General features: G+C 42.5%; 5 protein-coding genes across 5 annotated transcripts; 2 read left to right on the top strand and 3 right to left on the bottom strand.

The window, feature by feature from the left end:
* The first annotated feature begins 9,402 nt into the window (after positions 1–9,402).
* Positions 9,403–50,504, top strand: lrrc24 (leucine rich repeat containing 24). Its single transcript, XM_053884106.1, has 5 exons — positions 9,403–9,560; positions 42,196–42,371; positions 43,313–43,591; positions 45,352–45,520; positions 48,746–50,504. The coding sequence occupies exons 2-5, from the start codon at positions 42,216–42,218 to the stop codon at positions 49,972–49,974; spliced, it is 1,833 nt and encodes a 610-aa protein (XP_053740081.1). The 5' UTR covers positions 9,403–9,560; positions 42,196–42,215; the 3' UTR covers positions 49,975–50,504.
* A 19,106-nt stretch (positions 50,505–69,610) lies between these two features.
* pigr (polymeric immunoglobulin receptor) lies at positions 69,611–75,651 on the bottom strand. Its single transcript, XM_053884237.1, has 8 exons — positions 75,488–75,651; positions 74,626–74,970; positions 74,246–74,327; positions 72,748–72,968; positions 72,330–72,426; positions 70,091–70,179; positions 69,940–69,989; positions 69,611–69,857 (listed from the first exon to the last, which is right to left on the bottom strand). The coding sequence occupies exons 1-8, from the start codon at positions 75,537–75,539 to the stop codon at positions 69,774–69,776; spliced, it is 1,020 nt and encodes a 339-aa protein (XP_053740212.1). The 5' UTR covers positions 75,540–75,651; the 3' UTR covers positions 69,611–69,773.
* Positions 75,652–78,304: 2,653 nt separating this feature from the next.
* dad1 (defender against cell death 1) lies at positions 78,305–80,511 on the bottom strand. The gene is made up of 3 exons (XM_053883771.1): positions 80,225–80,511; positions 79,570–79,736; positions 78,305–78,471 (listed from the first exon to the last, which is right to left on the bottom strand). Exons 1-2 carry the CDS (start codon positions 80,433–80,435, stop codon positions 79,606–79,608), a joined length of 342 nt encoding a protein of 113 aa, XP_053739746.1. The 5' UTR covers positions 80,436–80,511; the 3' UTR covers positions 78,305–78,471; positions 79,570–79,605.
* Positions 80,512–80,972: 461 nt separating this feature from the next.
* On the top strand, positions 80,973–85,979 carry abhd4 (abhydrolase domain containing 4, N-acyl phospholipase B). Its single transcript, XM_053883276.1, has 8 exons — positions 80,973–81,125; positions 81,583–81,668; positions 82,035–82,139; positions 82,247–82,535; positions 82,646–82,827; positions 84,509–84,620; positions 84,694–84,880; positions 85,534–85,979. Exons 1-8 carry the CDS (start codon positions 81,076–81,078, stop codon positions 85,621–85,623), a joined length of 1,101 nt encoding a protein of 366 aa, XP_053739251.1. The 5' UTR covers positions 80,973–81,075; the 3' UTR covers positions 85,624–85,979.
* Positions 85,980–87,045: 1,066 nt separating this feature from the next.
* tgm1l1 (transglutaminase 1 like 1) lies at positions 87,046–106,201 on the bottom strand. Its single transcript, XM_053883275.1, has 14 exons — positions 106,058–106,201; positions 99,837–100,123; positions 99,585–99,776; positions 96,315–96,566; positions 93,455–93,573; positions 93,023–93,130; positions 92,773–92,950; positions 91,221–91,359; positions 89,932–90,124; positions 89,718–89,871; positions 89,191–89,475; positions 88,696–88,856; positions 88,421–88,557; positions 87,046–88,351 (listed from the first exon to the last, which is right to left on the bottom strand). The coding sequence occupies exons 2-14, from the start codon at positions 100,120–100,122 to the stop codon at positions 88,207–88,209; spliced, it is 2,349 nt and encodes a 782-aa protein (XP_053739250.1). The 5' UTR covers position 100,123; positions 106,058–106,201; the 3' UTR covers positions 87,046–88,206.
* Positions 106,202–109,752: the final 3,551 nt, after the last annotated feature.

The raw sequence follows: 109,752 nt of genomic DNA on the forward strand, positions 1-109,752 counted from the left end.
AAGGCAATTTATTTCATAGTATATTTTCAATAGTCCTTCAATGTATTTTGAGGAACAAGAAAAACACAAAAATGGCCAATAAAAAGAAGAAAAAAAAATAGTTTTAAAACAAGAATATGCCATAGTCACTGCTGAAGTGGTGGTGGCTAAAAGAGAGCAGAAAAAGGCAGAAAAATTATGACATATTAGTTGTAGTTTTTCTCTGACATCCAAAGGGCCACGGAAATACAGACATTGGGCTACATATGGCCCCCGGGCCACTCTTTCCCCAGGTTTGTCTTAGCATCATTGCTTCCTCTGGTGTTGTTGGTACTTTTATAATAACTGGGCTGTGACTTGACACTTAAGAATGAAAGATAACGGAAAACATTCTGTGACCTTACAGGAGGGAACTGTCGGAGAAGATCGTGAACACTGCCGCCTATGCTTTTTTTCACAAAGCATCTAGAAAAAGTTGAAATCCAATGATTCCTTTGTTACATTTAATTAGAATTTATATGTGTTTATTTATTTTTGTGAAGTTGCACTATTTAGATAATGTGTATTTGCAAGTGCGCTGGAAACCCAGGTAATTCAAACAGAGATTGTCTGTGCGATCATAGTTTTCAAACAGGCATCGCATCTGTCTGAAATTCCCAAAGTTTCTTATTATTTATTGATTTTCCCCCCCCATAAATAATCAATTATTTTGAGTTTAACCTCCAGTTCAATCCACCTGGACTCCAGCAGGTCAGTACAGAATACTGAAGAGCCATCCAGGTATTTGGAGAGTGTTGGCGTCTCACCAGCTCCAAAATGGCAACTCATAGCTGTAGCTGCATAAACAACGCGAGTCAGCATCCAGTCAAGGTCCAAAAGTGTTTGGAGCCCAAAAAACAAAACAAAAATCTCTGCAGTTGTATCTTTGAACTAGATACTCTTACTGAGCCAGATACACCAAGTTGGCTTCAATAACTCATGAGCACACATTTGTGTGCTGGTGTGTGTGTGTGTTTTTTTAAGCATACCTATCCTAGTGGGGTCCAATTTTGAAGAAAACACACCCCAGTGCGGCGATTTTGCCAGTCCCCACAAGGTTAAGCCTAAATTTGAGGATGAAGACTTCAAAACAACAAGGTCATGACATTGTCATGACAACTAGTTACGAGTCCTGGTTAAGTTAAGTCAGGCTGAGAGGCTGGACAAAGCCTTATGGCAATGAGCGGTCCTCACAAAGATGCTATGACAAACCACATGCATACCATAAGAAAGAGAATGTATTTCAGAAGCAAGGTACATTTATTGAAGCCAAACACAAGTGTACTCTTTGCTCATCAGTGAGGTCAGCAGTTCTTTACATGCGGCTCAGACCGGGGTTTCCTCCTGCAGGTCTGACACTGGTGACAGCTGGGACATCTCCAGCTCCTCCACAGGCGCTGGGAGCTGCCGTCTCCTCCTGCTCCTCCACACCATCACCACCATGATAGTAACAACACACAGCATCACAGCACTGAGCAGCACGGCCCTCAGCAGATGGTGATCAACCTCTGGCTCTCTGAACATCACCAGGGTCTCGGATCTGAACACGCAGTGAGGGCCTCTCGTAACCACACACCAGTACTGTCCACTGTCCAGCAGAGAAGTGTTTCTGATCACCAGGCTCCGGTTATAGAGCTGCCTGATGTTTGGTCGTTGATACCTAACATGAGAGACTCGTCCTCCACTTCTCTTGGACCTCATGAGCCAGCGGACATAACCAGTCCGACTCCAGTTTCCACAGTGGAGAGTGAGGTTCTCCCCGGAAGTGAAGAGCTCCACAGCAGGAGGCTCAGGCTCAGGGCACACGTACAGGTCATAATACTCCTCACCAGAAACACTGAGCTCACACCTGTATCGACCTGAGTGGTCCAACGTCAGTGATGGGAACATCAGCGAGGAGTTCAGACTCTCTCTATAAGTCCACAGTGAATCAAGCACCCCCCACTTGAGGGTTTGGTTTCTGCTGCCGTCAGCACAGTTCAGCTCCAGACTCTCTCCCACTGAGCGGAGGATAACCTCTGGTGGTACTTGAACATAGAAACGACTGTAAAGGTTACAGGTGAGCTGCTGCTTGTCCAGACAGTAGTAGGACATGGGAACATAAAGTCTGTGGGCTGTGATCAGAAGAGAAGGTTTGTCCTTCACCTGCTGGTGCTGGTGCTCTGGAGGTGAACCCTCATCGATTAACACTAATCCAGCTGTACTGGGTTTATCATAGGCCCACTGGAACCACTGCTTGGGTCGCACGCCATCACACGTCAGCTCCGCTGTCTCGCCAACATCCAGGTACAAACTCTGACCTTGCAAGTTCCGGTCGTCACAGACGAGGAGAGTTGTGTTCCTCATGAGCTTCACGTTGCCCTGGGTCCAGCACTGCACCTGGTAGTGGCCCGAGTGGGAAACGGTGAGGCGGGATAGCTGATAATAGGAGGCTGAAGAGCTCCAGAGGAGCTCCTTCCCCTCACTGGTCCAGCTGTAGACGGAGCAGAAGTCAGCGGTGGTGTCCAGGAAAAAGGTATGAGACCTTCCTGCACTCGTGATGACCTCAGCGTGGATGTTGGAGATGAGCTTCAGCAGAAGCAGCAGCAACAGCACCTCTGCAGCCATGTTGTCGTCTGTGAGTGACTCAGCCGCGAGTGCTGCTTCTTCATCTGAATCTCGACACCATCAGCAGCTCCAGGAAACTGAATGACGGATCAGCTGCATGCTACTTCCTGTTAGCTTTGTCAGATTTGAAGGGAGGAACCGAACATCGGCCACAGCAAGTTCTTCAACTTCTGAACAAGACGAGGCAAGGTCAGCAAGAACAAGGCTGTACGTGTGTGTTCTGAGGACCAACTAGTGAGGAAAAAGTTCAAAATAACTAGGCTTTAAGTTAGAGTCAGAGTCCTGGTTAAGGTTAGCCATTTGTTTTGGATGGTTCAGTTAAGGGTGAGAAGCTGGGGAAAGCAATACAGCAATGAGAGGTCCCCACAAGGATAGAGATGTGTGTGCGCGCCTGGCTGTACTGTGCAACTTAAGAAGGGAAACAAGGCTTAAAATTCCATCACCGTATTTAAGCATCACTGTTTGTCAAAAACGTCGTCAAAATGCATCAATAAAGGCTTGTCGTTGAAAAAAAGTCAAGACTCAAGAAAAGAAAACAAAGGCAATGCGATTCAACTTACTTCACAGATGACAGAACATTGCACAATCCCTGTCAGATACCCCCAGGCTGATATCTGGTAACCCCACACAGCTCTGTTAACTCCACGAGTGGTGGAATGGCTGCAGGGAAGAAGGTCAGCTGCACTACAAAACAATGTATCTGAGAGACGACAAGCAACAGTGGTGTGAATCTGATCTGAGAAAATCATATTTCAGTTGCAAATAAAGTTCTGTCCCTGCGGTCTGAACACACCTGAGCTTGACTATCAACTACCTCAAAACTCTGCAGCAGGAAACTTTTCAAGCTGCTTGGTCAGATCATAGAGGAAGTGTGCGTCCACAGATTTCAGATCAGCCCTCTCTGCGGCAGAGAAGCAAGAGCAGCACAAAAATCCTCTCATCGACTGTACCAAAATAACACGCAGAAATATTAGCATGCACTTCTGTGATATAGTGTTTAATTATCTTGTAATAACTATTGCATTTAATCTTAAGGCCACCATACATATTTCAATCTGTTTTGGCCAGATCACTTATCTAGGTGGGCCACGTTTGGCCCACTGTCCTTGAGTTTGACACATGTCAAACAGAGTTCTTGGACTGGCCGAGCCAGCTCAGCCCTGGTGAAACCAGCATATGCAAATTTGTTAGTTTATTAACACGTAATTTGAGCGTGAATGACAACACGGTTCCCTCACTACCGTCCAGCAGCACGACTCACCACATGGAAGGACGCGGCCGTCTCATCCGTCTGGCTAAATGAGCGACACGAGCTCAGATTTGGTGTCATCATTAAGATGCGGCTGAAATTTCAGCAGAGCTGGGGGCCACTTCTATCAGCAGGACGGTATAAATCTGCAGCCAAACTCTCTTCCATCGGCCTTTTGGAGGCAGGATTTAACCTTTTAGCCACATCCTTCCTGGCGGCCCACTCATCACGCCTTCTTTCTTGTTAGGTTCATGTCAGCTGCAATATGAAAGCAAGAGGGGGGGAGGAGGGCTGGTGCGCGAGGGCAGCGGGAACCAATTTGCAGTGCTGTGTACATGAGGTGCAGATGGGTCCTAAGAGAGTTGGGGCTCAGGTCGGACAGCAAGGAACTGGAAGTGAAGTTCCAGAAAATAAATAGGATCTCCCCTGGATAGATTGAAAGATGAACAACTGAATATGATAAAACTCCAGCTTCACCAGGCAAATGTCATCATCAGAGATACACTCATAACTCCATAGATTATTCCAGGGATCATCAGCTGGTCTGCAATCCAAGCCAGACCACCTCCAGTTGTATTCGAGTCCAGGTCTAAGACTTGTTGAAAGCAAGTCGAGACCAATGAGAGAGGGGAGACCTAGATATATATATATAGATATATATTTCTTTTGGCAAAAGAAACAGAGGTCATTTTTCAAAAATAAATGAGGAACTAAAATGCTATCTTTATACCAAGCAGTTTGTTGCGTATATAGTTCGGTCTCAACTTTGTCTCAGGCCCTCAATAGCTTGGTCTCTTTGTGCTCTAGTCACTCAGTCTCAGGTTAGGTGGTCTCAACTTCAACTTTACCATCCTGCCCGCCAGAATCTGATCTTCTGGTTGTTGCTGTACCAGAGTATAGTTGGCCTCTCCCAGTCCCCTTGCTGGTGTTTTACAGGTCTGGAAAGCATTGTTCTTCCGTCATTGCGAGTTTTTGCAGATAAACGTTGTGATCTTTTTCACGTAGCTTGACAAACAAACGTACTCCGCCAAATCCAATATATATATATATATATATATATTGTTGCACACATCTAAAAATTTTTAGCAGCTAGTGCCATCTGGTGGCCTCTGAAAATAAGGACACTGTTTCATGAAGCCTCATCAGCCCATCACTACTAAAAACCAAACTTGCTAAAAGGCCCTGTGTTGACCAGCTTTTGAAGTGTTGATGAGGTTTCACGAAACAGTTTTGAAGTGTTGAAACAGTGACTTGGTTTTCAGAGGCCACCAGATGCTGTTGTCTGCTGTAAAACGTGGTGGACTTGAACAACTAATTCAAAGAAACCTCACATCATTTCTAAACCAAGAGCACCATCTTGTGGCCTCTGAAAATCAGGACACTGTTTCATCAACCCCGCAATACTGTTTCATGATACAGTACCTATGGCTAAAATGGCCATGGCCAAGAAAAACCAATAGAAACCTTTAAAGATATTGTCAAATGGAAAATACGGAGCAGTGTTTCACTTAAAATCACCTTAAAAACACCAGCCACAAACACTGCAGTTCTCATTGCCTCCTGGTTTCCTCGCAGCAGATGATTGACAGCAGGAGCTGCGCAATTACGGAGGAGAGACAGTGACATCGAGAACACAAATCGAATGAGTGAGAATTAAAAGAGAGCCCCGAGCCTATTCATCTAGAAAGCGCGAGTCTCATTACCGCCTGCCTTCACTGGACGAACACAAGATTTCTGATTAGCACTGTAAATATTTTACTCTATTTTTAAATGGAGAAGTGTGCATGACTCAGTCGGCTGCAGGGAGAGGCAAAAAATATTCTTCTATTTAGAGTATAAATAGCCATGGTTTTTCATGATGAAACTACAGTTTGTTTGATTTCTAATGAAGCAAAGTCATATATAATGATAGCTGTAGCGGGCCGTGTATTTTACACATAGGCCTTCAGTCAAGTACATTCCCCATATATATATATATGTGTATATATATACATATATATATATTTACGTGGCCAGACGGCCACAGTTTCCCTGACAGCAGCACAAGAAACACGGTCAGAGTAGAATCACACTGCTGCGCCAGTGCGCCCCGTTTTTAAATGTTAAACGTGAACAAAATAAATATCTCATCCAATATCTCGGTGGCCGCCTGACTGGAAATGGCGAACTTTCTCCGGTTATATCGCCGGTGTAGAGTCCGGGAAAATGCAGGGTCGGAGAACAGTGCGATACACGCTGGAATGTCACCAAACATCTCTGGTTTCATGACTCTGAAGCTAGTTTGCCCATAAAAATCCGTATATGTTTAAGCCACAGGTTCTGAGAGCGAGAAAGGAGTAGCGGTTCGTTCGGTATGAGTATCCAATCACGGGACGCGTACAACTCACGTTCAACGTGAGGCCAGCTAGAAGACCTCGTTGTCCCCAACTCGTGATCTGATTGGCTATCGCAACTATCCATCAACTGTATGTGTCCGTTCACTCTCAGGGAACCTGCGCCTGCACTGTTGCTGCTGAAGGCCTTGGACATGACGGCACAAGCTAGCTGAATTCTGATTGGATGAAAACTCTAACATGGACAAACAACACTGGGATATACTGTAACATGAATACGATTATTATATATATTATATAAAAGATATTTTGGGAAAATACATTAAAAAAGACATTCACTTTTGTCGTAAATATGCGCATGATTTGTGATTATGTTGGGCCAGCAGAGAAGGCCTTGAATGATAGTTCATATAAACAGTGCCTTCATAACATTACTACGTTACTTTCTCTCTTGCTCTCTTGACAAACCTCAGCAAGTCAGTTCCATTCATGCCAAGGATTTGAGCGAAATCTTACAGCCAGGGAGCAGAAGAGAACAGGAAGCTGTGTGGGTATGTAATTCCTGGCAGGTAAAAAGAGGCTGTTTAAAAATCATTTCACCGAGCAGAACAGTCTGTCTCCGTGGGAGTAGCTGCTCGAGGAGGGAAGACGTCGCGCTCGCACCTAAAGTCTGACGTTGGCAGCGCTAATGGAACAGCGATTAGATCAAGAACACGTTCGACAGTTGGACAGTTAAGCGAGTGGGCACCAACAAGCGCGCTTCCAGGAGAGCCCAGGTTCTCACTGGCTCTCAGAGGCTGTGTTTGCAGGGCTCACACTCACCAAAAAAAACCAACTTATTTGCAAATGTTATGGAGCAATTAAGGCAACGAGGAAACCTAATTGGGACTTCATCCTCATACAAATAGATGGCGGGGCTGGAATGTAGCGTTTGTTGCTGGCAAAGCGGAGATGAACAGGCGAGAGGGAAAGTTGAGGGAGGGAGGCCTCTTCCTCTCTCCCTGAGCCGATGATAGTTATCTCGATGCGGGCAGAAATAGGCTGATGCTGGCCCTCAGGGGGACCAGGGGATCATTAACATCAGAGCTCCAGCAGATACACAGCAGCCGGCTCACTTCCGTGAAAACACAATTAGACACGCGTTCATGTACCTGCTGGAGCGTTCCGACATCACACGTTCGCACACGGGGCCTTAATCTAGGAGGGAAGGCAAATGTGGGTCAGCGAGTTAATCGAGTCCTGGTCAGTCGGAGCAGCTCAACGTAAACTAGACGGCGTTTTTAACTTTATTAATTCCACTCTCACTCGACATTATTTGACTTGTTCTCACAGCACGAGGGCACTGGACCCCCTGGACACGCCCTCTCGTCCATCACAAAGAAATGAGGGAAAGTCAATGATCTATCTATCTATCTATCTATCTATCTATCTATCTATCTATCCATCTATCTATCCATCTATCTATGTTGCAGACCCACTAGAGTCATCACATCGCAGCAGTCTAACACAGAGACAAAAGAGTCCAAACAATGACTGGCAGAGCTTGATGGGCCCAGAGGTGGCAGGCTTGCAGCTCATTCCCTTCCTCGTGTGCACTGGCACTACTTCACTGTCACCCTGGCAGAGAGAGTCCCTTCTCTGAGGGCCAGTCTGTGCATTTTGAGGGGCATCCAGAAAACTGTGTTCCTGACTAATATGGTAAACAACATAGTCATAGGATTTATTTGGATATAATAAAGCAGTTTTTATGGTGCTATTAAACTGAAATTTCAATAAACAATTGAAAGAAAGTATAATGTCTCGAACCCCCTTCAAAAAGTACCAGTTATTATCAGTGCTAATGTTTCAAGAAGGTGTAGGCATTTCTGTGTTGTCTTTACTTCCTAATCTTCTCAAACAGCTTTTCAATTTTTGCACTAGTTTTGAGACCCAGTAACCCACAAGGTAGGAGTGCTACCTCTGGTTCCCCTCAGTTCCCTCTGCTCCTGGTTTCAACGCTTTCCTGTGTCCCACCTCCACAAACTGATGTGGTTCTTATTCACCTGAGTGAGGTCTTAATGCCTGACATTAGTTAGTGCCAGCTTTTTGGCTTAGCTTGGTCCCCAGTGACCTTCTCCTGGCTCACTTTACCTTCCCCTGTTTACCAAGGCGCCTCCTTTCCATCTGTCTGTTTGACTGCGTTGACTTTGGTCCTTAGACCAATCAATTCCTCTTTCACATCTTGTCTCTGCTTTATTAAAATCAATAAACCAAAGCGGGAGAGCAGAGACTCTGCGACGCCCAATGTGTTCATGGGCATGTGAGAGACGCGCTCCAGTGACATACGCACCAAATGTTCCCGCCTCCATCCTACCCACTGTGAGACTGTACCTCTTAATGGAGGCACAACAGCAGTGGGTTGTGTCTCTTTTTGGGACCTCCATGTCGCCCTCCTCTCAAAGGGCCACAGTGGGTCCAGGTTTTTGGTCCAACCAATGGACACATTTTCACCAGTCAGCTGAGTGTCAGCCTGGTGCTTCTTTAGTTAGTTTACATCAACATAACAAACAAAATCACAAAGGCCCATGTTCGCTATAGTGATATTAACTGTAGTGTTTGTTGCAGAAATACTTCTAATATTTCAATATCCTTTGAATTATTTTGTAAATGATGCTATCGGTCAATATGATTTGCAGCCTGGAGGTCCGAACCATCAGGTCAACTTTCGATCCAAAGCTGCTTCTGTCCATAGTAGCTTTATTGAAACAGAATCATGTCATCTTAATATGAAGGCAGTTTTAATAGGAACCTACTGGTCCCCATCGTGTCTAGTAGTGCGATATGTGATGTGTGGTCTAGAGCCTGTTGCTCTAACACAAGGAAGTGCATGGAGACCAACATGATGGATGAAGGTTGGTCAGAAATTAAAGACGTGTCTGTGACATGTATGGTTGTTTGAACAATACGTACATAGAAAACGTTGTTAATTTTCATAAAATAAACAAACAAAAAAACAATATAATAACAGAAATAATAATAATAACAATGTATGATGGGTTCAGTATGATGGTAGTCATGTGTATCTGGACATCTTTAGTTCATCGTTGAAAAGCGGAGAGAGAATCAGAGATTAGAGCAGGAACAATGAAAAAGAGGGGGAGAGGCTGATCCTCGCCCCTGACGTGCACTCGCTCGCTCTCTCTCTCTCTCTCTCTCTCTCGGAGCGGCTACAGAGAGACAGAGACGCCAGACACCAGCTCCCTCTTCTCTCCCCTGGAATCTTACCTGCGCATCTCCGTCCCTCACTGGATGTCAGTCAAACTTGTCGCCTGTCAGCAGCCGCCTCTGAGCAAGTCAATGCGCGAAGACAAACGGTACGTGCCTGCTTTTTTTCCCCCCCCCGGGTGACCAACAGTGGGAATGGCACGCGGTTTTGTGGCGCGTGTGAGGATTTGGCTCAAATGCAATTACCGGAGCGCGCGCGGCGGTGGGTTGTTCGCTTGTCGGATGGCGTGTTTTCAAGATTACCGAGCAGCTTGTGTCTGGGAATAATAATCTGTAACTTTTCAGCCCATCGCTTTATGTCGTATTCTTGAAAAACATTTTTGAAACAAACGACTTATTCGAAGATGCGACTCCGCGCCAGTTGAACCCCATATTTTCTATTGTTCTTTGGGGACTGAGCTGAAATCCCTGTGTGATATTGTGATAACAGCCCTTTGGCTTGTGACCCAGCTTTCATGCTCGCATCAGAGGCTGAAGTGAAGTAAATGTGTGACGAATGGAGAGGTTTTTTCTTTTCAAAACAGCATGAACTGTGGTGTGAGACTGGCAAATCTTCCCGCCAGCTCATGAGAAGAAAAACATCTACAGGGGAAAGTGCATGGTAATGTGAACTATAAAGTGCCTAACATTGAAGCCGCCACAAACTTGCCCTAATTATTAGTGTTTTTTTAGGAATATAAATGTGTTTCAAAGACGTGACATGTTCAGGCAAACTATCAAATGTCGTCCTAATCTAGAACAGATGCCTTCTTGGCAGCATATGAGATGAAAAAAAACAAACATTAAATTCATTAAATATTATTACAAAGTAATGAAGGAAAGGTACGGAGCCCTGGAAGTGACAAGCATGTGTTTATTTTTTTGGATGTGACATGCAAGACTTTATTTTTTTTATTGTCTCGGGATCATTCTTATCTCCTGATAATGCGTATCTCGAGATGACAGTTATCCCAAGACAGTTTTATCTCAAGATACAATCGTAAATGTCAGCGCATGCAAAGCTGCCTCTCTGGCAAAGGATTTTGTATACGTCCTCCTGGAACCACAATGTCTCCCATGGCTTCGTAACTGTTCGTCAACATTGTCAGTCACTGTCTGCAAGTCTGTGTACTTTTAACACTTCTACTCAAAATAACACCATATGTGGCTAAGCTATACGTATTACGTGTCCCTGGAAGCAACATGTATGACTTTATTTTTTTTATTCAGAGATAAAAATGATCTCAAGATACAAATTATCTCGAGATAACTGTTATCTCAGGAGAAAAAAAATATCATGCCACATGTGGTATTATTTTGAGTAGAAGCCACTTGATCAGAGTGTTGAAAGCGCACAGACTTTGCCGTCGTAATATTCTGACTTGTAGACAGCGAATGGCAACGCCATGGGAGACATAGTGGTTACAGGAAGTAATCGTTTCTTGAGATAAAAATGATCTTGAGATAACAGTTATCTAAGGCTCAAAATACATGCATGTCCTTCCAGGGCTCCGTATCATTCACTGTCTGCAAGTCAGAATATTGCAGACAGCAAAGTCTCTGCGCTTTTAACACTCTGATCAAGTGGCTTCTCCTCAAAATAGTGCCACATGTGGCATGCATGACTTTATTTTTTTCTGCCAAGATAACTGTTATCTCGAGATCATTTTTATCTCAAGATAATTTTTATCTCGGGATAAAAAAATAAAGTCATGCATGTCCCTTCCAGGGACGTGTAATACGTATAGCCACATATGGTATTATTTTGAGTAGAAGGCACTTGATCTGAGTGTTAAAAGCGCACAGACTTGCAGACAGTGACTGACAACGCTGACCAACAGTTACAAGGCCATGGGAGACATAGTGGTTACAGTGGAGGTTGTATACAAAATGCTTTGCCAGAAAAGCATTTTGTATGCATGCGCTGACATTTATGATTGTATCTTGAGATAAAAATTATCTTGAGATAACTGTTATCTCGAGATACGCATTATCACGAGAATAAAATTATCTCAAGATAACTGTTATCTCGGGCAAAAAATAAATAAATAAATAAAGTCATGCATGCCACATCCAAAAAAAAAATAAAGACGTGCATATCATTTCCAGGGCTCCGTAGAAAGGACATTGTGTAGGTAGGAAATTTGCTTCGACCAGGTGTTTGATAGTGATAGACAAGTAAAAACAAAAGAAGCTGAGAATGAGGAGATTGCCAAACATATGGAGAACACATTTCCAATCTGACCATAGTGACTTCATGTATGCACGAAAAATTATCCGTCAACTCTCGCTCCTGCTCAAAGACAACAAGCCAAATATACAATCTGAATGTTCTGTATGAACATCTCAAATCAAGCAGAGCCATGTGTTGGCATAAGCTCATACGGAGACGGTTTAAAAATACTTCATCTGCAGCCGTGATTGTGTACAAGCAATTCTGAAAAGACCTCTGACAGTCTGGTACATTGGGTCTCCTTCCCAGAGTTCTAACATTCTGTCGTCAGTTATGCAGCCTATAGCACTGTGCGTGAGCTGGACCGTTGCACTCTCATTTGTGTGTCAACATGATAGTGATGTTAACAAGGAGTCAATACAGCTGGTGTCAACTCCACTTGTGTGGCTTCACAGTCGTGTCAGATGAGTGAGCGCTGACTCCGTGAATAACCCTATCTCTGTGTTTAGCAGTGTTAACCGATCTCCTGCCGCTGGCTTTTACGTGATGTTACTGCCGACTGGTGCGGATCAGAAATTGTTTTTGCTGAGCATGATGGACCCACAAATCGATTGAAGAACCGTCAGTCGTTTCTAATGCCTGCAGCGATAACAAATTTGATGATCAATCCACTGACCTTCCACTTGTTGACATTATATTGAGATCAAATTTGACCTGACTTTTAGTTGATAACATAATAATGCATTTTACATTTTTTGAATTCGGATTTTTTTTTTAAACCAACTACAACTACAGTGAAAATGGACTCCTTAATGCCTCATGAAACAGTGTCCCACTAGATGGCGCTCTATGGTCAAAGTCTTTGACAATGAAAAACCATTTAAATGACACCTTACTGTTTAATGGAACCACATCAGCCCATCTTTAGCTCTTAGTCTGCTTGCAAAACTCCTCTGGGGTCTGTTGAGTGTTGTGTGCTTGCTGACATCATATTTTTTGGTCCAATAATATTATTTTTTGTTTATTATTGTTTGATTATTTGGCTTTATAGATCATCGTGACCGGCTTAAGCCCATGTTCTTACGTCCACGTCTTGTGTGGATGTTGTGCAAGTGAGTTCAAGAATGGCAATATGCTCATTGTTTCAGTCATAATAGATAAAATGTCATTCAATGATAGATAAAATACATATCGGACAAAAACGTCGGGTAAAAAAAGAATCATAATGTGGTTGGACGGACGTCTGCGCCCTCTGCCTTTCTAAATATTGTTTTTTTTCCAATGCTACCTACCTGTCTTCAGCACTAAAATCTGGGACTTTCTTTGCTAGTGTGGACATTTAACCCTGCTTCCTCTTTATACCCACAATATACAGTGGTCAACTATCACTTGGAACTATTGATATTTTTAAGGACAAGCTGAACCTTTGTTATGCTCAAGTCAAACACGTTCCTCTCTTCGCTTTCAAGACAAGTCACTTTGGTTAATTGTTATTCTGCGCATCCACCCCCCCAGTGGTGGCAAACAAGGGGCCTCTTTACATAGAACCTTGTTTGTTAAACTAGGAAAGGTTGAGCCGTCTCCCATGTCAGATCTGCACGGACAAGTCAATTCCTCATGCCCGCGGAGATTTTCTGAATTTTTCATGTGCTCCTGTCTGGCAGACAACAATGTCTGAAGTCTCTGTGGGCTCTAATTGTGTCACATCCCCTCCCCCTCCCCCCCACACACACTAACCCCCCACTGTTGTCTGACTTAAACCAGGGAAGATCAACAGCAATAAGAAATGCATGAGAAAGTAATTACTTTTTGCAATTTCCTCAGATTCCTGTCGATAAAGCTGATAGCCACGATGTAGCCGACGTGGCAGAGAGCAATAAGACTTCTATCTGACATCCATCATGTGCTGTCACAGCTATGGCAACATCTTTTATTGGGATTCAGTGGCTCTGCAGAAAGCGGGCGACGTGCCACATCCAGTATTAATTGAAATGCAATAAAGTAGAACGATGAGCAATCGCTATCACGACTTCGCGTTTCAGGACTAACGTTTTTATTAGCGCAAGAAAACTCAGGCGGCGAGGAAGCCATCCAGCCGGAGAGTGCGGGACAATTGAATATCCAAGGAAACATTTATTACAAACCCTTGAAAAAACAAGGAAAAGAAATGATTCTACTTCTCAGTATAAGAAGGGGGGGGCGACTTCCAGGCATCTATCTTCCGACCTGTCGCATCCCATCCATCAATTACGGTGAGAAACAGCTGTACAGTGCGAGTCTTGAATGCAGACGCGCACTTGTTCAGCCCTGTGACAGAGAGGAATGGGCAAGCATCAGTGGCTTTAGATCAGATTGATGAACACGGAGCAGCGGGAGCAGGACGAAGCTAAACATTTTTCTGAAACAGCCCGATTCAATAAATCCTCTATTTGTCCCTCTTGTCAGATACAGTGAGGGGAAGTCATGCGATTGATCGTGTCAGTAGAGCCAGACGATTACGGACAGTTAATGATTATTGCTGATGGAAGCGATAAATCACACAGATCGGAACTTCAACATGACTGGCAGCTTTGCACTGAAAGCAAGATTAAAGGAGGGCTCTGCAACACACAAGTTATTGGGGGGCATTTTTGGATGGTAAATGTTTATTAAATGTTATTTGAATGTTAAACAGTGTCCCATTTCAATGAGGTTGTTAAAGATCTAGCAAGTGAGTGAGGGACAGGCGCCGCCCTTGACTGACTTGGAGAAGGTCCTCCTGCTCCTCCTTCGCAGTGAGAGAAACCAGTTATGGTGGCTTGGGCACCTTTTAAGGCGGCCTTCAGAGCACCTCCATTTTGAGAAGAGATCTATCTATCTGTCTAGCTGTCTGTCTGTCTGTCTGTCTGTCTGTTTGTCTGTCTGTCTATCCATCCATCCATCCATCCATCCATCCATCCATCCATTCTTCCATCCATCCATCTATCTGTCTATCTATCTATCTATCTATCTATCTATCTGTCTGTCTGTCTGTCTGTCTGTCTGTCTGTCTGTCTAGTTTTATACTGTGAAATATGAAAGAAATGTTTGCACTTTGTTAACTTCCTTCTGCTTCATTTGTGAAGTGAGTGTTTCATTGGGGATTCAATGTTTTTAACAACAAAGCTTGTGACAGGGCAGTAAACCAAAAGGTCCTCGCTCCATAAACTGTAGACTTTATTTGACTGTCTCTGGATAATACTGACTGGAAAAGCAAATAAAAGTTAAAATAAAATTGTAACAGCAACCAGTTTGCGACCATTGAAACAACAATGTTGATCTTTGATGATTTTAATTTCCTTTTAAAGTACCATTATGTGTTTCCCTGCCAAAGAGCGGAATGTGACGAATAAGGACATTAAAACAGAGATGGCAATAAAGGTCACTTGTAACCACTGAAGATGACAGTCTTGGGTTTTGAGCTAAGTTTAAGATTTTAATGTTCTTGCGGGCCACATAGAGTGATTTATCTGGTGGATTTGGCTCCCAATATGTCCCCTGTATCAGTGCTCCCTCACCATCAATCGAGTAGGCCTCCGCCTTTTGAGGTACGACCTTAAGGAGGACCATGAAGGATGAACAATGCACTCTGCCTTTGTGTTTCCCGTTGTCAAAATCTGCTTTCCCCGCCTGCCGATTGGAGACACCCCCTATGCTTGGAAAAAATGTGTGCTCATACACACACACACGCAGGTTTGTTCACAATCTTTGTTGGGACCGCTCATTGTCACCATGTGAGGTCCGGCAAAAGAGCCCCACAAACACCTTAGGGGCTCACAAGGAGGTGTTTTCAGCAAAACTGGAACTCACAAGGATAGATAAGCTTAAACACACACACACACACAAAAGAGTATGTCTTTCAAAAGTGTGTTCAAGAGTGTGTAAATGGTTACAGTACATTTACTGCAAAGAATATGTGATTTGGCTTCATTATGAGAAAATTATTTTTATGCCATGTGCAATCTTTGTGTGTGTTTTTGGTATCTTTCAATTACAGAGTGTGTATTTGCCTGCTATTGCACATTGAACTCAGCAGCACTGAAAAGACGTGTTCGCAGTGTTCCCTGTGTTGGACAAATTAATTTTCCGATTCAGATAAATACAATAATTAAAAAAGCCACATGGGCTCTTTAACTAATTGCATTTCAAGCAGCCACCAACCAGCAGAGTAATAAAACATGAATTTCATAGAAAGCATGGGGGAGAATTGAGAGAGAACCTTCCAGTGCTGACTCAGGGGGTTCAGGACCACGGACAGCTCCTACACACTCCTGACATTGAGACATTGTTTACAGGCTGCGGATTGTGACTCTACCGAGGACAACCTTTTACATATGTACACTTACTTAAGACACCAGTACTCTGGACGTGTCAGTCACATGAACCGTGCAAGGTCAAGTCACACTGGCGTCTGCTGAAATATCTTAACGGTGTATGCTACTAGCTCACTGAATGGTTGATAAGTACAGTGAAAACAGGCAATTCAAATGATTTATTTCATCTGTATTGAGCAGTAAATAATCTATATTTGATTTTACTTTTGCATATTTATCTCTTGTCTTCGCTTAGTATTTTTGTTTGTCTTGCACTGCCGCAGTATGTGCATTTCCTGCCACTGTGGGGAAAAAAAAGAGTATGTAATCTAATCTAATCCGCACATAGGACAGTGCAAATCGGATTATTACATGCTGGTTGGATGTATTTACGCATTGAAAGAGTAATAACATTCTCAGCTCCTCCTTTGTTTTAACAAGAATCAAACCATAAAAACGTGCTCTTGAAAGTTCAGAAAAAAACATGTACTATGTAATAACTGAATCTTAAACTAGACTCAGACAAGATCTTGATATGGTACACCTCAATATATGTAGCAATACTGTAAATTCAGCAATATATTGTAACAAAAATCATCATTTTGAAGGGGAAACTCAGTCATTGCAGAACAGTATTATTCTTATGACAACGTCCAGCTTCATGTTAGCTGATAGTTAGTTAACTATCGGTTAATATCAGTTCAATATCGCACACAGGAATGAATCAACAATAACGTAAAAATATCAATACAACATTGCGCAATTGAGTGTCAAGATAATATTAATATTTATAATAATATTTTCATACGCCTCAAATCATAGTGGATGATAGGAGCAGGACATAGCCTTAACATCTACTTGGTGAATGCATTTGTTTATTATCAGAATGAAAACAACTTACTGAATAAACAAATAAAATACACAAAAAACAAGGCTGCCGCCCACGTCAGTGCCTGATGTGGTCCGCCGGAAGTTCCGGGACTGGAACCGGATGTTCGTAACACGCATGCGCAAGTTCTAGGAATTGTGTTTACTGGTTATATCGCGTAAAGTTGTGAGTTTAAAAAAAAAAAATGTTAAAATAGTCTATACTTAGTAATAAAATCAGGAAATTATACGTTTTTATGTGCATGCGTAAGTATTCACCGTGTACACGCACATGTTTCTAGTGTAATGACGTCATCACGTTGTTACAATCTAGATTAAGAACATTGACATTTTTTTTTTATCCTGCAGTATTGAATCAATAAACATTTCAAGCTCCTCCAATACATTTGACCTGCGCAGTGTATTGCTTATTGCTTCCGACACATCATCATTATTGTATAGGAAACATATCTCCTTATTTGTTTCACGTAGATTTAACAGGTGCAGGAGTGAGCGCTTCTGCCCCTGTTTCTGCCCCTAAGTTTATGTGGTTTATGTGGTGCGGTGCTTGAGCTTGTTTATGTTGTTGGATTAAAAAAAAAAATTGAATATCAGATAAAAAACACACAATTTCTAAATCTATATCGGGCAGGCGGACCACATCAGGCAGTGCAGAGCAGCCCTCAGTCTGCCGCCCCCTTGACTAACACATTTTCAGTGGGAAAGCCTCTGTAAGATTCCGGAATAACAATGAAAATAAATGACTGGATTAAAGATGGCCGTCTGCGGCGTAGATGAAAGATGATTCTGTAGCGCAGCGTCCTTAATGAAGAGTAAGCTTAAGGATAATGAGCCGCAGTACCAGCCCGTGTCCAACCCTTATTGAACAGAACTAATGTCCAACAAAATTAAAGACATCTGCTCTGTGCCTCTGTGTCAGGTGACGTCGTGCCGCTGAGTCCTTTTTGAACTTGCCTGCTGCTGCTTACTGGGAATCGTCAGATAAGAACAGGGATCTTGTTTTTCTATGGTATAGATCTTTATATTGCCAGAAGGAAAACAGGACTGGGACATTAACATGTCTGTGTCACACCCCCGGGTTTAATATGTACAATATACAGCACGCAATTGTGCCTGGAAATGAATCGACTCAAGTAAGTGTGTGCTAATGAAGAGCCACATCATTATTTCCCTACCGAACAGACGTGTTGGCCCTGAAGCACATCTCCGATACATAATGGAAAATCCCAAGGTTCTTGATTCAATGCTCGCGCTTGCTCTTTGATTTCTCAGTTCCACTGAACATCTCTCCGCCTCAGTCATCTATCTTTTAATAATGTGTCTGTTTTTCCATGAGAAATGCGGCTGTTCTCACTCTGCAGAGAGAAACTCGCCACAGGTAGAAATAGGTCACAACAAAGTGTCAGTCAGCTGGGGCGGCAACATCAGACTAGGGCTCGACTGCAGGTCACGGGTCACCAATCTTACCTGAAGGACACCAGGACAAGCTGCCCCAGACACCTCAGAGATATTTGTTCCCGATTCTCTGTTGCATCATTGTTGCCATCTCGGCAAGTATTATTACTGCAGCACACTCTTCTGAAGTATTGCGTTTGCTGTTTTTATTAAAATGAAGTTAAGATGTAGGGGATGACTTTGCAAAATTACGTCCAACTTTAAGTGTTGCGGGCACAACATTGCACGGAGTGTTGGTTAGGAAAACATACAGTTCTTAACTGTGTGTGAATGCGCCAAACTTGCTTCTGCTTCCCCAGCATCTCCTTCGCATCTCCTTCAGGAAAGCAGGCTTGTCTCTGGGTGTGTGTCAACACGCTGCTGACATGTGTTAACAAAGCTGAGCTTTTCAGTTTCCATGTCTTCTGGCGCTGAATATGTCATCATGTTTTTCACTCCTGCCCAGGCTTGTGTGTGAATCTCCCATCAGTCTCAACTGTGGGCAATTGTTTTCACTCACATTACTGGTGTTTCGGGCTGTGAATGTCTTTCAGTGGTAGGAGCTTCGCTGAGATGATGCCCTGGATTTGATTCATTTCGGGATTTTCCCTTGATTTTTGCTGTCACTTTCATTTCCCCATTTCCCTCCGATTTCTTTGAACTTCCTGCCACATCCTTTCCTTCATCTCCATTCATTCCTTCCCTTAGTTCCTTCATATTTGATCTCATCGGTTGATTTTCCAAACTCTGTATTTTCCTCGCCATGTACTCAACAAACTAACTTCAGCACCGAAGTCAGAGATTTTTTGGGACCTTTTTTGACATAATTTCTTAAACCTGGGTTTTAAACTCTTCTGCTAAGATGTTCGTTTTATATATCAAGTGTCATTCAGAAGCTCTGGCTTCCAGTGAGCGTCTGGTTTGGTCCATTTACTACAAATTATTTTCCGACACACAAAAATTGTAGCTTATAGAAACAAAACATGAACAGACGTTTAAAATGATGGAGCATCTCCTACATGCTGCCTCTCGTAAAGGCTTCTTCGATGAAGCTATGGGACCAAACCAGTGTTGCCTACGCCTTAGTTAGGAAGCTTGCAAATAGTTGGTCAAGTGAGGCTGTGGCTGCTCTATGACACTCTGATACTTGCATGAGACCAGACCTAAGGCCAGTCGATTCAAATTTGCGCTCAACCAGCAGAGGTAGCAGTGTTCTGAATTTGACTTCTGGCAGCGAAGCCTGTTGTCGGAGGAGTGATGCCACCTGGTTACCAAGCTAACAGCTTGGTAACCAGGTGGCATGATGTCAGTTCCTCTGACTCGTTCTCCACTTGCTGAGTGGAGTGTTACTACGTCATTGTATTTATTTTATTTTATTTACTGTTTACAAATAGTGCACTGTTAAATTTATTACATTGCTCACGTGAATATTGTGTCCTTTATTGTCCTTTATTATGTTTTTTTTTGTCTGTTTAATCTCAAACTGTTTAAATAATTATAAATTATATAGTTTTTATTACAAGCGCTTCAAAAACTGACTCATGATATGTGGCCTTCACTGTCGGTCAAAATGACCATGTTGACCAAGCAAATGCTGAGCCAAAAAGGCATCTTCATCCCAACCCTCACCAATGGTCGTGGTGGACAGAACGAGATCTTGGATTTAAGTGGTTGAAATGACAGGTAGCAGGCGTCTCCCTTAGAAGTAGAGTGAGGAGTTCTGTCACTCGGGAGAGACTCGGAGTAGAGCTGCTTCTTCTCTGTGTTGAAAGGAGCCAGTTGAGGTGGTTCGGGTGTCTCATGAGGATGCCCCCCTTGGATGAGGTGTTTCAGGCACAGCCAGCTGGGAGGAGACCAAGGGGTCGACCCAGGACCAGGAGGAGAGATTATAGCTCTGCACCCATGCCTGGGCGCATCTCAGGATCCTCTAGTTGGAGCTGGTGGATGTTACTCCGGAGAAGTGCGCTTGACGCAACCTTAGATAGATAGATAGATAGATAGATGGCCAGATGGAAGGAAGCATGGATGGATAGATAGATGGACAGATGGATGGAAGCATGGATGGATGGATGGATGGATTGATGGATCGGTGGATGGATGGATGGATGGATGGATGGATGGATGGACGGATTGGTGGATGGATGGATGGATGGATTGGTGGATGGATGGATGAATGGATCGGTGGATGGATGGATGGATGGATGGATGGATGATGGGTGGATGGATCATGCAAATGAAACTGTGTCCACCAACAACTACGATTGTTCTTTTAAGAGACACACACACTTGCACACACGATCCAGAAACACAGTGATGGCAAAGCAGTGCCACAAATGACTCCCCCTTTTCTTATCCTCACAACACTTCTTTATTGATCGCAATGCAACACGTCTCAGTTAAATAAAAAAAAAACAAAAAAAACAGTGGGTGTAATTAGATGCATTGAGAAGAGTAAAGGGAAAGTAGCATTTTCATTGCTGACGGCAGACGAATAGGAAACAAAAAAAAAAAATATTTAGGCGTCATATGAAAAACCCTCATAAATGTCGAGATAAAATCAACACATTGTGGCTAAATATAACCCTGTTTCTCGCCAACAATAAATGGAACGTATGGCTCCATCTAATATTTATGGGAGTTATGAAATAATAATCAGCTCATTTTACAAATCTGTATGATCCCAAACGCATTTCTGCAATTTTCATATTGTGAAAAGACGTCGAGATAAGGAGAGGAGTGAAAGAGCTGATGTTTTCATGCTGTAATTAAATAGTCCGTGGGCTGTTAGTTTCCAATTGGAAAACTGCTGTTCACAATGATTTTTTTTTTTACCCCCCTCTCACTCTCCACCCGCCCACCACCTCCATGGTTATCTCTGTAAATGCCAGCGTGTTTCCCCCTTTATCGGCATCAGTCATCGTGGGAATGCTGATTTTTGTTATGTAAAACGTTTTCAACGTTCAGCCTGAATCCCTGCCACGCACACACAAAACTCAATTTTGAGGCCAGACGCTCAACGAATAACAAAAAGATAATGCTGGTTTAAATCCTCCTTTGAGCTGGGAGTTAAGATAATGTGTGATAATCATCAGCAGGAGCATGTTTTCCCTTTTGAGTGAAGCAGCGAATGAGAGAAAGAGTTGTCTCATCAGCTGCCCTGTAAATTTATTCCATTTCCTTCTGCCATTCTTACAAAACATGCAACGTTGTCTGATTCTTTTCGACCTTGCTGACATTTTCCAGCTTTTATTTATGCACTATTCATGTCCTTCCTCCCGCAACTCTGCTCTTGCTCTGTATGAGACGGAAGTATTGTGGGTTTAAGAATAGGCTGGTCATTTCAGAATAGCTGCAGCAGCAATGTTGAGGAAAGAAATGGAGATGGAACGATGAATCGCCCTTGAATTAAGTGACTGTTACTCATGCAGCACCTAAACATTGTTTTGTTGGACTTTTAATATGGACATAAATAACCCCCTCAGCCTCTTTTTGTTTTTTTGTTTTGAAATTGCTCTCACATTTTACCTACTATAGTAAAAACAACAAGCATTGGAAGAAGTGCCTGTGACTCACATCAATTGAGTCAATCCACCAGTGATGGGCAGATGAGGTATCATGAAACAGTATTGCAGGGTTGATGAAACAGTTTCTTTATTTTCAGAGGCCACTAGATGACGCTCTTGGTGTAAGAAATGATGTGAGGCTTCATTGAATTACTTGTTCAAGTCCAAACAGTTTACAGCAGACAGTGCCATCTGGTGGCCTCTGAATATCAGTGCACCGTGTCATGAAACCTCATCTGCCTTCAACACTGTATCATGAAGCCTCAGCTATCCATCACTCCAATCCACCAATACAGCTCTCTAAAACCATCCAGTTGTACTCAATCCTTTTGAATTTTGCTTTGCTTACTTATTTATTAAAATTAATTTTAAAAATATATGATGCATTTTATGACTCAAAAATTAAATTAAATCAAATTCCAGTTCAATCCCATAAGATACAGAGAAGACATGAGGATCTGGCACACTTTGCTAGTGGGGAGAAAACACAGTAGCCTGGAGGAAACAGGAGTTTGCCTTCAGCCACAGAGAAGCTGTGTGAAGCTCCATAAAGCAGAATGGAGACAGGACGTGGATATGTTGGTTGTCCACCAGGAGGCAATTCAGTTTCAGTGTCAATAGAGCTCCATGAACTTAGGTCCTTAATGGTAATAAGTACTTTACTACAACCATGGATCCCATTGGTTACTCTGCCTTTGTCTGGCATCTCCAACATGTTCCCTGTTTCACTGCTCCTCCACAGCTCTATCTACATTCTGAGTCCGTCTGCGTCACACTTTCTTCAGTGGTCGTTTCTGACAGTGGAAATACGTTTGTTGATTGAATAGTGCTGTCAAATAAGCGCCTGCTCCTTTGAGTGAGTGATTAGAAGTGAGTACTAGTTCACTCTTTCGATCTGCTGGTCTCTTTTCATGTGCCACTTGAAAACCTTGCCCTTCACTGGCCTTCTCATCAGTCTTGGACCGAACTGCCATTTTCATATTCTCACCCAATCAATGGTGGGCAACATGACCGACGTGTGATGGAAGGACTAACAAATCAATGTGGGTTCATTGACACAGTAGCGTTTAAAGCCGACACGTGGGATTCTGGACCTCTTTGTTTATTCTCCTGTCAGAAGACATTTAAAACTCTTGCTGTTGCATCGCTGTGCCACGGCTTCTGTTTGGTTTTGTGCAAGCCAGTCAGTCAAATTTGAAGACGTTTTCTCCTGGCACAACTTGGCACACAGAGAAGAACGATGTGGCATGAGAACAGGTGAGAAAGAAGTCAAGGAACGTGGTGGGGGAAATGATGGAGAGCAGAACAGAAGGTTGGTTTGTGTTTGAGACTGCTGCCGTGCAAATTTCAGAGTAATGTAGGTATAAGAGGAGCCAGTTCCAGGGAGGTGTGCTGGTGAAGCGGCCGGTGGGTGGACGTTATTTTGCAGGACCCAAACAGAATTTGCTTTTGCAAATCCAGCAACTTGGAGTCAAACTTTAGTGCAGGAATGGGCACATTTGTTTGCAGTGTGGCTGGTACGTGCACTTTGCTCATACAGTTTGGGGGGACTGGGGCTCAAGCCAGAAAAAAAAGGCACTCATCGGAATTGTAGTTGTTTTGTGGCTCAGTTTGTGATGTATTTATTTAATGTATTTTACCATAAGTTAGAAGGTGATGACTCAAACACTGTTTACTTACCCGATGCTACAAGACGGATGGGCGGCCGCTTGACTGCTGCTCCGCGTGGCACGGCACGGACTCGTGAGCTCGTAAATGTTGGTCTGGAAATTATTCTTACATATACTCAAAATTTGTTTGGGCATAACTGATGTGAGATTTTTTTTGGCAGGAATTTATGAATTAAGAAAAAAAGAAAAGGCTCCTTTGGGGGCCCTTTTCTTCAAAATAACACATTAAAACAAAAATATGAAAAGAAAGAGAATATACAGTAAAAATAAGGATCAATGTGGGCTTGTTAAAAGAAACATGAAAGAATATAATTCCATAGATTATTTCAATAGGATGTCTGAGAAGGAACAAAGACAAACTCACAATGGGATAGAAAACAAAAGGGAAATAGGGGAAATTAAGTTTGCAAGCAAAGAAGTCATTTTTAGAACTGAAGTGGTGAAATATAGAAGTAAAAAGCGCAACTAAAATCGAAAGAAAAATATGTCAGAATGTTTAGAACCGTTGAGGACTTGAGCCGTCTTGAGACACCTGTTAGTCAGAAGCCAGCTGAGTTCTTTGCAGCATGTGGATGAGAAAGTTCTGCAGGAGCCCAGCTCTATTTTGCTGACTCAGTACGCACTGTTTGGCTGCCAGCCGGCACAACCACTTTGGTTACGCAACTTTGCGAGAAGACAAAGACTTGCGTCTCCCAGTTGTGATTTATGATTGTTGCACAGTTCATTATTGACTTGGCCACAGGCCACATTAGAATTCCATAACTCAGCACCTTGCTTTTACTGTATCCTTGCTGGTTTAGTAAGACACACATTGTTTCTGCAAAGGAACAAAATCTATCCGCCAATTAATCTTCGATGACAGGGTTAATCCGTGACATGACACTGGCAACAATGGAGTTGGTTGGCAGCAAAGATTCTGTTCATAATCCGAGACAGAAAACCACAAGTTGTGCAAGCATGAGTTCAAAGTGTTAACTGGAGTTGTATCATGTTTTTTTCTCAATGTGTCTGAATTGGATTTTTAAATGTAGTTGTTTTTGTTTACCATGTCAAACTATACATTTGAGGATCAGTTCATCACTAATATTCATGAGTCATACATATCATATGTGAACAGAGTAACTTTGTGTCAAAATAGAATTTGAAGTCATCGTAAAATCCTTGTTATAATCATAAACAAAGTTATATGAAGTTAAAGTTTCCAAAATGGCTGCCTCACTCGCTCTATTGAGAAATAATACGTACCTCGGTGAAGGCGGTACCGTCAAATGGCTATGTTCTGTGCAAGTTTTTCAGTGACACTGGTTTGCTAGCTCTAAAGCAGGGGTAACCGGAAACTGCAATACCACAAGAAATTGAAGTTGAATCAAGAAGAAATGCAGTTCGGATGAGCGGCTTAAATATTTAAGGTTGTTGTGAATTGCGCTTCACGCCGGGATGTTTTCCTCAGCTGAACCTGCTCAGTTTTAGTCACGGAACAAGGTGGTAATATCATAAGGGATGAAAATCCGCCACAGAGCCATCAATGATTCATCAGCCCGGGTCCGGGGTGGATGGTGCGTCCTCATTCAGAGGAATCAATGTTCACATTCAAAAGAAAAACCATTCATTCAAATCAAACAAAGAGACCCTTGTGAACCTACTGCTGACTGAACAAGCCGAATGCGGACCGACCGAGATTTCCCACCGGGGCTGGTACCCTCACATATTGATGAAGTCTGAAATCACTAGATTAATGGCCCTCGACTTTCAACTCATATCCAACGCAGGCAAAAATAATAATAGCAGCAGGCAGCACATTTATCAGGGAATCATGTCCGTATTAATCCGTTTAATCCAAGAGTGGAGGTGCTGGGAAAGAGTCCATGAGCTGAGGGTCCTCTCAAGTGTCGGTACCTCAGGTGCATGCAGACACTTCGGCTCATTTCAGTGAGGCAACTGTGCACGAAGATACAGGACAATAAATAGGTCAGAGCTGCTCATGTAAGGCTGCCACACACTGGAGCGGCCCAGCAGGCTGGAGAGCACGGGGTCGTGGTGGTCACTCAGCCCATGGTGAGATCTTTTAAACAAGGCTGCATCTTTTAAGACCCCTGTTTGTCTGTGTGTGTCTGTGTGTGTGTGTGTTTCCCTGGTATTGATTCCTCCTGCAGCAGGACAAATAATGCATTTGGTTTGTTCAGTGAAGTTTTTAATACGTGCTTGTGGCCACCAGAAGGATCTAAAGCAGAGGATGGCTCAGCCTCTCAGGGAATCTCTCAGGCGCACCTGTGAATTAGAGAGGATCTGACACAATGGCTGGTGAATCCTCCCACGCTGAAATCAGGACGCGCTGTCTGCTGCCATGTCATGTGAAAGTCAACAAAATGCCAGCAAATTTGCCTTTGTTTTTACTGCATAAGTTGTTTATATAGATTGATGCCCTTTTTTGGCATTGTTGATGGCAATGGGCTTCATTGAGCAGCAGGGGGCAGCAGCATTAAACACGCATCAGAGACATCGCACAGCTGGACCCCGAGAAGTGCCAGAACGTTTTCCCTGCAAAAGAAAAGTGGCCTTTTTGGTGGAGACTTTTTTGACTTCTGTTTCAATGATTTGTTGCCTTTCACGGAACCAGGTTTTCCAGCTTTTTTTTTTTTTTTTTTTAGCCGCAGCTGGTGATGTGACCGGAAGTAGTAGAAATGAATGGGGATATGTTCTCAAACATGTTGAATTTCTCCATTGTGGCAAGGATAAAGGCTAATGATGCTAATGAAAATGTCATGATAATATTGATCATATTTTTTGCTATGCTATTGCTAGCCCATTTTCGGGCTTGAGCACCTGCCCCCGTAATGTCTCCACCCAAGCCTCCGCACAAACAAGAGTTGGTTGACCTCTCACTGCAGCTCAACACCGTAGAGACAAAACAACAGTCTTATTCATTCTTTTTTTTTCACTCATCTTGCAGACATACAGTGGTGGAAGAAAAAGGTTTTTGGACACCCCATGCATTCTACTGCGTGGACTGTTAAACTTTAATTTTCTCCACTTGTGAACACATTCTCTGTTATTTATTGACTCAGAAACCGACAATTCCAACTCTGGCAAAAAAAAAAGAATGAATAAATAATGTTAGAGATTGTGTCAAATTGGGTGGGTGCCTGAAAACACTGTGTAAATACTGAAAGTGAAATAAGAAGCCCATTTAGTATTTACCATGAGTTTTAGCAGCAGTTGATGAAACATGTTTGGCACTTTTTTCAATCATTTATTATGGAATTTTGTGTCTGCCTATGGAACACCATTGTAAATAGTAAGTCATGGTGTGAATTAGATATTTTGGTCAGTCTCCGACTATTGTTGCTGGTGATGGGCTGATGTCTTGAAAAGTAATATCAAGATGATGTTGTTGCAGGTGAATCATCTGCCGTGCGTGGACGTAAATATAACCTGAAAACTAGATTTTTTTATTGTTGTTGACAAGAAAATATGAATATAAACTGTGTATATTCTTCAAATCCTAATAACCACCAAGTAATGAAAAGCACTTCCGATCCCAAGTGTTTCAGTGGAGGACATCAGAAAGAGCCTTCAGTGGCGACGAGGAAATGCTAGCGAATCGTCTGAGTTACTATAACAACAGAGCGACTGGGATGAGTGCGCTCGGGGAGGTGAACTTTGCTTCCGCCTCCAGCATTCTGGCTGTCAGCTTCTCTTCACCTCTGTGAATCCAGGCAACAACACTTCTCAATGAGTAGTAAAAAACAAGCCAGTTAAATCATTTTGGAGGAAGCTGCTTTGCCTGCCACTGTCGCAGTACTGTAGCATCCGGATCTTATTAACAAGACCAGCAACAGTGATCCAGGCTGACCTCATTTTAAACTGTTCGCCAACGTCTCAGTCTTTAGAGAGAACACGCCGAGAGCTGCGACCAGCTTAGCTAACAAGCATCTGATGGTGCAGATTATGCTTGTACCCCGAGAGGATTACCAAGACTGGAATGAACAAATTGACCCCCTTCCACTGAAATCCCGCATCAGCATGACAAAGAATCGACGTGCAGCGAGCAGAGTGCGATAAACAGAAGCTCTTGAAGTTGGAGTCAGCGACATTATTTCAGGAAATGTTTTTTTTTTTTTCGTCACCGTGAGCTATCGCCATTCTCTCAAGAAGAAGACAGTGTCGCTCCCCGCGACAACCTTGGCATGGCAATAAGGTTATTAGTCATAATGGAGGTGAGGTGGATGAGGATGAGGACACCATCTTAACTTCCCCGACTCTTCGCATGTTAGATGTGCGGAGGATCGTAACTTAGACGGTTCGGTGACCTTTTCACGGGCTGCTTATAACTGTGAAATATGTCATGCCGTCTGACTGCCAAATGCTTCAGCTTAACACAGCACACTTTGGCAGGTTGTCAACTGCCGGTGCAATATTCCTGCAACAAACAGGGCACATCATGGAAGACAGACATGGATTTTCATCTGCTGGATTATGAGGAGATGCAGCACGGCAATGGACATGCTGTCAAAATGACGGATTAATGGGTCCCTCATGTGAATTTCTCTTCTGTTGTAATTAAAGAGTCACTGACGTCAAGTCAAACCAGGAGAAATATTGTTTTTATTCTGTCAGTACAAAAAGATTACAGAAAATGTTGTTTTCGCATTTAAAGGAAAATAACACTGTAATGCAGGCGCGTGCGATGCTCTGTCATCATAACTGGGTCGAACACCGGCGCCACCTTGTGACGTCACCAGAGGTACCGACTCTGTAAACAAGCCTGGCTGAGAGCGGAAGAGGTTATAAGCCTTACACGCCAAGATCTGAGTGAGGTCTCAGCAGTTTTTAAGAAGCAGAAGGGTGTGACACTGCAGAGTCAGTCGCCTCCATAACAGCGAATGGAGTGAATGGGCCCTATATACTCCCTTAGCAAGGGTCAACAGTACTTCGCCGGGCGAGTTTTGATTCAGGTGCTTCTTCTATACGTTACTGTTTGCCTACGTTTGAAAACCGTGGGTCGGTTTCACAACCATCTTGACTGCACAAGGTTCCTACACAGCAACAAAACGATCACTACAGAGTACAGATGAGTTCTCGTTCTCATAAGATACTTTGCTCATCTCTTATGATGCAACATATTTTGAAGAACGATTGCTGCATCCAGCTGCTACATAGCGTTTCAGCATCTCATCTCCCATACTGAAACTGAAGAGGTTGTTTACCTGCACTTAATGGATGCATTGATAGAACAGTGCAACACTACGCTGAACTCAGTTCAATGGATCCAACTTTGGAGATGATACATGATCATTTCATGGGGCATATTTATGCTTAGCTCCACCGCCCTGTTGGTGACTCTTGGCTCATGGTGTAGCTGTGCATCAAAACAATTTTTTGCACTTCTAATATTAAATCAAGTATAAAAAATGGATGGTTAACCACTTAAACTTTTTGATGTAGACAAAATCAAGTTCAGTTTTAATCATTCTGAATTGTCTGGTTTTGGTGGTCTGTTGTAATTGTAGTTTTACTCTGGTCTTTGCATCACGCCGCCATTTTAGTTTTTATCATTTCCTTCACATCTTATTTTTTATCTTTTGGATTTCTGTCTATTTAATGTTGTACCTACTGGTCCATAAGAAACATGAGGTAATGCAAAATACAGACTATTGATTTAAAATATATAAATAAACCAATAAAAACTATAGACTAGTCACCAGAATAAAAATCGGGGGAAAGGGAAACACCTGACAGAAAAATGTGCAGATTCAGAATCTGAGATCTGTTTAGAAACTAATAGTGGTAGTATTGGTTAATGTTTCATTTTTTGACTTATAAAACTATATATGGTTCAAGTATTTTGTCAAGGATGAATTAGACACATTTTCCGCAACGTTCTCATCAATTTCTATGTCATTGCTCTTTGTTTATGAAGATAAAAATGTGACTCATCGCTTGGTCACTACGGGTTGCAGACGGAAATATGCCCTAAGGCATGACAAATAAGTACCAAACTAAAGTGCAAGAAAACAAGAACTGATCTGAACAACGGCACACTTGTCGGATTAAAGCACCGTTTAAATGGAGCGTATTTCCCGCAGAGCTGTCTGCGCTCTGCTGTGGCCCGACGTAACATTGGCTGTAGTGTGTCAGAAGTTTTCTGAAGCTGAAGACAGCAGCACAAGCATGTCATCTAAATAACAGCTGAGCACAGCTGCCTGTGGCAGTCAGTGGCTTGATTTATTTACACGGACCTTCACCCATAGACACGAATGGCACGTGTGCACAAGCTACTGTCACGGATTTAAGTGTTATCCACATTACTTGAAGAAGGCTAGTAAAACACAGTGATGTTTGTAACAGACACTTCCTGCTCCATTTTGTTTAATTTTTACAGTTCTGAAAAATCACTGCTAGTTGTTAACCATTGTCAATTATGACAATTATGTCACTAATGCTTGTGTTACATAGCATACAATGCAGAGAGCATAATCCTTTTACCACTTTCAAATTACAGTGGTACCTCGGTTCTCGACCACAATCCGTTCCAGACGGCAGTTCGAGAAGCGATTTGTTTGAAATCTGAATTGATTTTTCCTATTACAATGAATGGAAAAAGAAATAATGCGTTTTGTAGGAGTGAATGTAGAGTGTCTGCTGCAGGTGCGCTGTTCCTCTATGTGTGTGGCCGCTGCATGTGGGAGGGGTTGCTGAGTGAGTGACGTCTCTCCAGAAGTGAAGAGGTGCCCGGTGCGTGTCCAGCTCTGAATGTGCGCTTCTGTGCAGTTTGGCTGTGACAAAGTCATAAACCAAGTCACGCTCTGTCCCAGACTCGCCTCATCCCTGTCTGAGCTAAAATTTAATAAATAAATAAATGGCCCCCTGAGCATACCAAAATATATTTGTGCAAAGTCAAAGAATAACTTTTTTTAAGAATGAAAATAAAATACGGGCTCCAGAAAAAGGGCACTTTACTCATGAAAGGAAAAGGGGCTGGTGCTCGAGCACCCCTATGGGTCTATCTGCCAAAATCCATATGGACGGAATACATAAAAAAAGACAGCTCCGGTCAAAAGGACATTTTTCTCAAGCTTGCAAAAATGGCTGGTGTTTCATCGCCACGAACTTACGATTATTCATAAACAACCGTGGAAAATCTGTTTGGCAACTTCTTCACTTAAGTTTAAATTGACACAAGCAACTTGAAATTCAAGTACAGTTTGAATGTGTTACTGTCACTAGTGACAATAATACTCGGGAAGCGCTGTAAAAGCTGCTCTTCTTCTTAAGATCGGCACAGTTTTCACAACTTGATACTCTTTTGTTCAGATGGCTACAAGGAGGAAAAAAAAATCCCTGCCTCTGTGAAGGAGTTAATTATAGGGACCTCCAATGACCGAATAATTTATGTGGGTCACGTAACAATCATCTAACATTGTAAATCTGTCAGGTCGAAGCATGAAATATGAATAATCCAGCTCTTGCAATGCTGCGCTGACAATGACCCCTTGGGCAGCAAAAATGATGATAAGAGCATTTTCAAGGCTCCTGCAGTGAATTATGGGATGGCAGGGCCACAAATCAGACCACCGTGTCGTTGTTTGGAAAGGAAACAGGTTTATTTATCAGACTTTGTTGTCGTCTTTTTTACTCTCTGAATAATAAGGTTCGAGTCAGAGTGGTTAACTGACGCCGTCGAGCCACACAGGTCACTTCTTCAAATGATGTTTAATGTTGGTCGCGATTTATCAGCCAGTCTTTGAAAACAACTCAGTCGCACATCAAATTCTGGCGTCTGTATTTATTATATTTATCGCCACATCGTTCCAGGCTGTTGTCGTGACAACAGCGAGGAAGAACGGTGATGCTGAGCAATTAACGCCCGGAGACTCGAACATATCTGGAGGAGGAAACAGAAAGAGCTGTTCGCATGAAGCACCGCGTCACTGCAGCTGAGTCCTCACTGTTGTTTGGTGAGTTGTTGCAGCAGTTTGTCGTGTCAAGGGTGCCAGGTGACGTTAACAGTAAAAAAAAAAAAATAAAATAAATTCCCGGTCCACCTTTAATGTTCCACTAAGCCTCCGAAATGTGACAAAAATGGAGCGACCAATTAGCCACTCATGAGTCCCTTAAGAGCCAGAGGCATCAGATGAAAAAAAACCAAAATTAAACGTGAAAAAAAGAAGAAAAACAGGAATTTTATTGGTGATAAAAACGTACCCTTGATAGGTGTCCGCCCCGAATGCTGCCATGGTGACACAGGTATCTTTACTAATGCTCTTTGATGACACACAGTTGCAGTCATTACAAAAGGCAAATGAAATCCTCTTTCAATGTGGTGGAGGACAAGCTTCCACATCAGGATCTCAGAAGAAGATCTGCGCCAATGTAAAGCAAAAACGCTCTGGTTGATAAAACTGCTTATTCATGACAGGAAACTTATCTAAGCAGAAATATCTTATCTGTATTTCAGCTACTAATCTCCCCGTCGTACACTTTCAAGCTTTGAAAATCTATTTCAGACACGATATTTACGTAGGGCACTATTAACACTAGGGAGGGGCGATAGGGACAAAAAAAGTTTTCGCGATAAATGTATGTGTTATTTCGGCGATAACAATTGACAGTATGAACGATCATCCTATTCCCTGTGTTGAACACTGCAGTGTCTCTTTTCTCTCTTGGAGTTTGTCTCCAACATCACTATTTGTTTATGTCTAAATATAATAGTTAACTAAGTGTAGAGATGAGAAATTCAATGTTTCACGCCTCTGGTAGAAGCTGGTTGTTTTATTTAGGGGTTAAATTGAGCCGTCTGTCTGCTGTATCTGAATGAATGATCATTTAGTCATATTCTATTCTCGAAATCATGATTCAAACTGTCAGTCTTTTTATCTTGTGTGATGAAAAACATTTTCACTTCATTTTTCTCTGTTCTAATATGGATGTTTTTCTTTACATTACTGAAGATTTCACGAATACTTTGAACGCTTTGGAATTTGTTGATGGTCCCTAACTGATGCCTGGTCGTAGCATTAGCGCTGCCTGTGAGAGTGTGTCCGCGATCAGTGAACCCTAATGGGGACGCGGAAGAGGACACCACTGTCAATACCGGAGCAGAGCTCCGTCCGATATCCAACTGTTTTCACCACGGTCTTTGGCCGAGGCGGCAAACCATTTAGTTATTGGAGGTCGAAGTTCAGGATACTGAAACCTGTGTGTAGATGAATTACACAATGAAACAGGGGTTTCTCCCAAAATATACAGTAGAATGTCTCCAAACTTTGTCATGTGATAGACATTACCTTCTTCTGTCAGGATATGATGGTGGTTTCAACAGAGGTTTGCAAACTATTTAGTATTTGGAGGTCAAAGTTCACAATACTGTTTAGATGAATTACACAATGAAACAAGGGTTTCTTCCAAAATGTACAGTAGAATGTTTCCAAACTTTGTCATGTGATAGACATTACCTTCTTCCGTCTGAGGTTTTAGCAATTGGAGGTCAAAGTTCAACATACTTCACTACTACTACTTGCGACTACTACCACTAAAATAAGTTATTCAGATTGATTACACAATAAAAAAAATAGAGGAATACATGGATTGTGTTTTCATCCGTAGAAAGAACCAAAAAGGCTTAATTCGATTGATTTATTTTGAGTTGCGGTCTTCCGGACATTTCTTCCACGCCAGCTAACTAATAATGCTCCGTCTAAACGCGCATTGATTTTTTTTGCTGCGGATGGCTTGACTGTCAAGTCGGACAGCTTGACTCCAGTAGCGCAGCGTGAGACCTGCATGTGTTGACGTGAACCAAGGCAGACGACCGCGTCAGAGACCCTGTAAGGACCGCTCCGTCCAATAAAATAAACACAGATCCAGAGACTCAGAGTCGACCCGTGTCATTATCAAAGGTTTCCTGTATTAAAAACAAGTTTAAAACTACGATCATGAACCGAAGTCCACCACACTCTCCACAACTGTCATGGTGTCGGCTGTCAAACGCCGCAGAGCTGGAGAACGGGATGCAGCGAGTGTGTCATGCAATTTTATTGTGAGATGCAGAATAGCCATTGTGGAGATTGTGCACTATATTGTGTACCATAAGTTATCACCCATCCCTACTATTAAGTCGTTTCATTTTTTTTAAAGCGTCTTTTTTAAGGCGGCAGGCTGTGGTGAATTAAATATTTGAGGAGTTTTCTAGATTGGGGTGTTGTCTGGTGTGGTCAGACAGAGAGCTGGAGGTGGTCCGGGCTGGAGCACGGAGGCGTCTGTCCCTGAAGTAAGAGAGTCAGGTGCTGTATCTGGAGAGCAGATCAGTGTTTGTTTATCTGAGACGCCAGCTCTGAGGCCCGAGAACTGTGTGGCAGGACCTTATTGGCCGATCAATGAGGGTCAGGGGCTGCGGGGCCAAACGCCCAGAGAGACACGCCGCGGTTATTATTGAATGAGTGTTTACAGAATAAAAGATAAGGTATCAATTTATTCACTCGCCTTTGCAAGCCGGGTCACAGCGAAGGGAGGCCGCTTCATTTTTTTTATTTTATGTTGAATGCAGTGGCGCTGACCTCAGCTTACTGGCATGAGTGGATGGTGAGCACTCGACTCCCATTTCTCACATTCCTCCTTGTTAATGGACTTCAAGTATTTTTCAATTTCAGACTCCAGAAATGACTGTACTGCCAGATCACCAATGCTTTCTCTCTCGGCCTCTCACCCCATGCCTAACCATCCAAAACAAATGGCTCGCCTTAACCAGGACTCTCAACCAAACTGAAACACCTGGTTATTTTGAAATTTTAACCCTCAAATTTAGTTTTAATCTTATGGCCGGCGTCTAATCGAATCTCAATGCCACAGTTCACTCACGATGAAACAAAATATCATCACATCCCTTCTAAATTCAACAACAGACAGATACTACAACAACACACCATAAGAGATACTTTCATGAATATTCTTCAGAATAACCTCAGAGGCATGTTAGTAACTTGCCTCAAATATCTGTAGCGTTAAATCTGACCACAGCAAACAGGTTTATTTTGACATTTATTTTGAATATATCATTCTTATATTTTTTATCTACTGTATTTTTGTATGCATTATAAATATAGCAAAAGATAAATCGGTAAAAAAGTATGAAAGTACAGAAAATAGATAGTCTATCTCTGAAAAAGTAACTGTTAAATGATGCCAAGCAGAAACACAACATTTCTTTGTGCCCACTTTGACTCTGAATTGAGGTTTGAATCAATACCGTGATGGAGCTGCACATGGCCCCTGGGCTGCGCTTTGACTTGGTCTGTTCTTGCAGGTAAAAAAAAAATAAATTTTTTGTCAATATCCCTAATCATTGTGGAGTCCACTTCAATAAAAACGTTGCCATTTATTTTTGTTTTCTCTCAAGGGACTATTTTTATTGAAAGGAACTTTCTCAACATGGAAAGAGCATTCACAAGTCATTGATCACAATCTGCCAGACTAATGTTGTCCAAGCTTTTGTCTGCCTCCACGGGAGGAGGTGCCGCACACAGTTTAGGAGGAATAAGAATGAGCAGCTCTGACATGCTAAATGTATCAATCTAGTTTCATCTTCCAAACAGTCCATCACCCCCGGAGGTGTTCCAGACCAGCTTGTGCCCAGTGGAATGTGAAGAAAATTGGTCTGAATCAAGTAGCTTCTGAGCTTTTTTACGATTGCCCTTCATTTCTAAAAGACCGTGAAATGACAAGACCAGGAAAGAACATGCATTTATGCGATGTTCACCATTTTGTTATAATTTATTTTCTCAGCGAGCCTGCGGGCATGAAAAAGATGAACGGATGAGCCTGAAGCTGCTCGTAAGAGATGTAGTCAAATCGTTTCAAGTTTTGTTCTGTTGGTTTATCACAGGCCTTTTACTTTATTTGAATATCTTGCATACACAGTTTTTTGTTCTCGGGGGCCACCTTTCCCAGAACAAATGGGTCCGGGGCCCATTCAAGTAATAGGACCATGTGTGATCAATAACCTTCTTTAATATACTTATATGTAAAAAAACAACAACAAAAAAAACCTTGTCAAATCACATGAAACTATGCGATCAACTCAAAGATATTTATTTGTCATCGAAAAGTCCAACCAGCCGCAGAACCAGGTGCAAGTCATATTCATCAAATCTACTAAAGAAAAAAAGAAACTTGGTGCAAACTGTTGACATACTTGTAAAAACTGAATGAAATTCGGAATCAAATAAATATAATCAAACCATGTCTAAATATGGTAAAGTAAAAATAATATATTTTATTTAAACTCCAAAAGAAAATATAAGTGAAGTGTAGATAAAAGAAAACTGCTTCAACAGGTGCTTTAATGAACAATTTTTACTGTTGGGGGCGCCATCACTTTCTTCATCATTTTTGGTTCATTTTCAAGAACTTCTCCATAGTTGGTAACTGTCACAGATTTGCAGCTGAGAAGTCAATTAATATATTAAAACTGAGCATCTCGCGGCCCCCACGACCCAGAGGTGTAAAAGAAAAAACTTCAAGTGGGCCTCTAGGGGGCGCTCGAGGGCCAACCATGGGCCCCTGGACCTACAGTTAAGAATCACTTTCACTATCTGTTTAACTCCAAACATTAAATCCAAACTGTGTTAAACTGAGTTTTTACACTGGCATTATGTAATAGAGAGCTTCATCACAAAATGTCCTTTACTCTGTAAATATTATGCCAAGGGTGACGAAGTTTTGACCGATAAAAAAGTAAATTACTTTCTCCAATTTGCCAAAGTCGTTGTTGTTGAACAAAGCTGAGGTTGGTACCAATTCAGTCAGTTGTTGGGTTTCTTTTGTAGTTTTGTTAAACAATTACTTACTGTAAATTAGGTGATGCATAAAAAAACGACATCTCAATTTAAGCAAATTTTTCGGAACACTGACCCCTGGAGGAGAGCAACAAAAAGAAAGTGTTTCCTCATTTGCTAGCGGATAATTGGACCAGAGTTGGAGAATGTTAGCGCAGAGGATCAGTTTGAGGGGAAGACCCCCCTGGCAGATCCTTTGATCACGCTTGAATTTATTGTAGCTCATAATAGCAGCTGGGTCTTTTCTTAAAGAATGTTCAGAGTCGTCTGAATTATTGATGGCTGTTAGAATATTTTAATCGCTGTAAAGAGTTAAGCCACCGGGAGGATTGTTAGGGGGCTGATTTATCGTTTGCGTGTACTAAAACAGGTGTTTTCTCAGGCTCAAAACAGAAGTTCTAAAGACACAATACTGGTTGTTTCTGTTAGAGCGGTGACCTCAATTGTGTGGCCCAGTTAATGCTTTCGCAATTCAGTGTGTTGGGGGAAGTGGAAACGTATCTAGAAATTGCACCTTTATTTTGCACCTGCAAGAACAAGCAAGGTGTATGAGCAAACCTCATTTGCCATGATCATGCAACTGTAAGACTTAAAATAAAGACGTCTTTAACACCAGTGAATGACTCGAAATCTGTGGACCAGCCCAACGTGCAAAAGCTAAATAGCACGAGCTAAGTGGGATTTGTTCTCTGTGATGACGGTGATGGGGGGTTTTGTCACTCTTTTAGTGACTGTTTTAACCACATATTTGCTGTACATCAACACATCTAGATGGACAGACAGATGCATGCATGGATGGATGGATGGATGATAGATAGATGGATGGATGATTGATAGATGGACAGATGGATGGAAGCATGGATGGATGGATGGATGGATGATAGATAGATGGATGGATGATTGATAGATGGACAGATGGATAGAAGCATGGATGGATGGATGGATGATAGATAGATGGATGGATGAATGGATGGATGAATGGATGGATGATAGATAGATGGACAGACAGATGGAAGCATGGATAGTACATGGATAGATGGATGGATCGATAGATGGCCAGACAGATGAAAGCATGTATGGATGGATGGATGGATGATAGATAGATGGAAGGATGAATGGATGGATGGATCGATAGATGGCCAGACAGATGGAAGCATGGATGGAAGCATGGCTGGATGGATGCATTGATAGATGGACAGACAGATGGAAGCATGGGTGGATGGATGGATAGATGGATAGACGAATGGAAGCATGGATGGGTGGATCGATAGATGGACAGATGGATGGATGGATGGATAGATAGATGGACAGAGATGGATGGATGGACAGATGGATAGAAGCATGGATGGATGGTTGGATGGATGATAGATGGACAGACGAATGGATGGATGATCGATAGATGGGCAGATGGATGGAAGCATGGATGGATGGATAGATAGATAGATGGACAGATGGATAGAAGCATGGATGGATGGTTGGATGGATGGATAGATGGACAGATGGATGGAAGCATGGATGAATGGATGGATGATAGATAGATGGATGGATGATTGATAGATGGACAGATGGATGGAAGCATGGATGGATGGATGGATGATAGATAGATGGATGGATGATAGATAGATGGACAGACAGATGGAAGCATGGATAATACATGGATAGATGGATGGATCGATAGATGGCCAGACAGATGAAAGCATGGATGGATGGATGGATGATAGATAGATGGAAGGATGAATGGATGGATGGATCGATAGATGGCCAGACAGATGAAAGCATGGATGGATGGATGGATGGATGATAGATAGATGGAAGGATGAATGGATGGATGCATTGATAGATGGACAGACAGATGGAAGCATGGATGGATGGATGGATAGATGGACAGATGGATGGATGGATGGATAGATGGATGGATGGAGGGTGAATCATTTAGTCAGGGAGGTTGTGAAGAGGTCCAAAGGACAGGTGGATTAAGCGAGATACCAAGAAAAGTGAGTCAGAGGAAGAGGCATAAATGTGTGTGAGAGTGAGGAAAAAACGGATGGGATGGATGGAGAATGTCTCTGTGAAAGGTGTGGAAGAATACGCAAGTAAAGCATCTGGGAAAAGAGATTCAAGGAGATAAGGAAGACATGGGTGGGAGGCAGGTGAGGAGGGGAAGGGAGGAAAAAGGAAGGGGGAGAAAAATGGGGAAAAGAAGCCAGACTCTAATAAGGGATTGATGCAGCAACAGCGATACGCCACAGAAGATCCAGTAGTGCGGCGTCGACCTGCCTCATGAAGGTTTCAGTGATCCATCATATATCGCCTCCTCAAAAGCAGCAACATTTTCCTGAAGTGTGAGTCTGCATGTTTGGGATCCAGTGTAGACTGAACATTTCCGAGTCTGACAGACTGAACGTGGTGTGGAGCCACAGCTGGGGAGTAGCTTTCATCAGCATGTGAGTGTGAAGACAAAATCAATGATGTCTCTGCTCCTGAGGTGAAGATAGCAGAGAAGTTGACCTTGGAGGAGTAACAGTGTTATCAGGGATAAAACTAGCTGAAGTGATACACCAGCTGGAAAGAAATGTCTGGCTAATGGCTTATTTAAATAGTTCCCTCATGCAAATAGCTGTTGTTTTCCCACATCTTAACTAGCACAACCCCCTTGTTAAATTTTCTGGAACACTCTCATTAAACAGTCTGATTTTTTATTAATTTTAGCTGAAAAAAAATGTGTGGAGAGTTGTTGACCTGAAAAAAAAAATATTTTCCTTCCTCTCCGTCAATGCAGGAGAAGGCGCCCAGCATCCTCTGTGTTCTCCTACTTTAAAGAAGGATGTGCTGTCATGAAGGGAAAGATAACTCAGCCACGCCTGTCATCTTCTGCACCTTTACTTGGGAAGTACCCCGAGCTAGTGTCCGTGATTCATGTGCAGCAAAGTCTGATATAATTCTGGATGACAAAAGAGGAAATTCATGCTATTTGTTTAAAGTTCCTTGTCAATACTCACAAATCATCACCCAGGAACACCAACCAAAATCTCCCCCAAATTCTTCTGCAATGAAAAAAATGCATATTTCTGACACTGGAGGAATATTTATTGGTTCTTGTTTAGGTGTTAGATATGACTGCAGTACGGTGGTCCTGAAAAAAAAGACACAACCACAGTTACAGAAAATACAAAAATGCAAATACAAGTAGCATGCGACAACATGCTCAACTTACGTCCAACCGTACTTACGACTACGACCAGCAGATGCTTTTTTTTTTAATTCAATGTCACCGCAGCACGTAGCAGCCTGGCATCGCGTACAACAGTTACGGCAGCACAGTATCCCAGCATCTCACTCTCACACAGCCATCCACCACTACAGTAGAACCTACAACCCTCGCGTCAGCTATTTTGAATGGCATTCGACTTACATCCAATCTGACTTACGACTGGTTGGTCGGAACCGATCCCGGTCATAAGTCAGATGTTACTTGTACAAAAATGACAGCTCTATTGTGAAAACCGAATCAAACAAAAGCTCAAACCACAAATACAAAAAAAGAATGACATAAAGAAACCTCCACTGTGACAAACCATCCTCACTCCCGTGGCATCATATATTGACATTGGGAAAGTAGACTTCTGTGTCCTATACAGAATGCTGACACATAAGATTTTCAATTGAAGCACGTTCCCGCCTTCTGTGGCATTATGATACTTAAAAAAAAAACAGAGGTTGGGGTTAGTAGTACTGATTTGTTAGGGAACTCCTTCATAGATGGATATTTCCCCCTGGCAAATGAATAAAAATGTATCTGGATGTGTATAAGTGCCTACTATGGATTGCGATTTTTTGCGCGATATCAAAGAAAAACAAAGCTCTGTACATGTCAGCCAATCACGACACGTTGTTCCGCAGACTGCATAGAAGAACGGACATAAACTTTGCGAACAATTCAATGACAAACATTGTATTTTGTGGAAATAAATGCTACACGTGTTAGAAAGCGCCTTGAAATCCTTTATTTCAATTTCCTCTGGCTCATTAAAATATTAAAAAAAGATATTGTATATGCCGGATGTGACGTCATCATCCCGCGGCAGGTAGGACACATTTGGTAAGCGGACACATTTGGTACCTACAACAGTAACGGTAGTCTTCTACATGCTACAATGCCCCAAGGGGCATGGAAATGTGCTTTGCTTTCTCATTGTCCCTTCAGGGCCACCGTAGGGAATGCTGTCAAAGGACGAGGACTAGATGCCCTGACTTTGACTAAGGTGTGATAGAGAGGTGATAACTGTTCATTCAATTTGCCGCGAATGTAGTTTGTGATGAGGAAACGCAGTTACCATTGTGGCCTAGCGACAGAAAAGAGGGGAATTTGACTTCATATTGTTCAGGTGCCTTTCGGATTTCAGAGATCAGTGGCAACAAAGTGAGTCGGGATGTGTAAGACAAAGACTGAGGCGGATACCGAGAGTGTTTGTGCGAGCACAAAACGAGATCGGACCTTGAGGCAACAGTCTCCTTTTATCACATCTTGAATTAATTGAATCTGGTAGAAAGAGGCTTTTCAAACAAGTCTGAAAAGACCCAGATGATTGGAAGCAGGAAGCATAGAGGTGAAAGCATTTTTTCTCTCGCGCTTTGTGTTGTGTTCTTCAAATACAGCATATCTAATGTGTTGAGTCGGAACAAGTGTCCCCGTGGTATCAGGGCTTTACAGATGAAGCCCAGTTTATTAACACCGACTCTCCAAACACTGAGATCCTTGTCTGGTTTAAACCTCTGCAGCGGCGATGCTCTCATTTCAATATGGAGGAATGTTTTTTAAGCATCAAGAGCAGGTTCCTCTTGCACGAGGGAACTGAAAAGAGGCCACTGGCTGTGGATGAATTGTGATTAAATACAACAAAGAAAGCATCAGAAATGTGCCAGGTTTTGTGTCATCAGAAGCGAAAGGGAACCAGCGTGTTTTTAAGGACAAGATTGTACTACATTGTTATGCAAGCTACATCAAATACTGCGTGCCAATTTACGATCTACTTCTGTGGCGTATGAAGCTACATTTGCTATGCAAAAATAATTACGCGAGGAAAACGCAACATACGCAGTTGAATTCAATCCATTTTTTTTAGATGTAACTGCTTGCTAGCGCCCTCCTGTGTGCACTATAATCTGACCCTTGTGACTTTTTATTTCTTTTTTTTTAACCACCCCGTATCAATTGTAGTTTCCGATCAGTCGCTTACAGATGTGTCTGAGTGGTTGAATGGTTTAGACTCCCCGTACTGTTACTTTACTCGACACTAGCCCCAATGTGCCAAAAAAAAAGCCAGCGTTCCAAGTATCTTCAGGTGGACTTTTGTGTCCAACGTTGAAGCTAGCAGAAGTCAGTGTTGCATGTTGACACATACTGTCCTGCAGGTCTTTCAATGGGGTCAAATGTTTCCGGGTTTTGAGGTTACTCAGAGGGTCACCTCACACATGTGTCTCATATGAAGTGCTATTCATACCACTCAAAACCTTTCATTTGGAAGGTCACATGGGAGGAAATCTTTTGACTCTGTTGCGTCTACATCACTCTGAGGCGCAAAAGTTCACTTCAAAATAATGGTTTTGAGTGACATTTGTCAGGGATCGCTTGTGCAGAACCCAGGGGCGCGTGGCTAAATCTTATTCTCGACTACGAAAATAAAATTTAATATATATATATATATATATATATATATATATATATATATATATATAGTTGTTTTTTTTCATTTCTGTGAATGAAATTCAAATGCAGTGGTGCAACCTGAACCTATTTTCACCAGATGCTGAAGTGCGTGTTTTCATGACTTGTTCTTTATCCATCCACAGCTCCACCCTCTAAACCCACCATGGTGTTGCCGTGGCTCTGTGTTGCTCTCCTCCTGGCGTCCAGGCCGCCACAGTCGCTGGCGTGTCCCGTGGGCTGCCGGTGTTACAGCCTCACCGTGGAGTGCGGCTCTCTGGGAATCAAAGAAATCCCACATGGCGTCCCTCCTGTCACTGAGGTCAGTCCTCTCCACCGAAAGTGAAAGTTGCTGCCTCGCTGGGCCCGCCGACTTCCGCTGTGATCCATTCTCATTACAATGAAATTATTGTGTCGAATCAATTCTCTGTGACCCCCTTTGATGTGAGCGGGAGGGGTGGAGGCAGGGGAGGGGCCACGCCACACGGCCCGGCAATTATTCATCCCCGCTCGGAAAAGAGCCTCTCACACGCCCCTCGATCGTTTGTTCAGAGGATGTTTAACATTACAGTGTCTCCTCTCACGAGTTCATGCCCCGGTGTAAGTGAGGCTTATGAATATTTATGTGACTCATGTCCCGCATAAATTGTTTCATTACCCCAATCAGCAGCCCTATCAAGTACATCACACTTCCATGTAGAGAAAACAGATTTCCACTTAAAGCAATGTCAAGCAAAGACTCAGATTCAGTTGTGATTCAGTGTTACACCAAAGCCTAAACTTGATGTATAGTCAATGCAAATATGTGTACAAAATGCTATTTTTTTCACTGTGTCCCTGTGTTGCTTATGTGGATGTGAACGGACAGTTTGGTCGGCAGGTGCTCAGTCATGGAAATAAGGAAGCCATGAGAAGTGGGGGGCCCTCGCTATGTGACGTTGTCCGACACCAAAATCCATTTGAGCGGAATTGATGAGGAAAAGAAAGCATTTTTGTTTTCTTAACTGGAAAAATGGCACTTTTTTTTTTAGAGCTTTAGCACGACTGGGGGCCAATCTGAGCGCGTGCTTGCCCAAAAAACAAAGTCCTGTCTTTGCCAGGCTCCAAGCAGCAGCTGTCGAGACTGTCACTTGGTGCAGCAACACTTTCCGCCCACAGAACCGAATTTTTTGGACCAAATCCAATTTATACGTCGCACCCGCTCCTTTGTGTTTCTAAAGAATGAGATTACTAAATGACTTTCCTGATTCTGTCCCCACAAAGACGATATTCCTCCAGGATAACGCCATTATCCAGATCCGCCTGCAGGACCTGACCTGGCAGACCAGCCTTCACTACCTGTACCTGCAGAACAACAGCATCTCCGCTCTGGAGCCAGGTGCATTCGCGAGCCAGGGCCAACTCCTGGAGCTGGCGCTCAACGGAAACCTCATTCACCTCGTCACCTCGGACACGTTTCAGGGTCTGGAGCACCTCCGGATCCTCTACCTGGCGGGGAACCAGATCACCAGAGTCCAGAACTACACCTTCAGGGGGTTGCAGGTGAGTGGGTTGCCGGCCAAATTCAGAGAGCAGCTTTGCTGAATAGGATGAAGAGAAAGTTTACGGAAAGTCAGATGCTAGTTTGCAGGTCATTTTGAAAGTCTTTCTTCGCTTTCAGTTTTCTAGCAAGTTGCTAGTGATGTCAGCAACCAACGTCTCAGTACTTTTCTCAGCTTAGTTCTCAGAAGCTTATTTCACCACATGCCCTATCTAGTCGGTCCTTGCGCACGAAAGCATGTGCCGCTGTCTTCACACTGGCGAAAACAGTCTCACTACCATTGCCATCTTATGGCGACGAGTTGCCGAGAGACTTTTGCTTCCGAGGGTGGCACCAAAGTCAGGCACGCGTGTTGCATGCTGGCGTATTGGAATTTCAACTGAAGCACATGCACCACCTTCCACAGCATATGCTAACACGTCACATAAAAGTGGGCTTGTTTCACTCTGGATAGTGAATTGCAGGGGTGGCCACCCAGTCACAGGCCACATTTCATGACTGTGTTGCTGCAAAGAGCCACATCCTACAATGTAGGTGTGGCAAACAAGGGTGTAAGGCTCACCCAACCTGCTAGTCACATGACTTTCCGCCAATATAGCGGTCAAAGGACATCCCCTTGTTTCACTAGGTTGCTGGTTCGAGTCTGGCACATCTCGCTTGTGCATTTATTTTTAAACTAAATGCATTTTTACCGTGATCCTTTTCAAAATATCAAGCTGCGTAGATAAACGTGTGTGCCGGAAAAGCTCTTACTTTTTTCGACTTATTTCCTGTGTGAACGATCATCACAACAGTAACTTGACCAAAACCACTGCCAGTTAAGAGCCTCATGAAACTGGGCAAAGAGAGTCGCATGCAGCCCTGGTTTATTCATATTAGTGGTGCATTGTTGGCGGCACTATGACTGAGGTGTGGACATATATGTATATATATGAAGAAATAAAAAACACCATACTTATGTGCACATCATAAAGGACCTTGGACGGAATATTTCGCACAACATGTCAAAATTCTCAATTTTGTGAACCCCAATCCTTTCCTTTTGAAGCATGCAGGAGGAAAAATATTTTACTGCATTGACCCAATGCATCAACAGTCAACATGGAAAGCTAACTTTGACATCAACACCGGATGCAAAAGTCCTCACAATCCGTCACAATTTGAGGCCTTGGGAGTGAAAATGTGTTGACCTGGTATACCCCAAGTCACATACTGGTGTATTGCAACTGTCACTTTTTTTCCACAAATTTTCACTGAGCAAAGATAGGGAAGGAGAGCTTTCACCCACGCGAGACTCCTCCGCCTCTCTGCTCTGACAGTCAAACGCAGCAGAGGCTCAGAAGGTAGTTTGGTACATCTCACCTCTGCCACTCGGAGGTGGTAATGGAGAGCAGGAAACTCTGCATGTGGACGGTGGAAAAGTTCATAACAGCTAGTAATGGCACTAGTAATGGAAACAGAAAAAAGGGAGTTGATAATACAAAATGTGTACAGTCCCATTTCACTGAGGTTGTCAGCCTGTCATCTTAGTCATCATTTTAAATGCATTTTCACCATGTATTTTAGCTTTATAAAACCGTCTTTGTTGCTCCAGTCGGGCTGATATTAAATACTGAGTCTAGCCTGATTCTCACCAGACAGTGTTGTCTGCACTTTGAGGGCTTGCCACCATTAAATATCTTGCCTCCCTGCTAAGTTAGAAGGTAAGTCTTCTTTATGTTTGACATTTTTATTTGGTGACATTTTGTGTTGATGTCTGCAGCGTCTGCAGGAACTCCACCTGCAGGATAACAGCATCGAGATGCTGGCGGAGCACGCGCTCGCCGGCTTGTCGTCGCTCGCGCTGCTGGATCTCAGCAGAAACCACCTCCGCACTCTGGGAGCACCCACGCTCAAACCACTGGTCAGCCTGCAGGTGCTCCGAGTCACAGGTACATATACGCTGCGTGATGAATATCCTGCACCTTTTTTTAGTAACTCTGAAGCCTCAAAATCCAGCTAAAACAGATCCAACTAAAGGCGTCTGCCTGGCTCCTTTCTTGGCTTTGTTGCTTCTCTATAGTAGCTTTTTATTTAAAACAAAAGTGGATTTGAATAAGTTGCACAGATGTCGTGTGCATAAAGCTGTAACTATGAGTGTGCTGGAAGAAACTACATAAAAAGATGAATTTATGCGAGCACTACACAGCGACTTGTCACCCAAGTCAAAGCACAGACATTCTCGCAAATCCATGCTGTGCATTTGTTAGCAAAATCAAGTCAGGACCTCTGCTCAGCAAGCAAGAACAAGTGGGTACTGACCTGAATGTAAACTGCGTATGCAGGTGTGTGATTGTGAAAGATTCCATTTACATTCTGTTCGGTGGATGCAGTTGTACTCGGATTCCTTGTGTACGTGCAAGACAGCTGGATTGAGTTCCCCGATTCATTACTTTAAACATTTCTGGTGTCTTTTTCTCCTGATTTTTACATGTCTTAGCGAAAGTCATATTGAAATATTAGTTTGGTTTAATGTCTTTGACTCTGGTTTTGGTCATGTAAGCAGCACCCTTGCTGTATTGTCGATCAATCGGAATTTCACCTTACTCACTTGCGTACTTGACTTGTGCTGCCTGTGCGATAGCTTTTTAAAAAAATGAATAGCCATCTGTGGCCATATTTACTTACATTTTTCAGAAATTTGATTCACAACTTTGCCATTTTTTTCCATTTTGCATCACAGGCTTATACATAAGAAAAAATGGAAAAATCTTGCAAAAGATGTAGCTGCCTTATACGTACCAACTATATATATATATATATATATATATATATAGACTGCCGAAACTAATTTATTGACAGTGTCTATAAGTAAGTTTTAAACATGGTCGTTGTCAAAGTCAACAAACACACCAGCTAATGTGTTCAAAAAATATAGTCGTCCTGTCATGAGCACACAGTGGAAATGATAGGGTGTCCAAAACTTGGGTTGGTGAGGTATCATGAAACAGTATGACAGGGTTGATGAAACAGTTATCAGAGGCCACTAGATGGCGCTCTTGGTTTAGAAATGATGCAAGGTTTCGTTGACTAAAACTCCAGACATTTTACAGCAGACAGTGCCATCTGGAGGCCTATGAAAATCAGGACACTGTTTCATGAAACCTCATCAACCCCTCAATACTGTGTCATGAATCCCCATCTACCCAACACTATTGAAAACTCTATATCCCCCACTGTAACTTCCATTGATCCATTTAGCTGGACCCTTATTTTGCTCAGGGTTCTTCCCAGATCTCAAGCAGCATAGGGGTGTTTTTGTCAACATGTAGCTAAGTTTGACTCGCAATGCCAACCACACTATCATTCACGCACAGCCACGCGCCCACCCCCAAAAAAATCCGAAAATAGTGGGAGGAACACTGAACACTTATCCATGTAACCTATACGAAATCCGTTACAAAGTTCCTCTGGCTCAAATAGCATCCGCTTAAAATGAGAAATCTTCAGTTTATGCCTCTGCTTCGTGACTTTATCAGCTTTCTAAACTCCTCCTCTGCTACATAATCCATAATGAAAGCCATAAACATTGTGTTTAGACAGCTCCTGCCAAGTTTGTTTCCTTGAGGCTGTGAGCTTTCAGTGAGACAATGACAGTTAAAGAAACCGCAATTAAATATGTGCGCCTGCTGAACCCCTCCTGACTTGGACTAAGGTCAGTTAGAGGACAGGCACTGTGTCATGAAGCCTGCAACATTATATTCACTTTCTGAATGATATCTTTGCCAACAGAACTTTTTTAAGATGGCTGAATTAGCTTGCACCCACAAGCAGTGATTTAGGTTGTCAGGCTGGAACAGGCAGAGAGGAAAATACGACTGGAAATGGCTTGCAGCCACCTCATACTTTTTGTGTATATGAAAAGTATTTTTCAGTCTCATCCAGATGTCCATCACGTCTGGCCAGCGGTTTACACTAAATGTCAGCAGATAAAATATCATATCCGGTGATAGCATGTAGTGTTCTGACATATCCAATATATAGTTGTTGATGAATAAAGCGGCAGGAGGAGGATGATATTTGCCGTCAGCTATCTTGAGACGATAGTCCTAACTGAATATAAATATGAAAATATTGTCCATTCAGCAATCTCGATGGGAGAGAGTATGAAGTTGTGATCATAGTCAAGTCAGCCTCCTCCACCTTAACCTGTCTTGCACATCTTCCCCAGTCTTCCTTCGCTGCATCCATGAGCCTCAGTGGTTGTTTCACGCTTGTGCTGTAGCTTGATACCTCTAAGATCATGCAACATGTACTGAGTGCTAAGTGTCCCAAGCAGTGCTGACCTCCCTAAGTTTGTCTCCAAACCTTTCCACATATACTTGAAGTCCTTATGAGCATCAACCCTGACAGTTGTCTGCACCCATTGCCTAAGCAATTCTGTTCTCCCCGACCAAATACTTGAATTCATCTGTTTTTCAACACCTCTACATCGATTTTATTTCGATGTTTCCCTGAAAATGGAAAATGCTAACCTTTGTATTAATTGGCAGCAACTGAAAAATGAATGTTATTCTCCCCCGCCCACAATGTCCTTTCTCCAACATCTTAAAGGGATAGAAGGATATTGCTCCATGTCGCGCGCATTGAAATCTCATCATGTTTTTAAAGGTCTTATCATGTGTAATCTTCTGAATGGTTGATTTCCAGCCAGTAAAAGTCCTCTATTTCTTGTCTTGGCACATCGTAGTCAATCCACAGAAAGATCACGTGGAACTTTGAGAACTTAAGCTGGTGAAGGAGTTAAATCAGTTGAATGGAGGAATAAAACCTTCATTCATTCGCATGTTTTTCTAGTGTCTGGTCATTCATGTCATGGATTTGAAGAGTCAGCCCCCATGCTGGACTATATAGACGTTGGGAACGTGGACGTCGAACCACTCTTCACTGAATCATATCTCCGTTTGAGGGGTATTAAATTGCAATTGACACATTGTGACATGTAGAATGAATGAAGCCCAACCCAACCTGCCTTTGCTTGGAACAATGCATCAGCACTCAACGCTGAACGCTGCCTTTGTCGACGCAAAAGTCCAGTATAGTACGGCATGGGAGTGAGGATGAGTTGGAAGCGATGAATAGTTGTTATTAAACCCAACGCATGTTCTCTCCTCCAGAAAACCCGTGGCGCTGCGATTGTGCTCTTGGCTGGCTGAGGACATGGATCACGGAGGATGGACAACGTTTGTTGAGCTCTGCTGAACAGCGTAGGCTCATGTGTTCCGAGCCGCCTCGTCTGTCTCACCTTAGCCTGGTGGAGGTGCCTCCCAACAGTTTGGTTTGCATTCCACCAGTGGTCCAACTGGAGCCCAGCCATCTGACGGTGCGTCTTGGCGAGAGCCTGCGAGTGTCTTGTCAGGCCTCAGGATACCCGCAGCCTCAGGTGACCTGGAGGAAGGCTTTTCATGGTAAACCACAGTTATCACGGGGCCTGGTGCAAGAGCTAGGTCCAAATGGTGAGCTCTTCAAACCCGGAGCTGGACGAGTGGTAACGTCTTTACCTGAGAGCATTGGGATCAAGTCGGCAGAAGGGGACGTGCATGGCCTTGTGCGTGGAGCTGAGGAGGGTGGGGAGCGGGACAGTTTTGACCCTGACATGGGCAGTGGCATGCTTTTCCTGAGCAATGTAACCGTGTCTCATGCTGGGCGATACGAATGTGAGGCCTGGAATCCTGGAGGTGTTGCTAAAGTGACCTTCCATCTGGCTGTTAACATGTCTTCTTCCTCATATTCCTCTCAGTTCTGGTCCCATTTAAATACCCACCCCTACGCGTCCTCTTCCTCCAACTCATTTTATCAGCCTGAGGTTCTCGACGTGAGCCAGGAGTTACTATACGAACAGGACAGTATGGACTTCAACGCCTTGGGCTTTGCCACGCAGACGGCCATAGCTGTAGGCATATCCCTGCTCGCTCTGACAGCTCTGCTTCTCCTGATTCTCATCTACACCTGTCACCAGCAGTACCGCAAAGACGACGACGAGTCCTTCTGCACCAGCAAGGAGGAGAGCATTATTTATGTCCATGACTACGCTGACGGGCCCACTACTTTTTCACAGTTGGAGGAGTACCGCGATGATCATGGTCACGAGATGTACGTTCTCAACAGAGCTGGGTCCGCTTTGGGTAGAGGGTCCGTGATGAGTGGGTTTGGCCAGCAGAGGGGCGTCAAGGAAGCCCTGTTAGAGCACGAGATGGTGCACACTCTGAGCAAATCTGCAGGAATTGGCTTCCATAGAAACCCTGCAGATGGTGGCGAGGGACCGCTAACAACAGATCCAGAGGAAGTTTTCCTGAACCAACGTCTGCTGTTTGGCTCTCAGCTTGCCTACGAGATCCACTGTTGAAGAAAACAAAAGGCTTAAAAAAACCTTCATAGACTCAATTGAAGCACCACAGTAATGTGTTTGACGTCAGGCGAAGCAGCCTTGTAATTATGGACAGATATTGTTGCCAGGGTAACCGTAAAAACAACAAAAGCACTACATAAAAATTGAATGAACAGAGGCGAAAAGGAAAACGTCTTTCTCTGAACTAACCCCTTTAAAGAGAATTCCACCAGACTAACATGACATCCGACTATTTTTTTCGTGCTTTGCGTATCGTCATGTACTGTGGTTCGTGTGAAACCTGTTTACTGGAGCTAATTTCCTTGTGACGTACAGTAGTTTTGTGGAACCTTTTGCATTCAATGTCCGTCACGATGCCGTGAAGCACTCAAGATGAGGGAGAAAAAAAAATGCATTAACATTTTTTTTTTCTTTTGGTTCCTGAAATATAGCAAAACAATGAAACAAACTTACTGTGATAAATCTTTGACATTTGTCTTGTGAAGCCCTCCCACTGTGAATAGTAGTTTCTACATAATAAAATGTATTTTAACAGACTGCCTCTGCTGTTTTGCCTTATTGCTTCTCAAGTGTGCTTCTTGGAGAATGAGGAATCTTTGAACCTTGCTCATTATATATATATATATATATATATATATATATATATTATATATCTATATCTATATATAGATAGATTTATGACGTAAAACACCCAATAAAAAGTCCACTGGGCATGTTCTCTAATGGAACATGAACAGATAACATGTTAATTGAATTTTAAATATTGCATAAGAAAAAAAGATTCACATAATTCCCTCAACATTTGTAAAAACATTACAAGCCCGAACAAACCATCCCACAAGGCTTCTTGCGATCTGGTCCATCCTCACCGTCCTTGGTGCCCCCCAATTCCCAGGACTGGACACTGGACTCTCTCCGTCTGTGAGCAACACAACCATTCTCTCCGCTTGTTTGAAAATGTCTATGGAAACCAGAAATTTACCACACATTCCCGAAGGTGCCTGTTCATTTAAAAGCCATTGTGGCGTTGAATTCCTTCATGGGAAAATAATGGTACACAGATCTTGATAATGAGTAGAAATTACCGTATCTATTCCACTGGTAATTACAGCAGTAACTGTTACCAGTCAGAATGTAATTGGCCGATCGCTCATCTATATTACTAATAGGAAATTCCTGCTAATATTACTTTATCATGTTGAGACCTTTGCATAATACATGAGCAAATTGGGCGTGAAAGGACCCAAACAAAGACACCTACTTAGTTTATCTTTTAATTAGAGATGGGATTCAGGTTGGGTTTTGGTGGCTCAGTGGTCGGTACTTCTGGAGGCAGTGATATTTTTCAGGTGCTGGTGAGGGCGATCTGGAAATACAAGGTCCAAAAAACAAGATATGACCATCATGGCTCACTAGCATATCAGCGAAGACAAATAGCAAGGAAGGGTTGGGCGCTTGTGGACTGCGGTTTAGGTATGATGGAACATGACTGGGTAGTAAGCAGATGGCTATCATAGTGGCGGATGGTTGCAACACAGTTCGGGGCTCTGTTGGATGGTGTATGTGAGGGAACATCTGAGCCCTGGGCATTCAACTAGATGCTGTGATAATGCAGCCTTCGTATGTACTGATGGATTTGACCCCTCACCTTCCCACACAGGTGATTTCTGTCTACATTCCAACATCTGCTGTCCCAACTGCGACCTGCACGGTGGCCACCCCAATGGAAAATTTCTGGCTCTGCCCCTGGCTAGACTACTATTCATCACGTCTGCACAGTGAAGAATTTTCTAGTGTCCACATCCACACGTCCACTGAATATGAGATGAAGGGCTATTGAATTACAGTGTAAAACCTTTCCAGTCTCCGCACTGGACCGTGGTAGAGTGTCACAGGGGAGGTGCTCGCTCTCCACACCTCCGAGGCTGAAGCGCTCACTCCAGGGTTTGATGTCCTGTTGTGGGCTGGGACAGGGATGAGGCGAGTCTGGGACAGAGCGTTACTTGGTTTATGACTTTGTCACAGCCAAACTGCACAGAAGCGCACATTCAGAGCTGGACACGCACCGGGCACCTCTTCACTTCTGGAGAGACGTCACTCACTCAGCAACCCCTCCCACATGCAGCGGCCACACACATAGAGGAACAGCGCACCTGCAGCAGACACTCTACATTCACTCCTACAAAAGACTATTTTAAGGCTTGGAACGCATTATTGCTTTTTCCATTCATTGTCATGGGAAAAATCGATTCAGATTTCCAACAAATCGCTTCTCGAACGGCCGTCTGGAACGGATTGTGGTCGAGAGCCGTGGTACCACTGTATTTTATTTTATTCATGACAGCCCTTTATTCCAAAGCACTTTCCTAGTTGGTGAGCTCTCCACTGACCATGGCAATAAAGTTGATTCTGATTCTGAATGATGTAACCAAAATGGTTTGTTGCGAACAAAATTACAAAATTAAATGAATACAGTCCGCTATATTGAAAGATTTCAAATTTGGCACTCACCATAAACTGCTCCAGTGCATGAGTCCTCGTCCATGTCTGTGGTGAATCCTTAACCTGATATCAGCCACTTTATAAATCGCCATGCCGCCAGTCCAATCCACCTTCACTCTTATTTACCCTTCATTTCATGAGTAGTTTTCATTATAGTAGAAAAACAATGTTCTATTGTTATATAAGCATTGACTCACATTATATATTGCTCACCCTATTTCATATGGTTTTAGCTGTAGCCATGCAACATTTTAGAAAGGCAAGTGTGCTATAGTGGGATGTGCAACAAACGTCACAACATGTCAGAGTGCGTGAGCGAGCGGGGCAGTTGTGTCGTGTTTACTGGAAAACATCCTGAGAAGCAATGTGAACAGAGAGGCTGTGGAATGCAGTATAGCAGTTGCCTGGCAGTATGACATGTGTTCTGCTGGAGAGGGTGCGAAAGCAGACTGCTGGAACGAAATAAGAAAAAAATGTTATTTGTCTCAGGACTGAGGTTCAGGCAGGTCAAGTCAGACTCGGGATTCTTGAGGCTGGAGAGGCAAATTACAACTGGGAGGCCGGCAGAACACAACAAGTACTGCGAGGTCGACTGGGTTCCTGAACAAAACGTGTGGCCAGATGAGGACCAGAAGGTCGGCCTTGGTCATGAGGAGTGCCGCTCATTACTGGCTGGTAGCAGGTGCTCCGATCGAGCAGATCCCATGGTCAGCTGATGCTGGATCTAATCCCTAGGAAGGTGAAGAAGTCGTGAATTGTGGGAAATCCACAACGTTATTCTCTGAAAGGAACACATGTTGATAAGGTAATCTGGATAAACACACCCATTCTGTAGTCTGTACAGATTTATTTATTTTTGAAACCCTATGCATTTCAAAAATACATTTTTGACCAGGTAAAAATATTTTTATTTCACCGTGCTTACACTCATAGACGGGAACAGACCACAGTGGATTCAATTTTCTGCAGAGAAAGCCACTTATTAATATGGATTTATTCTATATTTTCTGTTTATTTCAAATTATTAAATCATTAAATCACACACAACAGGGTGGAAGACATGAATGCTTGATGTTGAGTTGTATATTTTACTTTTTTATCTCTTCGCCACATACCATAGTCGAGGTATATTTTACTTTAATCATGTGTACTGGTAATTTACATTTATCCTGATTCACCAAAACCTGTGTGGGAGAAGGATCACCCAGCAACTCTCAGCTTGCTAGAATGAACCAGTTTCTGGTGGAATATTTCCAAGATGAATCTGAAACACAGAAACTCAGAAAGAGGTGAGTCGAATTTTTCAGGCCTTTTTGTGCAAGCACTTTCAGTTTTATTATTTTTTATTTTTGGTGAAACTGAAGGTAAAGAAAGAGAGATATAAAAACCAAAAGTCAATGAAATGTCAGCACACGATTGCTGTATACATGAAACCTGATCATTTTGCTGCTTTTCATGGTTTTTGTACTGCATATATAAAAGACATCCAACAGCAATAAGGAGAATAAGGAGTTTCACTCACTCACCGTAAGAGGAATAATGCATCACTGCACAGTAGATGAAACAGTCTTCTGTTTCAACGCCTGTTTAATTTCTCCTCCATGGTGTGTGTGGACAGCTTTATGCTGTACATAAACCCCCTGCTGCCCAAAACGACGACAAATAGATAAAAACAAATACTATATGTGCATAATATATGTAATGCAATATATATTTTTCATCCTTAGCAATGTGTTTAATGCTGTCATGGGTATTGAAACATCAATATATTAAGTCTTTTTTTTTTTTTACATATCACCTCCATTTATAATTCAGTGTCATTCCAACTTTCAACATGATCTCTGGTCCTTGCTTTGTTTTCCATCCACCTCTCTTGACCGTGGCAGGTGTGAGCTGCTGCAGCCAATCACCCTCATCACCAGCAGCTGTGTTTAAGTGGCTGCTATAGCTGGAGTCAACATGCTTCTTTGCAAAAGGCATAGCTCTTTTATGTCTCTCTGGAGTAACTATTTAAGTCATTTTTTACCTCCAAGTGTTTTGTCTGTTTTCCCAGTATGTGACAAAAAAGTTGTATGTGTAGGTACATGTAGCCATTAACACAGTCATGAACCGTGTTGTGTTCTCACGCTAGATCTTGAGAGTCAAACCTTGCGCTGGTGGGCTCACAGGAGCTGGGCTGTTTGATGCAGGATTCCTTTGAGAGATTTCTCCAGCTTGAGAGGAAGCAGGCTGGAAAAAGGCAATAAGTCTCTGTCCATTCCTGCCACTGTCTTTAACCAGTCAAGCTGGGGGTTGGTTTTATAGGGAGGCTGCTGTATCCCTACTGCCCCCGAGGGGTGATGGGACTGCTCAGAGAGCCGGTTGATAAGACAGAGGCATTAGCTGGCGGTGAGGATCTGGTTCAGCTTAAAAGTGGGTGGGAAATTTGCAAGCACATGGAAAAAGTTGACAGAGGAAGTATCTACCCAGCCATGGAAGAACTTGCCAATCGGATAAGGTTATTGCGACGTGTGAGGGGCCGGAATTTTTTGTCCATAATCCTCCACCGGGCGCCCAGCTTAAGATGGGGGACTGTATGTTGGTGGTTATAGAGCTGATCTGCACACTTGTGTGTGGAATTGGGGAGAGTTACGGTACAAGCAACAAACTTACGACCAGGATCGGTTCCGACCAACCAGTCGTGAGTCCAATTGGATGTAAGCCGAATGCCATTCAAAATAGCCGACGCGAGGATTATAGCTACTACAGTAGTGGTAGATGGCTGTGTGAGAGTGAGATGCCGTGCTGCCGTAACTGTCGTAAAAAAGTGAGCATCATTCGCAGCATTAAATTATCGTGAACCAATGCTACATCTAGACTTGTTAGATTGAGACGTTGGCGGAGATGAGTGTGGTGAACATGTCCCCTTCTAGGTACGTTATGTCCGTTTAGGAGGCAGACTGTACAGGAAATTTTACCCTGCGTCTCAGCACCCTCTGGCACCAAGAGTTAAAGCGTTTGTGTCTAGGGCAGTAGAACAAGTGTTTTAGACACTTACTGTGTGTTACTTATACAGCAAGGCCTCGTAAAAGTGTCTACTATGCAGATGTCACTTCTCAGTAGCCTTGTTTGAGAACACCATTTTCCTGTGTTGTTGTTGGACCTAGTGTGTGGTGTGCTTTTTTTGTGTGTGTGTACTGGAAATGTGTATGTTTTGGTTGATGTCAATATCGTAATAGTCTCTGGTTTTAAGCCATTCTATAGTATTTTGAAAAATTCCTTTGAGAACAGAAGCAAGGTTGCTTAAAAAAATTTTGCTCAATGTGGACGTCATACAAACAGAATTCACTGTGATACACTTAGTCATACTACTAGCATCAACAGTAAGTACCCGGTATTCAAAAAATATATGTGCGTCAGTGGTGACCATATCTCCGTATTTTCCGTGTTAGGCGGAAACATAACAAAAATTATCCGGGCAGCATTAGGAATGTATTAAGTCCACTACTTGTAAACCTCATTATAACCTTCATAATATTTTCATGAAGCTTTGTATCTTGTATAAATAATGCAAATAAAAACAAAATTTTAACCCTTGCTTGCCCATCTTCCTGTTTGATTCTACTGTCCTTAAACTCATTTCATCACATTTTCAGCTCATACCTCCGATGAAGGTACAATGGGTGCAGAATGGATTTGTACTCACAGAGAGAGATGCTGATAAATTTGAGTATGCATAACTATAAATATGAAGTCACAAAGAAAAGTACTTGAATTTTATTTCACATAGTTAAATATTTTTTCCCTGCAATTTAAATATTACCAGCTACAGGTCCTCACATATATAAATGTATAAGTGTACAAATCCACCTTTGCGAGTGCACAAATCTCAGTCTCTGCGCGCTCTCACTTTTGTTTCTCCTGGACTCAGATGTTGGGTGCAAAACTTGAGGACTCGCAGGTCTGTTAGGAAATGACAGCCACTCTCACCAAACAGAGTTCAACTCCTAGAATACTTTTCTTCATGATTCATCACTATCCACTTTTAAAACATGTTTTGTTATGCACTTTTACTCATTGGCTCTTATACAATGGCACGGCTGATCTTCAAGTGCTTTATAAATATGTTATGGCATGGTATACTCGACTTTATCGGCAGCGCCTGACGACAAATCCATGTTGCACCCTTTCTACCTTCACATGTCTCCTTCACTCTTAGAGCTCCACGTGAAACACCATCAAACTCCAACCCCATTCAGCAGGCTCGACGACAGCCCACCCCTCCATCCAAGCCTTGTCCTCTGAATCGTGAGGGCTTTGTTGTCGAGGTTCAAACGGTTGTAACCCACGTCTGGTTCTTTTACAATGAGTTCAGCAGAGTGGAACGACACTTTCCAGCATGGTTTTAGCTTGCTGTATTAAAGGTCACTCCACCCAGTCCTTTAGAAAAAGAATACAGTTTGACCTCCATCAACATGCTCTTCAGGTGTCTGGGTAGCCTTGAATTGTCACCGACTGACTGGTTGGCTGAGTCCATCTTTGCCAGCAGAAATGAACAGGACAATTCATGTCCATTTTTTCCACTCCACCGCTCCTCAGGTTCTGACAGGGTTAGACTGACCTGCTCAACAGAGGCCAGAGCAGTACATTCCTTCATCTCTTTAAAAATAATAATAGTGTCAAATCATACCATGTAATTGTATGATATGGAGAAAGTATAATAGATTTGACGGGGCCTTTCGACACACTACCATGTCACTAGCTAAGCTCAACTCAAACTGCAGTTAAACGCTGTGTTCCACAGTCTTACACCATCATCTTAGGGCTGCCAGTCACTGACAACAGAGGCAGCAGTTTTGCCTCTCTGACATTGAGAAGTCACCAAAAACGTCTGCCAGTGATCCAAGAGTGAAACATGTTCTAGTTTCTGTAGATAATGTTGCTATGCTGCTCGACATCTAACCGCCACTTGTCTGTTATTCTCGGAATCCTTTCCGTAGAAACATGGCATGACTTGCTTGAGAGCAGTTCAAGTGGGACTGAAAGTGAAGGGATTGTGGGATTCAGATGTTGCTGTTGCTCTCTTAATTGAGGAGCTCCGAGAGACAAAGAGTGTCTTGCCCTTTAGAGGACCTTGTTATTGATAGAAACACTCTCTTTTTAAATGTCACTATAAACCTGAAGTTTAGTTTTCCACCATTAACCTGTCTACACTCTCTTTTGTGAGCTTTTACTGGGGATACCTTCACACTTTATAGCGCGTTCAGGCTGTGGTAAATAATATATGGGAGTTATCAAATACATAACTTTATCATCTCACCTCTGCTTACACTTACACAACGACCGCCACCACAGCAGCACAGATCTATGCACGCTGTTGCTGTACCAGTCCTGTTTATGACCTGTGTTATGAGTTAGAGCTTGCAGCTGCTGAGTTAGTCCAAGGTTGCCCAAAATATTTAAAAGTTCACTTTGAACATGTACATAAATCGGCAAAAATAACACGGTCAAAATGAGTTCTTTCCTGCTCAAAGATGACATTACCATAAAGTGCTTTTTCAGAAAATTTTGAATGACAGTACCTCCGTTGGAATCAAAGGTACTTGATGTTGTAGGGGGATGTGTTTTCCACAAGTTTATGCTAGTGATTTTGTTGTTGATATCCCCGTCATCCATCACCCTGAAGCAAGCAGGTGATTCCATTGGTTTTATTTTGTTCTCCACAGGGAAAGTATGGGGACGTTAACAATAACCGATTTTAGATGAGTGAAAAATGTTCTTTAGTACAGCAGTTAAATATATTTTATTGTTACAATTCCTCGCTCCACCCGTGACTGTTACAACAGAGAGTTTTTCTGTACTATAGGGACATATATTTTCTGCTTTTGCTGATGGTTTTAGCCACAGATCTTGCCAAAGGACATTTGTCCCTTACTTGCTGCAGCTCTGCTGCCAAAGACTGTCACATTCAAATGCACAGAGTAAATAAAGCCGACATCTTCATCAATTAGACTCAGGTCTCAATGATGCAGAGTGTTGGCCTTCGTCCCTCACCTTCACAACGGACTCTGTTCTTCCATTGATACGCAGCTGGCGTGTGTCAGAGCGAAAAGCGTGGACATGCGTTGAGGACTGCAGACCTTGGCAGCAGCGCCTGTGATAACTGCTAAGTGGCGACCGTCAACAGTGAGGCGGCCCACCTCTGAAAACATCGCCGCCGCCGCTGACCGTCGGCCCGAGCATAAACCATATGTCAGGGTTTTACTGTGAAGCCAATTGCTTTTTCCTCGGTGGGAGATAAAACTCAAGCATACACTCGCAGGACGCAAAATAAACACGAATAACAATGTCAGTCAAAGATAAACACTTTTGACGGTCTGTACTGAATCTGAATGGGTTATTGTGCAGCGAGGCTGAGAAAAGCTTGCTCGGCAAAAGCAGTATAAATCTGTTCCAGAGGCCTGATGCGAAGAAGAGTAGTAATTTATATGCAGATGAATAGACGATGTCATGATGTCAACTCTACTTATACATAAGTGTGCAGTGAAAGGAAATATTTCATTGAGGAAGCTGCTTTGAAGCACTGACCATTTTGCACAGATGGAAAGTCGGATAGGGCACATGCCTCCGTACTCCATTTAATTGAGTGGCATTGCTTTAACCTCTCTAAAGCAAACATCATCTCGTGGCATATTGAAGATATTTGATATCAACTCTCGACTAGAGTCCAGCAAAAGCAACCAACATTCAGTTCAGTCTGATAAGCACTGGATTCTTGTATCATCCCGGATGCATCTCTGCCGGTCTGTGGCCCAGCCTCACCAAGACCACCAAGAAATTGGTCTGACCAATTTGACTCTGTCCAGTTTCACAGTATTCAGCAGGCACCTTGTCACGATGACAGATGAAGCTTCATAAAACAGCGTCCTCACTTTCAGAGCCCACTAGATGGCGGTCTAGGGTTAAAATTGATGTGAGCTTTCAGTTAAACAGTTGTCCAAATCCTGACATTTTAAAACAGAGACTGCCACCTAGTGGGCTCTAAAATTAGGACACTGTTTCATGAAGCCTCATCAGCCCATCAATAAAGATACCTGAGGTACCTCAATGACAACTTCACCCATTCGTCACTCATGAACAAGACCTCGGTATGCTGCCATCTTGGTCTGCCTTCCGCGTTGCTTGTTGGCATGTACAGTATCCGCGGAACCCAGTGCAGGAGAGGTTCAACAAGTTCAGGTTTATTCTAGAAACAGAATGGAAGAAGAAGAATGAAATATAAATAATAACAAAAACATTACAAACTCCTTCAAAATGTGCTTCACTTAGGAAGGATCATCCACTAGACAACTAAACTCATGACGTGGACTCGGGTTGACTCACAAGATCAAATCCAATGATTTTAGAGTGAGAGATCTAGTGGACTCTGACAATAGGCCAAGAGGAAGATGGTCAAGACAGACAAGGTGCACACAGGAAGATGAGACAAAACCTAAAATAAAAGGAAGTAGACAAGATCAAGACAACGGAAACAAAACTAACGCGTCTCGCTCTAACTTAACAAGACTAAACATGACTTGCAATAACAACCTGGTGGAGTCCAACACACACTGGAAATGATGCTGGCCACAAAACATTGGTTGGGCAAAACTCCCATGAACCCAGTGCTGGGCTGATGAGGCTTCATGAAACAGCGTCTTTAACTTCAGCGCCCACTAACTGGCACTCTTGGGTTAAATGATGATGTGTGGTTTCATTGAAGTGCTTGCTCAAATCCAATGATTCTAGAGCAGAGAGTGAGACTGATGCTTCGTGAAGCCTCATCGGCCCATCACTACATAAGCCTTCAAGGCTCATATGTTTCAACGCCTTACTAAAAACCACACAGCTCCTCTTGACTGTTCTTTTATTCCACTCTCACATTTTATTTAAATGTTCCCCAGAAAAATCTCTTGAGAATCATTGCCCATTACAGTTAGTTATTTCTGACTGGAATATTTACAGCCCAATTCCCACGGGACCCTAAACCAGCACACTCATCTTTATCACTGGTTATGTACTCTGAGCAGGTATTCAACTGTAACGGCTGTGAATGGGTATTGATTTGTTTTTGCGCGCTTGTGTTTTCTCCAATATCTCTCGAGCTGGCGTTTAGCTATTATATATAAGCACATCACATCACGCCGCTATAGGGGACGCTGGAGCAAGATCTATATTTCCAAGGGCTGAAAGATGGCAGCTCTACATTACAAGCAGGAGAAAGGTCGACGCTGGATCGCAGTAGCACATTGCGGTTATTGTTTTCTGATGATGGCACAAAGAAAACATCTCATAATGTATATGACTTTTCTACATTAACATGAAACCAAATTGGTCCTTTCCATCTGTTGGGTAAGTTAATAAAGTAATGTGTGAATCCTCCCACAGACACTGAAGAATTAGCTCTCATTCACTAAGCTTTAAAGAAACTTCCCACCCCAAGGTTAGTTCGGCATTCATTGTCATTGTAAACTCTGCTAAATCCCTGCTTTAGTCTAAAATCCAACACACCCCACATCCTCCGAGCGTCTCACCATTCACTTTCCAATTAAAAGCTATGTCTACATTATCTATGAGTTACATGAGGAGGACAAACTAACCGCTGAGGTTGCCTCAGTCTTCAAGTTTCATACGTGAGGTTCATCATTCCACCGTCTTGGTGGGTGTAGATGTGAGCACAGGAACTGAGCTCTGTCCTATGAAGCAGAAAAAGCTGAGAATGTTTTCATTTTCATGATTCTAATAATCGTAATTACAAAGGTATAAAGTGGAGACACTGATCTGATAATACATTTTCAAGAAAATAAATAAATTCAGCTGAATATGTCTGAAAAATAGTGAATTATAAACAAAGCGCATGTGTTATCGATGCAACAAAAATGAATAAATAAATGAGTAAAACACATTTTCATATTTGATACCAGGACGATCAAATTTAAAATGAATGTGAAATGAATCTTCCTTTTAAACCTAAATTTCCTGTATTATTTAGTCAACCTAATGGTGGCTGTTTTTGTTATGACATCACACGGTGTGCTGAAAAATATTCCCCACATTTAAGCAATTCATCTCTGTTATTGGTGTCGATTCATTCATTTCATGTCTGCCATTAATTCATCATGATTAATCTGCTAAAAGTCCCAGAAAAAAAAGGAAAATAGTAGAGATGCATAATTCAATACATTATTACGATGAATATTTTAGTGGAGGTATTTGTATCTGGGAAGAAAGCCCTAGTGGGGACCTAGTGATTTCTCTTCTATGATTGAAGATCCCATTTCTTCATGTCTAATAACTGTGCTGCTCTTCACCGACATGAAAAACTCCCTCTAACAGGCGGAAACCTTGAGAGACCTCTGGAATGCAGTGTATTGAAAGGCAAAGTTATTGGAGACCTGTGGCAGAGGGCAGAGAGTCCGGACTGGATGTGTAAACTCTGTGTCAAACGCAAGGCCCGGGGGCCTAATCTGGCCTGCCGACTCATGTTATGTGGCCTGCTTGAGCGCTACAGTAAATACATAAAGTTGTTCAAAATTAGCAGTCTTTTTATTCATTTGTTTAATGCTAGAAAATATTACAGTTCATTCAGAAGCTCTTGTGTTGTGAGGCAGAATGTAATATGGCTCCCTTCTGGAGCCTTGTTTTTCCCCATCTTCCCCAAGGACTCTATCATCAATTCTGCCCAAATGCAGTAACTTGTCTGACAGGGAATTTATTTGACTTCTTGTGGGAATCGTTCCACCTGACTTGGACCACAGCCCCTCCCACTCATTTTTCGGATTGTTCAGTATATTAATTGTTAGTTAAAATGCACAGTAAGTAACCTTGTTATTTGGTTATTTGGTCAGTGCTTTAACTTATCTGTAATCTGTAACCTTTTGTTCCTGTATTCCTGTAGCAAACTCCAATAGCTTGCTACCTGGTTAGTGTTGTGGACGGTGTTTCCTTTCTGACTCGTTCCACCTTGGTCCTGAGTGTTTGCTTTGTCGTTCTTTGCGATCAACAGCACAGCCGTACGAACATTTTCCCCGAGCTTCTCTCCGACAGGAATCAAAAAGGAAAAACCAAACTGAAGCTTGTGCCGTGGAACTTTTCTTTATTGAAAATCGCAAACTCTTATGGGCTCAGGAGCATCAAGAATTCCTCGATATGCCAACATACAATCACCAACGAAAGAACATTTGTCCGCTCCAAAAGACAATAATGGCCTTCAAATTATATACATTTATATATATTTATATAGCACTAAACCACAAACAAACCACTAACAGCGTAAACGATACCAAATGAAACGCAGCAACAAAACACTTTAGCTCTTACAGTTCCTCTGCGATGTGCCTCTTGGATTGTTTAACATCAATAAATTACACATTAAAGTAGAATAAAGTACAATTCGGTTGCATGTTGTGTTGAAGTCACATTTCGAGCCTGTCCTCGACTTTAGCAGAAATCATGGGACCGGACACATGAATAAATGGGGACATCTTCGGAAGGTTTGTAAATAAAAATGAACAAACTTATCAACAATATTTTTTGCGACAGGTGCACGTTTTTTTTCTGTCTTCCCAGCAACCCATAATGTCTGTGCATGTGTCTACTGATTCTGCTTCATCTTGTTGGTTGGCCAATGACTGTTTCAAATGTTTGCCCTCTGCCTGTCTGAGTTTGATGCTCTGGGTGTAAACTATCAGACACCGAAGACTTTAAAGATAATACTCTGCTGGAATGAAGAAAATGTGTAATGGGTGATGAGGTTTGACTGCTCTCCTCCTCAAGTACTATGACAATGTCAGGAAGAAACATCATGTCCAGAGAGATCAATATCAAGCCCAGTGAACAGATTCACTCAGGATCCACTATAAGCCAGAGCGGGGTATATTTGGGGCGAAGCAAGAAATAAAGCCCTGAATGTTTTTTCTGCTGTCTCTAGCAGTATGGCAGATTACTGGAAAGCCTGGTCTTAAAAAAAAAAAAAAGAAAAACATCCTCTTTTTGACTAGTAGTTTTGCACCGGCAGAAATATCCACAAATAAAACATTCATGGATCCTTTTCTTCTCCCTTCGGCAAATGGGTGTTATTTCCTGTGGTCATTCAAGGCACCCTCCTGGGTTCTCAGATGGAGCTACAATGGCAAAGGAATGAAACGCAAACATTGCAGGAATGATTCGAAACCACTGAGGAGTGCAGTCACCTGAATTATAGAAGATAGTTCATGGATCCGTTGGTAGGAAACGACTACTTTATACTATGTGAACTTAAAACAGTGGCATTTCAAAACATTTATTCAGGCTCAAGTTACTCACTTCATCTACTGTTGGTCAGTTCGGTGGTGGTGCTGTGCCTTCCCCTCTCAACTCAGACAATCACATGACTCTGTCGACTCGCCAAAAACGCACCAAACTGTGTTTATAGGAAAACGCCTCTGTCAACAGGACGCAACTGCTGCAACAATCTAATCTCACGGTTCTTTGTGAACGTCTTTGTGGATCTAAGGGGCAGCTTCAAGGGAGTGTGGGAGCATTTTGAATAACGCATTTATTTCAGAGAATGTCCACACGAACATTTGCTCTCTCCGGGTCGGTGGAGAGTTCTTGCCCCAAGTGGAGGAGTTTAAGTATCTCAGGGTCTTGTTCTCGAGGGAGGGAAAAGGGGAGCGTGAGAATGATAGACGGGTTGGTGCAGCAACAGCAGTGATGCGGTCGCTGTATCGAAGAGGGAGCTGAGTCACAAGACGAAGCTCTCGATTTACCGATCGATCTACGTTCTCACCCTCACCTATGGTCACAAGCTTTGGGTCATGACCGAAAGGATGAGATCGCGGATACAAGCGGCTGAGATGAGTTTCCTCCGCAGGGTGGCTGGGCGCACCCTTAGAGATAGGGTGAGGAGTTCGCTCATCCGGGAGGAGCTCGGGGTGGAGCCGCTGCTCCTCCACATCGAGAGGAACCAGCTGAGGTGGCTCGGGCATCTGATTCGGACGCCCCCTGGACGCCTCCATGGGGAGGTGTTCCGGGCATGTCCTACCGGGAGGAGACCCCGGGGAAGACCCAGGACTCGCTGGAGAGATCATGTCTCCGGTCTGGCCTGGGAACGCCTCGGGATCCCCCGGGAAGAGCTGGAGGAGGTTTGTGCGGACCAGGAAGTTTGGGCTTCCCTGCTCCGAATGCTGCCTCCGCGACCCGACCCCGGATAAGCAGCAGAAGTAGGTGAAGGTAAACGTTTTTCACATTATGATACTGTAGCCGAGCTGTTCAGAAGAAGCGGAATATTTAGAAGCACTCAAGAAGGAGAGAGGTTCGTGATACACCGGCACAGAATGCAGCCGCTTGCTTTAGTGGCTATCCCCTTGAGAGCGCCACATTTCTGTTACACGAACAAATGTCAAATATAACTTGCAACCTGCAGGGAGTTTTAATGTCCAGCAAGTGTCAGTATTCAGTGACACAGTATCAACACAGCACAGTGTGACATTGTGTCAAAACGCTTTAAGATGCCTCATTTACCCATCACTACAAAACACTGACATTCTCTGTCTTTGTTGCTTATCATGATTCATCTACTGATTTAGTACAGCAAACTAATGGTATAATAATAGCCTGGCGATGGTAAACACTTTTCACAGACATGAAGCTCTGTGTGACACAATCATCTATTTAGCCTGCAACATCATGAGAAAAAGATGGCTGTTTCAAAACAATGGTCTTGCAACTGAAGTGGCCATACTTTGTTTTCAAATTCACAGACATACTGCGTTTCACTGATATACTGCAGAGACGTAATCTCAACGTTCTAATGTGACTTTGTAAACACGCTCTTGCAAAAGATACAGCGATATCTGGTTTAAATGCAAACGTAAAACACCTTCTCAAATAAACCGCTTTGCATTCTATTGTAAGTTGTCATTGTGCTGTCACCTTGTTATGTTGAAACTTTACAACTTTTTGCTGTTAATACAAGACTTTCTACAGTGCAGTTGGCCGGTGGAGACACACCTCTGAAACACAAAGGTTGTTTACTGATGAGGTTGCGTGTTACAGCATTAAAGGGTAGATAACGTTTCATGACGCAGTATTGAAAGGCTGATGAGGTTTCATGAAACAGTGTCCTAATTTTCAGAGGCCACCAGATGGCACTGTCTGCTGTTTTGACTCGAACAAATAATTCAATGAAAGCTCACATCATTTCTAAATCAAGAGCGCCATCTGGTGGCCTTTGAAAGTTAGGACACTGTTTCATCATCCCTGCAATACTGTTTCATGACACCTCATCTACCCATCACTACTGTTTACCATACAATACTTTGTTAAACAAACTATTTTCTAATAAGACACTGATGATTTTTGATCAATCTTCAAAAGAACAAAATGACTTTACGTAACAATAAGAGACAACAGATACAATATGTAAGTAGTATACAATTAAAAACAAAACAATACAGGGAAAAAATGACAAAAATAAGCTGTTAATAAAATTCAAAATATAAGCTTTATATAAAACCATAAACAACACAAAAGGATAAAAAGCAATACAATAAAAACAATAAAATGGGTGCTTACGCTGTATTAAAAGAAAGGAGATGTGACTTTAGCTTGGATTTAAAGTGCTCAGGTGACTGTGCAGGGAGTCTGTCCTATAGTAGGTAGTCATGTGAGGATGAGGCTTCATGAAGCAGTGTCCTTATTTTCCGAGCCCACTAGATGGGACTCTGCTGTAAAATCTCAGGATTTGAGTAACCGCTTCAACAACACCTCACATCAATTTTAACCCAAGCGTGCCATCTGGTGAGCACTGAAAATAAGGACACTGTTTCATGAAGCTTCATCAGCCTTTCACAAATAGTCAGGGACCACACACAGAAAAAGCTCAAGGTAGGTCCTGGGGCAGCGTGGGAGCAGCTGGGGAGATGACCTGCCTGAGACGTGGGTATGAGGGGTCAAACCATCAAGGCATTTAAAAACAATGACATGTTCAACTCCTTAAAGCAGCAGGAAGCCAGTGGCATAATTTCAGGATAATATCAAATCTTGCAAGTTGCTTCCTTGTTAGAGTATCAAAATTGTCCCTGATCTGAAACTGTGAAACTGAAGGCAAGTAGCAGCTGGTCAAGGACAAAGTGAGGGCAAAGCGAAGTCCTCCTCTTCTGAAATCTGGAATAATGAGGTTCAGCAGGCCGACGCTGCAATTGCCGTTTTGTTTCATGAATATTTATCGATACATTTTAGGAGAAATTGAAAACCTCCCACAGATGTCCACACCCTGACGTGTCCCCATCTTCCATCTCCGCTCACTGGGGAGTTTTTTTTTTTTTACTTGTCTTATCTGAACACTCCACATTTCACCTGCTTGTCAATCACTAACAGTTTGACAAATATGAAAAATATTTCTACTAAAACTAGAGGCACTTAGAAATACCCATTTAAGAGAATCCTGAGATAGAAATGCTGAATAACTTTATTTTACATCCAAATCACAGACATGGTTGAGGAATTTCAAACCATGAATGACTCCACCAGGACTCAGAACTCTGACTCAAAAGCTGTCTCACGAAACAATACAAAAACAGTCCAGTTTGCAGTGATCCAAGTCCAGCTTTAGGGCAAAGATGGTGACACCTCAGTTAAGTCAACCAAGGTCGGGTGATGAGCAAAGTTGTATTGCATATGCTACAATGACTCGCTCCCTCTCTACTCTAATGTATTGCATATTACGGCTGTTTGGTTTGTACGTGATGCCATTTGCATGTTTCGATAGTCATTGCTGATGTATTACAGCGATTCATATTTTGAAGAAGTCATCTCTTCTCATGCTCCATTGGAGGTGCCAGACTGTGAGAGCATGAAGTGTGACTTCCGTCTCATTTGTGAGTCTTTCAAACGCTCAACAGCCTGCGTCCATGTTCATATTTATTCAAATACCGCTGTAATGAGTGCGTGTAGGTTGTTAGCGATTCAAGTTTTATATCAAACATTGGCAGGCGTGTCCTTCCCGCTTTTCATGATTCACTTGTAAGGCAAATGTTTTGAGTTATTAATAGAAAATGGAAGTGAAGTCTGTGATGTATAAATGTTGCCAGTGTCAGGTAATGATCATGAAAAACATTGTTGCTGAAGGAAGAATACAACTTGTTCATTTGCAATGAAAAAGGGTTTGAATTTATTGGGCATTTTGCATATATGGACAGAGACCCTTCACCTCTTAAAAGAACCCTGTCATGGTCTTCCTTTAACTTTGTGTGGAAGAGCAATGTTCATCCAGTTCTAGGTACAGTAACATATTACTCTGAAATCATGTTATGAGTGTTTGGAACGGTAAGATACGGTCCAGTTTTAAATGAATATTAAATCACACATGTGGCCAATGGTTATATTCAGACAGTAGTCAGACACTGAAGTTCTCTGTATAACCTAAAAAAGGGTTTTATTTTGTAAAAATAACAAAAATAATGGTGTTTGAACTAAGAGCTATGATCTGTGCTGTCATGGTGGCTCAGGAGAACAGACCCAAGCGCAAAAAATTGCTGCTGGTGTACAGAGGACTCGAACAACAAGGATCAATTCAGGGTTTAATACAAAGAAAATACAGAAAACAGGGCACGAACAGGAAATGAAAACACCAAGAACGTCATCCACCTAAACACGGAGCGAGGGAAACACACAGAGGTGGGGAAATAAACCTGTAATAGAAAATAGGCAAATGAAGTCAAGCCTACATAACAACAAGACGCACACGGATGAACTCACCAGGCCCAAACAATGTAAAGCGCTCCGTGGTGAAATAAATACACATACACGAGGAAGAAAGCCAACATGAGGAAACAAAAGGTTAGCTACAGAAGCAAACCAACAAGATGGCAGAAAACACACACTTGGACAATCTAAAAGTTATCGTACTGAGGAACAAAGTCTACCATCTAGCAACACAGACTGGAACCAAGGTGTGGAAATCAGTGTAGCGGATAGGTTCCAGCTGTGCTGCTGTGTAGTTGGACAGGAAACAGGAAACGGAAACAGCACACTAGAAAACCAGAAGAAGCAAAATAAAAGCAAAAAGTGTCTCGACGCTGGCCATTTCAAACCAAGACGTCTATATGACGAACAGTTTGTTTTTGATTCTGTCTAGACCTCCAGCGACCTGTCAATCAGCTGTAGTCGATGCTCTGGGGCGAAGGTGGTGAAAAACCGGTTGGGTTTAGATCAAGTGCGCCCCAACATCACCCTCTTTATTACAGTGAAGAGTGGCTATACAGCAACATGGGTTTTTACAGGTTCAAGAGCATCATGCAGCCATATATTGAGCCATGTCACATAAACTGAGGAAATTCTATTTACCAAAATGCGCTGTTTTGGCCCGCATGTCCGCTGCTTCGCCAACAGAGGCAATTGCCTGGGGGGGCGAGAAGCATCAGCTGAGACCGGCTATGGTGTCGGAACTTCGGACACGCAGGCGAAAACAGAGCATTTTGAACTCTTCAATGTAAATAAAAGATGTGAGGAGTTCATGGTTCAAGTTCAGGACATTGCCGAATTTGTTTCATGAGTCAGTGTCCATGCTGGACCCTGTTTTCAAAAGTAGTTTAAAAGTGATACTTACGCATCTTTAAGCCGGGTGCACCACGACAGGCAGCACCACTGCACCTGCGACTTATAGACTGGTGCGCTTTACTATTTTCTGTCCGGGGGAAACACAAGCAGCCGTTGTTATAGTCCATGTTGTTCCTTCTATTTGTTTCCATTCCTCTTGAGCTTTTTGCCATTCCGTAAACTTGCGAACATTTAGAATTGTTTTTATTATTTTTTATTATTTTTATTTTTTATTAAGGTACAATAAGGTCCATTAAAACTTATCTCGGACAATGATCTCATTCAGTCAAAGTCCAGTCGCTGCCGGCCATATTTGAGACCTCAATCTCTGCATCTAAACATTACATCTGCCACTGTTTTTCATCTGCTACCTCCTTGGTATCGATGACAATCCCCTCAGTTTTTTGTCACTGTATAACCTGAAAACAACGTTCCATCACTTCATCCAGTTGCCATCAGACATGCAGAATGGAGCGTCTGCTGCACCTGAAGCTACAAGTCTGTTGTACAGCAGCAATAAATGGATTCCATATGTCTCAAAGCCAATTTATTTCAAAGATAGAAGGCAACAGTATAAAAATCCAGAGACAATACTGAGAGCAAAGCAGCAAAAAAACAAAACAGCAATCATCTTTGTTATGTGCAACAGAGGGAGGATCACGTTCCTTTTTTAAAGCACTGTGTTTGTTTACACTTCAGCACAGCTGTGCTTTTGGAGAATCAGTATTAAGAAAAAGCACAGTGGCATTGTGCAGGTTGCAGGCATCATCCGAGTACTCCTGCAGGGGCAAACAAGAGATGGTTAACTCCTTAAAAGCTCAGTCACGTTGGCCTATATGGAAACCATGGAGAGGAATTTACCGCAAGTCCTGAACTCACACCCTTGTTGTTTCTGAGCAGCACATCGTTCTCTGGCGGCGGAGAGAAAGAGAGGCTTACGTTACATCTGGGGATTTCGCTTTGTAAAGGACAGACAGCGTGTGGGTTTTGAAAAGGAAAAGAGCAGCCTCACTGTGCAGTTTCCACATCTTCGTGGCGAATATGGCCAAGCCAATTAGGAGCAGCACCGACACGCACAGCATCACCGACTCCACAGACAGACTGCAAGACACGCTCAGTTACTGCATCAAACAAGCGCTAGATAAAATAAACAAACAAATGCTCAGCGCATCAAATTAATGAGAATATTTTGGGACAAATATGTTCAATGAATGCAAACGCTTTGGTGAATCGACGTGATGTTTCCCTCCGGGCTTTGGACCTCATAGCTTTTTAGACTGACTCATGACATGAGTCCAATGTTTATCTTCAAATTCTATTTTGCACCCATTCACAGGAGGCTGGACTCCACAGCAAGGGTCAGTTTTTGGACCCCTCATGTAAAGAGTCCAACAAGTGGGTTTTGGGCATCTGGATCCAGATGAACTTTGACAACTAGACGCTGCTGGATTCAGTGTTTGTTTAAGGGGACCATTGACTCATGGAAGCCCCGAAACTTGAGCTTTATTTAGACTGGGCTGCTATGCATCACTCTCTGCAACACTGTTTTATTAGAAAGGTTGTGTTCTGCTGTGTTGTATTGAATTAATGGTTCAAATCTCAACATTTTACAGCAGACAGTGCCATCTGGTGGCCTCTGATAATCAGGACACTGTTTCGTGAAACCTAGCTAACCCGCCTCTAGTTTTTACCATTGGATTAATGTGTTCTTGTGAGACGTCGACTTGTCCATTGCAGGATTTAAAGGTTACTAGGCAACCCAGAAAACCAAATTTCTCCTGAAAAAGTTTTCAAATCCATGCACGCACCTAGTTTGACTATGGTAGCAAAATTTGGATTTCTCTTAGTCGGACTATGCTACCTGTTCATCACTTGCTCAAGCTATTGCAGTTAAGCTAAAATTGGACCAGGTGATCTGCAGCTATGTAAAGTTTAAATTTTATTAAATTTTTAATTTTATTCTGGATTAATTGAATCCAGAAACTTGTCAAATGAATCTCCACCATGTTGACTGTGTATGATGCATGTTCAGGATGGTGTTGTTGTTCAACCATCACACTGATACACGGATATGAATTATCTAATGGAACCAATGAGTAAGGCTGTGTCCCATTCCTCACCCTCCCACTAGCACTTAACACTAGCGCTTGGTTTTGAGTGCCCTCCACTATGAAGTGCCCCCCGACTGCGAAGTGAAGTGACTGACGTCCCTAACACGTCACACATAAAGACAACGTGTCACTGGCTGCCGTGCTGTGTTTTGTTTCCTGCATATCGAGTGCTGGAGATGTTTTGTAAATGCCAGCACCAACGTATTTGCAACCTCTTGCATCGGCGCTGATAATCTCACTTGGTTTGGTGAACCGAAGGGAGAAGAAATGCACAGCCGAAGCCGGCACCACCGCGATGTTGCGGTGATAGATCGGTTCGAGGTATGACGATGTTAACGTTAGCCTGGTTGCTAGCCAGCTGTTGTTTGTTAAGAAGAAATGAAAACATACTGTTGTACATACGTGTTGTATTGATCACGTTGTTCATGTTCATTCAATGTTCATCTGGTTCTGAGTAGTTTAGAATTAAAAATAGACCTTCTTCATACTTCACCTTCCACTCAAGTCACTTGGTTTGTGACCTCAGGAGTAGTGATGGGTAGATGAGGTATCATGAAACAGCATTGCAGGGTTGATGAAACTGTGTCCTAATTTTCAGAGACCACTAGATGGTGCTTTTGGTTTAGAAATGATGTGAGGTTTCTTTAAATACCTTCAATACTGTGTCATGAAACGTCAGCGACACATAGCGACTCAGGAGTCCTGAAGGCGGCCATTTTTTAAACTGACATGAAAAAATAAAATTACACATTCGGGTCCCTAAAATCGGCTGAGACACACACACAGCCATGCTAAATATCATCTCACCGGTGGCACCTGATTCCATTTGCTGCTCATGAAAAGTGTCTGCTTTCCCTGTTTTTCTGTGTGTGTTTATCGCTCTTCATTACAGTGTGCCGACGGGTGGCAAGTGTTTGGGGTCAAGGATTTGTTTGTTTCCATTCATCTATGTTAAACACTTCTTGTCGCCTGGATTTGTAGGGAAAATTAGATGGGTTCAGTCTGGTGCTTAAATATCCTCATTGTCATTTCAGCAGTCAAAGCCTTCAAAATGAATCCTGCAGCTCTGGAGAATTAAACTCTGTCGACGCAGAGCGGCAGCACGTCTGCCATCAAAGACATGGTTTAAACCTCTCTTACAAGCGACTGCTGCACAACTCCTTGGTGACAGGTTTGGAGGGAGGCGGGTTTCCCTCCGAGCGGCTCGCCGTGTTCTCGGACGTGATTGGTGCAGCCACTGAGGAGACAACATATCATTAAAGAGGACGCATGCAGATGGAGAATGTGTCACACAAGTTCCAAAATGTCAAGCCGTGAGGATTTTCTGTGAAACGGTGCTTCAGGACCGATTTTATATTTTGCTCTGTTGGATGTTTAAAACAAGAAGGGCCTTGAGCGAAGGCTCATTTCAGCTGGGAAGATTGATGACACCATTCGCTCCACGATATCAGCCATTTTACAAAGAACCTGGCGGATTAGTGGGGGAATTACATTCCCCGGGGTCATGGATGTGAATGTAACTAGTTAAAAACAAAGTGTGTGTCAAGTCGGAACGCACCAGGTGGACGGCTCACTGCCACCTCCACAGATTTGAGCTGGTTTCCAGCTCCACACCAGTACCAGCCTGCAGCGTTCATCTGGATGTTCTTCAAGGTGACGGTGAGGGTTTCGTTGCCATTGTCAACGATGGTGAGGGAGTCATCCTGGTATCTTTCTCTCGGGTCAATCACTCGGCAGGAGCTCCAGTTGCCGCAACGACACCATCTCTTCTGGCTTTCTCTGGAGACGACAGGTCAACCATGGAGAAGCATGGTTTCATTTCAGCTTAAAAGTACTGCAGTTCCCGTGTTTGTGGCTTCAGCACTTAAATAGACAGAGGACTATTAAAGAAATAAACCAAAATTTAAAAAAGAAAAAAAAATCATCTAGAATGACAGTATTAATAATAACAATTCAGGCATGTTTTGATTTTTTCATTCAACTAAAGTATGTATTTCAGAAGTCAGTTTTTGGCAATGAATATGTTAGACGCATAAAAATGTGCAAATCAGATGCCAAAAACTGTGGGAGTGTGTGAAAAAGAAATTGATGTGTAAGTGCTCATCCATGAACTTATAGAACATAAATAAAGCAAATATTTAAAGAAAAGTGAAACAGTACATTCATCTGCCTTCTGTCACTAGAAGAAAAAACACAGCACTGTCACCACATAAGATTATTTCTGTAAATTGATTGTGTGTTGTTAAAGTCAGTTTTCTACTTTCTGTGTATTTTGCTGGAGTGGGTCACATGACCAGCAGCACAGAAGCAGCAGTAGTAGTGATGGGTTTCATGAAACAGTGTTCTGATTTTCAGAGGCCAGCAGATGGCACTGTCTGCTGTAAAAGGTTTGGTCTTGAACAACCAAGTCAATGTAACCTCACATTGCAAGTTTTAAACCAAGAGCGCCATCTAGTGGCCTCTGAAAATTAGGACACTGTTTCCTCAACCCTGCACTACTGTTTCATGACACCACATCGACCCATCACTGAGCAGTAGGAATCAAAAGGCGACATTTGTACATCCAAATCACACGACCACTAAAATCCCATCTAAGTTAAACTGTTTTCGACTGAACCAGAAAGTTTCAAAAATGTAACTTAAATCACTTAATAAAATTCAATTAATAAAATAACTAAAATACTTTTTTGGTTCACATTATTTGAGTAATATGTGTGTTTTTTTTATTTATTTTTATTTATGTGTATGTTTGAGAGATAGATATTAAACTGTTTCCACATTTACATTTTTCACCCTAATACTAATAGAGAGAGAGAGAGAGAGAGGAGGTATGTGGAGAATGAACCTGTAAATTATATAAAAGCTGAACTTGCAAGGCTGCTCTCGGACAATAGATATAAATGAATTAGAATGGAACGTCTGGAGGTCGAACAGTGCTTCCTGTCTTTGGCCTCCCCCTGGTTTCCTCAGTCGGGGCGCCTCTGCTGACTGTGCAGTCTGTCTCCTCTAGTCACTGAAACAGCGCCCGGAGAAGAAGCAACAACACTGGCATATACCTGAACCTCTGACTGTAGAGACACTCCACCTGCACACTGCTGCCCTGATGGCCGCTCACTTGTTTCTTCACCACCGACAAACCTGGCAAAGAAATGAAGCGCTTTTCAGGACTCTTCTGTCAGATTTAGCCAAAACACTGTCGAGATATTTCACCACTAGATTGTCTTAAAATATTCACCACATACTGTGTAGCTATTTATTCATGAAGCAATGACAAATATTGATGTGAGTTTAGTGCATTTGACTTGTTGAATACACAATTTTGTATTCACTAAAAGGCAGGAATTGTCCACACTTGGGAGCCCTCTGGTGGACATCATTGTCAGCACATATAAAGCGACATCAAAAATTCAAGTGGTGCAATTTTGCAGTTTCTCACCATGGATGACTTTGATGTAGGAGAAGGCGGAAGCATCAGCGTGCCACACGCTCCCAATCTCCACTCCACACATGTACCACCCCGAGTCAGACTCCTTCAGGTCCCTCATGGTGATGACGAACAACTGCTGCACCGGATCGTCCCTGATACTCACTTTCCTCTGGCTGGAATTGGCCACCACCGGGTCGTCGGTGCGAGCCAGGGTGCTGCAGAAATCCCGCGTCTTGCCTTGGCACCAGTATTTCACATAGCTGGCATACTGAGGTCCGTAGTGGCACGAGATGGTGAGAGATTTCCCCTCCAGCACTTCACGATCCCCGTCGGTGATCACCTCGCACAGGAGGCCTGTTCCAGGAGGGTGAGGAAGGCAGGGGTCGGTGGCAGGAGGGAATCGGAGGAAATGAGGAGCACAAAAATACGGGTCAAACATCTGCTAATGCGTTGTGAAAAAGACGACATAACACTTATTAATAAAAAAAAGTGTTGTTATTTTAAATAAAACAGAGCCACACAGTTCAAAGCGTAAAATGAGGTGCGTGGGAAATGGGAAGACGACACTTGGGTTAAGATTCATTTCCCCCGAAAAGGTCCTCTTCACTTGCCATGAAAACTGAGGCCAGCAGGCAACTGAATTGGCATGAGTTGCCAATGTTTATTTGTCAAGATTTCCCTTCTTCTCTTCCACTCTTTCACTGTTTCAATGCACATTTCAACTCACTCTTTTGTTTATTCTTGTCAGAGTGAGTGTTCTGCTGCATCAACAGAGCCAAAAGACTTCACCAGAATGTTCAGTTACAAAACCCTGCCGCAGTATTCAAACGCTCAAACATTCACAAGCATGATGCGGTCGGATCGTCTCTACCTGGGATCCACGTTGAGAGTCCAAACAGCAGCAGCAGGAATGTCCTCACCATCTTTAATGTCCGAGTCCGTGTTAGAAAGTTGCTTCCTTTTGTGGATACCAGAGCGTGACCGCTGCTCTGACTCCCACTTGGTCACGTGACCATTAGTTGGATCCAGATGTAGCAAACATTAACCACCGAGGTGCCAGATGATCTCATTTGAATGCAGCCATCCACACTTTCCAATATAACAGTTTCTCCAAACCTGTTCCTTCATGGTTTCTGTAGATTCTTAGCTCAACACGGAAGAGAGACTGAAAGAACATGCTGCCTGTGGGAAACCTTGTAGTCAGGATGTGATCATTCCTGCTGAACTCTTTGAACATGGCTCCAGTGTTATACCATATACCATGTTAGGGTTTGCACAGTGTGGGGATGTTCATAAAACCATAGGCTACTTATTGCATGAGGAGACATTGTGCCATTTCCCATGACTCTATACCACACAATGACAAGAGACGGTTTGTTTACTACATCTGACATCTAGTCACATTAGGGAAAACATCTTATTACTTTACTGTCGTGATGGGCTGATAAGGCTTCATGATACATGTTCTAACTTTGAGAGCCCACTAGATGGCGCTCTCTGTTCTAAAATCTCAGGATTTGAAACAATGTTTCAATGAAGAGTAGGTGGACTTCTTAGTCAACTTCGTCCATTCTTTTGACAAGGTGAATATTGGTGACATAATTATGAGGGGAATACAACATATATGGGACAAAAAGCCACTGTATATTAAGGCATTTTCCCCCAAGACCTTTAATATCTTATATCCTTATATTTACACCGTACATCTTTACATCGGTTTCTTTTGCGGAGTTGCTTTGTTCTCACGAGGGCTGCATAAATACAGGCAGAGGGCCACATCTGGCCCTCGGGCTGCACTTTGCCCACCCAAGTCTCCTTTCTCCAAGAAGATGTTCCCTGTCTCTCTTCTCTACCTGACCAAACTACTTGAGTCTGGCCTCTCCAACGATGTCTCCAAACTTGTCACGCATGTGTTAGTAGCATGACAGGAGGACCACATGGCAGTTTCCTGCTTCTGCGTATAAATAAATTCCCAGAACTGATGTGCAGAAAAGAGTTTCCGCTCACAGTCCGGAACACACAGACACGTTTATGAGACGTGTGGACATTAGTCACCTGATGTCAGCCATTGCTTGAAAGCAACAATCAGAGAACAGTAGGGAAATGTTCTCAAATAAATGTTTATCAGCCGAAATCTACAGCATAAACTCTGTCTCTCTGACCCCGTCTTCATGGCGACACTTTACGGAAGGGATTACACAACACTTTTTTTTGTCACACAAGAGAAGAGTGGGCAGGGAGGGGGGGTTGGACTGTAGTTCATTTCCTGGAAATGCTTGAGAAAACAAAAGTTATCAGCAGCTGAGAACTGCTGCCAACACAGAGCCGCACAGTTGCAAGCGCTTGTGATCTTCCAGTGTTTGAGCTTTTACAACTGCGTTCATGAACCTCTTGCTGTAGAGCCTAAACTTTTTCTCTTTTTTTGTTGTCCTGAAACTAAGCAAATCACTGTATATCCTCTATATATACTGAATAGTAACTAGGTTTGACAGAAAATATCCTTTACACTGTGAAGCTGCTCTGTATTATAACAAAATTACCAGGCAACCGTGACCCTCCTCAAACAACCCTCAAACAGACAACAGTATCTATTGGCATTGGTAAATAAATACCAGAAGTTTTTGCCAGTTTTTGTGAAAGCTCAGAGCTGGGACAAAGAGCAGGACGACAAAACTATTTTTTCATCAGTGTCATGTCATGATGTGCTTATCTCAGTTATTTCACAATCCTTACGTGTTATTACATGTTATTACTGTGTAATTACATTGGTTGCGTTGGAGCACCGCCTGGATGATCACAGCCAGCTTGCGAGACCAGGCCACAGTCGGGAGCATGAGGGCACTTCTCACGCGCTGCACTGCAACATGTAGTTCCATTCCTTAGACATTTACAAGCCAAGCTAATTCATGAATTCACTCCATTGGTCACAAGAATAATGCAAGAATCACTTCTTGTTCTGTTTTTTTTTTTTTTTTACTGATAGAGGAAGAGAAAATAACTTCTTTGGCCTTGTGTTCAGTGAAAAGAAGAGGTGAATCACTGTCAACCTTAACCGGAGGTTCACTTCCAGTTAGATTGGGTTCCATAAGGAAATGGCTTTAACTTTTAAGAACTTTCCCGATGCTTTCAACATAAATGAAACAATTCATTCGTGCTTTCTGTGAATTGTAACTGAAGGTGGTAATGTAACAGCAAGTTTGGATGGCAGCAAGTTTATCTTACAAATGAATAGCCTAACAAAAGTCCTAATCATGATCAAAATATTTCCACAGAGTATATAATCGAATCACTGAAATATATTCATATTTCATGTGACTGTGGCGACAACTGGATTTACCCATGTGTTTTTTCTTCCCCCACAATTCATTCCCAGCAGAGCAGCCTCTTCACAGCTCTAGTTTGCTTTAGGAACTCTATCACGCTACTGCCATCTGCTGTCCGTCTGGTGCGCTGGCAGTCAAAAGACCGGTACTGGGTAAAAACAAGCCATGCTTGGCTTTATAACACGACATACAATGGAACCACTGAAATGAATCAACTTTCATGGTGTCAAAATGCAGATTTACAACCTGCTGCTATATATTATATATATATGGTCAATTTCCTCAAGGAAAATAAGTTCATTACATATGTCGAACAATACATCAAAACCTGACCTGCTCAAGAACATTCCACAAAGGTCACCCAATATCGTCATCAGGTTTTATTTTGTTGCTTCAATGCAAAATGTGACATTTTTATAAAAGGAACAAGAGAAATCAAAGAAGGGAAAACTGCAAAACACGAGATGGAATCAGTTGCAGGCTTTTTCATTTGCCCGGTCGCTGGCAGGAGACAGAAGAGAATTCTCTTCACCTGAGGGGAGAACAAAAGCATTATTTAGATTAGCAACAGAGGGAACAAAATGAGTGAGATTTAATTAAGATAACTTCTTGCGGATTACGTGCACGTGCCACTTGCAGTTAGAATGAACTAAATGACTAGAGAAAAGGTCTGGAAGGAAACACACAGCCTAAAAATTGGGCTCAGCAAGACATTCAGTAGAAGTGAAACCGAGTTGCAGTCGCAGATACAAAACACAAGTAAATGCTGCACACGTTCTGTTGCCACTGCGAGAAATACTTCTCATACTTAATATATTTAGAATGCATTTCTTTCTTCTTAGAAAAGAAAATAAAACATCCAAGTGTATGTTGAACAGCTAGCTCTTTAGAGTCTTTTTTATTACTTGACTTAGTTTAGTTTCAACTCTATTTCACTGAATTAAAAAAAATGATAACAATGTTCTTTAAATAAAAGAATAATTTCCATCTGGAAATGCCGTTTTTCATTAGTTAAAAAGTAAAGTTTCTGTCACAATCATTTCATCAAGATTTGATTTTTAAAAACAATTCAACACTAACTGAGAACTGACAACGTAAATTTCTTATTTACAAATTTAGCTTTTTTTCATTTTAGGTTTGCCCCATTAGTACAGCATTTTTCATTAGAATATTCACCAGCACACACATTGTATCAAATATAACACAGCAGAAACAGAAACCAGTATTTGATTCGCACAAAAGGAGAGTTAAAGGGTCCAGTTTCGATAGATAGGCATTTCCTGCCAATGTAAAAGAAAATGAATTTAGATATGTTAAATGAACAGTTCAAATTACAACTTCATATTGAGTGAATTTTGAGGAAAAATAACTGTGTTTGCTACTGTATCACTGAAGCGTCAGAAAGCGGTGACCTCATTTTCAGAGCTCAGTCAATGTTTCAAGACAAGGAATGAAGAACAGTGTGTACCAACTAGTGGCACCTGAGAGGGAAGTGACTACTTCATGAAGTTCCAGCCACTGCATTTTAACTTAAAAAATCTACATTAAATATCTTTAGATGAAAATATCATTACAGGATGAAAGATGACCGATTGATGATTAAAATAAAGCCTCAAAAATCGATGTATACCTTTTCAGTGTGCACGTACTGAGTGACCAAGATGGTTCAACCAATGAAATTCATGACCACCAGATGCAGGACAGTGTGAGCGAACAGGAAGTCGGCAAAGGCTCTTTCCGGCGAGATTGACAGGAAGTCGCCTTTGTTTTGAGGGTTGATCTGGATTCGGAGACACACTGTGAAATAGAACAGATCAAAGGTTTAATGGACTACAACCAAAAAAACATGGCTGCAACAACAATAAATTATACTATATTCTTTAAGTGAGCCATCAAGATATATTTTGTCTATTTTGATATCCACTCAACTGTGGGAAATCTGAATTATCATCACATATTATGTCCATTTTTATTGTCTCATGAATGAAGGTAAATTGTATATCATAACAAGTGAATTCGTCGTTTTAATGCATTGTTATTGCATAAGTAAGCATGTACGACATATGATAAATGAAAAAAATTCAACCAGTTCTCAATGTTAAAAAAGCAAATACAGCATGAAACATTATTCTCCACATCATGTTTAGCCACAGCAAAGCTAGCGCGTTTAATTCAATCGGAAGTTAGCTTGCAACACAGCAAACAGTACTTTCAAAATACTATACAGCCGTGGCTCATTATGAATGCATATACTAGTGCATTTCATAAAACAAAATATGTTCTACCTGCCAGAATGAAAGAGCCAACACATGAGATGAAGCCGGACAAAAAGCTGTTGAAAGGAAAGGTGCCGACGAGGAGGCAGTAGAGGAACTGCAGCGCTCCTGTCAGTAAAATATACAACAAATACGCGTCCACCACTTTGAGCTTGTTCGGCGTCGTGGAGGTGTACTCTTCTAGAAACCTAGAAATCACGGATATCACCGAGTTTGACATATCTGCGGCTTGATTCGGATCCGACTTGGTTAGCAACGTTTCCTGGTTCAGCGCCGATGGAATGACGTGTCACACAAACCGGAAGTCGAGGTGCGTGTCACGGAAACCACTTCCGAGTCAATAAGCAGGAACAAAATCTTATCCACAAAAAATATTTATGACCAAATGTGCGCTCAGATGCAGTTGTTTCTTGATTACAGAAACAATATAATTTATTCTGTTCATCCCATTAAAATCTATATGAAAAAAGAATTACGGTCGACATGAGGCCGATTTGTTAACGCCTTCCTTCTTACAAAGATTGTATGTATAGAGAGGTCTTACCAGAAAACTAGTGAGAGGCCAGTCATTTATTCTAAACAGAATCTAGAGCAATTCGGTACGTACTTCTGATTGAAATGAAAATATTAAAATCATGTGATTTCCTTAATATTTTAAATACTGGAAATTCATCATTTCTAAATCGGTTAGACAGAAGACAAAATGCTACAGCGTGATACGTCTTTATTTCATACAGTCTTTGTTTATAGTCAGCTGGTCTGCAAACAAGTTACAAAACACAGGAGTCCAGTGCGTGTTTTGTCCTGTCGTGAACGATAAACAGACGCATAAGGTCGATTTTATTGTAGTATGTGAACGAATGGATCCTGCGGCGACCACGACATCGTTGCAGAGCGACTGTGAGACTCCGTGAGTAACTTATCGCCCCCAACAAGCGTTTTGACTAATGTATTGTTCATGTAAACCTCAAATGTTGCTCGTGCACGAGCAAATAAGGAGATCGGTTCCGTTGTTTTGTTTACCTTTAAGTCAATGTGTCCATTTCTTGAATAACATAATGAGACACCCAACTATGGATTAAGTTGGCCTGATCAAATTTGTTGTGGCTGCTCCGTCGTCGTCCAATAACACAACAGTGCCGTGGTGTTACATTGTTTTACTAACAGCATCTGTTTCACACGTTTTAACGTTTCGATGTTTAGGAGAGATCTTTAGTTGCGTTATTGTAATGGGACCATTCGTCAGCATGACTCAGCATAATTGGTATATTCCTACTCTCATAGTATCGCGTTATTTATACAACACCGTTAAGATACACACCACTCTTTAACAACCTCATAATATCGATTTGTTTTCATCCTTACAGTTCGAATTCGGTTTGGAGCTGGTGGCCATCCTGGCGTCCAACATCTATGTCCCTTTTGAAGACCACTGAAGCAAAGATTCTTAATTGTGAGGCCACATTCATACATGGCATACAGTTGTGTATTATGTAATTTAAGCGTCAAGAGGAAAGAACAGTAGAGATAAGTAAATTATAGTAACCACACATGATGTAAACGTGAACATTCACATTTTATAACATGTCATTTGTCTCACTTATTGGTTCAAAGTCCTGATCTGTTCATGATAATATGCTTTAGATGATAGTGGAGTTGACCAATCAGATGTTTAATATCAGGGAGTCAGCTCTCAATAAAGAGCGATATGAGCTCAGCTTTATAGTAGGTGGAGTTTGCCAAATCATCCTGGTGGCAATTACTGATCCTTGTTTTGTCTTCCTTACTCTTGTTCATGCGCCCTGTTCGGGCCACACAGGTATTCAGAACGACCTCTGGGCCAGATTTGTGACTCTCCCTAGCCAGGACAGAATATGGACTCTGACGCTCACCAACAAAGCCGTCAGAAAACCAGTAGAGCAAGGTAACGTACGCCACTGTTATCCATGTTTGTCTTTTGGGTGAGAGCTGTGTTCCTGAGAGACGAAGTTGCAGGTTGTTCCTCTTCTAAGTCGCACTGATTCCCTCTAGCTGCCAAGACGCCCCTGGTGATGGTCCACGGCTTTGGAGGAGGCGTCGGCTTGTGGATCAGGAACCTGGACTCGCTCAGCAGATCACGGCCGGTCTACGCCTTTGACCTTCTTGGCTTTGGAAGAAGCTCCAGACCTTCGTTCCCCTCAGATGCGGAAAAGGCAGAGGAGCAGTTTGTCAACTCAATAGAGCAGTGGAGACAGTCAGTTGGTCTGGAGAAGATGATTCTGCTGGGCCACAGTCTTGGAGGATACCTAGCTACGTCGTACGCCATCCAGTACCCATCCAGGTACTGTCAGTCTGGAGTGTATTTAGATTCTACTGTAAACAATACAGCCACAGATGGAACAGATTTGAAATATGATTAAAAATTCACCACCAGTTTACGCTCTCTTCCAGAGTGTCCTCTCTTATCTTGGTGGATCCATGGGGTTTTCCGGAGCGACAGAAGAACCAGAACCAGTCGGGTGACCAGTCGGGGATGGCAAAGAGGCAGTCTCCTCCACGCTGGGTCAAAGCAATCGCAGCTGTGGTCTCCTTGTTTAATCCGTTGGCTGTCATCAGAGCGGCAGGACCCTGGGGTGAGTGTTCGACCTGCACATCAGGGAGTGACCATGTCAGCTTCAAGAGGCTGGAATATATTGAGCTCAATAAGAATCGACTATGAAGCCTTCTAGAAGCAGCAACTTCACAAACCACTTTCAGTGTTTTATTTAATTTATTTCAGGTGACACTGTGGTGCCAATCCCAAACACATTTGCAAGCCAAATATCGTCCCCTTCACCAACCTGATGTTTTCTCTGTCAGTACCAAAGGCAAGGAGTCTCTGCACGTGAATAACAGCTTTCTGTTGAGTGTACAGATCTGAACTGAGACCTCCATAACACAACAATGTGGAGTTGAACAAATTTTATCACCAAACGAAAGTGAGCCGCTCTAGAGTTATCAACATTTTTATGTTTGGCGTTCCAAAACCCACCTTCTCTCGTGCTGAAAACGCGTTTGCTGCATTCTGCCGCAACTTCTCAGGGAAGCCTCAGAACATGAAATTTTCACCTCCCACGATAGCAGAAGGGGTCTTTCTAGTAGGGGCAGCACAAATCTAACTGTCTGAAGTGTTTTTCGAGAGTTATCTTTTTATGTTTGGCGTTCCGAAACCCACCTTCTTGCTGTCTTAAAACACATTTTCTTGTTTGTTTTCATTGCTAACAACAAGACTACAGTTGATGGAAACTATGACATATTACTGAGAAGTAGGTAGGGCAATAACTTAGTGCATCTCACAATAAATTCAATAAGCACACGGCACTTGCTGCATTGGACCTGCATACGTGAATATGATGAGACCATGACGGCGTGCCAGGCTCTCCAGCTCTGCGGCTGTCAAATGGCAACACAGGTCTGTGACAGTCATGGCCAGTCATTTGGAGGACTTCGGCTCATGATCGCAGTTTTAAACCTATTTTAATGCGCGAAACTTTTGAAAATGACATTGGTCGACTCAGAGTCTCTGGATCGGTGTTTGTCTGCCTTGGTTCATATCAACACACACAGGGTCTCCGGTGAATCACCGTGGTGAAACTAGTTGGATATTAGACGGACATCTGCTCTGGTGTTGGCAACGGCGTTCTCTTCCGCGTCCCCGATTAGGGCTCACTGATCACGGACACACTCTCTCAGGCAGTCAGTTAGGGACCATCAACAAATTCTGACTTGGTCTTAGTGAAATCTTCAAACATGCCAATGAAAAAAGGAGAAGTGTGAAGGTCTTTCATCACACGAGACTGAGTCAGTTTGTTTAATGATTTGGAGAACAGAATAAATGATCATGTATTCACATTATTTCTAATATTTCTTCAATAGCATCTAGCAAATGTGTCCAGATGTGTCCATAGTTAAAGTCAACTGTTAAGAGACATGAGCTACAGCAGAGAGACAGCTCAATTTAACCCCTAAATAAAACTGGCAGAGCAGTTTGTCAGACACAAGCGGCTTCTACAAGAGACATGAAACTGTTATTTTTAAACATAAACAAATGATGATGTTGGAGACAAACCCCGCTAATAGGTTTCATCATAACAGTTTCAAGAGAGACTGTAGTGTCCAACACATGAATGAAAATGTATTTATTGTGATAATTATCGTGATCGCCAAAATGACAAAATTTCGCTTCTTTCGATGTTGTGTCGTGGAGTGAAACAAGAAAGTGTTTATTATTTCACCGAGCACAGTGAAGTGAACACTCTTGACTCTTGGTTTCAGGTCCAGGTTTGGTGAACAGATTCAGGCCCGATTTCAAGAGGAAGTTTGAGGATATGTTTGACGACGACACCATGACCCAGTACATCTATCACTGTAACGCCCAAACCCCCAGGTAGACATCAGTGAGCAGAGCACGTCTCCTCTCCTGGTAGTTCCACACTGAGCTGTCTGCGTGTCCTCCCCAGCGGTGAGGTGGGATTCCGAGCCATGGCCGAGTCCCTGGGTTGGGCCAAGAAGCCCATGCTGCACCGGATTCATCTGCTCCCAGACTCCATGCCGCTCACCCTGGTGTATGGAGCGCGGTCCTGGGTGGACAGCTCTTCTGGGGACGCAGTGGTCCAGATCAGGGACAAAGCCCCGACCCAAGTGTTGGTGAGTCAAGACACAGATTCTGGAGCACAATTCCTTTTCATACGAATTCAACTTTTTAGATCATTTCCCCTGGTGAACAAGCTCATTATTACAATGAAGAGGAGAAATAGTCATGGAGCATTAAATCCTTAAACGCTGTGATAGCCTTGCCTCTAAGAATGTCTCATCACCACTGGGAAAGTGTTAGAGCCAAGAAACGGAGCTCATTTTTTTATTTTAAAAACACTTAAACTGTAGTTTTCTTACGGATTCTTGTGGCCAGGCCTGAACTGAAAGCAGTATTCTAGTTCAAAAACAACACACATGCATATAGTTCACTTTTTCTTTGTCCAAAATTTGACTTGAGCAAAATACAAAAGGCAAACATAAAAATTAACTTTACAAACAGTAAAGCAGTTAAACAAATGAACAAACCAATAATACTATTATGCCATAAAAATACAGCCATGTCAACTAAACATTAGTACAAAATGAAATAACAATAATAAGTATATTAAGTTGACTAAAGAACTTTAGAAAAACACAACCAGAAGTATAGTCACAGAAAAAAAAAGTTTGACAATGAACAGTGAATGAACATTGCTGTATAAAGTGGTAGAGGTAGAAGAAAACTTGAAGTCAGTGGACCTGACTCAGTAATATTGCCTCCTCAGCTGATCGACGACGCCTCCCACCATGTGTACGCCGACCAGCCGCAGCAGTTCAACAGAGCAGTGGAGCGCATTTGTGAATCTGCTACCTGAATGTGCTGCACGTCTGCATTCGCCCTTCAGTTTAATTGCTTTTCAATCTGCACAAGACAATGTACTGTATCCTCATCAGAGTTTTATTTTCGTATGTGGCATATATATATATATGTGTGTGGCATGACCCGTGTTTATTTATCAAACCCTTATGCAGAATCATTTGTGCTTAAATATTACCCTCATGTTTATAAAAAATAGAAAATCAAGAAGGACTGTACGTTGAGTTAGTCATATATATATATATATATATATATATATATACATATATATATATATATATAATTTTATTTTTTTGTGCCTCAGTACTCGAGTCCTTGGATGTCAGGTATCAGCAATATGTCTGTGTTTTATACTTTTAAAATCAATAAAATTGAGTAGAAGTTACATGGCTTTATGATTTATGAGCGTGGTTCATGTATAAGTACAAATAAGTGTAAAACGATTAAACAAAACGTTAGTTTTGAAATCAACATTCTGCTAAAATGTATAAAACTGTGGTGCAGGTCACTGTACACATCCAGTTGTTTCCTCCTCTGCTCATGTCTAATGAAATATGAAAATGAACAAGTTGCTCGTCCATCCTCTCAGCTTCACATAACAGTGCCACCTGCTGGCGTGGAGGGAGAGCCAACTTCATTGCGCTTGAGTCCGTTAGGTTGCAACGTTTTTTAAAAATATGAAACTGAATGTAAATTTAAAATACGTCGGCCACCACTGGTGAGAAGAAGAACAAAGTTGTTGTTTTTCTTTTTTTTTTCAGCCCTATTTGAGGTGGTTTATAATACACTACAAAAAAATAGAAAAATAGAAACGTGACCCATTTTGTACTCCCACTTTTCCCACACATGCTTTGGTACCAATTTGATTAAAAAAAATCCTCTTTTTATTTATTTATTTTTAATGTAAATTATTTAGAAACACGTAATATTACACTCAGTCCGTTGGCAACCATCAGTATCTTTCATCAAACAGTCACTTCATTACTATCTAATGTCATGACATGTATTTGTAGACTTGTAGACTCATATATTGTTTTTCTTGACTCATACATGGAAGTATTTGGACAAACGCATCTCACGTTGAAGCATTTGATTCATGCATAGAAGTTCTTGGCTCATGCCCTGAACTACTTGACTCCAGTGCAGGAGAACAATTCATCGATTGAGGATATAAAAAAAAAAAGAATGTTGAGTTTGTTCCCAAACCTGTGGCTGCACCTCTCCATGTTTAATGATTCATGAGGGGTCTGCATGTTATGAAACCACCAGCATCAGCTAGGGTGGAGCTGGTGTGTGATTATTACCAGTGATCCCTCATGAAAGGAGCACGAGAGCGGAAATGAAATGTATAAACTGTAACCACCTCACGTCTCTCGCCAGCCTGACTGAGGCATGAATGAAGAAAACCAAGTCAGCGACTTGAAGTGCTCAGTTTTATTTTCAAGAGGATATAAAACATTACTGTCAGATAAATAATAATCTTATTAGAATCCTTCACATTGAACACTGAGGGTTAACCATACAACGATGGCTGAGTGGTCACCAAAAATGGACAGTACTATACTTCAGTGTTGCACACACAACACACACGCAACAGATACACACTTGCAGGTTTAAGAGACCGGACAGGACATTGACGCTTCACTTGGACCATGAGCAGTTCTTATAAACCTTTGAAATGAACAAACATCTTTAGCTATATGTTGGACTTTTCCCTTTGAATGTTCACAGTACTATTATTTCTTGTCAACCTTGGTATCTTCACTACAGCATATCAAAATAGATATTGACGTGAGTGATAGATCTTTAAACTGAACATAACTAATATATGTTTTGTTTTTTAGTATTTTTTTCATGGTATTCAAATTTTCATACATAAAAATTATTTTCATGAATTCACTACCACTGTTCAGTGCCGTATTACTCTCTATTTTACTAACAATATTTGAAAAAAAAAAAAAAAAGTTTGGTGAAATACTGCGTTTTTATTTGAATTGATATTTTAACATTTATCTTGTCTTATTGCTCACTAATACTTCATTATATTTTAATATACTTTAACGTTGAAATAAATACTTGGTTTGTTATGAAATGTTACATTTAAATTGTTCAGTTTTACTCAATTGTTTCTACACGATGATGTACAAATTATTCTGATATATTAACTCAAATGTATTCTTTGAGGTGTTTAACTGTTATTATATGCATAGTATTTTTTTTACTTTGAAGTTTAAAAAAAAAAATTTCTAAATTCTGTTTTTCCCACAGAATAACACCTAGATATTGATAGATACTGTTTATTTCATGAGATCTTTTAATAAACACTGGTATTACTAGTGCCTGAATGCAACTGTGACATTACATTATAATACTACTGGCCAATAATAGTTATGTGTATGAATATGACCATGATGACTTGGCCCTGTCTGTGTCTTCAAATACTCTGAAACTTCATTTGCAAATCTGCACCACATAAAAAAGACCAGAAAATACTGCTAACCTGTCACTAAGTCTGTCATACATTTGATGGATGTTGTCCACTAGAATACTGTTGTTTCGCTTCAAGAACTCCTCCAGCATCCTACTTTTCCAAAACGATAATATCAGCTACACCGTGCACTTGAGTCAGCTGTCGACAGTCCAGAGAGGCCACCAGCTTGCGGGGTCCCGGCTGGCTGGGGATGAAGTGCTCCGTCAGCGTCACGGTGGCGAGACCGCCGACATCTCTGTGAGGGGGATATTTCAGTTGAAATGTGGGAGGAAAATAAAGAGAGAAAGTCGTGCCTTGTTCTTACCCAACAACCACCTCGTGGCCTTTCTGCAGCCCGAGACCCTCCACCCTGAACACCACTTCTTTCAAGGTCCTTGGAAGCGGGTTGGTGAAGGTGATCTTCGCTGCCATTTCCTTTCCAACCACAGCGTCCCCTAGTGGCTGTTGAAAGAAATGCTTGTCACTAAGGCAGCTGGAATTTTTATATGTTTATATGTGTGGTGATGATAGTGTCCACCAGAGGGCTGCAGAAAGTAACATTATTTCAGACGAATGCATCAGCAAGGCGACCAAACTCACCGTGACGTTTAAATCTGGAGTGCGTAGCCTGAAGGTTGTCTGGTTGGCCAGCACCTGCTGGGTCTCATTAACCCTCCCGGAGAGCGTCAGCATCAAAGCTGCCTGGTCCACCAGCTGGTTCTGGTACTGCTGGTACGGCAGCACCCACTCAATGGTCTTCTCTGTGTGGACATGAATTATTGGGTCAGAAAGTGGCAAGGCTTAAAACAAGAAGTAACACTGACGATGGTGTCCAGTTAGGCACAAAAGTCAACAATGTGTGGCGCCTTTGGAGTGAGAATGTGACATAGAGTATATACAGATCTGTCTGCAAGTACTGTGCTGGTATCGCTGATGTGCGGGTGCAAGGATTTCAACAAACATGAAGGTAAATTGGGTGTAAAACACATTTGAAGTCACAGAGGAATTTACTCCTCAGCCCATTGTGTGTGCCCATTGTTCCTTCAAAAGGTAACAAATAGCTGTACGAGCACTAACTCCGGCACCAGAATCTACCTTCATTGGGCAACAGCTCCACGGGCAGCTGCTCCTTCTTGATGGTGCCCTTCAGCACGCCAGTGTAGTACATGACCGCCGCCTGGCTGTGCAGCATGGTCCGACGTGGTTGTGAGCTCAGATTTTTCACCAGGATGTTCAACTTGGCATCAGCTCCCATCCTGGGCCCCTCCCCTTCCATCTTCACCTCCACGCTCACGTCCTCAGCCATGGGAGCGGAGTAGACGTCTGGCTTGCTGCCATAGCGACTGGCGGTCTCCACTGCGATGCGTTCCTCCTCAGAACCTGAAGGGAAGAGGGGTATGATAAATGGGAACGATCTGGTTTGGGAGAAGGCAAATACCGGAACAAGGCAGTGAAAGGGTCAGATGGAGTGGAATAGTTTTGTTGCCACGTCTTTAGATACATTTATCTCTGACAGGGGAAGGTCTTGTTGACAGATGTTCAGTTACTTCATAACTCCTAAACACCAACCCAGTTCAACTGTGAAGTGGACTTCCCACATGCCATGGATATCAGGGTCCTACCTTCTTGATGTTTGTACAGATGTGTGATGTCGGCTCGCTCATCCGATCCCACTGCTTTTGTGCTGATACAGTGACCCACCGCCTTCTTCTCACTGTAGATCTGGCTGAAGGTCCCATCAACGTTTCTCTGCCAGTAGATCTTATCACTGTTGACCTAAAGCAAGACCCAAGTTAGATGAATAAATGATGTATACATGGGGAACAAAAGCCTCACCTCAGCGAACACAAAGGGAGTGTCATGTTTGAGGTAGACCTGGCCCAGGCGGATGGCATTCACTGAGGCTGGACCACAGCGGAACGTGCCCTGGCTGGTCTCCTGGGGGGTAGAATCCACAGCCTGCCAGCCGCCGTGACCAGGGGGCAGGTCGGGTCTGGCCATCCAGCAGTCGTTCCAAACGTGGAAGTTCCTGCGTGAGAGTTTACAGAGACACCGCTAAGCTGCTCAGCACTTTGCAGAAATGCTTCACGCAACCAAAGTAATAGAAGATTTATGACCCCCAGGCTCGAAAGCACTTATGATTATACCTCCAGCTCTGCAACAGGTTGTCAAATAAATAGTAGCAACGCATTATGTCAGCACCGTTTCTGAAAGCTGTGTTTTCTAAAGCCTTGTTTTCTAATTTTTTAACAGCAGCAGATACACTTGAATGAGGGTCTTCCAGGTGGACACTTGAGGACACCCTATTTTTTCTCCACTGTTTCCCACATTGCAGTACTTGTCCTTGCAGTTGCTTCACCAACATAATGTTCTTTGGCCAGTCAAATCTCTTCATTGGTCAAACTTCATTGTGTATGAGAGCACTGCTTTCTCACCCTCCCCGAGAAAGAGAGTGAAGGCAAGCTTTAATCTATATTGTCAGGCAAATTACATTTTAACATTAGAGAGACTCATTTGCTGCTCAGACTGTGCCTTATTCTTTTCAAAGAAATTATTAAAATGTGGTCCATGCCTCATTAAATCTTTCCCCTCCAGCCTTAAGTCAAAAAATATGCAACAAATGTTGCAATGTTCCACCGAATTTGCACCTCAAAATGCAGCGTTTAAATCGCTGTGAAAGTCATGGGGGTGCGTGAAAATTTCATGAAAATCTATTCACAGCTTTTTGCTGTCATGCTGTTGAGAAACAAACACATCAATTCTGGCAAAAAGAGAAACTCTGCTTGGCAGCGGTAACTACTGTAATATTGGTGGCGAATGTATCCTTTAAAATGATGAGTAGGTGAAAACTCTTTGGATATTCTGAGCCTTTTTCTCGCTCAAGTTTGTGAAAAATTCAGATTTGCTGCAAATTTCAAAAGACTCAAAACACTCTAAACACTGTCTCTGTTTCCAAAGTGACCTTGTGAATGGAAATGCTGTCATGTTGTTCCAAGTTGCAGATAGGCATCAGCAGAATAATGTGATTTAACAGTAAGTGAAGCAGCCTGACGTCTCTTGATGGTCCACGTGAGAACACTGTGGTGTACTTATTCAGCAGGAATAACCTTCTCCCGCAGCCTTACCAGACTGAGTCACTGTTGAGGTAGTCGATGGGATCCATGCTCTCGTCCAGGTAGACGTCAGTGGTGAGGGAGACGTCGGTGTCATGAGCGGACTGGAAGTTGGTCACGCTGCGAGCTGGGATTCCGAGGCAACGGAGAACTGGGAAGTGAAAGTCGACCAGTAAATACATGCTTTGCAGAAGAGAGGGATTATTAGATAAAGGTAAAATGGGCTCAACACGGATGGAATTATGGAGGGCTCTGTGTGCAGCAGTGTGGTTGTCCTGGAATCTAACCACAAGGTCACACGCTTCTACCTCTTGGACAACAAAAAAAGTATAAATCTACAAGGATTTTATCAACTAATCTTGTGAATAATAATAATATTTCCATGCCCATCTACAGCAGGGGTGGTCAAAACACTCAAGACAAAAAAGCAGAACACCATACAGAATTAGAAGAGAGGGAGGAGAAATGCAACTTTTTAAAGACAATTCTACTTTGAATTGAGGTTAAAAAGTAAATAATCGGCCGGCAAAATCTTGTTTGGGCTGGGTCAAGCGCTGGCAGCGTGGGGGTCTTGTTTTTTGCATGAAAAGTATCTGTGTTGGTCTTCTTCTTTTCCTTTCAGCTTCTCCCTTCAGGGGTGGCCACAGCGGATCATCCTCCTCCATCTCACCCTGTCCTCTGCTTCCTCTTCTCTCAAACCTACAAACCTCATGTCCTCCTTCACCACCTCCATCAACCTCCTCTTTGGCCTTCCTCTCCACCTTCTGCCTGGCAGTTCCAACCTCAACATCTTCCTACCAATGTACTGGCTCTCTCTCCTCTGTACATGTCCAAACCATCTCCATCTGTGTTGGTAATTCCACTTAATGTCAATGTGAGCCTCTTGAAGATCTATAGAACAGGCTCCTAAAAGGTCATATAATAAATACCTGCCGTGGTCTTGAGGCATCCCATCTTGCACTGTGCAAGACTGAATGAGCTCACTAGACCTCTGTTTTTTTATCCTTCTGTACAGATGTCATCTGTTTGAAAGCTAAAATCAATTGTGGTAAAAATGACTTGGTGGTTTTGTACTGTAGTAAAGGTGCTTCCAACGTAAAGCCCAAATGCCATCCACTGGAATTTGCTGAAATCGTGTTTTCTAAAATCTCACTTTGGACAAGGAGGCAGCAAAGCTCCATCCTAAGGGCCACAAATGGACTTTGACACCCCTGCTCTACGTTGTTTTACCAACAACACACTTCATAAAATACATTTTTATTGTCAGTGGTGACAATATATTGGATCTTTTTAAAGCCTGTTGTGATAGTGAGCGTCACACTGTTGGTGTTTCTTTTCATATAACGGGACTTGTCTCTTGGCTCTCGTATTTGAGCTTGTTCAACAAGTGACTCCCTCAGGGAGCAGTGAATGAAAGCAGCACATGCGTCTCTATACAAGGCTCAAGCATCTGGTATGGTAGGAATGAGACGCGGCAGTATTCAGAAAGTGTGTGAGCAGGAGAGGGTCATGTGATCGCTGCTCACACGCATGACTGATTTTCAAGCTCACAGTCTGCTCCCACCTGTTGTCGTGACCCCAGAGAAGACCCAGCACTGTCCGTAACACACGGGCGTTCCGTTGGACGAGTGGTATTTCTTCAGGATCTCCACACTGCTGCTCCACGCAGATGGAGAGACGCCGTCCGCGTAATTCCCAGACCAGTTCCCCACCAGGACTCCAAGGTCATCCTGGGCGTTGATCTGAAAAAAAAGGAGTACATGTTTTAGGCAGTCCGGGTGGTGGTACGGGAAAGACAAGAGGCTTTTTCTCACCATTGCAGAAATGACCCTGACTACATTGACCGGATCCCATCGACCTGAAGGAGGCATGTCACTCTTCTCCAGGATGAACAAACAAGCTTCAAGAATTCCTTCGTGGAACTAGAAAGAAGCAAAGTTTTATGGGGAAAACAGAATAGTTTATTATTATTTGACAGAAAAAACATAGTTCAACACAAGATATCAGGGATCAAGAGATGCAACTCTTGTATTTCACATATTTTAAGACAAGAAAATAGACCGATTTAACAAAGCTAAAAATAATCCACCTGTCATTCAAACTAAAACAAACACCTTGTAGGTGATGAATGTAATCTTCTGATGGATGTCTAATCCTTAATCCGATAAAATATGAATCGATAAATAGTCAATGAATTATTTGACCTAGAGAGAGGTGTGAATCGAAAGGATGGATAGATACAGTACCTGTCCAAAGTTCCATGTCCTAGCGCCGATCTGCTTCTCAGTTCCATAGTAAATTCTGCCGGTGTCATTGAGCACGTATTCCTTTCTTTCTTCATCGTCGTCCAGGAACACGGAGTCATCTGCGAAGACATGATACATCTTCTTTCAGCCTCCACTACTGTTGGTCCCACAAAAAAAAAACAAGTAGTGCAACATAGCAAACACATTTTTACTGTCACTACTGTTGTTGACTTTACTGTTCAGTGTTATGTATTAAATAGTGACAGGCAGTTGAGGTATCGTGAAACAGTACTGCAGGGTTGATGAAACAGTGTCCTATTTTTCAGAGGCCACTAGATGGCGCTCTTGGTTTAGAAATGATGTGAGGTGTCATTAAATTAGTAGTTCAAGTAGTGACATTTTACAGCAGACACTGTTTCACGAAACCTCATCAAAAAGGGCCAGGGTGGTGCAGGTTGTTGTATGTGTGTCGAGGCAATCTGATCTGATGCTGATTTAACTCTTTAATACTACAAAAGAAAAGGCATAAAACACTGTCTACAATGACCTCAACGTTTGTGTTGTTTCTGTATGTATCAGGCAACAGTGCTAGAATAGACCAGAGTCTTGTGAGCCCAAACACCTATGAATGTCAGGCATATTCTGCTGGGGTTTTTTTCCCTTTCCCCTTCTCAGTGAGGATGTTGTGAGCCTTGACGCCTGTGTGTGACCCTGAATCCATGGTCTATCCACCTCGCCAGTGACGTCCGCTCTCAGGAATGTGATTTCTTTTCACCCAAAATGTGGAAGGACGCCCCAAGGACAGGAAACGACTAAGAAACACAATGACTGCATGGACTCAGCAGTGCATTCATGGATCGCGAGTCTGTTGTGCCCCACAAGAGTCGGAGGTCAACTCCTACAAGTGTCTGCTCTGGTTGTTGTGAGTCTAAACTACCGGTTCGATAGCAAGATGGGATGCGGGATGAGAATAGAAATGGGAAGGAAGAGATAAAGGAAAGTCTCATTTGAGGGAGCGAGGGGAAGTTATGGCTCGGACAGATATTAAAGAGAAAGGAATAGACAGGGAGGGGTCTGGAGGGGGGTAGTGGTGATGGGCGAGGCTCAGAGAGTGAGGAAATAGAGTAAAACCAGGGGAGAGGACCACTAGCTGGAAGCGGTGCGAGGACTTTACACTGCCTGGGGTGATTTATAGAGCATTTGGAAGGATTTCGGTTTATGAGCATGAAGCAGAGATCAGGAGGGGCCGAGGGTCTGGCTTCAGGCCAAAAAGCAGAACACTGCCAAAAGCTGCAACCCCGTGATGAAAAACAGAGCAGCGACTTTTCATTGGACTGCTGCTTTATTTGTTCACAAACTTGATTCTTCTTTTTTTTTATGTGATCAAATAGCCCTGGAGAATATCGGAGGAAAACAGCAGAGACGAGTTAACAGCTATTGTGATGGAAAATGAAAACAAAGTCCCTGCACAGAAAACAACTCCTTCACTGCACCAACAATTTTTGAATCGTCTCGGGAAAGGTTTTAGCAACAAGTAAATAACTCAACAGAAATAACATTCCTCTTTAGGAGGTGATCCATGCACAGCTCCTCAAAAAACACACCAATATTTAGACAGAGTGTGTTTTATTTGTATGAATTCTTGCTTAAAAAATGGCCACTAGTTATTTTCCATTGTATAAAACGGTTATTCAACCCTTACTAAAAACAAAAATATAAAATATCTCCCTAGAAACTGCTTGCGAAGTGCAATGTCTCAATAATATATGAAAATAAATTGTGAGCACTGTCACCCATTTAAGACCAAATGTTGGTCAAATAACATCTTAAAATCCCTTTATACATGGAGCTGTGCTTTAATATATGTTGCTACATGGATCAAAATTGAATCCTTAGAGTTGTGTTGTAGGTGTCGAGACTTAAATGCGTGTAGTGAGTAATGTGGCAGCTAATTTTGTGAGGCATGCACCAAGATGTGGCGATGATGTAGCAGACATTTCAAACATCACAACCAGCCATACCGCTTACACCACCCAATGAAACAGGATTTCAAAGTTTTGAACCAGTAATACACAGCATTCGCAATTTCTCTGGTTGCAAACAGAGCACATTTGTATCAAGATGGACGTCACTATCTTGTTTTCCAAAGTTGAACTGGAAAACGCAGTCTGTGGCGTCGTCCCTAGGTCCAACTGGCTAAAATGCAGTCTAATAATCATGCAGTTTCTAGATTTAAACCAAAATTTTAACGTTTGTAGACGTTGAAAGTTATTTGCAAATAAATGTGTTAATGTTCTTTTTTTTTTTTTAAGTGTCCTTTTTACCCTGCTGAACTGAATTTTGGAGCGTAGTTCCGCCCCAAATAAATAGATATATCATCTGCAAACAAAATAATCATCAATGAACTGTTAATGCAGTGCTAAAAAAAGTTTTTTTTATGCTCAACAAAATCATCCAAAAGCCGAATTAATAAACATCATAAGTCCCTAGAGATTGGACTGTAAAGAACAGTAATTCTTGCTCGTAAAATCTAAACAAAGGGCATTTCTCTACCTAACTTCTAATTTTATTTTCATCCAGGAGAACAAATGCTTTGTTTTATGAAGCTTCCCACAATTGAGATGGTAATAATACTCGAAGAAAAATGTGAATTCAGGTTGGAAAATAGACAAAAAATACGGTTAAATAGACTTTCCATTGTTTCTTTTTGCTGCCAACGTTCTAGTATAGTACTTTACCTTTTATTTCACAACCATTATATGTGTCCTAGAGGTAGTGCAAGCATCTATCTAAAGACCAAAAATCGCCAACGCAGCTTGTTGATCCTGAGATGTCCACTGGACATGTGTGGATGTCTTACCTTCACACCAGGGGTTGAAGAGCATGACAACGTTCTTGTTGGGGTTAAAGGTGTTGGGGTGGTCACCCTTCAGAGTGCTGGTAGTGACCGTGAGCCCATACAGTCCCACGACAGCGTTGACCGGTGAGTTGACCGAGAGCTTGATCTTGTTGCCGTCCTGCTCCACGATTTTGGCTTCCCAACGTTCGTCCTCCAACTGGTCCACCAGAGGGATGATGACATGGGTGCCCTTGGACACCAGTGGCAGGGGTCCTAAGACAACAAGAAGAGAAACATTCAGAGTGTATTGGGCGAGCCGACGACCCTTTCAAAACAGTTACGAGGCGCACTTGACTTGACGTTATCTTATCCGGTGGGACAGTTGAAAAGAGTTACAGTAATCTTCTAATGATCCTCAGGAATGTGCAGACATGTATCGTGGTGATGCCAGATGACATACCAAACTTAATCGCACAAAATTTCAAACACACAACGTAGGTCTCTTGTCACTCCTTTAACAGTAGAAACAGACGGTGACTTGTCTCTTTGTTGCTCTGTTGGTTTGGGTGAGGGAAATGTCTGAATTCTATCCATAAAGGTGGACCAAGAATACATGTATTTTCAACACTGACAAATGATAGCACTAAAACGTAAAGGAGGAGGGAGACACCATGATTTCCAGCTGGTGCACATGTGCATTCCAGGGATCTCCTTCAGGAGCTTTGTGGAGATGCTTCGAGAGAACGCAGATTTACTGTGAGATTCAGCCGAACTGCTTTGGTATTCAGGTGAAAGAGAATCATCATCTGAAGCAAGGAAAAAAAAATTTTTTTTTCATGGATTTGTTTTCGTTTATCAGCATTTCACATGCACATTTCAACTGTTAACTACTATCACTCAAATTTCATGATTTGGAATGGGACCTGGACATGTTCCGATTCTACAACATGTTCAACATCTACAACATCTGTCCCTCCTTCTGAATGGGTCTCCACCCTGCATGTCATCTACACCTCCACCCAGTGCTGTTTTTTTACACAAAAAAAAAAAAAAAACTTTGGCTTTCAACCAAGATTTTTTTAAACTTGGGAAGTCCCCTTTTTTCTTAAGAATTTTACATGCAGCATGACGCAGCTGCAAGTGCAGAGGGCGTTGTTAGTGTCGAGGGCCCCCCCTAACTCTCTGGAACAATACTTCCTTCAGCATTTTTGTGTTTCCACTCCACTACTGCAACAATAGAGCAAGCGAGACATTGGTCTCATCATGCAACTATCTCGCACATGTGCACACAACACAGCCAATGATGAACACCACATTTTCACAAAGCTTCTCCGCCCAGAAGTGGGGTGCAGAAATGGAAACCCAGAACATGACCAACACATTGTTCTTGTCCCATCATTGAGTTGAGTGAAAAACAAGGAAGGTGTCTCCATCATTGTTGACCGTGGAAGGATCAATATTAAATGGTAACTGCTGTAGTCTGGAACTGATTAATGATGGAATGTTCATCATTCCCACTGTAGGTTACTCAATCGCATACCAAGACTATTTTTCTCCACTGGGAGTGTGGTTTCTCTGTTCAAACACACGAGGAAAGTGTTCCCTCCTACACACTCACTGCACAGACAGCCAAGATGGGTGACTACTTTTCATCATCTGGAACTATCTGGAGCAAAAAGTCAACCAGTGTGAGTGAAATGACAAGAGAACACTGAGGATGAATGGACCAATAAGAAGCAATAAGGAGATCCACCTGAAAATATATACTTCCTTTCTTGGAGCAGAAACTGTAAACAAATTCATTTTAGAAGGATTTAAAAAAGGACAAATGAATTGTACACAAAAAAAGACAGTTGACACACAGCTGTAGAATATTATTGCCATTATTCACAAATCATATATGTTAAAGTGTGAAAGATTAGATTTGTTTAGATTTTCATTCTCTGAATTTTGACCCAAGTTTTCCATACATTTTTTTTTCAGAGAAGACTAGATGGCACCACTAGTTTAGTGGGCTCCGAAAATAAGGAAACTGTTTCATGAAGCCTCATCAGCCCATCACTACATTTGATTGAATGTGGAAAAAAATGTATAAGAGGAACAATACTTAAATTGTATAAAACACTACGAAGTCAAGATTCCCAGTCTATTGAAAGAACAGGTTAACATTATGTACATTTTACATTTTACTAGAATCATTAGACCAATAAAATAACCTGGTAAAAGGAAGTGTGTGTTTATTATCGTGATGTACTGGTTAGAAAACTTCTCCTCCATGATTTTATTTCAACCTCACAGTCAAGTGACACATTTTGCCTCCCTGCAGATTTTGGCTGCGTGTTGCCAAATCCTGTCTTGGGTCCTGTCATTGTTGTCCTAGGAGCTGCTTCCTTTCCCGACTCCAGCTCTTGTCGAAAAGAAAATACGACAAACCTTCAGATTAAATGTTATACTTCTCAGAAAAAACCTAACCATCGAGCAGAGACATCTATCTCTGACTCATGTTTTGAATTTCTCAGACAATCCTGTGAGTTCACTCCCTCGGCCTGCTGTGGTGATGTAAGAGATGATTATTCCTGTGTGTGTGCAGTGGTGGATCGCTGCCGTACGAGGCCTGGAAATACCAGAGGGAGGTGTCCGGTGTCCTGCGGTCTGGACACTGTTAAGGCTGTGGATAGCATCCAAAACTTGTGTGCCTTCCTTCACTTGAAACATGTAGTTGTCAGCAACAGCTCCCTTGCTGTTTCTGGACTCACTTAATGGTTAGGATTTTTCTTTTTAAGAAGGTAAAAATCTTGAAAATTTTGAAGCTTGACAAAAGATTGTAAAATAAGAAGTGAATGTCATGCAACAGTGAGGTGATTCATACACAAAATGATGATAAAATACAATGGTTTTGCAACATGTATACCTAAATTAACAAAGAAAATACAGTTGTAGCTCGCTTTGTTTGCCGCTTTGGATGCTATTTTTTGGCTGAAAATATGTAAAGCATTCTGGGTATTCCTCAATCCTAAAGTAGGTGCAAATCTCAAAATTGAAAAGATACTTTCCTCAATCTTGCTCACATTTTTGAGGTAGAGGATTAAGGACGTTATTGGAATTCACTCTTAGACGCATTGCTGGTGGTTTACTTGAAGTAAGTCACAATCGCAGAATGTATTGATGCAAAAACTATGACTTTTAGGAAACGTTACCATGGGTTTGTAGTACAGGTCTACAGCAAAGACTTGTTGAACTTGGTGTCTGCAGTATGTGGTGAATGGCGTCACCGCACTAGTTAGCACGTACCTGTTTTCAGGTCTATATGCATCTTATGGTTCTCAGCATTGAAGGGTCTGTTGAGCTCCATCTCCATCTGGAACGTCTGCCCTCGGCGGATTATCAGCTCATTCCCATGGTACAAGTCAGTGTGGTGCTCCTGTCTGTTCTGGCCTGCCTTGTCACTCAACAGGTCCACAGAACACACAGACAGCTTCAGCTCTGTGGAAGGAGTTAAGTGAATGAGGACTCACTGTTCCCATGTGGCCTTATGATAATCACCTTCCATTTCTTTTGAATCTCCATTTTCAAGTTTTGGCTTGCTGGGCTCCACCACCGGCACTGGAGGTTTTACCAACTCCACCTTGTCTGTGACGTCGACGGACATGGTGGCCTGGCGCTTGCAGCAGCACGGGCACATCTTCCTGAACCAGCGACGACATGCCCCCTCTTCCTGCTTCTTCTCTCCATCCTTGTGGATGGAGACCTCCACCCTGGTGGGAGGAGCTGCGCCAGGATATCGACCAACCTCTGACGCACCTCGTACTGACAACCTCTCGCCTGGCATTCTGCAAAAAAAAAAAAATCACAACAAATGAATGAACAAAATCAGTTATTAGAAAAGGGTAGGATTACAATTTGGTTTGTGTGTACTAAAAAGAAATATTTTTAGCTTCCAAAGGGGTAAAATAGGACAAATTTCTTCTGGCTAAATGAATCACAGCCTTCATTTTTTAAACATGACAATCAATGGTAATTCGCCGTCTCGGTTTCCCACAAACGTCTTTGTAAACAGACTTTAGATTCTCGTTCCCACGTTGCCATCGTCCTCTATAATTTTCCCACACAAGGGTATTTAGCATGGTTGCACTCCCTGTGATATCAAGCACACCCCGACCTGCAGCTGGAATCCCTCCTCCAGCAGCTGCTGGGGCGTAAAAAGCTCTGCCAGTCCGATTGTTAATGCACCCCGTGTGTGAGCTCCACTTATTTGCACATTTATCATCGTGTTCCTCCCACACCCATGAACAAATGACCACAGTGGAATAGGACCATTTGTCACGTGGAAGATAAGGCATGGCTTCCTTTCCCCCCCGAAAGCTTTGGCTCACCAGATCTAGAACGTTTACAGCAAACGACAACATTTCAAAAAAGCAAAAAGGGGTCTAGAAAACAAACTCAAGGAGTCTTTCACATCTCTGCAAGTAGAGCTGATTGTATCTTGTAAAAACAGTTATGAGCGGCAGGAAAAGCCCACAATCACCAGGGAATGCATTATTCTAAAACAAACACACTCCAGATTTGTTTGATTTGGGCTCATATTGCGACACTAAAGTCGCTTTTACCCTGTCAGGCATTGCTCAAGGCCAGTGGAGGACTGAGGTCCACAGGAACACTAAACGCCACAGCACTGCTGTCAACCTTTCAAAAGATCAGGTGTGAAATCAGCTTCATGAAAAGAAAGGTTTGTTCCCACCTCAGTCACTAACATCAGTGTGTCTCTCATGAACAACATGTGACCAGCTCAGGGTGAAGTCACTCAGTTAATCCAGAGATATCCAAACAAACCAAGACAGAAAAACCCCTTCTAGAAAGGGGCATCTTTCATGGCGCCAACCAGGATGGTGTGGGTGTGGACTTGGCATGTAGACTCTATACACAAAGTCGGTTATCTGTGAGAACTTGAAATGGGTCTTAAGGTGGATGGGACTAACTATTTTCCAAGGTTTTTATCTGCAATCTGCTTCCCATGCAAATACTTTTATTATTGTTATTGTGACAGCAATAGAAGGTCTTCGATCAGTTGTGGGAACTGACTTTTTTAGTTACTTGGAAGAGAAAGTCTTGCACGATAAAAATTGGATTCTTTGGCAAACTTTTTAAAGAATTGCGCCATGGATTTTGTTCCAGCTGACACTGAATGAAAGAAAGGAGTCAAGACAGATCGCCAGTCAATCGCCGAGCAACATGGAGAAGAGCAAGAACCATTCACATTGAGCTTTGTTTTGGTGTTTGCTAGCATCACGGAGGGGGAATCTACGCTAGCTCAGATAACATGCAGACCTGCCACCCAGACAGCGCTCGAATGAGCAGTCAAATCAATCCCACAACTTTATTGACGTCTGTGATCAACGTTGTTTTTCCTGTTGCTAAAGAAGAGGCTTGACAGCAAGCATTTTCCTGCACCCATCAAACGCATCCGTGTCAGTGTAACATCTTTTTGATTTGATGATGGTGCTTTAAACAAGCTGCAGAGCCTAGTAGTTTCATCTTTTCAACATTTTTACACTTTTATCTATGCTGTCAACAACGTTTGATTTTTTTTATGTGTCAGTATTAAGCAGTTCCCATCGATAAAACAACCTTTTGAGGGACAAGTAGAAGGTATCGGATCAGTATCAACCCATCCTCAAGGCTGCAGTATCAGTACAGTATTGGATGTGAAACACTGAGCAATAACTGGGTCTGCACTGGGTCTGAACCCCAAGTTGAAGATGACAAACGATACAATGTGATTCACACCTCTTCCTCATCTGTCCTTCCTCCTTCAACTCCTCACTATGGTATTCAGGCTTGCTACCTCAAGTGTTACAACCAGAGCACTTTGTTTTGGGGCACTTCTCTGCTTTTGCAGAGACTTCCTTTTTCATGTAGCGTCTCAGCGACTCCTTCCTTGTGGTGTCTTTTTAAAGGACATTTAAAGCCACAACACCCTGGAGAAGTGAGGTATATAGGTCCATCAACAGGTGGACAGCTTCGGAAATGAACCACTGGGTCACAATATTGTTGTTGTACGAGGCCACCAACAAAGTTCGACCTGCCCATGGTCAACAAAAATTTGGGTTTTTGAGGACAGCTGGCTATGTAGATAAGGTCTGTGGTCACTGGCACAGCTGGCGGCCTTAGAGATAGCTGTTAGCAACTCATCGTCAAATTCACAAAAAATAAAATGAAGTGTTTAACTTGAATTTTTTTGCGTGTTCAATCATACTTTTGTTTCACAACCAGTCCAAAAACCAATGACCCGAATCAGGCCCCACTACACGCATCATCCATGTCCGAAAAATATCATCAAAATCTGTCCCTAACTTTGTAGCTAACATACAAAGAAACAAACAAACACTATCAAAAACATAACCTGTGCCAAGGCATTGGACATTAAGTCACATGTAGTTTGCAGAGCTGCAACTAGCTGTGCTAGTAGCTTAATGGCTATGTTGCTATTGGCGCTAAAGATCGACCAAAGAGGACAAAGGTTTGCTGCGAGCAGTATTGACGCAGGCTGTTTCCATTCTGTTTTATATTTCATGAGTTAGTTTTATCACACGTTTCAGACCAGGAAGAGAGAAATGAAATGCACCACTTGATATATCAAAAACAGTTTAGTTTAGTGTTTGACCTCCTGTCAGAGTTTATCTACAGAGATTTGAATTTGTTGTCTTAAGCCACTGAAGTGACAACAGCTTGTCATGAAGGGGTGATGGTGTATCCCCAAGTCAGAACCACTGCTATAGTAAGACCCCACAGAAATCCAATCCTAACCAAGTCTGAGCTATTAATAGACCTTCAGAGTTTGTCTGCCGCAAATGTCCTGAATTAATACAGTCAAACATTTTGTTTTTAAAAATATGAAGGTTTAAATATTAAGTCAGCTCCTTACTATTGATTCACAAACGTTGATCAATGGTTCACTCGTGCCTGACACTGTTTTTGGCATGTAAAAGCTGAGATTGTGCAGTTATGCAGCAAAGTTCAAAAGTCAGCTAACAGCTGAGAATGAGGTAGGAGGGTGGAGCAGCCATATTAAATCCATGTGTGTAAACCATCGGCCTGTGCAAAAACAACAAAATACCTGTTGAATGTCAACACTCCACCATTCAACTGTTAAACTTCATAAACCTTCTTAATCATTGTCGGGAAACAATAGCAGCAAGTTGGCTGGGTGTCTCAGAAAATGAACTCCACCCATGGACTCTCACTATTTTGGGGGAAAGGAAGTTGAAAGTGAGAACACACCCTACCTTCAAAAAAGGTGCTGTTATGACAAAACGTTTTGAAATGAAAGGCCAAGCTGACATCAATGTGGCGAGGTGTCATGAATGTTGTTGGGACTTGACTATAATAATAAAGTTACATGCTTGTTTATCTGTCGAACAAAAGTGTTGTATATTATTGTGTTGTTTTTTGTTATTATTAAAAAAAACAAAAACAGCAATTGTTACTGTTCAGTTTTAATTTGAAAGCATAAACTTAACTATTGAACAGTTGTTGTTATTGGGGTTTTTTTTATACAAACTTGAGAAACTCGAGAAAGAGAGGGCAAACCTTTTCCACACCTGGATCCAGATGGTGATCTGGATCACTCTCAAAACTGAACTCATATATCTTCTCCCATCACACGTATTTCCTGAATATTTAAATCAACTTTTCATGTTATTTTGAAGACAGACACAGCGATAAACAACGCAGTGAAAAGTGTAACCACCTTAGTGGAGGTGAAAAGTAAGTAAGTAATTGGTCGCACAACTCCTGCAATTTGACAATCCACGGTTCTTTGTAAGAATATTTAACGTTGGAAATGAGACAGAAAGCATGAATGACTCCCGCTAGTTAATGTTGCCATCAAATCCTTGGTGTAACATGAGATATCTCGCTGCGGCACCTTGGGTGGTCGTTAATTGGCTAATTATGAACAGCTCCAGTTTGCTTGCCACGGCAAGAACCCATTTCTTTTCATTTCATTTTGGGCTGCCTCGCATTTAAATGCGTTAATTGAAATGGCTTTTTAATGGAACCATCAACCAAGCTTGAAATGAAGTCTTCATGGGCCGTCCCGCTGCCTATCAACAGCCCCTGCCACTTGTTCCGTGACTCCGTCCTCCGCCCAGACAGTTTGTGTTGGCATGGCAGCTCGGGCTTCTGAGCCTGCTGCCGTCTGAGATAAGAGCCGGCAACTTTGCTTTGCTCTCCTCATCATGAAGGGCAAGACACAGGGCCAGTTTCAGAACTTCAAAATCAAAAAGAACGAGGGCATGTTGGGGTGACCTTCGAATCACAGCCCAACGTCCGTTCAACACAGAAGCAGCAAGCTCTGAGCTTCTGTAAACAAGGAGGTCGGCTGGGAGATATTTCAGAATCTGGCGATGGCAACGTGTTCCCACGCTGCTGATGCGGGCGTGCTGTTTTTGAGCTCCTCCTCTTCGTCCACGCGGCTTGTCTGGCGGGAGCAAGACGGAGGGGCAGTCACTTCCTTTCCTCTAGCCCATGCTCATTGACCTCCAGTCACTCTCTCAACCATCACTTTGCTTTATTTGACGTAAGATCATCTGTTCTTTGACCACATTACTAGCTTATGTTTCTGGACTCCCAGGGTGCCTCGTCTTCAGACCGAGGTGGTCAATGACTGTTAGCTGTGACTGTGTCAAGCTAAGAAAATCTAAACTATAGGTGCATTTTAGGAGGCGGAAGCACTTTCCAATGGCTCAACAAATACTAACATTGATATTCCATCCAGCTCCTTACCCACAGTGGGCCATGGCGGCAGCAGCAGGACTGCAAACTTTCCTCTCCTCAGAAACTTCAACCAACTCTTCTCGAGGAATACAGACACTTTCCCAGGTCAACCGAATGACATAGTCTCTCCTATGTATTAGGTCTGCGCCTGGGCCTCCTACCACAGGTGCACGGTACACCTAAGGAGGGGCCCTTAAAAGATGCCCAAGCCCCCTGATTCATTCATTGTTTACATTTTCCAATTCTAATTTAAGTATATATCAAGTGATTTATTTATTTATTTATTTAATTTATTTATTAGTAAGTATCTTGAAAAGGCTTATATTTGTCACAATTGACACAAAATTAGTTAAAAGTTGCTTAACACCAACATCTAAAACTCATATTTCCCATTGAGATAAATAAAAAACTTCATTCATATAGCACTTTTTGGAACACTGTTAACAATGTGCTTTAAAGACAGAACTGCAAAGAATATCTGCGCTTGCATGACCAAGAAAGTGGACTGCGCCTATAAAAGTGAGTTTTAAGGAGGAATTTAATGATTGAGGTACACATTGTGTTTTGGATTTCCTGACAGTCTGTTCCACTTCTTTTTGAAGTTAATAAATGAATTAATTTCATGAAAAAAAACTAAATTTTCCATCATATTCATTATAATTTGACAGATTTGATGCATGCCACAATTGAAATTGTCTTTATAACGCATTACAAATTACTGATGAAAAGAAACGCAATATCAGCATTAGAAAACATTGTGAATTATAAGATACCCGGTGTTTTAACTGTATTATGGACCTAAAAAGTTGCATCAATTTTCCATAAGATCACCCCACAATAAAACAACAACACTGACAATAAAAAAATAAAAGTTATTTTGACGGATAATAGATTTTCTCAGCGTAAATCTTGAGTAATTGATAAGATGAATAAAATTCCAAACAACATAGAAGCTCTTCGAAGAGTCAGTGCAGCGATCGAAAACTTACATTCTCAGTGTGTGGAGCAGCGGGGAGACTCTTCGTCACTAACTCTCCCTCGGAGCGCAATACAAAACTTTTGAAGAACTCTTCTCAGCTGGATCTGGATTCTCCTAGGAACGGAGAAGGTTCCGCTCGGTACTTAAAGCTCCCACACACCCCCTTCCCCAAATGGCAGGCCCACCCCCAGCCGACCTCGCCCACTCGACGCAAGACGCGCTGGAAAAAAGCGCACGGCGCGCGCACGACGGGACTCTTATGACCGAGCACGAGTCAGATCACAAAAAAGGTTCAAACTGTGGCTCGTCACTTGCAGGGCTTTCTTGCTTCCTTCCTTTCTCTGCTGGTGTGACATCATTCTTTCACTTCTCCATGTTCAAGGTGAAGAAAAGCCCCTCCTCGTGAATCAGACCGATGAAAAAGAACCCAAACTGAGAGGGTTTACAATAAAGGCCTCTGCACTTGTCAGTAAAAAGTCCCTCCATCGGTCACATGATGCAGCCACTGCTCACATCATTGGCCAGCGTGGGTTAAGTTCAACTCTAAAGCAGGAGATGAGTTGGAAACATGAATGAACATTTCATTTCAAACCATTGTTTATACTTCTGAAATGAATGACGATGACACCTAAATGTATTCTACTTGTTCTAGTATCAGCGTTTTTTTTTTGTTTTTTTGTTTTTTCCGCCTACAAACACGCTTCAGTCAGTCAGTCATGAATAGTAACATGCGCTGCTGTCGTAACTCTGGCTGTCAGACTTTCTGGGAAGCCTGAGTAGGTTTGTGGTTTGGCACAAGATCATTGAATGTTTGATCAGATGTGTGTGTCTGTCAGCGCTTCTGCATGTGAGGGTTTGTGCCTGTTCTCAACTGCGAAGCTTTTCTGTGGCTCGAGAAGAAAATAGTCATCTACTATATTTTAGCTTTCAGTTTTTAGATTTTAGTTGTATAGGTGCATTATTATCTTGACAAAGAATCATATTGTATTGTGACTTTTTAATGACTTTATCATTAATGTTTTATTTTCCGTTGTTTATTTTGAACTTATCTTTTGTTTATAATCCCTCGGTCTTAAATAGTCACTAGTGTTTTTAGTCTATTCTTATTTCTCCAAAGGGGTGCTCAGTTATGCATTTGTTATTTATTTTAAATCTAAATTAACATTAAAAATTTAAAAAACGCAGCACCCAATCCTACTTTTTCTGACTCAGTGTTGCCATAAAATCAGATGACTATAGAGAGATTGTGAGCCGGTGCGCACAGTTAGAACCAACAAATCCTCTGTGGTGTGCTCTGATAGTGTATTTACACATCTACCAGTAACTCCGACTTACTTGACATTATTTGATTATTACTAGTGACAGTTCAGTATCAACAATGGCAAAAGGACAGAAGGTCAACCTCCTAAAAATGTAACTAAATATTACAGGAAGTGGTTCCAATGTGAGGCTACTCTAAAGGTATGCAAAAAGAATGGACACAAAAGAAAACTCACTTTCATTTTGTTATACCTTACCAACTCTTCTGTTAAAGATCACTCCTATGTCGTCTCCTGTTCCACCCTGCCGATACACTCCTCTTCAGCGCCAACACTTCCACCATGCCTGCACTCTTCTCTTCACCTCCAACCGTTCTACCTTACCTGCCTTCTTCTCTTCACCTCCAACTGTTCCACCATGCCTGCACTCTTCTCTTCACCTCCAACCGTTCTACCCTACCTGCCTTCTTCTCTTCACCTCCAACTGTTCCACCATGCCTGCACTCTTCTCTTCACCTCCAACCGTTCTACCCTACCTGCCTTCTTCTCTTCACTTCCAACTGTTCCACCATGCCTGCACTCTTCTCTTCACCTCCAACCGTTCTACCCTACCTGCCTTCTTCTCTTCACCTCCAACTGTTCCACCATGCCTGCACTCTTCTCTTCACCTCCAACCGTTCTACCCTACCTGCCTTCTTCTCTTCACCTCCAACTGTTCCACCATGCCTGCACTCTTCTCTTCACCTCCAACCGTTCTACCCTACCTGCCTTCTTCTCTTCACTTCCAACTGTTCCACCATGCCTGCACTCTTTTCTTCACCTCCAACCGTTCTACCCTACCTGCCTTCTTCTCTTCACCTCCAACTGTTCCACCATGCCTGCACTCTTCTCTTCACCTCCAACCGTTCTACCCTACCTGCCTTCTTTTCTTCACCTCCAACCGTTCTACCCTACCTGCCTTCTTCTCTTCACCTCCAACCGTTCTACCCTACCTGCCTTCTTCTCTTCACCTCCAACTGTTCCACCATGCCTGCACTCTTCTCTTCACCCCAATTGTCTGACCCTACCTGCACTCTCCTCTTCTTCACTTCCAACTGTTCCACCCTGCACTATCCTCTTCCCCTCCAACACTACCACCTTGCATGCACACTTCTCTTCACCTCCAACTGTTCCACCATGGCTGCGCTCTTGACTTCCCCTCCAACTGTTCCATCCTACCTGCCCTCTCCTCTTCACCTCCAACTGTTCCACCATGCCTGCACTCTTCTCTTCACCCCAATTGTCTGACCCTACCTGCATTCTCCTTCACTTCCAACTGCTCCACCCTACACTGTCCTCTTCCCCTCCAACACTACCACCCTACCTGCCCTCTCCTTTTCAAATCCAACTGTTTCACCATGACCGCACTCTTCTCTTGCACTCCAACACTTCCACTGTGCACGCACTATTCTCTTCATCTGCATTAGTTCCACCCTACCTGTTCACTCCTCTTCAAGACTTCCACCGTGCATGTACTCTCCTCTAACCTTCCAACTGTCCCACCCCGCCTGCACCCTACTCTTTGTCTCGACACAGCGGGCTTTAACCTGAATTTTAATGATTTGCCGGGCTGACTGGGCATCCAGGGGCACCACCATTGTTGTCACCTTGAGCAGCTAAACAGCGAGGTGAGGTCATAGAGCCCACCAGAGTGCACTTGAGGCCTGCAGCGAGGAGGCAAGCTAGATGTCCTGCATACCAGGGATGCAGCTTGGTTGGAGATGACAGGAACTTATGAAGCTCCAATGAGTTCACTCATCTATCAAAACCACACTCCATGTCCACCTGAAAAAGAATTACGCCTTGCAGAGTTTTGCGTTACAGTGGTTCTGCCAAATACTGGGTGATGGAGGAGGCATATGCACATGTATAAATCTGTATATAAAGTTGTTAAACTGCCCCATAAAATGAAGAATGCAAACTGTAGCTTTCTTTTTCAGCTCCAGCGTTCCAGATAAAGGCTCTTTTTGTTGGGAATGTTTTCCTCCAGAGAATAAGTCTCCAGCTCAGCGACGTGGGGAGCCCAGTATTGTGTGGACTCACTCATCAGCAAAGCTCTGTGGGAAAGCGAAGGGAATGGAGCCATCGTTCATGTTATTAGTCCCACCTGCTTTTCCCATCTCGCACGTCTGAATGTCTTCAGTCAGTTGTCATCGCTGCTGCTCACCAGAGCCCTCACATGGAACGCAGCCATCGCTAATATCATTAGTTACACCAGCAGCTTTGTCCAATACGCCGTCGCTAGGATCAGTTTTATGTGAGATTTTTCTTTTTAGATTACACTGAAACACTTTTTTTGCTGAATCTCCTGAAAAATGTGGGCCATTTACAGTTTTATTGCTGGCTGCACTGGCTCTGGCTGATGAATGATGCGGGCGAGAGCGCAGCAGGCGTAAAGCTGAGAGTT

The sequence above is a fragment of the Synchiropus splendidus genome, chromosome 13 (genome assembly GCF_027744825.2).
Source record: "Synchiropus splendidus isolate RoL2022-P1 chromosome 13, RoL_Sspl_1.0, whole genome shotgun sequence".
NCBI lineage: Eukaryota > Metazoa > Chordata > Actinopteri > Syngnathiformes > Callionymidae > Synchiropus > Synchiropus splendidus.

Excerpts from the sequence above, each read along its gene's own strand:
- lrrc24 (XM_053884106.1), top strand. The coding sequence starts at position 42,216 with ATGGTGTTGCCGTGGCTCTGTGTTGCTCTCCTCCTGGCGTCCAGGCCG. Across the intron at positions 43,592-45,351 it reads ACACCTTCAGGGGGTTGCAG|CGTCTGCAGGAACTCCACCT; the intron begins GTGAGTGGGTTG and ends TGATGTCTGCAG. Across the intron at positions 45,521-48,745 it reads GCAGGTGCTCCGAGTCACAG|AAAACCCGTGGCGCTGCGAT; the intron begins GTACATATACGC and ends TCTCTCCTCCAG.
- pigr (XM_053884237.1), bottom strand. The coding sequence starts at position 75,539 with ATGGTGAGGACATTCCTGCTGCTGCTGTTTGGACTCTCAACGTGGATC. Across the intron at positions 72,427-72,747 it reads GGCAGTGAGCCGTCCACCTG|TGGCTGCACCAATCACGTCC; the intron begins GTGCGTTCCGAC and ends TTGTCTCCTCAG. Across the intron at positions 70,180-72,329 it reads GAGTTGTGCAGCAGTCGCTT|TCTGTCTGTGGAGTCGGTGA; the intron begins GTAAGAGAGGTT and ends CGTGTCTTGCAG.
- dad1 (XM_053883771.1), bottom strand. The coding sequence starts at position 80,435 with ATGTCAAACTCGGTGATATCCGTGATTTCTAGGTTTCTAGAAGAGTAC. Across the intron at positions 79,737-80,224 it reads TGGCTCTTTCATTCTGGCAG|TGTGTCTCCGAATCCAGATC; the intron begins GTAGAACATATT and ends TCTATTTCACAG.
- abhd4 (XM_053883276.1), top strand. The coding sequence starts at position 81,076 with ATGGATCCTGCGGCGACCACGACATCGTTGCAGAGCGACTGTGAGACT. Across the intron at positions 82,140-82,246 it reads CAGAAAACCAGTAGAGCAAG|CTGCCAAGACGCCCCTGGTG; the intron begins GTAACGTACGCC and ends GATTCCCTCTAG. Across the intron at positions 84,621-84,693 it reads TGTAACGCCCAAACCCCCAG|CGGTGAGGTGGGATTCCGAG; the intron begins GTAGACATCAGT and ends TGTCCTCCCCAG.
- tgm1l1 (XM_053883275.1), bottom strand. The coding sequence starts at position 100,122 with ATGCCAGGCGAGAGGTTGTCAGTACGAGGTGCGTCAGAGGTTGGTCGA. Across the intron at positions 96,567-99,584 it reads GCATATAGACCTGAAAACAG|GACCCCTGCCACTGGTGTCC; the intron begins GTACGTGCTAAC and ends TTGTTGTCTTAG. Across the intron at positions 93,574-96,314 it reads CTTCAACCCCTGGTGTGAAG|ATGACTCCGTGTTCCTGGAC; the intron begins GTAAGACATCCA and ends ATGTCTTCGCAG.